Raw genomic sequence first — 144,179 nt, forward strand, 5'->3', positions numbered from 1 at the left:
GACCCTGCCTGCAACCCAGGTGTGTGCCCTGACCAGAATCGGGCCAGCGACCTTTCCATGTGCAGGCCAGCACTCGATCCACTGAACTTGGAATTGGAACACACATACACATCGATTTGTTGTTATATTTATTTATGCATTTGTTAGTTGATTCTTATATGTATGCTGACTGGGGATCGAACCTGCAGCCTTGGTGTTATCCACACCAGCCAGGGCTAATTAATATTCTTTTAAACAGATATCTTGGACATACCTCTAAGGGAAAGAGGCGGGGGAGAGACAGAAGATATCAATTGATAAAATTAGGTGAAATTTATATTAATTAATTATTGAAATTTTCACTTTTCTGTGAGCTTGAAATTTTTCAAATTAAAAATATAAAGTAATACAATAGCAAAAATAGCAACAATGTAGACCCCAAATTCTGAACAAAATATTATGTGAGACAGGGAAGAGGATGAGGGGGTGATCAGAATTAAAGCATATCAAGATCCTTTCATTCTACAGGAGGGTAGAGGTAATTATTTTCTATAGATATAGAAAATAGAGAGGTTTTACATATTTTTAGTTTATGCTAAGTATGACTGCATAATTTTTCATGTGTTGTTACTCCCGAAGACATTAGACATGCTCATTCAAATATTTCTAAAAGCAGTGAAAGACACACTCAAGAACAATCCTGGCTGGTGTGGCTCAGTGGATTGAGTGCTGGCCTGCAAACCAAAGGATCCTAGGTTCATTACCAGTCAGGGCACATGCCTGGGTTGCGGGCCAGGTCCCCAGTAGGGGGCGCTCAGAGGCAACCACACACTGATGTTACTCTTCCTCTCTTTCTCCCTTCCTCTCTCTCTAAAACTAAATAAATAAAAATTTTTTAAAAAAGAACATTTATCTCAGTATTATTCATAATAGCTCACTGAAACAACCTAGCTGAGAAGCTAAGTGGATTATTATATATATAATGATATATATATATATATATTCAGAGGAATATGATACGATCATTAATGATGATGATATTCCTCCCTGTTTACTGAACTGAAAAGATTTCATGCATATGAATGAGTAAAATAGGTCACAGAATACATGTATGAGCTCTTTTTTCTTTTATTTTAAATTTTTTGTCATTGATTGAATTTTTTAGTTTTTATGTACCTATGAGTTCATTTATATAAAATTCTTTTTATATGTCAATGATAATGACAAAGCTTGTTTTGGTTAAGTGTCTAGATTATTTTTACTTTGTATCTTATACTTTTCTGTATTAGAATTTGTTAAAATAGGCATGTATTATTATTTTTTAAAATATTTTATTTATTTTTTTAGAGAGCAGGAAAGGGAGGGAGGAGAGGGAGAGAAACATGGGTATACAAGGGAAACACCGATCAGTTGCCTTTCATACGCTCCCAAACCAGAGGACCTGGCCCACAGCGCAGGATGTGCCCTGACTAGGAATTGAATCAGCAACCTTTTGACACCCTACCCACTGAGCCACACCAGTCAGGGCAGCATGTATTTTTTTTTTTTAATAAAAACAGTAAAACTGTTAAATGTAAATGATAAAATAAATTCCAAGTACTTTTTGCTCTTCCATTTTCACCTGGGCTAAGTCTATTAGCAAAGAAGTAAAATCATTGTACCTAGGAATGAAGAGAAGGAGAGAATGCAAGTAAAGACTAGGGACAGCTGTACTTTCTCCTCTCTTGTAAGCAGCTGAGCTTCTGTGGTCTGTAACAGGACTTCAGTATACACAAAAAAAGTCTGCTGTCTTTTTCTTGTCTGGAAGTTAGAAATATATGGTCTATTACTCTCTGGCAAGGAGATCCACCAAGAGAAAGGAGCGGTCATTTCCCTAGTTGATTTGAATGAAAAAAGGGCTCCTTAAGACTCAGCTTCTAGGGATTAGGAAAGCAGCTCAAGTCAAATAAAATACCCTGAGGCTATGGAATTCAATATCAAAGAATTTTTCACAATCTCAGTACTCAAGATGACCCCTCCTTTCACATTCTTTCAATATTCCACCTAATTCATTTACCAGAGGATATTTTAGTTGCTCCTCAGCAGTTCATTCCTATCTTTTTTAAACCTAGCACTAAGGCATCAAGATTTTAGCAAAGTATGTAAGTGCACACGTAAGCTTTCTTTAAGTTATGAGGTGTGGGTGCCTCCTAGGCCCAAGATTGCACCAGGGTTTGCAGGTGTGACGGAACCCACAGGTAAGGAAATGAATCTAGAGTCTAAGAAGCAGTTGGTGTTGAAATGTGTGTCCTGACTCTCAAGTCCCTTAGTCCAGCTTCCTGCTTGTACAGTTATGAACATTTTGTCCAACTCTGGAGGGTCCGCAAAGTTCATTTTCAAAATAATCTAGTCAGCGGGCAGTCTCCAACCTTTTCGCTACCAGGGACCTGTTTTGCAGAAGATAATTTTTCCCCAGGGGGTAGGGAGGGGATGGTTTCGGGATGATGCAAGTACGTAGCATTCAAGCTCACCAGGGGACCCCTCATCTAGATTATGTAAATGTTAACTTCCTGGTGAGAATACAAACACTGTGAGTAGGAGTATATATTTGTGCAAACTTTCTGAAGGATAATTTGACTAAAAAATTGCTATGGACTGATAGCGTTCCCCCAAATTTAAATACTGAAGCCTTATCACCTCCCCTCCCCGCCCCGTGTGATTATATTTGGAGATAGGGCCTTGGGATGTAATTAAGGTTAAATGAGGTCATAAGGGTGGGGCTATAATAATAATGATCAGATAAGGCCAGTGTCCTTGGAAGAAGGGATAGAGACACCAGAACTCTCAAACAGTACTTGTGTTGCTCAAATAGGACTGATACCGTATTTTGTCATGTATAATGTGCTCCTGTGTATACTGTGCACCCATGTTTTTGTGCACATTGTACACATTATTATACCTATTATTATACCCATGGTATGTAATCATTATATCCACATATAATGAGCACCCTTACTTTTCCCTCAAAAATGTGGGCAAAAGAGTGCACATTATACACAGCAAAATACGGTATGTGACTTTGAGCCTCTTATTTAACCTCTCTATTAGTCTATTATTACTGACTTTCTCCCTACATCCTAATGATCACCGGAGAACTTTATTCTTTGCTCCACTCCAGTAAACACAGTTTTATAAGTGGTTTCAATTGAGACTTGCCTACAAGGTATAACTGGGAGGACGGCGACAGAGCTGCCCATCCCAACCATCTTCCCCAGGGGCCTGCCCTGTGGGTTCGGATTCTGACTTGACAGCGCTGCTTTGCTGCGCTGGCCTCACTGCAGCCTGTGCAGTCGCACAGGTCCTCACACTTAGAAGGGCCCTGTGCTTGGTTTAATGCTCTACTGTTGTTGCTGTCTTGAGATTCTTAATAATTTTTGAATAGGACCCTGGGTCTTTATTTTGCACTGGGCCCCACAAATTATATAGCAAGAATTGCTTCATTGGGTGAAAGCATTGTCCTTAGAAAAGGCTTATTTTGAGAGCAAATCATTTACCTGAGAAGCATGCCACATTGACACTGGTTATCACCCATTTTGTCACATTAATTAATGTGCTAATTAATTAAGACAGCAGCACTCTGAAGGATTGAAGCATTGAACCTCCGAGATTTTTGGTGTGGAGAAGCAGCCTGGTCCAGAGCATGAATACTGCCTGCACAGGGAGGGACAAATGAGGGCACTATTTATGCTGTGTATCATGCTATTTATGCTAACTCTGCTTACCTTAGAGTATTTTTACTTAAAAGATGAGCAAAAATGAAAGATACTAGATTATTTTACCTACATTTCTAAGGGGTGACATTTTCATTCTTCAGAGTCAGATGAATGTTTGTAATAATTTGGTTTTTAATGAAAAGCCAATGGCATTTAGCAGTTATAATTCTGTTTATAATTTCCTTTTGAGATTTATGAAATCTATATTCTAGGTATTTTTTAGTCAGAAAATCAAAATCCTCCATGTAGTATTTATTAATACACCTTTACTTTATACTGAATCTTCAATATTAATTAAGGAGGTATTTTTCTCTATTTTACTAGATTTGTTTTCAGTTCTTCCAAACAACATTTATTTGTTGGACCAGAGTTTATATCATATGTTTTATTTAATTTTGTATTACATTCATTTTAATATGTACAGAAAACAAATTAAAACCAACATTTATGATAGTCTGTATCAATCAGCAGATTTTATTGCTTATCCTTATTTTACTGTAAAGGCAAGGAATGCAAAAGTCAACTGTTAAAATGGAAAAAAAAACAACAACACCCCAGTGAGTGTGGCTGAGTGGACTGAGTACCAGACTGAACCAAAAGCTCACAGGTTCAATTCCCTGTCATGGCACATGCGTGGGTTGCTGGCCAGGTCTCCAGTCGGGTGCCTGTGAGAGGCATCCAGTCGATGTTTCTCTTACGCATCGATGTTTCCCTCTTTTTCCCTCCCTTCTCCTCTGTCTCAAAATAATTAAATAAAATCTTAAAAAAAAAAAAAAAGACACCAGAGGACTTGATGTATTTATGTTCAATGACAATACAAATAAATGAATAAATATATGAATAGATAAATGACTAAATGAATGAAACGTGCTAAGCAGAAGCATGAAGAACTTTTAAAAATTATAACATTCATGTAATGAAATATGTATTTAACATATCCTGTTTAAAGAGAAAACAAGCAAACCTGTCTTTGTTGACCTATAAAAGAGTGTTCATGTTCACTAATTCAGAAATGTTGGGAATTTATTTTACTTTTTTGAGATTTGTTACAAGAGTTCATTTGAGCCAAACTGACAATACAGGCCAGGAAACAAGATCTCAAATGCTCTCACAAATCTTGGGTATTTAAAAAGTATTAGATATAGTTTTGGAAAAGGAAAGTGAAACAAATCTAATTTTCAGGTGTCCTGTTGTCGAGATAATGAAAACAAATCCTTCTGAATTCCTTTGTTTTCCCCACATTTCTCCAAAAGTTGCATTTATACAAGTTTTGTCCTGTGTACAATGTACTAGGTTTGTTCCCAACAGTTTTAAGCTCTTTCAGAAAAAGCCTGAGAACCAGGAAAGGGCCTGCATGTGCACTGAAAGCTTTAAACAGAAGAGGGCACTAAGTCAGAGCGTCAAACACCACTCTCCCCAAAGGGGAGAGGGAGGGCGGGAGAGGGGCAGAGTGTGTGTGTGTCTCCTTGCGGGCGAATTATGCCCAGAGACTGAGCTTGACTTTGCCAATAATTTATTTAACACACGTTCACTGCCGGAATTATAATTTATAATAAATATTTTTTTATGAGCCAAAAGCATACAAGATACTGTCTCTTAATAAGCCAATCAAGAAATAACATACTCCAAACCAATGATAGATTAATCACACTGTTATTCTAAGCAAAGGATGGATGAATCACACTGTTATTCTAAGCAAAAGGATGGATGAATGAAAGAAAGTCCAAATTCAGTTGGGATATACCTTTCTATGAGTTGGTTCTTGGTAGAGTCAGTCCAATTAAAGGGCTGAGACATCTACACAAGGGAGATCCAGCCTTATGGCTAGAGATAGGGGATCCAGAGCTGAGAAGCCTCTATAAACAAACCCTTGTTAATTTTACTAATTTACTGTCTTATGCCTCCATTCCACTTAAATTCCTTACTGACTGCATACCCCCAAATTCATGCTCCTTTGTCTTGTCAAATCCCTACACGTTTAATGTTTCTTTATGTAAAGGATATATAAATGGCCTGTTCCACTTCTCTCACAGAGAATTCTTTTAATCCTCCCATATACACATAACAAAACACAGGGCTTTCTCCTGCTATTCTCCCTTGTATCAATTTTATTAGTAGCCACAAGAACTCAAACAGGATAAAAAGGGTATTCCCTCTCCCTGACAGCTGGAAGGTCACAATCAATGTCTCATGCAGCAAGCTGGCTCAAGAGAACAAACCTAAACTGCCAAGAGAAGCAGCAAAGAAAGATGGAGAGGGAGCATCCCGAAAGTGAGTGGCTTTGTCACAATTGTCCTTGCCTGTCCCGTGGTTTGGATATATGGGCCAATGGCTCGTCAGTTTTTTGTCATGTACCATCAAGAGTCCTGATAATTCAATGAATGAAGACCAAAGTTCTTCTTTTATACTTTTTTCCTAAAGGTACAATGACAGTTCTATAACCCCCACCATTAATTTGCTCTCAGTAAATGCTATTCACACAAGGAATACTATTGAGAATAACTTTTGCGTCTCAGCGAGGCTAGAGACCAATTTACTTTGTTATTTAAGAAGGCGTGGATTTATTCTTTCATATTTTAAAACTTCTCCAAAATGGCCATATGTTACTTTTTTAAGTAAGAAAAAAGGCCAACCTTATTCTAAGAAAATTAAATCTTCAGGTAAGAAAGGATGAAGTTTGTATTTCTGTTTGAGAGCCCTTCAGATGGGATGTGGGTAGGTACTTCAATGCAGTAAAGCAATCTCTGTTTTAAAGTCCTTTTCCATGTTTTGCTCAAAATTAATGTGGCAAGGAAGTTTTCCTCTTATAATTTATTTCTGCTCTGACAGTGAAAGTGGTCTGCCTGGTTTTTCAGGCAATACGCTCTACTGTTTGAAAATGTTTACTTCTCATTTCCCCCCAATCACTTAAATATTCTTAATTTTGCCAATAAGCTACCTTCATCTTAACACTGCTACCAGTGTAACCACAGGGAACTGAAACCACTCAGGCTTTTGAGATTTGGGAAAAGTTCACGCCAGCACCTATTTATTTGTTGAACTAGGAGAGTCCAGATCCTGCTTTGAGATTTCTGAGAATTCCTTGAGCTTTGTTTCCTGGAGTCGCCCCATGTTTCATCCTTGGCTCAGATGGACATTAGACACAATCTCCTCACCACTGTCCACTGGAATTCCACGCTCGTCAAGCACTTTGTGAGGCTAACGCCATCGCTAAGGATTTGTGGGGTTGCTGCATGGAGGCATCTCACAGGGCAGCCGGTTTTCTGTCATCTCAGGGGCTCCACCTCCACGCTCTGCCTCTACAGTGCAACCAACACATTCTTCTCCTTACTCCGGGCTGGGCAGTTCTTCACATTTAGGTCCCAGCTTCCAAGCTAATCATGGAATTTCCCCAACCAAGGTGGGTCCCATTCTTAAGAGAAATGATCACACCAGTTGCTAGGAGAATAACATTTCCTGGTTTGTTAAATTAAGGCAGAGGAGTATTTGACACCTACCTGGGGTAACCGGGCTCTATCAGGCTGACACCTCTGCCATCTCGCTGATCAGAAAGGTTCCTGGGTGGTGATGAGAATCTCCCATTCTCTACCTCTCCATGTGCTCCATTTGAAAAATGTGAGCTGTGAAACAAGAAAACCCTCTTAAGCAAGTGTATGCATGGGAAAAAACGATCACCTCTGACAATGGAATTTTTTAACTCATAGACTGCAGTCATATTCACGTCCTAAGAACTGTGTCAATTATTTTCACCGAACTTTGGAGTGCACTCTGTGTTATTTAAAAGATAGAAGGCCTGAGATACAAAAAGGTCTGCAGTCAGTTACAAACCTAGGATTATACATTTCTCGGTGTCCTGGCATCATTTCCACGGTGCCTTCAAACCACAGATCATGAATTACTAGTTTTAAAGGCCGGTTTCCATAATGAAAATGTCCCTAGTAAAACTCAGGGAAGCCAACCAAAGTCAACATTTATCCCCAAATAATTTACAGTTCAACTCTGGTACTTGAATAACTCTTTATTCAGGAAGTTATTCAGTGCCACCTGGGGGAGGTCTTGCAATGAAGAATTTTGCAGAAGAAGGAAAAGACTGCTTACGAGGGTAGAGGAGTTACTGAGGTATTCAAAAACATACATTTCTTTTATTGAACTTTATGAACTTATAAAAATTAAAATCAATGTTGGGGGAGAAACATCTGATTTTACAATTATTTTTTTGAGTGACTCGTATGTACCAGCCCTATTTGAGTCGCTACGAGAATACAAAGTTGTGTGCCCCTGTCCCTGTCTCCAAGAAACTTGCAATGGGGTGGACACAATAGTGAAATAATAATAGCCAACCCTTAGAGAGTACTTGCTCTATTTTATAGGCACTGTTCTAAGTGCCTCTCATTTAATCCTTTACAAGCATATGAAGAAAGTGAGACAGAGAGACGATTAGCTAATATTTACTGAGTACTAACATATGCCAGAACACTATTCTAAGTGCTTTCTATATATTAGATCATTTAATTTCACTGAAAGCCTAGAAGGTATGTAATATTATTTTACAGATTAACTATATTAATCCTTACAACAAGCTTATTAATTAGGCCTTATTAGAATGAATTCCTTCTTGCAGACATAAGCGGAGGTGTAGAGAAAATAAGTGATTAAACAGCTTGTCCAAGCCTACACATCTAGTAAGTGATAGAGCTAGGAATCAAACACACCTAGTTTAATGCTAGAGTCTGTGTCTTAACCACTTTTAAATGTATTTTCTCTACTATAAAATCCCATTATACATGCATTTAATTTACATGAACTCAACCATATGCACTGAGAGGCCAAGAGAAGAATTTAAATAGGTAAGGCCGCCTCTGCACATCCTCATTTGGCACATGCTCTGGAGGGAATGCGTTAAGGGAGATGAACTGTCCCGCTCAGTTCCTGTGACTCTCAAAGTGAGGCCATTTCATCAAGCTGAGGGGGACTGTAGCTTTGAAGATTTTTGTAATACTTCTAATGTAGGACAATTCATTTCATCTGGGGTGCAACAATAATGTCTTTTAATGCTGGAGGACACTGAAGTTGATTGAGGAAGAGCAGTAAGTTGCTCTCCAGATTGGCGCCTTCTTAGGAAATCTCCAGGAATTTTTTAGAGTGTAACTTTTTTTTTTAACTTGCTCACTGACTTTGGTGCCTAACCCCTACGTGAGATGTAAGGCTGCTGTATACAATGATTATAACCTAGGGCAAAATATAGCCTCATTGGCAAAATAAGAACCAAAAGGTATGATGAGTCAAAGGAGGGTAAATATCACTTAGTTTGGAGGATGGGAGGTTTTGGGAAATTGGGAGAAGCTTTGTGGAGAAGAGGCTATTGGAGAAAAACTTCGAAGGCTATGTAGCGCCAGAGCGAGGGCATTCTGTGCAGGAGGAGGTTCCTGGGCAGGGAGGAACAATGGGTGGGAAAGCTCAGGGAGCGATCAGTAAGGAGCCAGTCATGGCTGGTGGCAAGACTCCATCGAGAAAAGTGGTGGCAAGTAAGCCTGCGAAGGTAGATATCACCAATAACAGGATGTGAGGCTGATAGCAACTAATCTAAATTACCAACAGTCAGACAATTTTAATTTTCTAAGCTAGGAGAAAATTTTAATTATCATTCTATTCTCTCCATAGAAAATAATACTGCAAAATCATCACATTAAGAAATAATGTGATAGTATGTAGCCAAAGAACATAGGAAAACTATTTTAGAAGGATGTCAGACAGTCGATTAATGAAAAAATATAGTATATTTTCTTTTGCTGGGTTTTACATTTGAGGGAGTGATCAGCTTTTACAAATCTATTATATTTGTGATTTATTTCTCACAAGGTACAGATTATCTAAACTAGGCCTATCATAGTTGTTCTCCAAGGAATTTGGAATTGGGACAAACACGCCAACAACAGCCTCTTTTTAATTTTTTTTCAAAAAAACTTTTAAATTGATTTTCAGAGAAACATCAGTTTGTTGTTCCACTTACTTGTGCATTCATTGGTTGATTTTTCTCTGTGCCCTGACCAGGGCTTGAATCCATAGTTTTGAGGTACTAGGGGGATGCTCTAACCAACCGAGCCAAGGCCTACAGCCTCTTCATGTGTCTGGAAGCTTGTACATGTGTGTTGCTAGTTGTGGGTGAGCCATATGCAAAACGAGGGCAGGGAAAGCTCTTCAGCTGTGGCTTAGCCCCAGGGAGGAGCAGACAATAGAGAGCAAGAAAGGAGTACCTACTAGCCTTCTGGGTCCAATCTATTCTAAACTTTCATAGGACCTGACACTTAGACACCGTGGGGGCTCTCTTTTTTAAAAAAACAAAGAATTATTGCCCTGACTGGTGTGGCTCAATGGGTTGGGTGTTGTCCTGCAAACTGAAAGTTCAGGGCACTTGCCTGGGTTTCAGGCCAGGTCCCCAGTTGGTTGGGGTTGGTTGGGGGACCTGTGAGAGGCAACCAGTCGATGTTTCCCTCACGCATTGATGCTTCTCTCCGTTTGTTACCCCCTCCCTTCCCCTCTCTCTAAACATAAATAAAATCTTTAAAAAAAATAATTAGTGATACAAAACTAGATATGAATATGCATATTTATTTAGAACATTGACTAACCAATTTTAGCTGTTCCCTGTGATTTGCCTAAGCTCCCTGAGTTTCCTGCTCCCTCCCTGCCTCACTAGACCCCAGCCTGCTTCCGTGTTCCATACCTGGCCTCCTGCCCTTCACCGTCTCACTTGGCACCGATCCCCTCCTTGCTGGGGGCCCTATCTAGTCAATTAAAGGGAGTTTGTTGTTGCTGAACTCCTTCCACTAGGCTCAAGGGCATCCATACTTCAAAGACCTTCCTCTTAGCGAGCTCTTATCTTGGTGACCTCAAAAAGGGAGCTTGTAAAAATAATTTTTGGTTTCAAATTCCAACTCTGTTTAGCTGTTTTAACAAAAGCAAGTCACTTAATTTTTTAAGGCTTCACTGTCCTCGATTGTAGGACGATTAGAGTAAATATATAATATTCCTGATAGCTCTAAGAAACTAAAAGCTGGACATTGGGAACTCCAACCAACTATGCCTCTTCCACCTGTGGAAGCTTAGTTTGTGCTGATCACAAAAGGACCTACTCTCTACTCAGTCACACGGGGTGGTAACCGAATTAATCCTTGTTAACCTATTAACTTCCTTTCTCCACTCATGTAACCAAATAAAAAAGCAGACTTTGTAAGTGGGCCTCTGAAATCCGCTGCTAGTAGAATATACGGCACTTGCAGGCTTGTTGAGCTGTGACTGGGCCCCTTCGCCTCCCTCAGGTCACATGTCAGAGGCATGGCCTGTTCATAAGGAGAGCATTGGACAGGGAGAAGCTGGAGAGGACAATGAGGAAGAGAGTAGGAGGACGCTGAGCAGCCCGTGAAGAGCACAGAGTCTGGGGACAGCAATGATAATATGGATACCTTCCTCATTGGATTCTTATGAGGAATAAAAGAGAAAAAGAAAGTACACATTCAGTGAACACTGAACAGTATAAGGTGATGCTAAATTTCAAAAGCAAGTTGTTGGTACTTAGGGCTCTGACCACATGTAATACAGTACAGATATTACTATACCTATTCAAGGGCTCTTTAATATTAATTTTAACCATGGAACTATTTTTATTTCCCTCTCTCCTTTATATTAGGGGAGTTAACAGTCTTTCAGGTAGATTCACAGTATTTTAAAACTCTCCACTCTTCTTCCCACTTATTCCATTCTTTCCTCTCTCATATTCATGTTTAATTATGGTCTTCCTGTGACCTTTTGATCCTCCATATTGATTGACTTCTTATCCCAGCCTTAAATTTCTCTCTTTTTGCTTAGCAGTCTGTCATCAGCAGATACGGAAAGTCTACTCAGACCCATCAGACCCAGCGGGGCAGACAGGAAGAACAGGATGCGGGAGCCACAGACGGAGGAGGGAGAACGTGCTGGCAGCCAGCGGAGAAGGGCAGGCCTGGAAAGACAGAGGTAGTGAAGATGGCCACAAACACTCAGCCGGCTACGGCTGTTAGGCAGAACAGGAATGAGAAAAGGAGGTGAGTAGCCCCCCGCACCCCCTCCAAACCCAGGCATGGGCCCTGACTGGGAATTGAACTAGTGACCTTTTGGATCACAGGCCAGTGCTCAATCCACTGAGCCACACCAGCCAGGGTTAGAGTGCTATTTTTAAAGAGGAGGTTGTTTTAAAATATATCAACAACTAAAATGTTAAAATGACTATATGTACTTATTTTACTAGAAACATTACATGATTAAATTACACATGCAACTCATGAGGGTCCAATTTCTCTTCTATATTCAAAACTTTGTATTTTCTGCTTATTTTACCTGATTGCATTTAATGGTACAAATGCCATACTTGAGAACTGTTTCATTGGATTCTGGAGACTTAATATGTCCCCCCAAATTATTTTGGTTTTGGTCATTCTCTAAAGCAGGTTTGTCATAACTTGTTTAATATACAATGTTTAAAATATTCTGGTTCATAGAACGCAATTTGATACCTAAAACCAAAAGAGAGTTTGGGGACTAGATTCCCAGGGTATGGGAGAGTTATGAATAATCATCTTTATAGAAGCCCAGAAAGGGATGGTGGGAGGGATGGATAGAGGGCTCCCCAATAAGATCAGTTAACACTAGGATATAACTGGACAGTTGCCCAGAACCACTAATTCTTTAAGGAAAGGCAAAAGAAGAGATTTTTCTGGTTGTTCTTGCAAAGTCTGCACAGTTGTTAAGTAACCTGAGTATCTGACCACCTGGAGTGAGGAATCCAACAAATTCAAAGATTATGTCAGTCACTCAAAATTCATTACTTTGGATGCCCTTGTGGTGGTCAGTTCTGAACATGGTTCCCAGTCTTAAGGTTCCCATGGTTCTTCATCTCTTGGTATCTATGTCCTTGTGTAGTGTAACTTCTCATTGAAGTGGGACTGCTTTCTGTGGCCAATAGAATATGGCATAGTGATGGCTGTGACTCCAGAGGCTAGGTCAGAAAAGCTAGCACAGCTTCCCCTTCTCTTGCACTATTCACTTTGAGAGCTTCCAAGGATTAGCCAAAGAAAGAGCATTTCCAGTTTGGAAGGAGCAAATGATTCCTTGGCTACCACTCAGAGAATTTTGTCCTCTGTGTTCCTCCTATTGCTTATCACTTCCATCCCTAAACTGGGCCCTGAAGGGTCCTCTTCCCATGTAACATACAGAAATGTGATACAAAGGCAGGAAAACTTCTTCCCTTGGTATAGCCTATCTTATTGAAGACACCCTGAAATTTTAAAAAGGCTGTCTTAGATAATTACAGAAAACAGAGGGGAAATAAACAGAGAAAAGAAGTACAAAAGCATTTTGCCTAATACACATGTTATATAATCTCATTTATATTTAATCCCTATAAACGCACGTGTACGTATATGTATATAAATGTGCAGAATAGCCTGGAAGCTTAAGTGCTCATCTATCATTTACGGTTACCTGTGGAAGAGTGGAGGTATAGCATGGCTAGATATGTGTAGAGGGTGAGAAGCGGAAAGAAAAGTACAGAAGGAAAGAAAACGTGACTTTTAAAAAAAATCAATTTTGTATTATTTGAAAATTGATGGTAAGAGTATATTTATGTACCACTGCACAATTAAAAATAAACCGTGCAATATAAAAAGCAGCAGCAATCTAGTTACAACACAAGACACCTCCTACTCTATGACCACGTTTCTAGGACTGCTGGCCACATCAGCCCTTTCCTGCTGAACCCGAGCTCTTTAGAATGCTAAGCTGCAAACTTCTGGGATTCTCTGACTTGGCCAGCTTTCACAAGCGATGTGTCTTCCCAAGGCTTGCTATCAAAGAGCTGCCTCGGGGAGATAATTAAGTTTGGTACCTTCAAGGCCAATTCGAAGACAGTAGATTGCTCTGTCTCCTATTGTATCAGTGAAAGACTGTAACACTAATTCTGGGTAACAAACCACCCCAAAACACAGTGCTTAAAACTATATATATATATATATATATTTTTTTTTTTTTTAATTTTCCCCTTGTAGGTAACTGGCTGCAAGCTGGAGGATGGTTCTAAACCTGTTCCATATCTCTCATTTTTCTTGGACCAGCTGAATACCTAGGCATGTTCTTCACACTGTGAATGGCAGGTGTGGAGGGAGACAAGCAGAAACATGCAATACCTCTTAAGGTCAGACTCAGAACTGTCACATTGTCAATTCTGTGCATATTCCTTTGGCCAAAAGCAAGTGGAATGACTCAAGGTGTACATCGATGGAATGAAGAAACATTCTATCTCTAATGAGAGGAAGTACAAAGCCACATTTCAAAGGGCATGCATGCCTGGAGCAGTGAAAAATTGGGAAAATAATGTTACCTGCCAAGGTCATCCACCTGGAACCTTTCAGCTTACTTCCAATTGGCAGTAAGCGCAATGTATTTCTTCTAATAGTGAGATCTGCTCTTAACCCCAGGAGTCAGGCTTTGTCCTTGCTTCTTCATGCCATGTTTTTGTTACGGAGGTGCAGTACTCTTGATCGCTAATTCCTTCAAATATCAAAGTAGACAGTGGTTCCTACAAGTGGTGCATTGTTTACAGGAAATAGGGATTAGAAATACCACCCTAAAAAAGGTGCTGTGTTTGTAGTATCTGGTTTACTGTGTACTAGTGGTTTGAATGTTACAAATTATAAATTCTTTAGTTCAAAAGGGTGCCAGAGACTTGTCAGGTTTTAGAACTCAGGAATCTATAAAACTTCATTAGAGTTCAGAGGATCTTTTTTTTTAAGAGGATCTTTTTGACTAACCCTATTTGCTATTCGAGCTTCCCCTTTGTTTAAAAGTAAAAGTCTCTCAATTAAGAAAAGTCCCCAGAGTTGCTTTTTAAGATAGGAAAGGAAAAATCCCCCCCACCTTCCATAAAGAGGCATTAATAGCTTAAAAAAGAAAGAGAAGATCATTAAATTCTCAGGTTCTTCAGGGACTTAAATCAGTGGGGCCTCCTGTGGTTCCCTGACATTTGAGCCCTATCCTAGGGTTATTTCCATGGTTCCCACGTTACTTTCAAGAGGAGCTACCACTTACATTCAGCAGGGTTTCTTCTTTGCTCAAGACTGGTTGTGGAGCATCAAAAGGTGCCCAGAAATGAAACTGGTGAACACCACGCCAAGTCCATCCGAGTGCGGTCTTCAGGAGCCCAAGGGGAGTAGAATCAGTCCCCACGCGCACGGGGCAGTCACTGCTCTTTGTTAAAGGAACAAACACTGTACCAGAAAATGCAGCGGCGGGGGGGGGGGGGAGAGAGAGAGAGAGAGTTGGGGGGGGGCTGTGGATCGAGGCGTTTGTATGCATTACTGTGCCTAAGAAAGATCATTAATGAGGCGCTTCAAACGCAGGACAACCCAGGGCACCGTGTCATTGGCTTTGTGCACTTGAAGGCGGGTGAGAGTGCCTTGCTGAGAGGTCCCCCTTTGTGTGGAAGTGGGGAAACCAAAAACGTGCAGCTGCTGCTGGCTTCTCATTTTCGAATTGTAGGCGCTTGGTCCAAAATACTCCCGCACCAACACACTCCCGCATTCTCGCACCAACAATACTTGCACTTGAGTTACTTCTCTGTCGCCGACCCAGCGAGGAGCGACAATGGCTCGGTGCGGGCGCCCGCAGCTCCGGGAGCCGCGCCAAGGGGCCGTCCGCCTCGCTCCGCAGCTGCGCGCTGAGCCCAGCCGCCCGACCGTCAGCAAACGCGGGCACCAACCGCCGCGCGGCCCGGCCGTTGGGCGGGTGGTAATTTCTGGGAACGGGGCGGGGTCCGCCGGTGTACGAGGCCGGGCGGGGAGGAGGAGCGGGCGGTGTCGCGGGGCGCGCGCCGGGCTGGGCGGTGCGCCACGAGCGTCAGCGGCCGGGGCGGGGTCCCGGCCGGGCGGGCGGCGTGCTGCTACCCGCCCGCGCCCCCACCTTTCCCTTAGCCTGGCGGAGAAGTGCAGACGCGAGGGACGCGGGTTAGGAGTCTTCCAACCCCGGCCCCTAGTAACTGTCAGACTGCCCGAGTGCGGGGCCGTCCCGGAGGAGAAGGGCAGGAGTCCGGAGCCAGGGATGGGGTGCCAGCCTGGCCCGCGGGGGCGCTCAAAGAGTGGCGAGGGTGTGTGCGTGCGGACCCGGCCGGCTGGGAGACGAGGGCGGGCGCTGCAGGTGCACGCGCGGCCCCGCCGTCCCCACGCGCCCGGGCGGCCGGCGCGTTGGAGCCCTTGCGCCAGTCGGGGAAGCGGAATGGGGGAGTTCCAAGCAGGGCGCGGGACAAGTGGGGAGTCATTACCTGAGAAGGCGGCTTTGGGAGAAGTTGGGGGACCAGGGGCGGGCAAGAATCGAGAGAGCTGTGGAGGCAGGTTTAGGCGGGCTGGTGGGGGCTGAGGGCGGCGGGCCCCGCGGGGTATAAATAGCCGGCCGCGCTTTGACAGGAGCTGCGGTGACTGGCGGTGCCGCCCCACCCTCGCCGCGCGGGGAGGGGAGGAGCGCTCCAAGCGGGCGGGGTGGGGGAGGCGGACTCAAGTGTCCTGGTGGCGGCGGCAGGAGGCCGAGGGGGAGGAGCCGACTGGGGGCTGGAGGGAGGGGAACGGGGCGAGGGCGGGGGCCACCATTGCTCCCCGCGCCGGGCTCTGTGTCGCTGCCGTCGCCTCGGCGGTTGGGGGTCTGAGGGGCTGCGCGGGCTGGGGGCGCTGCGCGGGGCGGCGCGCGCTGTTTTGTCTCCACCTCTCCCAGTGGAGCGGCTCGGGCTGCCGGGAGGCCCCGGCTCCCTCCGGACGCCCGGCCAGCGGCGGCGGCGGCGGCGGCGAGTCCGCGGCCCTGCCGGGAGGGAAAGCGACGCCGCGGTCTTCCCAGGCGACGCGGAGAGCAGGTAAGAGCGCGGGCTGCCGAGGCTGTGGGAGGGAGCGCGGAGGGCGCGGCGATCAAGCCTCGCTGTCCCGAGTGCCGCCGCCTGCCTCCGCGTCCCCCTCCCCGCGCCTGTGTTGTTTGCTCGGGGTTTGCGAAGGGGTTTTCCGGAGGCTGTGGCCGTGACACCCACTGGGCGCGGGGGAAGGGGGCTGGTGCCCTCGGGCAACGGTCGGGGAGCAGGACTCGGAGAAAGGGGAAGGCGCGCTACGCGCCGGCCCGCGGGGAGTGCGGGGCGCGGGGCCGGGCTGAGGGGAGAGGTTACGGACCCCGGCGGGGGGGATGGGCCGCGCGCAGCTGGGCTCGCTGTGTTTACATCTCCGCGCGAGTCACCTCTGCCGAGAAGCGGACTGAACTGACCCGCCTTCTCCCGCGGGGAGGCCAGGGCGGGGGTCCGGCTCTGGAGGAAGCGCGTCCTGGGAGGGTCCGGTAGGGCGGGAGGCAGCGGCCGGCGCCGGGGCAGGGCGGCTAGCTCGGGGCGGGACCTAGGAGGCTCGGGCCGCTCGGGGTGGCGTGGAGGGCTGGAGAGCAGTTCCCGTCCCCGCGGGCCTGACCGCCGCCTCTTACCTTTCCTTTGCTCGGCTGCTAGCTTGCACGGCAGGTTGTTCTTGGTCATTCTTTTATTCTCGCGCTCCACCCCGGCCCCCTGCTGCCACTTCTCCTACTCCCCGGGGGTAGGGAGGCTTGGCTCTGTTAGGAATCTGTTTTTAAACAAAACAAAAACGGGCTCTGGAACACGCGTCCAGCGACCGCCTTCCGGAGCCTCTCTTCGCGAAGCTGGCCCTAGGGGACCGTGCCACGGGCTGTTTTGGGGCGGCGCGGGAGGAGCTCGGGGAGGGCTCTGCTGCGGCTGGTGCCGACTGCCCCCGCAGCTTTGCGAGCAGGGCAGCCGAGCCCCTCTGTTGCTCCAGGTGGGCATTTTTATTCCAGTAAAGGACGGAGAAAATATTCTACATCTCCAAGAGTAATCCAGATTGCAGTTTCTAATGTTTCTCATGAGCCAGCATCCTGGGCTCTTTTTCTAGGAGCTAGATTCGCTGCAGAACAAACAGCCTTTCTTTAAGTTCTTAGCACTTCATTAAATGAATGAGGGGGACACTTCATTGTAAAACTGTGGGATTTTCCTTTTTTCTTGTGTTCATGAACATATACTTCAATTGTGTGGTTTAAATTTTAATCCGGTGATGAGAGAAGAGTAATCGTGTGTTTGGTAATCAGATTTGCTTTCTTTTTTATCTGTGAGTCTCTATGGAGAGGTAAATTAAGCGCTTTCTCTAGTGCCGTGATCACAGAAGAGTGCCAGAATCGGAAGAGAATGTATGTGCCCTTTTCAGGACTGGACGTTTTTGTTTTAGAGTGCCTTCCTTTCCTTGGAAGTTAGAATGATATAAGACTGGAAGCTGTTAAAGTAGATTTAAAGGAATTTAGGAATAATTAAAGTTTACATATGGTGCACCAGAGTTTACACGGTGTGTTCATATGAATGTTATTGAGGTATCTTCCAGTAAACACATGAAGTAGAAAATGAAAATACCTTGGGCATCTGCAATTTGAATATTTAGTATCAACCTGTTTTTAAGCTTAGTGCCTTAGTTAATTGATTAACCATTGCTTCTTATTTCAGACGTACATACTCACGAAGTCAGAGTTTTGTTGGAAAGAATTTGTAACTTTGAGATTTTTCTATCTTAATAGATTGGTAACTGTGGCTGTGGTAGGGCCTACCAGTGTTGGTGGCCTTGACCTACTCACAGATTGTACACCAAGTTTTTTTTTTTTGTTTTGTAAGAGCTTTATTGAGGTATAATTCATGTGCCAGTCAGTTCACCAATTTAAAGTGGACAGTTCAGTGTTTTTTAATCTTTTCACAGAGTTGTGCCCACAACTATCACCATAATCAATATTAGAACATTTAAAAAAAAAAAGAACATTTTCATCACCCCACAGAGGCACCACAGACCCCATAGCAGTCACTTTTCATTTTTTCCCAGCACCCCCAGGAGTAGGTACCACTGGTCTACTTCCTGTCCGTAGATTTGCCTATTCTGAGCATTTTATATAAATGGAATCATACAATATGTGATCTTTCATGACAGGTTTCTTTCACTTAGGATAACATTTTCAAAGCACATTCCTGTTGTATCATGTCATTATTTCATTTCTTTTTATTGCTGAGTAATAGTCCATTGTATGGATATACCACATATGATTTATTAATTAGTTGACAGATATTTGAGTTTCTACTTTTTAGCTATTATGAATCATGCTTCTATGAATATTTGTGTACAGGTTCTTGTGTGGACATGTTTTCATTTCTCAGGTATGTACACTTAAAAAAGCTTTCGAGTTATTTAATACCAAAGATTAATCCACTTTAAGTACACAATGAAATGACTTTTAGTAAATATAGAGAAGGGTTAAATTGTCACCACAGACCAGTTTTAGAACATTGCTATCACCTCCAATAATTCCCTCTAGTCTGTTTGTGGTTAACCCTTATTCTCACCCTTCAGTCCCAGGCAACCACTGATTTGTGCTTTGTCGCTACAGATCAGCCTTTTCTGTTTTTGTTTTAGTTTTTTAAATCATCACTGGAGGACATACCTACTGATTTTAGAGAGAGGGCCAGGGAGGGAGAGAAAGAGGGAGAGAAACATCCATGCAAAAGAGAAACATCAATTGGTTGCCTCTTGTACATGCCCCTACCAGTGAATGAATTCGCAACTTAGGCATGTGCCTGGACTGGGGATTGAACCCATGATAATGTAAATGGAATCCTACCAGATGTAGTCTTTTGCACATGGCTTCTTTCACTTAAAATATTTTGGAATTCATCCTTATTGTAGCATATATTGGTATTTTGTTCTTTTTTATTGGTATCTAATATTCTGTTGTATAGCTATACAACATTTTCTCTTTTGACCAGTTGATGGGCATTTGAATTGTTTCTAGTTTTTGACTATTGTAAATAATGCTGCTTGAACATTTGAGTACAAGTATTTATGTGGACATAATGGTTTCGTTTCTTGGGTTGATACCTAGGAATAGAAATGCTAGGTCATCTGTTTAAATTTTTAAAAAACTGCCAACCTGGTTTCCAAAGTGGCCATTCATTTTACATTTCTAACAGCAATGCATGACAGAGTTCCAGCTTCCTCACATACTTGCTAACATTTGTTATCATCCTTTTTTTTTTTTTAAATCGTAGTCATTCTAGTGGGTATGAAGTAGTTAACCTATTGTGGTTTTAACTTTCATTTTCCTAAAGACTCACTGTGTTGAGCATTTTTTCGTATGATTATTAGCCAGTTGAATATCCTTTTTGGTGAAAGATATTAAAATCTTTTGCCTGTTTTTTATCTGTCTTATTATTAGTTGTAAAGTTCTTTATATATTCTGGATTTAAGTCCTTTTTAGATACATGATTTGCAAACATTTTGTCTTGGTCTGTGGCTTGTCTTCATTTTTTTATTAGAACCTTTGAAGCACAAAAGTTTTAATTTGGCAAAAGTTTAAATTTTGATGGAGTTTAATTTTTCAGTTTTTTATTTTATAGATTCATTTTTTGTTGTCATAAGAACTCTCAGCCTAATTCAAGGTCTTGAGGATTTTCTCCTTTGTTCTAGATGTTTTATTACTATAGATTTGCTCTTATATTTAGATTTGTGATATATTTTGAATTAATTTTTATGTGTGGTGGGAAATAAGGGTCTAGCTTCATCAGTTGCATATGGGTTGTCTTAGCACCATTTGTTGAAAAAGACTTACTTCACCATTGATTGTAAATGTAAAGGTTTATTTCTGTACTCTCAATTCTTTTCCATTATCTTTGTCTGTCTTTACACCAGTACCATCCTATCTTGGTAGTGTGCTTTATGATAACCTAAGAGACCAGGTAGTGTTAATCCTCGAATTTTGTTCTTGTTTTTAAAAATTCTGTCAATTCTGAGACCTATATTAAAAGACTTGGCTCATCAATGTCTGCAAAAGTCTTGGAGTTTTGATGGGAAAGCATTGAGCCTGTAGATCAGTTTGGGGAGAGTTGCTGCCTTACAATATTGAATTTTCTAATACATGAACGTGGAAATTTCTTTTCATTTTTTGATCTTTAATTTTTTCAGTGATGTTTAGTATTTAAACCTTATACTTAAAAAAATATTTTGTTGTGGTAAAAACACTTAACACGAGATCTGTTCTCTTTAATTTTTTAAGGGTGCAATACAGTATTGTTAAGTACAGGCACAATGGTTTATAGTAGATGTCTATATTTGTCAGAGGGTTCCTTTTTAATCCTAGTTTGCTCAGAGTTTTTATAGTGAGTGGGCATTGGACTTTTTCAGATGCTTTATCTGCACCGGTTAGCATGACTGTCATAGTTTGCCTAGGACTGCCCTGCTTTTAGCACTGAAAAGTTTTGCATCTTGGGAAAATCCTCAGTTCTGGACAAACCAGTATGGTTGGTCACGCTAGTGTCTGAGATGATTATGTGCTTCCTGTCTTTTATTACATTAATATGATATATTGCATTAATTGATTTTCAGATACTAAACCAGCCTTATATTCCTGAGAGGAATCTCACTTGGTTGTAGTATGTAGTTTTTATGTTGCTGCATTTAGTTTGCTAATGTTTAGTTGAACATTTTTGTGACTGTATTTATGAGAGCTACTGGTCTGTAGTTTTCTTTTGTTGTGATGTCTTTGGATTTTGTAACAAAATACTAGCCTCATAGAATGAATTAAGAGGTGTTCTCTCTACTTTGTAAGTGTTTGTGAAGGATTGATATAGGGCCTTGAATATATTTGATAGAATTCACGAGTGAAAGCAGCATCTGGTTCTGGTTTTTCCTCTTTGTGACAGTTTTAAACTACCAATTTCTTTACTCGTTATAGGTCTATTCAGATTTTCTGCTAATTTTGAGTTATTTTCAGTAATTGTGTTTCTACAGATTTGTCCATTTCATCTAAGCTATTTAGTATTTTTAAAATATAGTTCATAATATTCCTATATATATTTAATTTTGCTAGTGTAGGTAGTGATGTTTTTCTTTCATTTATAATATTGGTAGCATGTGTCTTTTCTCTTTTTTCCTTGGTCATTCTAGCTAAAGATTTGTTAATTTTGTTACTCTTTTCAGAGAAACACATTTTGGTTCAATTGTTTTTTTCCCCCATTGTTTTTTGTTTTCTATTTCAGTGATTTCCATTGCAGTCTTTATAACATCCTTCCTTCTGTTTGCTTTGGGTTTAGTTTGCCCTTTTTTTTTTTAGATTCTTAAAGTAGAAGCTAAGGTTATTGATTTGAGTTTATCCTTTTTTACCTAGGCATTTGAAGCTATAAATTTTCCTCCAAACACTGTGTTAGCTGCGCCCCGTATGTTTTTATTTTTTAAACATTTTATTTATTTATTTTTAGAGAGAGGGTATGGGAGGGAGAAAGAGAGGGGGAGAAACAGTGATGTGAGAGAGAAACATCAGTTGTCTCTCCTACCCAAACCCCCAACCCAGGCATGTGCCCTGGCCAGGAATCCACCCAGTGACCTTTCTTTCTGGAATGATGCTCAATCAGCTGAGCCACACGGGTCAGGGTGCTCCCATACATGTTTATATGTTCTGCTTTTTTAACATTTTTCTTCGGTTCTAAATATTTTCTAACTTCCTTTGTGAGTTCTTTGGCCAATGGATTATTTAGAATGTATTGCTTAATTTCCAATTATTTAGGAATTCCCCAGGTTTCATTGTTGTTGATTTTTAATTTAATTCACCTGTAGTAGGAAAACATACTTTGTGTGATTTTACTCACTTTTAATTTATTGAGACATATTTATGGTTTAGTATGTAATCTGTTCTGAGGAAATGTTCCATGTGTGCTAGAATAGAATATGTATTCTTTGTTAATCAGAATATTCTGTAAATGTCAGGTCCAGTTGGTTGATAGTCTTCAAGCCCGCTGTGTCTGTGCTGATTTTTTGTCTAGCTGTTATACCAATTATTGAGAGTGAGTTACCTAAATATTATTGAAGTGCCTATTTTTCTTTTCAGTTGTTAGTTTTTGCTTCATGTTTTTGGGGTACTGGCAATAGGTATGGTATGCAAATACAGTTTTATCGATAAGTTGACATTTTCATTGTTTTGTAAGATCTCTGTTTACTTATAGTAATATTTTGTTTGGTATAAGTGTGGCCACTCTAGATTTCTTATGCTTACTGTTGCATTGTATATCTTTTTCTATCCTTTTACTTTCATCCTGTTTGTTTTTTGAATTTAAAATGTGTCTAATAGACCACATGTAGTTAAAATGCTTTTTAAAAAAGTCAGACCATATCTGCTTTTGAATGGAGTTTAGTCTGCTTATATTCAATGGAATCATTGTTGGTCAGATTTATGCCTGCAGTTTTGCTAGTTATTTTATATCTTTGTTCATCCTCTGTTGCATCTTCTTCAGTTAATAGACATTTCTAGGATTTTGCATTCCTTTGTCAGTTTTTTAACTAGATTTTTTGAGTTATTTTCTTAGGTTTCTCTAGGAGTTACAATATGTATCTTAATTTATTGCAGACTACTTCAGATTGACTAATGTAATTGTGCTAAAACATAGAAACTTAGCTTTATTTTCTCCCCCTCCTGTCTGTTAGTATTGTCATATATGTTATTTTTGTATGTATCAGAAGCCCAGCAATACAGTTTTATAGTTTTTTGCAGTTGTATGTCTTTTAAAACAGTGAAAAGAAAAATATTTAAACTCTTATATTTGCGTATATATTTACCTTTTAATGTGCTCTTTATTAATTTATTTTTGTTTGTGTATTTGAGTTACTGTCTGGTTATTTCCTTTATCTTAATGGACTTCTTTTAGGATTTCTGGTATGGCAAGTCTGTTGTCAGTGGATTATCTTAGTCTTTGTTTTTTGTGATTGTTTTTATCTTGTCTTTATTTTTCAAGACTAGTTTTACTGGACAAAGAATTCTTTGTTAAGGCCCTGGCTGGTGTGGCTCAGTGGGTTGAGTGCTGGCCTGAGAACCCAAGGGTCACCAGTTCAATTCTCAGCCGGTGCACATGGCCTGGGTTGCAGGCCAGGTCCCCAGTAAGGGGTGTGCAAGAGGCAACCACACATTGATGTTTCTCACCCTCTCTTTTTCCTTCCTTTCCCCTCTCTTTAAAAATAAATAAATAAAATCTTTTTTTTTTAAATAATTCTTTGTTAAAGTTTTCTTTTTTTTCTTTCAGCACTTTGTGTATGTCATCTTATGCTTTCATTGTTTATGATAAATTGTTTTTCTCTGTACTTGAAGATTTTTTCTTTGGTTTTCAACAGTTTTATTATGATGTGTCTAGGTGTGGATCTCTTTGTGTTTATTCTATTTTGGAATAATTAAACGAAAACCTATAGATTAATATTTTTCAACAATTTGGTGAGTTCTGACCATTTCTTTAAATATTTTTTCTGTCCTTTTTTCCTCTCTCATTTTCTTCTAGGACTCTCCTTTCATATATTTTTGGTATGTCACATAAGTCTCTGAGGCTCTGTTCCTATTTTTTTAAAAAAATTTATTCTTTTTTATTCAGAATTGGTCCATATTAAGGAGTTTAGATTTTTTTTCTGAGTATGGTTGGAACCTACTGGAAAAATATTGAAATGACCTTGATTCTTGACTAAAAGTTTATTTACAGCTTGGTATTTAATTTTTTCCTTTAACAGTTGCTGAGTGTGAAAAAATATATGTAGGATTTTTAAATAAATAATTTTAGCTTTATGACAAATAGCAGGGAAAATAACTTTTTCCTGCCATTTCTTCTTTGAAATTTAACTTTCTAAGAATCAAATAAAATACCATATGTCTAAAATTTTGTGTTACAACTATAGCAATGGCAAAGATTCCTGTGTTAACAACTTAAACCAAAATATATTAGTATCATGAAATTATACTTTCAACTATAATTATGGGCTAAAATATACAGAAAATGCCATGTAGTTGTATGATGACTGACTTTCTAAATAACTTGGTATGGAGACATTTCATTACTTCACTAGTAAAAACTGTCACAGTTAGTTTTGTTTGGCTAATATAATGTTAAGATAAAATTATAACTTCAGATTGTTTCAAATTAGACAATGTGGATAGAGTCTTTCAAAGCTTTTTGTGAATAAAATTTTTAAAAAGATTTTATTTATTTTCAGAGAGTGGAAGGGAGGGAGAAAAAGGGAGAGAAATATCAGTGTGTGGTTGCCTCACACACACCCAACTGGGGACATGCGCAACCCAGACATGTGACCTGACAGGGAATTGAACTGGCAATCTTTTGGTTCACAGGCAGGCACCTAATCCACTGAGCCACACGAACCAAGGCTGAATAAAATTTTTGAAGATAAACTGCCCTTTCAAAGTACCACTATTGGTTATTAAAAATTTTTAATAAAAATCTATGGTTTTTGTAATGTGAACAGTAAATGCTAGTATTTCCTTTTATAATGCCATACATATTTTTAATATTTAAAATACATCTTCCAGTAGGGAAACAAAATATGTTTCAGATAAACCAGGTATATCAAATCAACTCAGATACAAGTGACTCTAGAACAACACAGTTTGAAATGTACAGGTACACTCATATGTGGATTTTTTTTCAATAAAAACGTACAGTACTGTAAATAGCCCAGGCTGGTGTGGCTTAGTGGATTGAGTGCTGGTCTGCGAACCAAAGGGCCACTGGCTTGATTCCCGGTCTGGGCACAGGCCTGGGTTGCAGGCCAGATCCCCAAGACGGGGGCACGTGAGAGGCAACCACACATTGGTGTTTCTCTCCCTGTCTTCCTTCCCCTCTGTCTAAAAATAAATAAATAAAATCTTTAAAAAAAAGTACAATACTGTAAATATATTATCTCTCCTTTATGATTTCCTTAATATTTTTCCTAGTTTTATTATAAGAATACAGTATATAATACATATAACATACAAAATAAGTATTAACTATTTTTACTACTTGTATGGCTTCTAATCAACAGTATGGAGTCAAAAGTTATATGCCAATTTTTACCTGTGTAGGGGTCTGCACCCCTAGCTTCTTCATTGTTCCAGGATCAACTAACCATATACCATAATTTGGAACGTATTTTTAAATTACTCCAATTATTTTAAAAAAGAATTCAGTGTTTATTTACATAGTGCATATCATAAAGTTTGGGGGAAAATGAAGTTTCAACAGAAAGCAGATTCTCATAGATCTATCTCTATCACTTGGAGGGGAAGGAGTCTGGAAGTCCTTAGAGACTGGAATCTTTTTTGAGGGGGGGGTGTTTTTAAAATTTTAAAAGTTTTTATTCTCAGTGAGAGGAAGGGAGGGAGAAAGAAAGGGAGAAATCATTGTGTGGTTGACTCTTGCATGCCCCCCACTGGGGACCTGGCCTGCAACCCAGGCATGTGCCCTGACTGGTAATCGAACCAGTGACCCTCGGGTTCGCATGCTGGCACTCAGTCCACTGAGGCACACCAGCCATGGCGAGATTGGAATCTTGATGGCAGATGTTCCCATCACTTGCCAAGGAAGTATCACTCTTGTTCTTCGTTGCTCTATTTAGTGAAGGTGATACTGATTCACCTAAAGATCTTGCTTCCTTTTACGTGCAGTGGAAAGGACCGTTCACATACCTCCATCACACTTCTTCATAAACAATACTTTTTCTCAGCATTCATGAGTAGATTTAATAATTTAAGGGGCAAAAGCCTTGTTTTTGAATTCTCCATTAAATGCAAAGTAGTTTTCTGATTTTTGTTCTGGCACCTAATGAAATTTAAACTAGTGAAGTGTTGCTTCTGAATAACCTGGTTGGTATTTCTTTTCTTGCTTTTAATTCTTACCTGAGGATATGCTTAATGATTTTAGAAAGAGATGAAGGCGGGGGTTGGGGAGGGGTGGGAGGGTGGTGGGTTGGGGGGTTAAGGCCGGGGCTGGGGAGGGTGGTAAAGAACGAGCCATTTATGTGAGAGAGAGACACTGACTGGTTGCTTATCATGGACCAGGGATTAAACCACAACTTAGGTGTGTGCCCTGATGGGGAATCAAACCTACAGCCTTTTGGTGTATAGGCAATGTTTCAACCAACTGAGCCCCCTGGCCAGGGCTCGTTTGTACTTAACACCATCAACATTATGACATTTTCAGTCTCCTGGGACATTGACTTTGACAGTAATTAACTTAGTCTATTTCACCCTGATCAATAAGAGCCAGAAATTCCAAGGATCTTCACATGAATAACCTCCCCATGAGAAAGACCCTGTGTACCTGTATCACAGACATCAATAGGGTCACCCTCTCCACAGCAGTCTGTGCTCTTAGCCTTTCAATGGGGATCTTCCTGAGTCTGAGGGCACCGTAATTCTATATATAACCCTTGTGAGGAGAGACATTTACCACGTGGTGCACCTTGCCATCCTTTATGTCTTGTTCCGTGGGATTCAGTGGCTCCTCCAGGGCGATCTCCATTTTAGCATTTGTCCACCATGGTCTTTGGACAACCATAGTAAACAAATGATTATACTCATCATTTCGTACTCTCTTTGTAGGAATGCCATTTTCCCCTGTAGAGTCAACCTTCAGGGGAACATCCTGAAAGGGGGAGATGTGACCAGTCTCATTCTTGGAGAAGAGGAGGCTGTAGCGGGCGAGTGTGCCTGGCTGCGCCCCTGCGTGTGGCTCAGGGCCGGGGTGTGGCCTGGCATGGTCAGGGCTCTGCTCCCGCTCCCTTTGGCAAGCAGGTTGAACTTTAATTCTGTGTTAATATTGATCTATAATGTGTCTCTGAATGTATTTCTTGCCCCTTTATTCACTGGACATTTATTCTGACTATATTCGGTATTGTGTCTGTATTGGAAAGGATGCTTGCCTTTTCCCCAAAACAATTTAGAGTAGCTTAACAAAGGACACACACAGGCATACTTCGTTTTATTGCATTCACAGATGTTGCGCTTTTTTATGAATTGATGGCAAGACCCTCCACCAGTAAAAAGATTCCCATGACTGGCTTTATTGTGTTACTTGATTTATTGCGGTGATCTGGAACCAAACCTGCAATATCTCTGAGGTATGCCTGTACATATTACAGATAATAATATAGAAGAAGGAAACTAGGAATAATAAGTTGAGCCAGGGGTCAAAATTGTTGTCTGCTGTGTGCAAGACACTGTTTTGAGAGGTGTATTGCAGTGGTGATTAAAATAACTATGGGCCAGCTCTAATGGCATTTATATTCTAGTTTGTGTTGGTGGGGTGGTAGAATGATTTGCAGAGAGCATGCATAGTAGTCTCCCCCTTGTCCACGGCTGTGCTTTGCATGGTTTCAGCTACCTGTGGTTCAGTGTGGTTCAAGATATTAAATGGAAAATTGCACAAAGAAACAATTCATAAGTTTAAATTGTGCACTGTTCTGAGCTAGCGTGATGAAACCTTGAGCCTTCTCTCCTGCTCTCTCCAGCCTGGGACGTCAATCTTCCCTCTGTCTGGCATATCCACGCCACACACATTCCCTGTCCTTTTGTCACTGAGTAGCCCTCTTGGTTATCAAATCCGCTGTCAGGGTATCACAGTGCTTATGTTCAAATAGCCCTTATTTTCCTTTATGATTGTTATATTTTTATTATTGTTGTCAACCTCTTCCTGTGCCTGATTTGCAAATTTAACTTTATCAGAGCTATGTATGTATAGGAAAAAATAGTTTATATATTTTCTAGTACTATCGGCAGTTTCGGGCATCTGCTGCGAGTCTCATAGTTTATCCCACTGTGGATAAGAGGGGCTGCTGTAAGTAAAAATCTCACTTTGCACTTCATTACAGAGGAATGACAAAAAGTTGATAAAATCGAGACAGGTAAAAAATATTTTGTTTACTGCCTAAAATCTTTATTGTTCTTGATATGACTCATTTAGGGTAAAGCTAATCTGTTTGGTTCCCAGAGTAGTGTTAATTTGCTTTATAAATGCGGCCAAGAACAAAACCAAAAAACTTCTCTAATCTGCTAATTTATATGATCCATAGGCTTCTACTTAGCCATAATCAATACTCAAAGCCTAAAGTCCCCATGTTTTTATGAGTAACCTGGCCAGATTCTGAGTATTTTTATTTATAACCTTACAGTGGGTACAATTTAGATATATGAATAAAAATACAGGTTTTTCTTATAAGATTCAGTTCTATGTTAAATGTGTAATACTGTAAACTCTAAATTTCATGGTTATCTAAACTTAATGTTAGAGAAAGAAGTAGAAAGTGTATTCATTTTAAAAAGGATTAGTGAATGTTTTCATCTTATGTTTTTGTTCTCTGTGTGCTTAAATAAACTTTCAGAGCAAGTTCATTTTTTGTTTTATTTCATAATCCGGATGAGTTGAGAATCCAGGAAGTCTGCCTTCACGAGCCTTTACATCATACTTGGATGTGGAGCTGTTGTTCTTACTATGTCATAGCTAAGCATTTAAACTCAATCATGATATCACTCTGTAATATTAAACCTCCCATATAGTACATGTGGAAAAGATGGCGTCGATATCCTCTTCCAGATCATTAGAGTTTCTGAGATTTCAAGAAGTTAAATAACTTGCTCTTCAGAAAATAGTTAACATAGCAGGTCTGAAACTGCTATCCTTAGAAAGGCCTGCTTGCAAGGTTGGCCCTTGGCTGGCACCTGGGGACTTGGCTCTCAGGGTGTTCCCAGTAACTGATAAGGGTGACTCACTGTGCCTAGACTGTATGTGCAGCAGTATGGTTTATGTGGAACACCTGCTTTCCTTCTGGGGGTCTGGAAGTTTGGTACACACTAGGCAGAGGGTGCCTGGGACCTGCCTGCAATGAAGCCTTGGGCGCCGTGTCTCTGATGGGCATGCCTGGGCAGAAGCAGCGCACACACATGGGTGCATTTTTGTTGCTGGGGAAAGATTAAGCTCTGCCTGACCTCTCCCTGGAAGGAGAGGGCAAAGGAAGCTTTCATTGGATTGCTCCACATTCCACCTGCATCCTTTTCCTTCCACGTGCTGTATATCCTTACTCTAGCCACGAGTACAATGATAAGCCAAACATACCTCTTTAAGACTAAAAGATTCTGCCCTGCCGAGGCTGGAGATTTGTGTTTTAACTTCTGTGGAAGAACTTTACTTCCCTTTGCCTGGTGATTAGAGTCCCAGGTGCAGTGGAGAGGATGATATTTGGTCCTCCAAATAAAAATTTTGCATTTGATCGCTCGTCCATTCAGTGTATGTTCTACAGGCCCTTCAGTGCCCATGTTCTAGACCTTGTGGGGAAGCCGTAGACCTTTGGCTTAATTAGGTAAAGGGAGATGATCTTGTAAACAGTTTAATGGGAATGTAGGTGCACTTTTCCCCCAAGCTGTTTTTACAGGGGATCTTTGTGCTTAGCACTAGGAAAAAGTTTCTATTTTGGTTCCAGGTAGTTCTTTTATTTGAAATAGGGATAAATGTGAATTAGGATATAAGGCCTTTATCTAAGAATTGTTTCTTGCTAGTACGGAATTGCAGGCTAACATTTCTTTCTAAAAAAAAACAATTAAAATATATAAAATACTGATGCATGCCACCCACAGATGAATATTGAAACCATATTAAGAGAAAGAAGCCAGTTGCAAAAGCCCACATATCATATCATTCTCTTCACATGAAACAGCCAGAACAAACAAATCTCCAGATTCAGTGGTTGCCAGGGACTAGGAACTGGGGAAGGATGGGGAGTGATTGCTGCTGGACATGGGATTGAGGGGGGGTGGCGGCTGAAAATGTTCTAAAATTAGATTGTGGTGATGTCATACAACTAAAAACCATTGAATTATATACTTTAAGTGGGTGAACTTACATGTTAATTATATCTCAATAAAGCTGTTTAAAAATATGGTAAACGCATAGGCAGTCTTGTTAGATATTGCCAAATTCCCCTCGCAAAGTGTTGTAGCATTTTGTCTTCCCAGCAGCAATGTTAAGCTTGCACAATTTACCAACAGGATATGATGTCATACATTTTATTTAATTTTGACCGATTTGATAGATGAGAGAAATGGAATACCATTTTTAAAAAATTTGCATTTTTCTGAGTGAATTTGAATATCTTTTCATATGTTTAAGGATCCTTTTTATATCTGTTTTTGTGAATTGTATATTTTTCCTGAGGTTTTTTGGTCCCTTATTCCTTATTTTAAGTGTTCTTTATATATTAGTAATACTAGCCCTTTGTGTTTAGTATCCTATTTCTAATATCATAGAATGAGCTTTCCTTGTTTTTGTACTTTACAGACTTTTTGATGGGAATGTGGTCTGTACTCTAGGCAACTAAATTATTGTACGAGCAGAATTCAATTCTGGGTGGTACTTCGGTTTGCTATCATTTCCCACAGAGCTTTTCTTCAGTTCTGAGAATTCATTTAGTATTCATTATTGAAAGTTGTTTCTCTTATCGCTATACCAGTTCTCACCCCTAAGTTCCCTACCTAATGGTGGCTCCTGTCTGCAGTCTCTCTAGGACCCCCCAAGCCCACTCGGGTCCTCTTCTTTTATGTCCCCTCTGTACTGTGCAGTTTTCTTTATGGCATTGACGTTGTAATTGCTTCTGTGTGTTTCTCCTTATCAGATTCTAGACTGTTTGAAGGCTGAGTCTTGACTTCATTTTTGTGTTCCTGGCGTAGTGCTCTTTGGTATATACTATGTGCTCAGTAAGTATTCCTGGAAGAACTGGTATAGTAAGAGGTGAGAAAGAGGTGATGTCGTTGTAGGGACCAAGTTGTCTTTGGAGGACAGGTGGAATTTGAATAAATGAAGAGGATGCTCCTGGTGACAGAAGAGCACCAGCCGAGGGGTGGGGATCGAATGAGCCTGGTGTGTGCAGGGAACAGTGGAAGCGCTTGTCTGATGGGAGCATGTTTGCTTATTCTTGTGTTCATCGCACCTTGACCGGGCCTCTGTTCTGTGAAAGGCACTGGATTAGGTGGTTAGACTACAGGTCTTAAAAACCTGGACACACAGATTTTTAAAGCTTTGGACTGAAGCAGGCAGTAGATTAAGGAGGTGGAGAGCACTGAAGGAAAGGCAAAGGTGTTGGGCTTAGTATGGTTGATGGGAGGTAGCAAGTAAATGATCTGCTGGAGGCTGGTATTTCCCAGCTCTTTTTGCTGAGGGAGGTATATCATGTGATTAGGGGAAGAGAATTATAGAAAATGATACTGAATTCTGAGGGGATGAGGCTGCATTAAAGCTGAGACCTGTAAGACAATTAGGAATTGGCCCGGTGGGAAAGCAGGGGAAGGACGTTCAAGACCAGAGAGCAGAATATAGGGAACTAGCGGTAACTGTGGTGTGGAGGTGTTAGATGGAGGGGCCCTGGCCAGGTCGCTCACTTGTTCAGAGTGTCATTCTGATACGATAAGGTTGCAGGTTCGATCTCCAGTCAGGGCACATACAAGAAATAACCAGTGAATGCATAAATAAGTGGAACAACAAATTGATGTTTCTTCTTCTTCTTCTTGTGCATTCTGTCTCTCAGAATCAATAAATAAAATTTTGAAAAAGTTAGATGGAGGGAGTAAAGGAAGATGAGGCTGGACAAGTGAGCATGGATGAGATACGTGATTTCCATACCTAAACATATCAGAATGAACTGAAAATAGACTTAGGCCTCTCGCTGTTCCTGCAAAGTCAGGGTGCTTGCAAAGAAGTTGGGATCTCACCTTGCAGGTGATGAGGAACCACAGAAGGCTTACGAGGGGCCTGACGTTATTCTGTCTCGGGTCCCTCTGATACTGCAGCAGATGGACTGGCGGCGGAAGCAAGATTGGAGGCAGAGGGACACATTCTGGGGCTCTTACAACAGTGAAGAGATGTGATAATAAAGAGCTCAACGAGAGCAGAGGATGTGAGATTACAGAGAAGGGGTCGACAGTGAGAACACGGCGGTATTGATGGGGAGAGGAGTCACACATCTATTTTCTAGGCAGCCTGTGTGTGTGTTGGGGTAACTTTCTGAGCTCAGCACAGTACGAGAGGTAATACTTTGAGGAAGGTAAATGAGTTTACTTTGGGACATAGTGGACTTCTCTTATCACAGTTTTCCCCGTTCCATTTAATGGTGCTGTGAGATATCTTTGGATTCATTCTTGACTTTTTCCGTCTCACACCCCACATCCAATTTGCCAGAAAATCTTTCCATTTTACCTTCAAAACATATCTAAAAATTGCCCACTTTTAGTTCTCTGCAGACCCTATCACTCTGGTCCTAGCCATTATCACTTCTCACCCAGGTATTACAGGAGCTTCCTAACTGCTCTCCTTGTCCCTGTCCCTTGTCTGTTCTCAGCTCCGGAACGATCCTTATAATCATCAGGTCATCTTTCTGCATGCGAAACCTTCCTTCTCCTGGAGTACAAGTCAGAGCCCTTGCTGGAGGCCTGCATGGGCCTTACCTCTCTCATCATCTTCTCTTCTTCCTTTTGCTTCTTCACTCCAGCCATGTTGGCCTCCTTGCGGATCCTTGAACTAGTCAGATGTACCTCCCTGTTGCAGAGCTTGAATTTTCTCTTTCCTTTGAAGAAGGCTCTTTCCTCAGTTCTTGACATAGCTTATTCTTACTTTTGGGTCTTCAGTCATATGTCATTTTTTCTCTGACCATTCAGTTTGAAATTGCAACCCTTTTCCCTACTGAATATTTTCTCCCTTTGGTTTATTTGTCTCCTTAAACTTTATCACCCTTTACATGTGTGTTATATATATTTTATTTTCATCTCTTCCCACTGGAATTTAAGATCCATAAGGATAAGGACTTTTGCTTTATTCATTGCTGTACCTCTAGCACTCAAAACTTTGCTAGCATATAGTAGGTGCTCAATTAATATTTGTTGCATTACTGGATTAATTAATGGTGTGCCTGGGATATCCTGGAATAGGTGCTTATGACTTATTACACCCTCTTTAATTTCATAATGAAGTAGAGGCAGAAAGTGTCTAGTAGGCAGAGTGGAGCCCATGACATGGTTTAGACTGGGTGAGAGATAGGAGTGCAGCCGTGGCAGTACGTGAGGCAGCTTGGAGAGTGTGGGGCCAGAAGAGGACTAGGGATGGGATCCGGGAAGTACCTCCATGGAAGGAGAGTAGTACTGTCCTTAGACTCAGACAGGTGGGAACCCTGCTCTGGGCCTTGTGCTTTAGAGTTCCTCGTGTCGTCTTCCTGCAGCTATACCCCCCTCAATGAGATTAGGATTTGGTGGGGGAGGGCAAGGGAACTAGTCCATCTGGTACCCATTTCTGGATCAAGTGCTGAGTATTTGAACCCCTGCCCTTGTGTCCCTCGACAGGACTTTTTTCTGGTTCTCTCCTTCTTGACCATATTACGTGTATTATGGGTTTCTCTAGGCTGAAGAGATGGCCAGAGAGTGTTTGCAGGCATGTGGACAGAGCCTGGGATGTCTGCATGACCGTGTATGAGGCTCCTTGTACTATGGAGTGGAGGCAAAGTTGGGAAGAGAAAAAAGGTTCAGGCTGCAGGCCAGGTCAGGGTGTGGTTCTCCCTTGCCCCTCATAGAACTTGAGAGAGTCTGAGAGGTCCAAATCAGAACCTATCCTTTTAGGTTGTTATAAATATGTATGTCAAGATAGGAAGATAGAGTAATAATTTAAGAGCTTGTTAGCTTGATTTATAACTTTAAAATACAGGGTCTGGCAGAAGTAAGGCCTGCTTGAGTGGGTTGGTAGGGTAATAATATGGCTGTAATAATTGATAGTTTTAATTTGAACATTTTCTCTAAAATGTCATGTTGTGCTTGAGTATGATATTGTTATGTTACAGAGTTACCTGCTTATCATTTTGTAATAAAAAATTTTGTAATAAAAAGGGACATTGTTTGTCCTGGACCCTGTATTATACATATGGTATATGGGCTTCCATTTGTAGTCTTGCTCCAAGCTCCCTTGAAAATTATGGGTGGGTCTGTAAGAGGAAATTGAAAAGGAGGAGCTAGAGAGGGAGAAATGAATTCCGAATAGAGTTTCCGGGAGGGTATGAGCAACAGTGTCAGTGAAGAGAGAAATGTAGCCATTGGATTTGGCAGCCAGAGTTTAGCAGACATTTCAGTGGTGGTGGTGGGTGACAGACTTCTATAGGAGTACCTGAGAAGTCAGGGAGTGGAGACAGTATAGAAGGTTTTTCTTCTAGAACATAACCTGAGAAAGGAACTAGAGCAGTAGCTGGAGGAGTAGGGGTATGCAGGGTCGTGGAGGGGGACTTCTCCATGTTTAAGATGAGAGAGTCTTGTCAATGTTTAGATGTTGAGGGAAAGGACCCCATTGTTAGGGAAAAAGAGGGCATGATTGATGGAGCCGGGGCCTGGGCTCTGGTGCAAGGTCAGTGGATTAGCCTCTGAGAGGAGGAGGGCATCTGAAGGGGCTTGGGAGCAGGAAGTGACTTAATAGGCAATAATGTATCAACACTACTTTATAGTAGTTTTTTGGATTAGTTTTTAAAAACTTGATTTTATATTCCTGGGGATCAAGGGTCTTACCTGCAAGCCACTTGAAATATAAGCCCTAATGTAGGGCATAGGCTATGTATGTTGAATCTGTCCCTACTTAGTAATTATTATTAAGTGGTAATGTGCATTTTAAGTTTCATAAAAACTTCTGATTCCTCAATAGGCTAAAAATAATTTATCATATGTACTATGTAATGTGTGTCATCAGAATTTGGATATGGTTTGTAATAAATACATAGTGTCTGAGTTAAACCTATTTTGGGCAAATATATTTTTAATGGAATTATATTAATACTGTCTTTTCCCCCCCCTGCTACTAGTTCCAGAGAACTGCTGCTTTATATTTTAGCTCTTGGCAAGTTGTGAAAATAGTTGAAGGATGCTTAGACTACTTAACATTCCAGTTGTAAGTAAAATTTATTTCTGCTATTATTATCTATATGTTTAGAAAACAGAAATTGAAAATTGTCATAACTTACATGATAATGGTGAGCTTCAGTGTGTGGGACTGTGGATTTTTCTTAATTTTTATTCTTAAGATACAAACATTTCCTCCATTTTCTGTTGATAAGATCAGAAAGGAGACTAGTAGTACTGAATGGTCTTTGGTAGTGAGGTGAAATTCTGCTTTTTATTTTCAGGTATTTCTTTTTATTGTAGGAGTTTATGGAAATTAATATTTTATTTCCATACTTCTATGGTACCAGTAGTTAAACATAATAGAGGACATAATATTAATGAATTGACTTATTAGATATGTATTTTCTCTTTATACTTACATTTTTGCATTCTTTAATTTTTATATGAAAAAATCCTGTTAGAAATAAATCTCTGTAATTTCTCTATGGAAAATTTAACATGTACAAAATCAAATATAGAAACTTTTTAGGAATAATCTAGTGATGAATTTAGATGATGTACATATTGACATTCATCTCTACTGGGGGAAGATTGAATTATGTTTACTTGAAACCATTTGTTATAATCTATAGTGAATCAATAGCAAAAAAACTATTGAGGAAAGAATGATAAAATAATGTTAAAGGCATTCTAAGTGATTTCACTACTTTATTTTCAAACTACTCTATTTGAAAATATAAGCAACTGAAATGAATCTGTTTTATGGTTTTGGTAGAGTATTCAAAATGTGGGCACAAAATGAGATTGTTGCCATAGCAAAAGACAATAATTATTCAAATAAATAACCCAGATGAGCCAAAGAAGAAGAGTGAAATATTTGCAAGCCAATAAATCTTTTAATTTGTAATACAGGGAAATAATTTTAGAAGTTGTCTCTGTCTAGCGTATTTTATGTTTTTATATGCATAAAAGATTTTAAAAATTAATATGAAAATATTTCAGGAATAAAAGTACATCTTCATAAAAATAATTATAACATTTTACTTAGAATGTAAATGTAATATCATGAACATAATATAATATGCAGCAGCTTGGTAGGAATGTCAGTATGTTCATGAACTTGACAATACTAAGATGTAGAATGCTCATTACTGCCCTCTTTTGACACAAGGCTGTATAAACCTATCTCCTTTTTCTTAGATTATACAAAATGTTAAAAATTCGATTGCAGAATAGGTTGTACTTTATACCTTTCCTATATATTTTTAATAACGTTTTAAATTTTTCCTCTTTTTAGGCTCTCTGGTTAATCATCTTCAGAAGACTGGATTTCTGGATATCTCCTCTACTCCTCTGTTGACTTTTAAGACATGATAATGCAAACCTATAATACTGGCAATCATCCAGGAACCTCTAATTACACTGATTAATAGCGTTGCAAGCTCCCTCAGGGAATAAACAATGGCATCAGCAGTGGTTGACAGTGGAGGTTCTGTTCTGGAGCTTTCCAGCAATGGAGTAGAAAATCAAGAGGTTAGGCATCCACTGTATTACCTTATTGTTTTGTTCCTAGAATCCAATGCATGAAATGGTTTTGAAATTAATGGGAAACAAGTATTTGAGGATAGAAATGTACAATGCATGAAATTGTAAGTGTACATGTCATGTGTCCTCATACAATTTATGTACTAGAAGGTTGAGAGAATGTACAGCCGGGCTCACCAGGGTTGTTGGAACATGGATATGTTGGAGTGAACTGGGGGGAAAAATTGAAAGAAAGAATACTGTAGTATTAGCTGAGAAAGCGACTTAATTTCTGATCAAATTTATTGTTTTGGATTATAGAGGGTTTAGGTATATACTGTACCTAAATTAAATTCATCTTAAATTAGAATTATGTATCTCTTTTAATGGCAATTTTCATTTTTTGTTATTTTGTTACATCTAATTCAGTGTGGGGGGTTCCATCATATTTTAATCGTGTGTATATATGTATATATCTAAGAATTTAGGTAATTTGTAAATCATAAAATCAGGTTTTGAAATTTTATACATGTAGAATTTTTTACATTATTAGCACTTTTAGTTATTTTCTTGTTACTGATAACATTAAAGATCAAGGGATGAGAATAGAAAAATAACAGTGCCAGAAATGTATGGACTTCCAGGGTCTGGCTTCTGTTCCCACCATTCAGTAAAGACTGAATATTGGGAAGGAGCTAAATTAAAATATAATAATGCTGTCACACTAATGGGCGAATATTTCATCAGTGATGAGGTGGGAAAATGGAGAGTTTACTGTATTTAGAAAATCTGTTTACTCTGTATTCTGTGAAAGATACGGCTGTTACTGGTGCTTAGTACCAGCATAGGGTGTAGTGACACAACTGAGAAGCAAGTGAGGACATCAGGCTGTGTGTGTTCTGGACTCTGGATTCTTTGTTTCTGCTTGCTTGGTGTCTGTTCTGTCTTCCAAGGAGCCAGGGGCAAATTCAGCAGGAAGGAGATAAAGCAAAGGTTATTGCTTTTCCTTTGTTCTCAGTGCTTGGTAGCGCAAATGTTGTGTCCTGTTGGAATCTAAAACTGGTTCAAACTCATTAAGAGAAGCCAGAGCTACAGAACAACTTTATTCTAGTAATCAATGTCTACGTCTTCCTGGAAGATTTACTTTTGGTATGATTACTTCCAGGTGTGATTCACCAGAGAGAACAGGGACTTGGAGGACTTCTATCCATGTCACTCAAACCATTTATTGCTTCTTCAAGAATTTTCCCTTTGTACTATAGTTTTATTCTCTTGGTATTTAACCCTATGAAGGGAGCCACCAAGAAGAATAGGCAGAATATACTTACCTTGTGCTGATTGGGTACCACCAATATGGGGAAAGAGTACAACAGTTTATTTCTGGAAGACTCATATTATTCTTCCTTTACTGGAACCATGGGTGTGCTTGGCCTGGAGAACTGATTATTACAGGGGAGAGAATCTGATAAATGAAGTCATTTTACCAAGGCATTATTGGCTAAAGATTCATGTGGCATCAGAGCAGGATAAACTATTCTCGGGGAACTTTTTCTTCATCAAATATTAACTGACCACTTACCTTGTGTCAAGTACCTTTTTAGGCACTAGGGATAAACTATTTCAGAATGGCTGTGAAAAATAAATCAGGGCTAGAGGTAGATGGAAGGTGTTAGGGGGTATTTTAATTAGGGTGGTCAGGGAAGGCTTCTCTGAAGAGGTGGTATTTTAGTTTAGACCTAAATAAAGTAAGGGATTGGGCAGTGGAAACATCTGGGGAAAGAGAATTACAGGAAGAAAGAAAAGCCACTAGTATCTGAAATATCTCCTAATTTTACAAAGGGAGTTTTGGAGATAGTATATTTGAAAGATTTTTATCTTACAAGCAACTTTTCAGTAATGTATCTATACTATCTATACTGTAAAATGTAGGGTGGATTGAAAAAAATGATCTGTCAAGATTTTATAATCAGAGCTCTAGAATCTGAAGAGAAAGATAAATGTGTAAAAAGTGGTAGTGACTGTGTTGTACACCTGAAACTAATATAACATTGTATGTCAACTATAATTGAAAATAAAATTTAAAAAATAGGCAGTAGTTGGCCAAAAATAAAAATGGTGGGCATTTGAAGAGTTATTAGTAATTTTTCAGACTTTATTTTTTATAACTTTATTTCTTACTATAAAATACAAAAAAAGTAATACATTTTATAAAATTAGGATAATTCTCTTTCTGACAAAGATACCAAAAAAGTAAACTACAGTCATACTTTATAGATGTAAAAAAACAATAAAATAGTAATAAACATAAAAAAAGCAACTATTTATAAAAATTCTAGTTACTAAATGGATTTAGATATACAAGAATAATTCAGTATTAAGAAAACCATTAATATATCTCTCTCCTAATACGACATAACATATGTGATAGTAGGAAAAAAATACTTTTTCTAATACATTATAAAAAAATAACTTACAAATCAACAGTCAGGATCCTGTCTAATAGTGAAGTACCCGAGTATTTTCTTTAAAATTGGGAAGACAGTAAGTGCAGGCACTACCATTATTTTTATATAATTTTCTGCAGTCAGGCAAGATAACACAAAAATATTATAAAGGAGACCAAATTATTATTTGTAAGTAATGTGATCCTCTTGGGCAAATCAAGGGAATTCCTGAAAGCACATTAGAACTAATAAAACTTTGGCAGATACAAAATTAACACAAAAAATATTTAGCTTTCTTTAGTAAGGGCTGTAATTAGTTAGAAAAGATCATGGAGAATAAGATCCCTTTCAGAAAATTGATAAAAAATATTGAGGAATAAATATAAAAGATATATAGGACTTGTTTGAAGAAAATGATGATACTGAAGTGCATGAAAGAAGACTTTAATAGACAAAGAGATATACTTTATACCTGTATAGGAGAGTTGGGAAGGGTCCTTGCTGTGGAGCAGGGGTCCCCAGCCCCTAGCCTCCAGCCTCTGGTGCCAGTATGGGCCTGCTAGGAACTGGGCAGCAGGGCAGGAGGTGAGCTGGAATGTGATGCACTTGAATCATCCTGAAACCATACCCCCGCCTTCCCACCCCACCCCCAACCCCGCCCCCACTCCCATCTCCCTAGTCTGGGATAAAATACTCTTCCACAAAACTGGTCCCTGTTGCCAGAAAGGTGGGGAACTGCTGCTGTGGAGGACGTCAGCTTCTTTCAATTAATACGTATATTTAATTCCATCTCCATCAAATGTTAGGGCAAACTTTGGGGAAAATTGGTTATATAAACCTGATGATTTCATGAAAGAGGAAACACGCAGGAATAGCCAGAGCACTTTTTGAAAAGGAAGTGTGTAGCAGGTAGGTCTCACAGAAAGAGAGGATTAATGCAGGACAAAAAGGATTTAAATATATATTTTTAAAAATACAGTAACTACAAGGTCTAGCGGGCATGAGCTTCTAGACAAACAGCGTTGGGCATTTTTCCACTGCCGATCATGGCGGAGTAACTGAGACCAGATGATGCTCCGGCCATAAACAGCTTGGAACAAAACATGAAACCACCCTGTTGAAACATCGGTGCTCTGGCCTGAATGTCTGTGTCCTTCCAAAACTTACATGTTGAATCCTAGCCCCCAGTGGTGATGGTACTAGGAGGTAGGCCTTCAGGGGGTGATTAGATCATGAGGCAGGGGTCCTTACGAATGGGGTAGTGCTCTTACCGAAGGCTCCAGAGAGACCCCTTCCTTCTTTTGCTCTGTGGGAGTAAGTCTTAGACCCAGGAGAAGGCCCTCACCCAGTCATGCTGGCACCCTCAGCTTGGACTTCTAGCCTCCATATCTGTCAGCAAGAGATTTCTGCTGTTTATAAGCCACCCAATGTGTGGTTATTTCGTAATAGCAGTCTGAAAGAACCGAGGCGATTGGACAACAGTGCAGGATGGTGCTTCCCGAGAGAGGAGGTCTGATTTTAGTTTTACTCCTCAGAGCGCTTTCTGGACCACAGTTGGGGGAGGAAGAATACAAGCAGAATGTGACAGTCTCTCTGAATTGCGGAAACAAAATTTGGAGAGGCTCCCATAACTCATGTGAGGGGCAGAGTATCAGAGGAAGAACACCACAGCTCTGTCCTGCTCTTGAGTTGAATGAGCCTGCCAGGTACAGTGTGAAATTCTGTGACATCAGGCAAAGAATGACCAGAATATGTGTAAACTCAATAAAGTGCTGAAGACCCTACAGAGTTCACTCGGGGCTGGCAGATGTTAGAGCTTCAACCAGTTAGAGCAGACAAGAGAGCCCAGGACATTCATGAGAGGCTCCAGAAGAGTCATGCCTTATAGTAGGGCATGTAGATCAATGGAACATAATATAGACCCACAGAAGGTTGATTGATTTTCAGTAAAAGTGCTAACGTAATTCTGTGGAGAAAGAATAATCTTTAAACAAATGGTAGTGAAACAACTGTTTATCTCTATGCAAATAAATGAACTACAATCTTTTCTCACATCATATACAGTGAGTAACTCAAAATTGATTGTAGAATTAAGTGATCAAACTATAAACTCCTGGAAGAAAACACAAGAGAAAATTGTCTCAACCTTGAAATAGGCAATGATTTCTTAGATTGAACATACACCCCCAAAAACATGAACTTTAAAAGAAAAAAAAGGTGGTCCTTGCTGGTGTGGCTTGGTTGGAGCGTCATCCCATAAACTGAAAAGTTGGGTTCAATCCCCAGTCCAGGCACGTGCCTAGGTTGCGGGTTCAGTCCCCAGTCAGGGTGTGTGCGAGAGGCAACCGATCAATGTTTCTCTGTCACATTGATGTTTCTCTCCCTCTCCCTGCCACTGTGTGTCCTTGGTTGAGGATAGAAAAAGAAAAAAAATGAGCCTAAATTAATAGCTTCTTTTAAAATGCCATTAAGAAAATGAAAAGGCAAACCAAAGATTGGGAAAAATATATTTACAATACATGTATTGACAAAGAACTTATATTCTGAATATATAAAATAATAGGTTAGAAATAACCCATTAAAATGGGAAAATGGCTTGAAGAGAAAATTAGGAGAATGGCCAATAAGCACATGTAACAATACCCAATGACATTAGCCGTCAGGGAAATGCAAATTAAAACCACAAGGAGATACTACTACATACTTCCACAGAATGGTGTAATGCCATGTGTTGGAAAGGAGGTAGAGCAACTGGAACTCACATACATTTCTATTGGAATGTGAAATGACCCCTTTAGAAAACAATTTGATAGTCCTCTTAAAATTAAACGTACAATTACCAAATGAGCTGGTCATCTGACTTGTGGGTACATCTGGAATGGAGTGGAAAGGAAGGGAGGGGACGAGCCAGGACATGAATAGGAGCATCACAGCCATTGGAATATGGCGAATGGATAAACAATGGATATAGCCATACAGTGGAATTCTCAGCAATAAAAATGAATGAACTCCTGACACATGCAACACCATGTATAAATCTCAATATTACATTAATTTAGAGAACTTGGACCCAAAAGAGCGTAAGTGGTTGTTTCCATATATATGAAATTTGAGAAAAGGCCATTTATAGGACTAGGAAGCAGCTGGGTGGTTGCCTAGGCGTCTGTGTGCAGGTGGCGAGGGTTTGAGTGGTATAGGCGGTGCACAGGGGCCTTGTGTGGGAAAGTTGTGTTTCTTGATTGTGATGGCAATTGCAGATATGTCTGCATTTGTGACATAGGTAAAGTTGATGAAAAATAAATGATTTACTTGTTGAGATAGATTCTCCCACAAGTTTGATATTAGGCAAATGGCATTTCTTTTTAAAATTTTCAAATTAGCCCCTGTAGTCTTTAGGGTATTTTGTTTTTGTCCCATTTGTTATTTTTAAATGGAAAAAAAAAAGTCTTTTGATTTTTCTTCTTAGCTATATAACAACATTGTAAAAAACAGTAATCTGAGACATACTGAAAAATGAAAATCCCTCTCCTATCTGAGTATGTTTCTCTTATCATATTAAAATAACTTGAGAAATAGTCCTCCAGGCCTTATTATTATTATTATTATTATTATTTTTAGATGTTATTTACTTATTTTTACAGAGAGGGGAAGTGAGGGAGAAAGAGAGGGAGAGAAACATCAATGTGTGGTTGCCTCTCATGTGCCCCCTACTGGGGACCCAGCCTGCAACCCAGGCATGTGCCCTGGCTGGGAATCGAACCGATGACCTTTTGGTTCACAGGCTGGCACTCAGTCCACTGAGCCACACCAGCCAGGGCTCCTCCAGGCTTTTTAATGCATATGTAAAATAAATAATTATATAAATATAATTTATACAACAATCCTGCCCTGTCACCTGCCCCCTACCCACCCCCCCGTTACTGTATCACTGGTATTTTTCCATGAAGATACACGGATATTTTGCCTTAACCTTTTAATTGCGTTAATATACGATCGTTATTCAATCCATTTCTAATGGTTGCATTTATTTTTCTTTTTTTGCATTATGACCATTTTGGTTAGGGGACTTGTCTTAAAACTGCATTTGCATGGCAAGCACACATAATTTATTTTATTAACATTTATTTGGAGTGGCTTTTGGGGGCAAACATTTGAGAGGTCCCCCGGCGTCTGCCACTCTGTATGCTTCCCCTTTGATAAAGCGTTGAAGGTGGCCTTACTCCACCACAAAAGAAGAAACGGGGAACAGATTTTCACCTCAGTTTCACATCTCTCAGTACCCTTCTAACTGCGGTAAAAGGAGTGCAGTGCCACTGCCCCCAGCCGTTGTACGGTATTTACCTTTGGAAACCTCTGCTACCTGGAGAGCAGTGGCTTGAGGGCGTCACGAAAACGCCACTTGGGTGAACCCTGCAGTGCTGCACTCGTCCAGACTCTTTCCACGGAGCATCTCACTCCTTGAATGGAAGTTTCTGAGATCACTGCTAGTGCTCCCAGGAGTGTTGCCAGGTAACATACACGCGGTCCTGTTACATCTGAATTTCAGATAAACAGCAAAAAAACTTTTTACTTTAAATACGTTTCAAATGTTGCATGGACCATCCTTATCCTTATTATTCATTGTTTATTTGAAATTCAAATTTATCTAGGTCTGTTGTGTTTTTATTTGCTAAGTCTGACAACCTTAGCTTATGGGGAACTAAGCGGGCTGTTCCAGGACCCACTGAATCTGGATTTTAGTGATTGCATATTTTAGTAACTTGACCAAGATTATAGTGATCCAAAGTAAAATAACTTAGAGGATGTGTGAGTTTTCCTATATTCTTATAAAACGAAGACTCCCGATTCTTTTCTTTTCCACCCTCCTTCCCCAGTAAAAATAACTAACTCCTATACACAGTACGAAGCAATGATTATCCACATATCTGTAAGCAGTGGCCGTGGGTCCTGTCATTTGGCAGAGGAAAGCCTCATGAAGTTACATGGCATTGCAGATTATCAAATGTTGAATCCTTGAATACCTGTTAACATTAGAATGTGTTGCGCTTTATCATTCTTTGAGCCAAGCTACAAATGCTTAAATGCCTCTTCAGTTATATGAAGTACATGTTGTTGACCAAGATAAGCACTCTTGCTCTCAGACATCTTACTGTCTTGCAAGGAGTTGGATATGTAAACCAATAATTATACTACAGGATAATGAACAGTAGTACTGTTAGGCAGACAGCTTGTTCTGGAAGTATTTGGATGGAAAAACTGATTGGAGAATTATAAAAAGGTTCTCTGGAACCTGGCCCTTAGTGGATGGAAAGGGTTTGGGCAGATATGGAAGGTATTTCAGGCTGTAAAATAACAGGAAAAACAGTCACGGAAGCTCTTGTTTAGGGCAAAGGTAGTAATTGGACAGCTAAGTGACTTAATGTAGGAAATGTGGCAATTAAGGCTGTGAAGGTGGTATATTTGTTCCTTGGGGCTGCTGGAACAAAGTACTATAAACCTGGTGGCTTAAACAGAAGATATTTATTGTCTCACAGTTCTGGAGGCTGGAAGGTCACAATCAAGGTGTTGGCAGAGTCGGTTCCTTTTGGTGTTTGTGAGGGAGAATCTCTTCCATGTCTCTCACTCAGTTTCCTCTGCTCCTGAGCTTGTAGGTGGCCTCCCTGTGTCTCCCTTCTGTATGTGCCTTCACATTGTATTCGTTCTCTTTGTATGTGTCTCTGTGTCCAAATTTGTCCATTTTGCAAGAACCTGCTCATACTGGATTAGGGTTTATCCTGATGATCTCGTCTTAACTGGATCACCTTGTGGAGATTATTTCCAAATAAGTTCAGATTCACAGGTGCTCGTGGTAAGGGCTTCACCATCTTCTGCGGGACACAATTCAACACAGTGTTTATCTTTAATGGATGGATTGAGGCTTATATTTCAAAGAGTGTGTAAAAACCAGTGTTTAGTATGTTATACTTTCCTTTTAGGCAAATGGGAATTGTGAAAGCTTTTTGCGCAAAGAAGTAATATGAACCATTCTGATTGTAATGTGAGAAGGTGCCCTCCAGAGTTGAGGGCAGAGATAGTATGTTTGTATACTAGTGTTACACTGTAAAACAGCTGTTACTAATATGTGCATATTTAACTTTCAAGGGACTTTAAATTTGGATATTATTATAATCTTTTTTAAATATGAAGAAACTGAGGTTTAGAGAAAAACACAGGGTGGGTGGGGAAATAGGAATGTTGATAATTTGTCCCAGTTAGACATGTTAAGCTCAACGTATTGGCTGAACATTCCTGTGGTGATGTTAAGTTAGTAGTTTAAGATTTGGGTCTGGAGTTTAAGAGATGGGTCAGAGTGGAAAGCAAATATTTAAAGTTTTTTTAAATTTATTTTTTGAGAGGGGGAGGGGTGGAAGAAAGAGAGGGAGAGAAACATTGATGTGAAAGAGAAACATCCATCGGTTGCCTCATGTATGTGCCCCAGCCAGGTACCAAACCCGTAACCCAGGCAAGTGCCCTCACCAGGAATTGAACCAGTGGCTTTTTGCCTTGTGGAAGGACGCCCAACCAAACGAGCCACATTTGTCAGGGCTGGAAAGCAAATATTTACTAATCATCAGCATAGAGGTGCTACTCACAACCATAAGAATGGGTAGGCTTGCCTGGGGGGATGGTAGTATAGAGCAAAAAGAAAGGAGATGCTGATGGCGGAACCTTATAGTTGGCTGCATTTGAGCCACTGAAGATGGAGAAAAGTCAGAGAAGAAAAGGCGGAAGAAGTAATGTTTTAAATGAGGCAATGATCTGTGTATTGTCTGCAGAATGGCAGAGGAGGATGAAAACTGAAATAGAATTTGGTCCTTATTGACATTTTAAGTGAATAGTAAGTGAGTTGGTGGATTCCAGATTAAAAGGTGTATGTAGCAAACGAGTCAAGGAGTTAGATGGCCTGTCATTTTGAGAGGTATATATAGTGACAAGAAAGGAGATAATCTTGTTAGTGAAAAATATTTCTGCTTTTTTTGATTAAATGGAAGGATCCATTGAAATATTGAACTAAACAGAGAGAAGATTGGGGCCGCAGCCTTAACTGGTGTGGAAGGGAGTATTAGCCTTCTACAGAATTCTAGTCTTCAGTAATTTCATGGTTTAGAAAATTTGGTTTATTTTCTACTGGTAGGGTGGGGATTGGTGGTTCACAATATGAAATAATCTCAGGTTACTATTATTATTAAATATGCTGTTAGATTTCAGAGGAGTGATAGAAGTTATAAGTTCCTTGGATTACATATAAATAAAACATTGATCGTGTGGTTTAATACTAGTTCAGCTGCTACTTACGATGCTTCTTTCTGAGTTTAACGAGGGAGACTGCATCAGTCCTAACCTGCCCTGTGCTCCTCATTAGCAGCTGCTGTGTGGCTGGGTAGTGCTGCCTGCAGGTTGTGGTTACAAAGCGAGCAAGAGGCATGGTGATTCGGCTGTAATTATATTCAATTTGTGGGAAAGAATATTTTTTAATGGTAAAAAGTTGAGCTCACATTTTTTTGCCTTACACAAAGTAGGAAATTCAGTGTTAATAATCAGCATGTACTTCCTTTTTTAAAAATTGGAAGTGGCTGTATCTTTTCGTAATTTATTTGAAATTTTTGTGAAATGTTTGATACAAAATGAAGAGTGTAAAAATATATATGTTTCAGCCTAAGAATAACAAAAAGAATATATATCACCTATCACTCAGGTTAAATAATAGAAATTACTAGTATTTTAGATGGTAAAGTGTGTTCCTCTGTCGTATCTCTATCCTCTCTGTCCCCAGAGATGCCATTATCCTGACTTATGTGTTATTTCTTTTCTTTATAGTGTCATTGTGTATATATTCCTAAATGACATATTGTTTACTTTGAAAAAGTGAGTACTGTGCCGAGCTAACTGAGTTAGGGAAGGGCGGCATTTCCAGTTAGATGGAGGCACCCAGGGAAAGCGCCAGTGAGTGTGGTATCAGGCTTACCCAGGCTCAAGCGCTCCCCCTCGGGCAGTCAGTAAGCGGTGTCATGAGTGAGTTCCCAGAGACACGGGGCCAGCGTGGGCAGGAGTCAGGCAGGGCTACAGTATGGACCCTGCATTACATGTTTGTTTAGCAGGCGTGCGGTCACATGGGAAGATTGCTGTTCTTTATTTTTGATTTCTACGCTCCGTGTGGTCTTCTTTCAGCACTTTGGAGTATATCAAAGCAGAACTCATCTGGGAGGTAAAATGAGTGGTCTCAGCTGATCCAGGTAGCAAGGCAAGGTGTGGGGTGAGTGGGTACATCAAGGCAAGGTAGATATGAATGAGTCTGGAATAGGCTTATCGGGGCATTCTGGGCTGAGGACCAGTGTCAGTGTTTATCTTGGAGGTGACAGGTGATTGTGCTCAGTGTCTCAGGAGTCACGCTGCCACTGGGCTGGTTCCCCTTTAAATCTAACGCACAGCCGGCCTCCTGGCTCGCTCTCCACAGGCCTCCTTGAAGGTTGCTGTCATTTCTCTCCCACGTTGGATTGCCTGTGTTCTGTATCCTAAGTCATCTTTTTCATTAAAAATTTACTCTTTTTCTTCTTACGGAAAACACTCTCTAGTTGCTTCTTGAGAAAGGATGCAGGGAAGGTAAATGTTTTGAGCTCTTTCACGTCTGAGAAAGCCTTTATTCTACTTTCATAAGACGGTTTGGGTGAAGAATTCTAGGTTGGAAATGATTTTCCATTATAACTTTGAGTAAAGGGCTCCATTGTCATCTTTTTTCGTATGATAGTTGAGGTGACTGAACTGAGTCCAGAGTCTTTGTGTATGGTGTGTATTTTTTTTCTAGAAGCTTGTAGAATCTTCTTTTTGTCCCCAGTGTTAGGATGTTTCACAATGGTTTGCCTCAGTATAGGTCTCCCTTAATTTTTTAAACTAACACTTGGTAGGTCTTTTCAAATGGGTAGCTTACGTCCTTCAGCTCTAGAAAAATTTCTGGAATTCTTTGATTCCTTCCCAACCTTGCCCTCCTTCTCCATCTTCTTTTTTTCTGGACGTCCTGTTACTCACATATTGGACCTCCTGGACTGGTCCTCTAATGTTGTTCTCTTTTCTCTCCTATTTTTCCATTGCTTTATTTTTTTTTCTCTGGTTCTTGGAAGACTGCCTCAATTTTATCTTCCAGTCCTCTGTCTTTTCATTTCTGATATTGTGTTTTTAATTTCTAAGAACCCTTTATTTTTAAATGTTATTTACTGTATCCTGTTCTTGTTTTATGGGTATAATATCTTCCATTATCTCTCTGAGGTATACGAATATATATGTGTGTGTGTATGTATTCTTTGTCTTATATAACTGGTAATACTTAGCTGTCTGCTCATGATTAAAAGTTGAGGACTAAAGCCAACCAACGGGTCTGTTTACTTGAATGTGTTTCTGCAGAAATTTAGAGAACGCTGGCAGTAGTAAAGCCGTGTTACGAGCCTTAAAGACATTAAAGTCATTAAGGTCCCTGAAAATGGTTATAAGAAATACAAAAAAGATGAGGACTAAAAAACTGGAAACTGTTTTTGGTACATTAGTGATACTGGCAGATGTGCCTCATATATCTCAAAGTTGCCTTGTTTCTTCCTTTCCAATCTTCTGCTGAGGTGGGGAGGGCTGGTTGCCTGGCGTCCTGGGGGAGCAAGAAGGTCGAGGAATCAAAGTGCTTTTCAAACAGGTGTAGCGAGATCTTCCTTGTTTGAACCTCCTCCTCTTTCTCTACCACCTGCTCCTGTCCCATTTCTGGAGGTGACTGGGGTTGCCTTCTGAGGGTTCTGCAGTGTGGAGTGCCAGGCTGTGACTTGGCTTTCCTGGGTCCACTAAACCACTTAGGAATAATCGCCCATCCTCTTTCACTCTTCCAGGGTTTTGTTACTCTTATCTCTTCCCCTTTGTTGCTTTTATCTATTCTCCTTAAGAGTTTATTTCTAAAAGTCTTTTACTGCTTTTATGAAAGAGTCACATTTTATGCATATTTTTAATTTGCCATCCTCATCCTAAAGCTCTGATTATTTAAAATGTTTAGTCTATGCCTTGCCTCTTAACTTGAACAGATTGTTAAAGTTAGCCCTTTTCATCTCTTATTTTAGTTTTTGCATTCATATTTATAATACATGAAACTCATTGTGTGGACTTCTTGAGACTGTATGAACTCAAGGGTTTATAAGTGAAAGCACCTTTTGTGAATAAAAAGGTTGATTGTTTTTTAAATTTGCTCTTGTAGGAAAGTGAAAAGGTTTCTGAATACCCAGCAGTGATTGTGGAGCCAGTTCCAAGTGCCAGATTAGAGCAGGGCTATGCAGCCCAGGTTCTGGTTTATGATGATGAGACTTATATGATGCAAGATGTGGCAGAAGAACAAGAAGTTGAAACCGAGAATGTGGAAACAGGTAGACATCTCATCAAATGTTTATTATTTCTAACTTTCTCATTTTGTAAGTGTCAACATTACTATTGCCAGATGAAAAATGTACCAAAAAGCCTCCTTCTACTGCTATTTAGTATAGATTGGAAACCATTGAAACATCTCATATTTAAGGGAATTTATAAATTCTCCATTATAACTTTTTGAGGTTTAACAGAATCTCATATCGTGAATCCAAAGGACAAAATTACAGGCCTGTAATAATAAAATTGTTTTTATCACTTTTTCTGGGAGTGTAAGAATTGACTAGTTGTTATTTACTTACAGAAGTCTGTAGGCTAGTATATAAGGGTAACTCTTTTAATAAAAAATAAACATGGTATTCTCATTCTGTAGCAGATGAAGAGTTTCTTTGACTCAGTATCGGTGGAGCAGTATGATCCCTTTTTTCTTAGGTCAGAAGCATCCTTGCAGTCTATCAGATTCCTCTTCCATTTTTGTCTTAGAAATTGTAATATTTCAGTCTGTCTCTGGTGAAATAACTGTATGTTTAATTGGGGGTTGGTATGTATAGTTGAAGAAACCTTTCAATTTTTGCCATTGACCATAAAGAAAATTAGAGTATTTTACAGAAGGATTGTAGTAACTATTTTATAATAATAAACATTAAAATTTATTGTTCGCCATTAATGGAGAAAAAGAATCCTTATGCTTGGTGTATAGTCCTAATAAAAATTCTTAAGTATTAAGATAGATTTCTGTAAGTGTAGCCAGTCTCGTGATGAAAGCTGTGGGTGCTTGATGTCTTCCTGGTTGCAGAGGCCGAGGGGCCCTCCCCGCGGCTACCAGCTTCTTCCTGTTCCGAGCTGGGGCTCGAGCTGCCTTGCTCCTCAGAGCAATAGTGGCAATAATGCCAGCAGACCCCATGTGAAGTGGTGACCGATTATTTTTCAAAACAGGTTGCCACCAACCTCAGTTAGCCTTCACGACTAGTTTGCAGTGGTACTTGAATTACAATAGATAGTGCACGTAGTAGGAAGATAGATGCGTTTTTTCTGAGAGTTTGGAGTTTCTCAGAAGTTAGAAGTCAAGTGGCAAAGATGAATTTTTTCTTGAGAATAATAGGAAGAACAGCTAAAGGCATTATGTACGATGCTATTTTGAAGTAGCTATTATAACTAATTTCATTATAGGAGCATAACTAAACAGAAAACTAATAGCACACGAACAAAAAGTATGATAGCTAAAGTTGAATGAAAGAAAAGAATTGTTTGAAATTTCTGGAATATATTCAAAAGGCTATGGAAGACTGAGTTTGATAGCAAATTAGAAATGTAAAAAATGAAAACTATAGTGCGAAGTTTGCATTGGTAGAAACTTACTTTACCATAAAATATTTATTACGCTAAAATACCAGAGCAGATCGGTCAAATCTCACTGCTTATACAATTGGTGGTCAGTACTTCATTAATTTAAATTACTCAGAAAAAAACAATTCCAAATAGGAAGCAAATATAATCCATTTAAGGGATTTAATTTTCTTAAGTCTTCTTTAACTCTGAATGTGATGATTTCATTTGTAGGACAGAGATATGAGTGATTGTGATATTGAAAAAGAGGCTACACAAAGTCTGGGTAAAACAACAGCTACTTTTGTGATACTTTTTAAAAGTGGTTTTGAATACTTGATAATATTTTTCAGATTTATTTTTCAACACTAAAATGAACTGTTAGTAAATAACTCACTTTATGCTGAAATAGTCTAAATGTACCAAAGAAGTTCATCTTAATTTTTCATTGCATATTGACTCATGGATTTTTAAGGAAATCTATGCTTGCTTCATTATTTCTAAAAATAAAGAATAGTATAGTTTAGCTATTTTTGTCTCTTTACAGAACAACACTGTAAAAATTAGAATTCAGATACAATTGTTTTAAAAAGGCAATGCCAAATTCATACTGAAAACCGCTGGCTCACACATATATTGACCATCACAACAATTTAAAACACTCGTATTTATTCATGATAAGGCATGCTGACCGTGGAGTCTACAATGCACTGTTGTTTTACAGTATTACAGCTCATGGATTTTAATGTAACTTTATAAGGATTATTAATATAAATATAGATTAGTTTAGAAAAGCTAATCTAAGCTTAAATTTGTTTTTGTTTAACAACTCACGCATTTTTAAACAAATTAAAATCAGAATAAATTTTCATTCTGATACCTTAAATGTATATAAATTAATAAAGGTTGTTATGTTTTATACTAATGCATGTTTCCTTTTAGGTAGTGGATTAGGATCAGGCTCTTTTCTTGTGGTATAAAGTTTTAATTTAAGTTCCAGACATTTGTAAATTTGGAGAATAAGCTGAGTGGGAAGAAAAACAAAGGAATATTTATAAGATGGTTATAGCAGATTTTATTTGGGGAATTGGTGGAAATGAGATTCATATAGAATAAGATTTCCTTTTGTACATCTAGGAAACACTTCCTGGAATGCTCCTATATTTTTTATAACTTGGGTTATATTTGTCTAAAAATGTTTATAATTACACTTACTGACTTGTATGTCTGTTCTCTGCATTCCTATATACCCGCACGTATATATCCGTACCAGAAACAGTGTTCATGATGTCATCCAGGCAGGAGTATTAAAATCTAGTGATGTATATATTTAGCCATCTTCATTATTATTATTATTATTATTATTATTTTTAGTAAAGTGATTTCTGATTTTGTTAGGTGTAATTATAGGCTATTTTGTTTCACGTTTTTATAGTCTAAAAGTCATTTCCCTCATAGACCTTAAATGTAATAGTAATCCTCTCATATGTTTTGAAAGTTTAAAAATAGGCATATGCAGCCCTGGCCTGCGTGGCTCAGTGGGTTGGAGCATTGTCCCGTAACCAAAAGGTTGCAGGTTTGATTCCCAGTCAGGGTACATACGTAGGTTGTGGGTTCCATCCTTGGTCCCAGTGCATATGGGAGGCAGTCAATCGATGCTTCTCCCTTGCGTCGATGTTTCTCTTTCCCTTCTTCTCTCTCCAAAAGCGATGAAAATAAGTTCTCAGGTGAGGATTAAAAAAAATTCATATTCATCTAAATTTATAAACTGGTTTTTGAGGTTATTTAAGGTTAGTAATCCCGAAGAGCCTTTGAGGAAGAGCAGTGCAGTGTGGATGAAGGCTGGTTTTGACTGGCAGGCTCCTCCAGCTCTCGAGGCTGCTCCCCAGACAGAGGGGCCGAGCTGGGGGTGGGGGGAGTAGACTCTTGAATTCCCTAAGATTGGAAAATCCAAATTAATGTTCACTCAAAAAATACGTGCATGCGCGCGCGTGTGTTTGTTTGTGTATGTACTTGTGTATATATCTGTAAATTTTATTTTAATTTTTATTGATTTTAGAGAACGGAAGGGGGAAGAGAGAGCGAAAGAGACATCTGGACATTGATTTGTTGTTTCACTTATTGATGCATTCACTGATTGATTCTTGTATGTGCCCTGGGCAGGGATCAAACCCACAGCCTTGGTGTGTGGAGACAACAATCTAACCAATGGAGCTACCTGGCCACAGGCAATAATAAGTTTTGATAGAAATCTTTTAATAGTTGTCTGGGAAGATTGAGCTGTTTAGGAACTGCTTCTTCATCTTGCATCTTAACTTACTATATTTATCCTCTTAACTTTTCACTTAAATTTATGAGAATATGTTAATAAGTACTTTGCATTTTTTATGTGCAAGGCACTGTTTTCAGTGAACAGGATTAGGGAATGTTTTTGAGAAAGGGAAGGAGGACAATTGGTAGGATTTGGATGGACAGCTAGGAAGTAGGCCAAAGTCACTTTAGACTAAAGGAAATGTCAAAGTTCAAGGTATGTTGAGATGATATTGAGTAAAGAAGACTTTGACAGGAGGTTCCATTAAGAGTTGTGCCTTGATTGTGATTTGAACCCAAGATTTAGTCATTAGGTATATGAAATGCAGAAAGATTTGGAAGATTTTGAGTGGAAAATACTAGATATTTAGTATCTAAGCAGATAGCAGATAAATTGTAGGGGGAGAGATGAGGCAGGAAGGCTAGCTGTTGTAGCATGAGTCAAGGGATGACTTGAGAAATACTGAAACCAGGTTAGAAGTGATAGGAATGGAAGGGGCTTATATAAGCTATATTACTATGTAAGGTCTAACCAGACATGGCAGATTAAATGGAGAGGAATAATTAAGATATTGCTCAGTTTTTTTGATACTTAAGTGGTTATGATAGTATTGTATAGGGATTTGAGGAAGGCAAGACTGTTTTGGGAAGCAGGTAAGTTTGGTAATAGGCGTGTTGATTTTGAGTTGAATCAGAGAGTTAAGGCGACATATTCAGGTATTTAAAGATACTGAAATGTATAGTTGAGGTTCCATCACAAAAGAGATGGCATACTCAAATTAGGATAATTAAGGGAACACTTTATTTATTTTTAAAAAAGATTTCATTTATTTTTAGAGAGAGGGGAAGGGAGGGAGAAAGAAAGGGAGAGAAACATCAGTGTGTGGTTGCCTCTCATGCACCTCCTACTGGGAACCTGGACCTCAACCCAGGCATGTGCCCTGACTGGGAATCAAACTGGCAACCCTTTGATTCGCAGGCCGGTGCTCAATCCACTGAGTCATACCAGCCAGGGCTACAGGAGCACTTTAATAAATGACTAGTTTCAGATACGTGGGCAAGTGTAGGATGATCACAGAGATAGGGTGGTATTTCACAGTTAGTAGTGACAGAGCTGTTTCTGTCCTTTGGCCCTTTTATACATTAAAACAGAATGTTTGTTAACTCTTCTGTTACATTTTTGTCTTTCCTTTTACTTCCACTTGTTTAAAAAACAAATGCTTGCTTTATACCTTCAGTCTGTACTTCTTCCTGGTCATTCCTTCCTGAACTTACTGTGCTTTGGCAACTGCATTTATCATTCTCCTGAATCTCTTTGTTTATCAGATTTCAAAGGCCATTCCTCTGCCAAATTCAGTGACCCACAGAATCATCCAGAAGTAGCTCCTTCTTGATCTGGCTGTCTTATCTTCTGAAACACTGTGTTCTTGCTGCTTTTCTTACTGCCCCTGGCATGGACTGTGCTATTTATGCTCCTGAGCTTTTTCTCAAATAGTTTTCTATCAAGAATGTGTTCAGATATCATCCATTCTTTAAGGTCCGGCTACATTAACCCTTCCACAGTTATCGTGGCCTACGTTAAATGCTCCCTTTCTTGGTCTTCTGTCAGACTATCTGGATTTAAGCACTGATCATTCACTTTATTATACTGTTCTTGTCTTTATACTCCTTTTGTTTCCAAATTGAGTGTATAGGTCCCTTAAAGACAGAGATCGTATATTTTAATTTTGTCAAATGTAGTACATAATATAGTGTTTAACACACAGCTGTTAGGAAGTACAGACTGAAGCAAACAGAGTTTTGACTTAAAGCATAGTCAGAACCATCTGTGTGAAAATCTTAAGCATTTTCTGTTTATATGCTAAATATTGAACACCTTAGGGTTACTTAAAATATGAAAAGGTAGCCATCCAAAAAATATATATGGTCATCTAAAATACATCAAAGCCATAATGTTGTCATACTTAGATTAATATTATGTTAAAATCACAGTGGGTTTTAATCATCCTTGCTTACACCTAAGTATTTTTTTCTTACAATGAAAACCATATATGCTTATTGGAAAAATTGGGAAGTATTACAAAGAATAAATAAAGAAAATCACCCATAATATCGCCAGTGAGAAGACGGTAATGACTGCTTTTTTTTTACTTATTGCTGGCCTTTTGTAAGTGTTCATTTGAAGCATATTTAACATGGTATTATGTAATATAAAGAGAATTACTTTACCAACAAACATTGGCTGAAAGGGTTCTGGTAGCTTCTTCCTTCTTTCTTCTTATCATTGGGAACAGGGCTTTGGTTTTTAACCAAGTATTAAAACATAAAAAGTTGGATTTAGAAAATCGTCAAGAAAATATGGGCCCTGGCTGGTGTGACTCAGTGGATTGAACGCTGGCCTGCAAACCAAAGGGTCGCTGGTTCGATTCCTAGTCAGAGCACATGCCTGCGTTGTGGGCCAGGTCCCCAGTAAAGGGGGGTGTGAGAGGCAGCCTCACATTGATATTTCTTCCCTCTCTTTCTCCCTTCCCCTCTGTCTCAATAAATAAAATCTTTAAAGAAAAAAAAGAAAAGAAAAAGAAAACTTGGAAAACCTTTTTTGTGATCAACAAAATTGTGTTCAGAGGTTAGTTGAAAAGGCAGATGAATGATAAGAATTTTTATATAATGCAACAAGAAAGCAGTGCTTTTTAAAAAATAAATGAAAGTTTAGGTTTATAAAAGTACAGCTTAGGAAAACTAGATTTCTCTCTTGACAAATGTGTCCAGTTTCCTTCTTGAAGAACCTCAAGACTAATTTGGCTTCATGATGAGCTGTGATAATTTTTGTATTTGTTATATCATCAGAAATCCTCCCTGTGGCACAAAAGGACTCTTTTAATTAGAAAATATTGTTGCCACAGGGAGGTAGAAGACCGACATGAAAAACTGGGGAACCTGAAAAGGAGCCCCTATCCTAGGATTACCTGAAGGAGAAAGATTGAGCCAGAAGGAAGACAATGCTGGTAGGTTGGTTTTCACTTTATTAAGAATATTTACCCCTTTACATTTAATAACAGTTATTTTAACTACCTGTCCCCTCTTTTTGTTTGAAAGGTGACAGTGATTCCTCTTGGACAAGGGAGGAATAATGCTTTATAGTATTTTTCCTCCTCAACAGTTTGCTGTTAGAATTCTCCCCCGCCATGTGCCTAATATTTGTTTCTTTTTATAGATAAAGCTCTAGGCTATTTCATGCCTTCACTTCCTTGGAAGCTACTACTGAACATCTTCAAGCCTTTTTAAATGTTCATTTCTGGTATTTCTGCTTCTAATCTAGATTTTCCTAATTTTTAAAAAAGAAGTGTTTCCTTCCAGTTATCTGTTTTCTTGAGTTTAGCCAGGGCAGTGGTTTTCTAAAAACATAAAAATGTGAATCTTTTGTTTTGAGTCTAGAATTATTTGAATTATAATTGTACTGTGATTGAGGTCAGTTAGAAAACATTATAAGAGGAAAGTTTTAACATTTTAGTAACTGATTCATTTAGTCTAAGATGCCATCAAGTGTAAGAAACATTAATTTTAAACTACTGAAAGGAAAAAATGCTGCCACCTATAAATTTTAGTAGATGATCAATTGTAAGGTACATCCTGATTTCAGAGATGTCAAAAAGTGAAAAAAAAAATGTACATCTTAGAATTAATGACGTATGGTATCGTGTAATTATGAATCTTATAAAATTTCCATTTTTCTGGAAATTGGACATTAAAATTGAATATGAATAATGGAGGTGAGTTTTAGTTGTGGAAGTCCCTTTAGTAAGTGCTGATTAAGATCTCTAAAAGATTTTTAAAAGTTACATTTACTGAGGTAACACTGGTTAACAACATTATGTGAGTTTCAGGTATACAATTTTATAATACATCATCTATCTATTTCATTGTGTGTTCACCACCCAAGGTATAGTTTCCTTACATAATTGTATATTTAACCCTCTTTACTCTCTTCATCCTTCCCCCTATGTCCCAAGATCTCTAAATTCTTTACTGCCTTTTAAGAGAGTTTGTTTAAATTAAAAAAAAAAATCATTAAACTGTATTGTTTAAAAGCATACAGAATAACCATAGAGCATTAAATTGTGGAGCATATAGAAGATGAAAAAATTTTTTAATTTAAAAATTTTTTTTTAGATTTTATTTATTTATATTTAGAGAGAGGGGAAGGGAAGGAGAAAGAGAGGAAGAGAAACATTGATGTGTGAATCAAAGGTTGCCTCTCATACACCCCCAGCTGGGGACCTGGCCTGCAACCCAGGCATGTGCCTTAATCGGGAACTGAACTCATGACCTTTTGGTTCGCAGGCCTGCTCCCAATCCACTGAGTCTCACCAGCCAGGGTGAAAAAGTGTTTTAATATAACACATTTACTTAAATCAATAAATAGTTTTATCATAATTGTTACTTTTTATTTGGATTTTGTGATCTAAAAATAAAATGAAGCTTCTGCTTTCTAAACTATAACTTTAAAACAGGATTCTTTAAAGGTTCTTTAGAACAGCCACCGATTTTTACTGTACTTGAATATATGTTTTACAGTTTATTAACTGTGTGAAGAAGAAAATCATGGCTAAAATCAAAGAACTAACTACCCGGTCAATTAATAAAACAGATAGGAAAAGGAATGATTTAAAATGGCATTTGTATACTTTTCAAGAGAAATTTATATGAAAGGAAAAATAAGTATGAGGATCTAGAAAATAGATTATTAAAAGGTGTTTGGTTTTGGAAACTAGTAGAATACTATTCCTTTCCACTCAGACTTCAAAACAAAACCAAACCAAGACACTAAGTAACAGACCTGCTGGGTGTGGCTCTCTTGGTTGAAGGGCCTTCCTGTCACCTGGAGGGAATCCGTCTTCAATTCCCAGTCAGGGCACAGGCCTAGGTGCAGGTTGGGTTCCCCCTTGTTAGAGGTTTCTCTCCCTCTGGTGAGGATTTAAAAAAAAACAAAAAAATCCAAACTACAAAAAAAAGAAACCCACTGGGTAACAATTTTACTATATATAACAATGTGTCTAAGTAATATAACTTTATTAATTCAGACAGGAGAAGGCTAAATACAAATGATAATTTTAAATGGGTCGCACACAAGGTTACAGGTATTGCCAAGAAGGGGTAGCACGGGGTTCCAAGACGTACAAAAAGGACGGCTTTAAAACCTGTCTCCAGGCAAACTCCTGCATTCATTCGTCCTCCACCAGCTTGTCAGAAGGACCTGCAGCGCCTGGGGCTCGGAGCCCAATGCCTTGTGGTAAACAAAACCCTGGCTTTGCCTTCGCCAGGCTTTTCAGCTTTGCGGAGAAGGCGAACAATTAAACATGTTATTACAATAAAATCTGACGACAGTTATGATAGGATTAATGAAAGGTTTAGAAGAGTATACAGCAGGAGAATGCCTCCCTGAGAAAGTGACATTTAAACAGGTTTGAGGAGTTTGAAGTAATTAGCCAAGCTGAGAATAGCTGGTTGCAAGCCTGGGGGAAGGAGAACATACCCTGTTTGAGCTGCAGAAGGGAATTAAGTGTGGCTAGAATATGGATTATGAGAAGGAAAGGGGATTAAGGTGAGGCTAAAGAGGTAAAAAATAAAATCTTACTGCTGAGGGCTTGATAAATTTTGTATCTGTTGGGCTTTATGTAAAGGGCAGTGGGAAACCTTTTCAGAGCTTTAAAGTATGTTTTTTATACAAATTTAGTTGTTTCCAAAATAGGACTGTAAACAAAAAGTAAAGTAAGACAAAGCATCACCTAAAATAAAGCGAACTCCTTAGCTCCTCATTCCCAGCTATCTAATAGCTAGCTAACTATTCTTACTCACCTCCCACTGAATTGTCTGCCCCTCCAGATTGGGGCTGTAAGCATGCTCATTGCCTGCACTAAGCTAAACGGTATAAAGACGAGGTCGTTGCACAGCTAGCCCTTCTCTCCAGAATTAAAAGCTGCGTGCGCTGGTACCATGCTGTTTCAGAAGGAGGCAGAATCCATGTCCCTTATGCGTCCTCGCCCTTTTGTAAACTAGGAAAAGGGTCTAAGTCTTCCTAGATTCGTCACTTAGAGGAGGTCATGGACACTTTTAACACAGGTATTAACTGTTAACTTCGGTTCTGTTTTTCATGAGCCTCTTTGGCCATGAAAAACAAGTGAAGCCTGTGGACCTCTCCAAACAATGTTTTAAAATATAGAAGATACCTAGGATTACTAAGAACCAAATATATTGAAATACAGCTTTCAGACTTTAATTGTGATTTCTTAATGCATACGCTTCTTGAAGAATGCATTAATAAGACCTAGTGGCAGGTCTAAGTTACTGCTATAATTTGGAACTAGTGATGACCATAAACTTTTATTTTTATGTATCTTGAAACAACTATAATGTGACAGGAAAATATTTGATTTCCATTGGTCATGAAGTCACAGGTAATGCCCAAACTACTGCAGTTTGTACCCTCATTTAAAGTTAAAGAGCTAAATTTTAGTTAGAATCTAAAAAACTGTTTTCGCGCATCTCTTCCTGCTGTTTTTGCTCTCAGCGCCTTCTCCTCAGCCTTTCCTCCTCCGGGTCAGGTCCCCTCCATTCTCTTTTTCCTGATGCGAACTCATAATAGGGACCTGACAGCCATTTTAAGTGTGTCATTTACTGAACAGTCTTAGGTTCCCTAGGAACAAAAAGCCTCCCAACTAGGTAGCGGTGGTTTATCATGCCCCTTAATTGATTTATTTAATTTAACTCATTCTAGAACATTTGTATGTTTGAACATTTAGCATATTTCTTTAAAGGCTTTTTAGCCCTGGCTGGTGTGGCTCAGTGGATTGAGTGCTGGCCTGCAAACTGAAAGGCTGCCGGTTCAAGTCCCAGGCAGGGCACATGCTTGGGTTGTGGGCTGTGTCTCCAGGTGGGGGCGTGCGAGAGGCAACCCATCAATCTTGCACACCTATGTTTCTCTCCGTCTCTTCTGTCCTCCCCTTCTCTCTAAAAATAAATAAATCATTTAAAAAAGGGCTTATTTAATATTTTATGACATCTTTGTTGGTCTAAGATCCCTTCTATGTCCATGACAGAAATTTCTGTGGCCAGTGGCTCTCAAACTTGGGCAAAGATCAGAATCATCTAGGAAGTTTGTTACAATACAAATTGCGAGGTTCCACCTTCCTAACTTCTGATGTACTACTGAGCCTGGGGTGGGACTCACGAACTGGCATTTTCAGTAAGTCTCCAGCTGATCCTGGCATTGATGCTGTTGGCCCAGGTTTGAGAGGCATTATGGGAGACGTTGTCTCCCTCTCTGAGAGACATTACCTAGATGGTTGGGAACGATAGCACCAATAGAGAGTTTTTGCCATTATGAAAACCCAACTAATACTGTAGTTTCTTACTATATCATACCCATCACAAAATACTGTCATTGCAGGTGAAAGATACTAAAGTTCTCTGAGGTGTATGTGAGATGATATAATGCATTCCTACTGTTAATTCAGTGGGAAGCACTCATTGAGCATCTATATGCCAGCTACTGTTTTAGGCATGGGGCTAGCACAGTAGACAAGGCCGGTGATGTCTCTATTCCTGGTGCTTAGAATCTAGTGGAGAAAGCACACAAGGTCACCATTCTGTAAAATTGCTTTGTCACAAATCAGATTACATAAATTAACATCTCCTGAAATTGTTCTCTGAGTTAATATTTGCAATTAAGCTAAAATAATCACGAATCATTTCTTTTCAAGCATTTCTAGCAGCAGATAAATTCTTCCACCTCCTCCTCTTCCATATGACAGTTATTAGGTACAGTTGAGATACTGGTAAACTTAATATCTATAATGTAAAAACTACCTTTTACATACAAAGTACTGTCAGCCCCGAGGGAGTAAGTTGAATGAGACGTGGTACATGACCTCAAGGAAGTTTACAACCTACGAAGTTGAAAAGAGCAAGCATTCAAAGAAATCATTGTATGGAGTAGATAGGCAAAGAATTGCTAAATATGGTAGCTAATCTCAAGGTTCCAGACTGCATTATTGCTTCTGGGATGGGTCATATTTAAATTTCATCATAAGGGCATAGTTGATGTTAAGACTTCTGGGTTTGGGGGCAGAGGAGCTAGTCCGATAGAATCAAGCATTTCTAAATCTTACCATTTAAAATTTTTTTAAAAAGATTTTATTCACTCAATTTTAGAGAGGGCAAGGGAGGGAGAAAGAGAGGGAGGGGAACATCAATGTGCGGCTGCCTCTCACACACCCCGTACCGGGGACCCTGCCTGCAACCCAGACATGTGCCCCGACCGGGACTGAACCAGCGACCCTTTGGTTTGCAGGCTGGCACCCAGTCCACTGAGCCATCCCAGCCAGGGCCATTTATATTTTTTATGTGTGGAAACAGTACCATCAAAACACGAGTGATTTCTTTTTTCTATTTACATAATGTGAGGGAACAGTGCTAAGAACTCAACCTGTTTGCAGTGGTTAGTTACAATTTGGGAGTGGGATTAGGTGATGAGGTAGGACTAATTTTTGTTTTACATTTCTATAATTTTTTTCACTGAGCACATCAAGGGAAGAAAGAATGTAGCCCAGTTCCTCTCTTCCCCTTAGACATTATTAAGATAGAGTACCATTTTGCATAGTAAGTATTCCATATTCTCTAAGTTTAAGGTCAGTGTTCGGTCATAACTGAATGTTTGATTTTTTTTCCCACTTTGTAAGTCAGCCAAAATATATATACTACTGAAAAGGAATAAACAATTAAATGTTTTTATTGAACTAAAAAGACTTTTCATATGTTTTATATTAGTGTAGGTGGTGGTAATATGAATTATCCTTCAGGACCTATTTAAAAATGTATTTGAACAAAATGAATTAATTGTTAGCCAGAACTTGGGAGAGATTTTCTTACTACCAAATGAGGTTACAAAAGTGTTCTATCAAAAAGAAAAGAGTTGAGTCTCTAATCTAGTTAGCAAAAAGATACAGTGGTCCCCTCTCAGTAACCCAGGGGGATTGGTTCCAGGGCCCCCTGCGGATACCAAAATCCTTGGACGCTCAAGTCCCTTATATAAAATGTCGTACTATTTGCACGTAATCTAGACACATCCTCCTATATACTTTTTAAATTGTCTCCAGGTTACTTATAATACCCCATATAATGTAAATGCTATGTATATAGTTGTTACACTGTATTGCTTAAGGAATAATGACAAGAAAAAATGTCTATACGTGTTCAGTACTCAATCACACAACCATTGTAGGCCTAACTACATAATGCAAGTCAGCAACAACATACTGTAAATGGAGTATTTTTGATCCAAGGTTGGTTGAATCTGCCGATGCAGAACCCTTTGATATAGAAGGCCGACTGTACTTTTTTAAAAAGATTTTATTTATTTTTAGAGAGAAGGGACAGGAGGGAGATGGAGAGGGAAGGAAACATTTATGTGTGAGAGAAACAAAATTGGCTGGCTCTCATACTCCCCCATCTGGGGACATGGCCCACAGCTCAGACCCGTGCCCCAACCGGGAATTGAACGGGCAACCTTTTGGTCCCCAGGCTGTGCCCAGTCCAGGGCTGTCCTTTTTGTTTATGTGTCTGGCGAGGCTTTTAGGGAAGCTGGAACCCTTTTTTTCTATAGTACGTTTCTTAACCCTGCTACTTAATTCTCAGAAAATAAAGATTTAGAATACCTTAGAAGGAGGAAATTCTTTTGAAGAGGGAACTCTTCAAGGATTTGGGTCAAGAGGGCAGAGAAATCAAAGGTGCTGATTTCTTTTTGAGACATTTGCTTTTTTTTAATAAACTTGAACATCATTTTCTTCTCTAAAGACATTGGTCCTTAGTTAGCATCTTTGTGAGTGTACTACATGAAGCTTTAGCCACTTGGTTTAGAGAAAACAAGGTTGGCAGGATCCCATTTGTTTTAAGTTCCACTGCTGCCACTGCATGTCTCTTTAGGAGGCCCTCAGAAATGCCCGTTACCTACTCGCGACGCCAGGACACCATTAGTGTGTCTAGGTGTCTTCTGCAGGCCTGTGCTTTGAGAAGAGAGGCCTCCACAAAAAAGGGAAGAACTTTTGGGGAAGCGCATCCTTGGGAATAAAAGTAAAGGGCAGAAGACCTTGCATTCATTTACCATCTCTCGAAGGAACCGTAGAGTAGACACCACCACTGTAAAATCATATAACTGTATGTTTACTTTTGTTACCTTCTGTTTTTCAATAGTAATTAGTAGCAAGTGCTTAAATCCCTATACCTTTGTTTTTGGAAATGGGGAGGCGAATGAGAGACTAGTTAATTCTGCAATTAGTCTTAGGGGAAACAATTCCAAAGAATAGAACAGCTGAAGGAAGAAGAAAGCAGGCTGACTGCTTGTGCCCATGAAAGCGAGGAAAAAGCATGAGGAACCGCCCTTACTCTGAGATCATTTGTGGGTTATTGGAGACTGCCTGTGGTGTGGATAGCACTGTGTGTGTGTGTGTGTATGTATGTATGTATGTGCGGGGAGGGGCGGAGGTTGAACAAGAAATTAAACATGACCCGTACTGTAAAAGCGCTGGCTCTCCATTAGGGGAAAATGCATACGAAAACTCTTTAAAACCTAAGGTTTAATAAAATCGGTATGAAAGTGAGGAAGAGAGAGCTATTAGCTATTGTGATGGAAAGGTCATATTTTAGCTGATCCTGGGAGAATAAATAAACTTTTGTTTGGGAAGTGTTGAGAAAAAAAAATGTGATGTCACCTGTTAAATAAGCGTGCTAAGGAAAACTTTATTCAAGGCAGGGGTCAGGGGAATAGCGACCACTGCAGGAGAATTTTGGACTAGGGGAGAGAGAGTGGGTTCAACACTGAATACACTGGGCAGTGGACAGTGGTAGCCAAGGAGCAGGGTGGGGTCTGTGGATGGAATGGTGAGAGGGAACATCAGGAGCAAGTGGGGTTCTGGCTGAAGACAGGCCAAGGGCCCCCAGACATCGTTTTAATGCTTGTCCCTTGTTCTTACCATTCCAAGCAACCCATTCTTCCAGTAGTAGCCAAAGTGACTTAAAATAGAGGTTTAGAAATTGAATCATGATACTCTCTTTTTTCCCCCCAAAAGCTTTCAGTGGGTTCTAATTACACTTAGGATATATTCAGGATATTTCAAGACTGAATAACTTGGCTCTTACCTAACTAGAAACAATAACAACAACAACACCCCTAACATTTAAAATTTCTTTACTATATTGCCAGAAATAGTTTCAGGGCTTTACATATTAACATATTTAATATTCTCAACAACCCTAGGCTGAATAGCTTTTCCAAGGCTAGGCATCAGTTTAGGCAGTTAAGCAAGGATTTAAGCTCAGATAATAAGTATAGCTCCAGAGCCCAAGCTGTTAAGTATCATGATGAATTTTACCATACTTCCCTGCCCCCCACCCAGGAGCATACACACGCACTGCTATCTTTTCACCTTTTCATTAATCCCTACTTCCTGGGGCACTCACATGTGAGGGTTTTTGTTTTTGTTTTCTGGAACATAGTGCTTTCCAGTTTTCAGCTTCTGACTCCTGGTCGTCCTTTAGATCTCAGTCTGAATGTCACTTTCTCTTGAGAGAGGCTTTAGCTGAGACTCTTCAATCTCAGTTAGGACTGTTCTGTTCTTTTTGTCCTGGCCCCTTCCCCCGTTTTGGGGGAGGGGTTTGCTCCTTTAACTTGTGATGCAATTACTTCCCATGATAAGGTAGTAAATCTAAAAATTTCCAATTGTGTAAAATATGGCACTACTGTGAGTTTAATAAAATGACACGAGTGGCTCCTGTGTGAAGGTAGAGGTGTCGTGTGGAGTGGCTTCAGGGTCCAGACGGAGGCAGCCGAAAGTCTGCCATCAGGCTGTGGTTTGGTGCCACCTGGTGGTGTGCGAGCGCCCCAGTGACTGTTCTTTGGGCTAGAGCGGAGCGTGGGAGGCAATTACCAGTCTCGTCTGTGAATTCATGTATTTGTGAAATTTTACTCTATTGTATTCATACTTGTGTTTATTTGTTTAATGTTGCCACACAGGGTTTCGTACAGCCAGAGACCGTGTCCACGGTGTTCACTGGTGTTGCTCAGAGCCAGATACCAAGTGGGTTTTCAGTGAAGGGTTTGTTGAATGAGGAAGTGAATGAGAAGACTTCATGACTTGGAACGGAAGGACAGGGATTTTGTGTTTTGTTTGGAGACTGAAGTTTCACTTGAGTTTAGGCTTTGTAGAGATATATAGTTGAAAGACAAAAAGCTAGGAAGATAGAGTGCAACCAGGTTGTGGTGGCCCTTGAATAAAACAGGAACTGTGTGAAACATGATCTGGAGAAGATGAGAAGTGAAAAGAAGGACATTTATTTTAAGCAACTAGAGCATACTGAAATAATAGAAATAGAAGATACAGCTTCCAAAATACTAAGTTGGAGGGTAGGTTAGAGAATACAGTAAACTTGACCAATCTAACAAAGGGCAACAAAGGAGGGGAAAACCCCCCTCAAAATACAAATCATAAATCAAGATAGTAGAAATAAGTCCCCCAAACCAGAAATTATATTACAATCACATATTGTGACCTTAATATAAGTCTGTGCTATTTTAAACAGGTGCACAAAAAAATTAAATGTGTTAGTTATACAGATGTAAGTATGGAGTCCTATCAGATAGTTTTTCGGCCTTCTTTGATAAGTCATGATTTTTCTCCTTTATTGATGTCATTTAGTTGACAGATTCTCAGACACTGAGCTCTCCTGGTGTTTGAGAGTACACGTTGCTCATCGTTTTACTTTGATTTGCTTTAAAACAAGAGCTTTCATAAGTGGTAAGGAACTGTCATTTTCTTTTGTGTTGTTCTTATCTGGTTTTGGAATGAAGATTACACTAGGCTCCTAAGTAATCCAGGTTGCTTTCTTTTATTATTGTCTTCTATTTTCTGCAAAAATTTCTATACGATAAGAATTAATTTTACAATTTGTAAGAATTTGCCTAAAGAGACATTTAAGGGGTTTTATTTTGTGGAGAGAAGGTTTTGGACTACGTTTTGATTTCTTTTCTACTTACTATTCTATTCAGTTTTTTAATGCAGTTTCTTTTAATACAGTTTTTTTATGCAGTTTATCTAGATTTTAACTTTATTAGATTATGATTTTCATAATACTGACTTGTTATTTTTTATGTTATATGTATAGTTATTATTCCCACTTGTTCTACATTACATTTACATCTCTTGATAACTTGCCGAGGTCCATCTATTTTATTAATCTTTTCAAATCATCTTTTGGTTTTGTGAATCTTGTTTTTTAAAATATACTTCTCTATTTCATTTTACCTGCTTTTCATTATTTCCTTCCTTGTTTCTTTGTGTGTATTCTGTTAATTTTTCTGTGTTTATGAATTGAATGTGCTTCATTTCTTTGTTTTAAATCTTTAATTTCCTGACCTCTAATATTATCTCAGCTATATCACATATAGTTTGGCATGTTGTATTTTTATTGTAATTAATTTCTAAATATTTTAAAATTATTTTATGATTTCCTTTTTATTCCAAGGACTATTTAGCATACACTATAAGGGAAATCATGTATTAATTAGACTATGTCAAAATTAAAAATTTTTGTAGGACAAAGGATAACATAGACCAACCAACTTAAAAGCCTGACAGCAGGCTGGCAGAAGATATTTGGAACATCTATCTGAATTATTATGTAGAATATGTTAATATTCTAGAGATCAGTAAGACAAAAGGTGTCATAGAAAAATGACAAAGGCTATGAATAAGCAATTCATAGCAGAAATGTTAATGGCCAATAAGTGTATGAAAAAAATGTCTATATCAGTACTTATTAAGTATATACAAATTGATACAACTGTAAAATTTCTTGTCATGCAACAGATGGCAAAAATTTAAAAAGTCTGATCATAATTTCTATTGACAAGAATGTGAGAAGAAATGTGAACTCACACACCACTGGTGGGATTTTAGACTTGCACGTCTACTTTGGAGAGAGTAACATAAAATTAAAAATGCTATTCTGTGAATTAAAAATTCTATTTATAGGTATGTACTGGGGAGAGACTCTAGCATATATGCTTAAGAAAACCTAGATAAAACTTTTTTGCAGCATTGTTTATAAAAGTGAAAAATGGAAGCAACTTTATTTTCCTACCAGTAGATAATTTGATGAATAAAATGGGTGAATTTATGTCCTGGGATACTATGTAACATCTAAAAAGCATAGCTATATTTACTTATACCAACATATATAGAATGTAGATCCTGAATGAAAAAACTAAATTACAAAATGGCATATGTAGTATTGTCACAGGTCGGCACAGGTAACCAGGTTCTTGGTGATTGTGGACAAAAAATTGAAGCGAACACACAGAGTTTAAAGCAGAAAGCGAGAGAAAGCAGATTTATTAAGCCACACAGAACAGGGGAGCAGGCCAGCTCTGAGCAGAGCGGAGGGAGCCTAACAGCCCCAACCTCAGGGGCTAGAGAGCTTTTAATCCTTTAGGGTGGGTCAACTCGATTGGCTACTGGGAAGGGGGTCCCACAATGCTAATTTATTATAATGATATTATAATGAAGCAGAGGTCTGGTAGCATCTTCTGCGCAGGTGCATTCCTGATTCATTAGGTATCAGTGCTTTTCCAGAAAGCAGGAACTACCAGTCTTAGAACATGGTCTCTGCCTTATATTGTTCTTTATCTTAGCCCTGGGGCACCTGGAGTCTCCTTCTTCCTGACTATCTCCTGCCTCAGTATAATGTCATTTATGTACCCAAAGCATGCAAAATAATGCTATATATCATTCTGGGATACACACATACACAAATACATATACACACAAAAACATAAAAGTGTAAAAAATAGACTGAAAGAATATATACAAAACTCATGTTAGTGGTTTCTTTGGAGAGATGGAATTGTGAATAAGGACTGGAGGTTGTAGTTAAACATATTTTCACTTTTAATATGTTATTTCTTAGGGGTTAAAACCCACCTTCAAGCCATAAATAACAAAACAGTTGGTCCTGTGTAGTGGGAACGTGACTGTTACACTATTTTTTGTAGTTTCATGCATGTTTTAAATCCCTCTCAAAAATTATGAGATGAGCTCCTAAACTAGGAACATAAAAGACTCATTTCTAGCCTCGGATGATGGTCATATGCCATTGATAGAGGAAACAAAAGGAGATTTGTAGATAAAAGACCTTTCAATGTCAGTGGATTTTCCAAGTAAAGATACTTACCATAAATTGGAAATGAGAACCTACAGCTAAAAAACGTAGTAAGTCAGGCCTGGAGATGCAGATTTTTGAGTCAGTGCAGAAATAGTGCTGAAAGCCCAGGCGGTGAATGGAGGCTAAATGCCATTCTTGGTAGAATGGAGAGTGAAGAGAGAAGGTGGCTAAGGATGACACTTTGGGAGAACTGTCACAATTCAGGGCTGTTTAAAAGTGGGTGACATCAACTGAAAAGAAGTAAAGAGGAATAAAAACAAAGCCAGACAGTTTAAAACTTTATTATCGTGAAAATCAGATGAGGGGGAGGATTCCAACAAGGAGTGGTCAGTAATGCCATTTGTTTGGGTAAGTGGAGCCAGGTGAAGACTAAGAGGAGGTCACTGAATTTGGTAATTAAAAGCGCAGTGCTGACTTAAAAATTTGTTTTTGTTCTTTTAAAATTATGTTTTGTTGATTATGCTATTACAGTTGTCCTGATTTTTCCCCCTTTGAAAGCTCGCTGTTGACTTTTGAGGAACTTTTCAATGGGTAGGGTGCAGAAGCTATATTTCAAGGGCTAGGGGTGGGGGTAGGGTGCGGAGAAATCAGTTAATCTAAATATTCCTTTTGGAATCGATCAAAATAGAATTTGACTTGTAGTTGTCATATGGTTTAGTTAAGAACTCTGTAGTAAATTTTTTCATAAACATGCTAAAAAAAAGAAGCATGTATTAGCCCTTGTAAAGTTTCACAGGAATGGAAAAAAAATTTCCTGATACTAAACATTTTCTAATGATAGTAAAGAACCCAAGCCCTTAAAATCAGTTGTCCTAAATATTATTTAAAATAAATCATTAACCGTTTTAACTCACTTTTCAGGGTGTCATGCATATAAGGGTGCTTAGTAAATGCTATTTGAAAACAGTTGTTTCTCTGCCATCCATTAGAAAAGACTGCCTACAATAATCAGTTGACAGTTTTCTAGGAGTGGCTGTCAAGAATTAGAAGCAGTGTTTTCTGCTCAGGATAAACTGTAAGTGAAGAATCAAGTTGAAGGAGAGTCTGGCTCAGGGATAACTTAAGTAAAAGGCAGAAAACATGAACCTAAGCCAAATCATCAGTCTCAAAAATGATACATTACTGGATCCCCATTCATCATAGGGTTTTCATGGTCCATAAATGCATATATCAACACAACTTAGGATAAAATAACTTTGGGGAGTTGTGGGCATCTTTGAGAATCTTAAAATAGCCATGGCCCTTCTCAGAAAAATGTACATTTTGCCAAGAAAATTTTGTTTTTCTACCCCCTATTAAAAATCCATGTCTGACCTGGCAAGGTGGCTCAGTTGGTTGGAGCATCGTCCCATACACCAAAAAGGTTGTGGGATTGATTCCCACACATACCTCAGTTGTGGGTTTGATCCCCTGTCAGAGAGCATGGGGGAGGCAATTGATCCATATTCTCTCTCATAACAGTGTTTCTCTCCCTCCCTCCCTTTCTTCCTCTCTCTCTAAAATCAATAAACATATCCTCTGGTGAGGGCTAAAAAAAAAAAAAAATAAAAAAATAAAAAAATTCCGTGTCTAATAAAGCCTTTTATACATGTAAATAATTTAATTTTCCTGGGTAGTAGTTCAAACTGTAGCATATTCCCAATAAGCAATTTTGTATATCATACTGTCTCTAAGAATTTCACCCTTAATGGGGGTTCTGTATGAATTGAGAAAGCTTATTTTTTAAATTTATTTTTTGGTCATATTGTTTAGTGCTTGCTACCAGGAGTAGTAATAGGTGCCTGCAACAGAAACTTGCTCAAAATAAGTGCTGTATAATTATTTGTTGAATAAATGAAGTAATATGTGACTATGGGTTTAAACATTTTCATTTTAATAATATTTTATAAAACCTGATTATTAAATAAAATAGTAGTATAAAAACTGCAAATAGAGAATTAAAGAGCAGTATAAAAATAGGAAAACATTTTTTTTCCTCTTTGTAAATCTGTAGTGTGCATTTCTATATTTATTGTCTGTCTTCCAATGTTGGTGAACCAGGCTTTACCTAAATCACTTGATTCCAGTTCGTTGGCCTTGATAGACACATTTTTCTTATAGCTTACTTTTCTTGATCCTTTTTTTCTCCTAAACATGCCCAACACACCACAGCCCCGCTTTGGATTTCATCCTTAGTTTGGTTTTATCAGAAAAGTTTAGATGGCCTCCTCCTGATGTTCTCTCACCATTCATTGCTCAAAAATTTTTTCCACTTAAGAATAATTTCTTAGAAAGTTTCTTAACCATTGCTTTAGCTTTTGACATTAGAAAAGCAAAACAACCACTTTGCAATTTGCAATTCATAAATAGTAAAATGGATTTGATTTTTCATCCATTTTATAACTTCTAAGTTTTATAGATGATGATTGTTTTTGCAGAATTTTTGTCTTTGAAATCACAGATACTGTGTGACTTGGGTCAAATTATTTCACTTCTTGGGGCCTCAGTTTCCTGCTGTGTAAAATGAGGGCATTGGGCTAATTGAGTGATTCTCAAATAATTCTACCATTGGTAGTTAAAGAGCTGTTAGTATTACTAAAATAGGAAATTGGCATCCTTCCAAATTATAGAAAGCTAACATTAATGTATACTATATCTCTCTCCTTTGATTCCTACCTATATATTTTTTATTTTTTAAATGGCATTTTTTCTTTTGATTTTTTTTTTTTTAATCCTCACCCAGGGACCTATTTTTAATTGCTGTTAGAGAGAGAGGAAGAGGGGAGACAGAGAGAAACATCGATTGGTTGCCTCCTGTACACACCCCAACGGGGGGGGTGGGTGGGGAGGGGGTTGAATCCACAATCTAGGTGTGTGTCCTGACTGGAGATCAAACCTGCGACCTTTTGGTGTATAGTTGATGCTCTAAGCAACTGAGCCATACCAGCCAGGGCCTACCTATAGTTTTTTTTTTTTAACTTTAAAGCTTGTTTTGACCTTTTTTTGTACTAGTACATGATAGAACACACACTTCTGTTTTTCTTTTAAGTATAATATATATCTCATTCATGGTATTCAGTAAAAGAGATCATGATACTCAGGTTCCTTATTTTTTAAAACCTCTTGGTGATGTCTCTAGGCTCCTTTCCAACCATAACATTTTATGATTCTGTGTACTAAATAAAAGGAAAACACAAATGAAATCACCAGGGCAAGCTAAAAAAAAAAAAATAAATTGAAAACCTAAAAAACCTATATGGTATTAGAAACAATTGTATATTTATATATCTCCCCCCAATTTTTTTCACCTTGGTTACTACAGGACCATAAAATCATTTGAATAGCCAAGGATCTCTAATTATTTTTTGTTTCAGTAGACTTTGATGATAATGATTATATTATTAAGACTTGTTTTCTTTTTCTTTTTAAAGATTTTAGTTATTTTTAGAGAGGGGAAGGGAAGAGGAAAGAGAGGGAGAGAAACACAATGTGTGATTGCCTTTTGGGTGCCCCCTCCTGGGGACCTGACCCACAACCCAGGCATGTACCCTGACTGGGAACCGAATCGGCGACTCTTTGGTTCGCAGGTTGGCACTCAATCCACTGAGCCACACTAGCCAGTGTGAAGACTTGTTTTCAAAATAGAGAGATTGGAGGATGAAAGAGTTGATGCCTAGACTATAGAGAATTAAGAAATGGAGAGTACTGCTCAGGACTCAGTAGTTCAAAATTAGAGGTCATTTACAAAATTTACCCTGTTCTTTAAGCTGGGAAATGTCACCAGTTGGGAGTTTAAACTGCTCCTTCCTTCTGTATTATTTCTCCTTTGCTGATTAACAAATTACCCCAAATTTAGCAGCTTAAACCAACACACATTTATTATATTGTAGTTTTTGAGGTTGAGGTTTGGAGAGTGGCCTACCTGCACTGTTCCAGCTCAGGGTCTTTCAAAAAGCTGCAGCCATCTGAAGGCTTGATTAGGGCTGGAGGTTCTGTCTCCCAGATAGCTCTGTCACCTGACTGTTTGTAGGATGCCACTGTTCCTTGACTGGATGGGCTTCTCCACAGAGTTACTTGAGTGTACTTATAGCATGGCAGTGGGTTTCCTTCTGGAGAGTCACTCAAGAGGCAGAGATAATGCGGAGAATTTCTGAAGTCACACCCCATCAAATCAGCCTTCTCCTATTTGTTGGTAGTGAGCGACTAAGTCCAGCTGTTAAGTCCAACTCAAAGGGAGAAGGGGAATTAGGCTCCACCTCTTGAAGGGAGGATTATAAAAAGAATTTTCAGATGAGAAAATCCATAGGTACAAAATGTGTCATAGCAGATAAACAGGCCTTGTTACTTTGGTGGTTGGGGAGTGTTTGAGATTAAGAGTCAGAAGTGCTTGGGTTCAAATCCTGGCCCTGCCTCCCATTAACTCAGACCTCAGGCAAGGGACCTCATCTATAAAATGAGCACAGTAGTAATAGCTAATTCATAATAAGGGAGAGAGGAATAAGTGAGAAGAGTGAAGAGAAATAAGAGTTAGCTATTTCTTACTTTTTTTTTTTCCTGCTAGAGCACAGCAGTGACATTGATTCAGAGGATGCCCTTATGTGATGTTATTAGCAGAATATGAATTTGCTCTCTAGTGTCTACCATGTTAACCTGCCTTTTCTTACCCAATTTTTTTATTCTGCTTATTAATACCTGCTTAATCTTGAAGACTTTAGAGAAATGCAGATGTTTGTATGTGATGTGTGTATATACACACATATATTATACATACGAGTATATTCATATATACTTCATGGTTCAAGTCACAGTGTATGGAAAAATACATATTAAATCCTGCCATATTTACATTTTTAATATTTTGCTATGTTGATAAATTCTTTAAACATGTCTTTAATAGAACAATCCATTGACTGTCTTGATTATTTCCTCAGACGAGGCCCTGGAAATGAAATTACTAGGGCAGAATATATGAACCTCTTTCACACTTTTGATATGTAATGCCACATTACTTACATTGCTTTCCTGAAAGTTTGTATCAGTTCCTGTTTCTAGCAGCAGCCTGTCCTTACTTGCTATTCCTAGTATTATTGGTTTCTAAAAAGTATTAGTGGTTTTTGAAAGCCTAGTTAGAATAGCTAGGCAGAATTCCATTTACAATAATAGTGTGGCAGAATTGCAGTAAAGTCCAGGAAATTGTGTTTTTACAAGAGCATTTAGAATACATAGGAATCAGGTTTTTTAAATTAATTTCTGTCATTAACACACACATGCATATATAGTACATATGTATGTATATAATAACAAGTATTATGGAGGACTAGGTATAGCTTCTGTTTTCTTAGAACTTAAAATATAAGGTTGACATGGATACACATAATTAAGATGTATAGCAAGTAAATACACACACACACACACACACACACACAATTCACTTCTTAAGATACAGATCAGGAAGCAAAGAGTAAAGTAGAAGTTAGGTATCAGGCTTCAAGTTGACTCCCACATTGAGGAGAGTGCTCCTTTTTGAACCAAGCTTACTTGTCACATCCAGGAAGAAATAAACCTTTGGCTTACATTACTCTTCCCCATTCTAAATACAATACATGAAAAACTGATTGATTGGAGCCAGATTTGCTACAATTTCAATTATCTGCCTCAAGCTAGCCATTACTGCTTTGTGTACCTTTTCATCTGGAACCTGGTTAAGATGCTGCCTATCAATAGATGATCCATATTTTAAACTGACTAGACAAAAACAATACAAGTTACCAGTTATGTAGTTCCTTTTGTCCAATGGGTGGGAAGTTTACCTAATGCAAGAAAGATCCTTATTTGGTTTAAGGGGAGTTGTATTTTGGAAATGGCACATGGGTTCTTTTTTGGGAGGATGGGGATCATGGTGTAGGGCCAATGGAAAGGACAAAGAGCAAATGAACATTTAGAAGAAATTAAAAAAAAGTCTTAAGTTGTACTGACATGTTGGGCAAATATTTGTAAAATGATATTGCAGTAATATTACCACTGGAAAGTTTTTCTTTCTCTAGATTATCAACACAGTTCATTCACTTCAGATCGTAAAAATTATGCCTGATCTAAATTTTAAGTGCCAAATCTTTTTTTGTGTTTATTCAGCACTTATTGAGCACTTACTGTGTAGGAGGCACTGTAAGTGTAAATTTCGTGTAGGAACAACTTTAGGGCAAGTTTTGTTTCAAACATTTTTTTATATTATGAAATTCTTAAATCGGGGAAGCATTTTTTTCTCTCTTTTTTGGTTTAATGAAGCCTCATCTGAGTCATTTTGTTAATTTGATTTCTTGTGTTAACAAATTTATAGCCACCAAATGACAATTTATCTCCTCCCTCTTCTGTTGTATTTTAATATGAACTTTATTGGTGGTAATGTTTCTATGAAAAAAGGTTTTTAAAAGTAGATGATGTTATAAATGAATACGTTTATTTGTTCCCAAATGAACCAAATTAGAAATGAAGGGTGCTTGAATTTCGTGACGAGTAAGTTGGGGAAGGATAATCAAATCTCCCAGAGGTTGGCATGTTGTTGTTGACTACTACATGCCTGTTTGGTGTGCCTGTAACAGAGGGACAAGGACGCAGTCGGTCTCTGAAAGTACTGGAAGCGCCTTACTTTCCAAGTACAGTTTTTAGAATATTTTGTGGGTATGACTTTTTTGGTTGGTATGCCTGTGTTAAAGGGCAACCCTTTCAAGTGAGTGGGTTACGTGCTGCCTAAGCTTTGAAACGGCCAAAACAAGTTAAACAGCCACCTTTATTTACAGCTGCGAGACTAGGTATTCGCTCTCCTCCAGGAAGAAAATTTGACTCATGGCTCTTTTCCAGAGTGGGGACAATTGCAGACTTCTCCTCCGCAGAGCGTGAAATGTGCCTCTTCCTGCCGAGGGGCCCTGTGCTGCCCGCGGGTCTCGGGGCGACTTCCAGCCTCAGGTGTCCCCCTGGTCGCGGGCCGGGCCGCTCTCGGGCGAGCGTCCGGGACTTCCTGTCTGGGCGCGGGGCGGAAGGATCGCGTTGCCAGCCGAGGCGGCCGCCGCCGCCGCCGCCGCCGCCCCTGCCGTTAGGTGGTGGGGTTTCTCAGCCCGGCGGCGGGAGGCGGGCCGGCCTCGGCTTCCTGTCGGAGGACGCGCAAGGATCTGGGCGTCTGAGAGTGTGCGAGTGCGTGAGTGTGTGTCGGCCGCACGGCGTGTCTCCGGCCGTGGGTTCCGCCTCCTCCCCTGCCGCCGCTGCTCACGGTGTAAGTCAATGTGAAGCAGCAGCTCCAGCCCCGGGATAAACATGGCGACGTCTCTGCATGAGGGACCCACGAACCAGCTGGATCTGCTCATCCGGGCTGGTAAGGACAGGGGAACTTTTCTCCTGTGCATCCGTGCAGCAGGAGAGGGGTGCACAGAAGGCGGGTGACTCCCCTGTGGCGGTCAGTGCCGGGGGTACAGTGTGCACCTCAGTCACTGGGGCGGCCGGGGGAAAGGGGGGTAGTGAATGAAGTAATGGAGGCGACGAATCAGGAAGTGATCACCTTGGAGAGTAACCTGCCTCGAATCCGGCGCCGTCGCTTTAGGGTGGGTTCGGCGGGCAGCGGCGGCAGCTGTCGGGCGGAGCGCTGGCAGCGGGTGCCGGGGAGCCGAGCCGCAGTTAAGTTGGGGACTCGGGGGCGGACGAGTTGTGCGCTTCACCCCAGTTGCCGAGGAACCAGGAAGTGAGTGAGGCTGTTGTCTGTGGGCTGCGCCTGCCACGCTGTCTGGCCGGAGAGGCCGCTACTGCCCGCGGTCGGGGGCGGAGGGCTCCGCCGGTGAACGCTCGCCGCCCCCGCCCCGTTCTTCTATAGCTCGGTCCTCAGACCCACGACTTCCGCATGGACGAGGCAGCGCCGGGCCTTGTCCGGTAGACCGCTACCCGCCAAAAAAAAAAGCTGTGACCCTCCCTGGCATCCCCACCTTGTGTAATCTCAGGAGTAACGGTTCTGGAAAGGGTCGCTTAATGTGGAGTCGCCCGAGATGCCGTTTCTTTTGGCGGCCCTCCTCTCTTTCCTCATTTAATGGGTGGCTGTAAAGAAGTAGGTTTATGCCCCTTCCCTCGTGGGTTGCTTTTTTTTTTTTTTTTTTTAGTGGGGGAGAATGGGAAGGACACGGAATATCTTGTGTACTTCTGACCTGGAGCGTTGGGGCGCCAGAGAAGGTTTATTTTTGTAAACAGTGGGTGAACGTGAAGGAGTAGGGCGGCGGGAGGGAGTCTTGGCCCCAGAGAAGCCTCAGCTCGGAATTGCCCCCTTTTCCCCTCCCCCCCAAACCTCCCACCATAGCGGAAGCGCCTCGGAGAGGACAGAACAACTGGGATTGACAGGCCTCTGGTTCCAATCTGCTCGCTGAGACGTTCCAAATGAGAACGTTGATTTCTGGGGGCGGGACTGTGGGCTCGCGCTGGGCCAATGAAGATTGGGCGGGAGTGAAGCTGACAATGTACGCATGGAATTGGAGGGAAGAGGAGTGTAAACACGGAAGTGGCCGCGGGGGTGGGGGATGTGCAGCGCCACTGCTGCAGCGGAAGGGCACGGACTTAAGTTACATAGAAAAAGCAGCTTTACTTAATAGACAGCACAGCCAGGGTCCGGAATCGATGCAACAGTGCTTGCATCCTATTTACTTACTGGAATAATAAACATACATGTTCCTTTCCCCGGTTCTGTTTCAAATCGCCATCGATGGGAATTGGAAGATGGGAAATATTCATCAAAGAGTAATGCTCTAAAAGACCTTGCTCTCTGTTTTCCATCCTTTGTTTTTAGGTAGGGAACGTTAAATTAAGTTTGGTTGGTGAAACTGTGATTCTTTTTGGTTGGGGGGAATCATGAACACGTGTGTCTCTGAATTTAACAGAACTTTAAGTTGAAACAGAGTCTAGGATACTATAATCATGTGTATTATGTAACCCATAGTGAGTGACCAATCTTTATTCTATAAAATGTAATACTAAACGTTTCAAAGGTCCCAAAGAAAAGTCAGTTTACTTAGCAATGATTAAAACCCATTCGATAGTTGTTGTCTGATCAGAGGAAGAACTTAAGTATTAGTTAAGTATTAGTAAGAGAGTACAAGGAAAACTTGTTTTTTTGTGTATGCTCAGTCCACAAATAACACAATATGAATTAAAGGATGGAATGTTTTGACTTTATATGATTGATTGGATCAGTGATATTTCTGGGAGTGGTAAACATGTACATGTCAAGAAATGTTTCCAGTGGTTTTGAACATACCAAGAGAACCTTAGAATAACCCTTGCAGTTTGAATTTTGAAAAATATTGTAGAAGGCTTAACTTAGCTGATGGAAGGTATCATAAGCTTTTGGAGTTATTGATGAAACTGAATGTGTCCTGTAGACATTTTGCATGGAGTGGATACATGTCAGTCTACAGTTTGAAAATACAAAATTTTTATCTCCATTTGGTAAGGTTCTTTCTTTTTTTAAGTTAAATGCCGACTTCTAGCCCTACTGCATTTCTTTAGTATATACAGACCTGATAGTCGAAGTTTGCTTCATGATTTTAATGTCTTCTAAAGAATATGTTTTACATACAATTGTTTTCAAATTATTTCCTCAATCATGTTCATGTAATTTGAAGCTCCTTTACAAGCCCTATTTTAGAAGGAAACTTGATATAGGTTTGCTGATTTATCCAAGGCTTCAGTGAGTTAAAGTTGAGGAGGAAAGGTGGCCCAGAAAATGAAGAACCATGGATCTAAATTTTTATTGCTGTGAGTTTCCAGTGACCGTGGGAGTAGATTGTAATGTTTGTATTTATAAAATGGACACAGTGATACCTTTTTAATTCCCTTGAGGGAGTTCATCGGGTGTTACCTATAATTCCTCCTCAAAGATTTTACAGTCTAATTGAAGACACAGATGAAAATCTGTATTATATGTAAACCTGTAAATGTCAATATACAGTGGTTTATAATGGATTGATGATTAGTGTAGAATGACTGTTAATAAGGAAAACATATGGAGGAGATAAGCTTTTAAGTAGACTATTGTTAGCATAACTTTTCTAAGCAAGTAATAAAGCACTTGGTATTACCACTACTATTGTTGTTTGTTAAGGTACTAGAGGATATGTTTTGCTTTTGTTTTTCCCCTTTAGAGGCTTAAATATCAACTTTAGCTATCAATTTCAGCTTTAGTTATAAACATTTATACTTTTAGAGGAGTTTGACTACAAAATGAAATAAATAAGCTTAGTGTTATTAAAAATCACTTTTAGCTTTGGCTGGCCAGCTCAGTTGATTAGAGCATCATCCTGATAACACCAAGACTGCAGGTTTGATCCCAGGTCAGGGCAAAAACAAGAAACAACCAATTAGTGCATAAATGGGTGTAACAGCAAAGTGATGTCTGTCTGTCTCTCAAATCAATAATTCAAAAATAAAGTAAAAAATGTCACTCAGCATACAAAATATATTTGTGGTGAAGACTTGACATACTTTATAGAACTTTCACTGGCAACAAGATATATGACAAAGAGCTTAACTCTGTAATCAGTAGATGAGGGCCTCCATCTAGCTGTCACTTAACTATCTCTGTACTAGTGACTTCATTTCATTACGGCTTCATTAGGATTGATTAGGTGAACTCTAATAACCTTTAAAGTTCTAAAATTATAAGTAGCTCACAAATATTTAATGGAAGGTGAAGGCTTCTCTTTTTCTTGGATTTCTTTACATTACACCATGTACATGAATATGTCTGAGGTTTCTTTTATCTTTGTGCTAAATTGGAACTTGAATATGGCTGTGATAAATTCTTTTAACTATTTAGGCTTATTTCTAGTGTATATGTATATATATATAGGGTATTATAGGAAAAATGGATGTCTGTAGGGAAGAAAACAAATGTTATTTTAATAATGTTTATGCAAAGATATTGTGTCTGTATGGTCTGGATTTCCTGGATGATTTTCAGTTTAAAGTACTCTCTCTTCTTATTCTCAAACTTGCTTTCCTAGACTTTCCTTTCTTTTTCTTCACATTTTTTTGAGAACATGAGAATGGAGAAATAGGGTCACCAGAAGCTTTGTTCTACTTTAAGACAGTTATTCAGTGAAAGGGGAAATTTTTTTTGGAAATTTAGCCTTAGTGTTTCACTGACAAAACAAAAGTTGTCTCGTTTGTCAAAGTTCATCATGGAATTTGAACATGAAAATCTTATTTCTAATTTACTATATATTGGAATATCTAATACCAATCTTGAAAAGATCACCAATTTGGAAAAAGTTTAGCAGGATGTGAAAAGACGAAACATGTTTAAATAAAACTGAAAGAATGACAATACCTTTTGAAAAAAATTTTCTTGAAAATGTGGTTAAGAAATTACTCTTTAGAATTCATTGCAGCATTAGTACTAAAATTCATATAAAAACTGAGTTAAAGAGTAACATCAGGGTAGTCAATATGGATAATTCAACATAAAAAAGTTTCCTTCAGAAACAAATTTGGTTGGTTGGAGAGGGGCAGGCATGAGAATGTTCTTGACAATTATTTAAACTCCTTGTATTTTCTATAGGTTAAATGTTCAAAAGGATGTAACGAAATATTTATGAAAAACTTTAAAAAAATCTTTTAGTGTAAGTGGACAAAATACTATTTTGCTTATGGAAATGGAATCTTAATTCTTCACTTACACATTGATGTTTATGTTTAGATGCTAAAACCTAAGAAACATGAGGATAGAATTTGGGTGTTTATTAATTATATCTGATAAAAAATTGCAGCTACTCTTCTAAAAAACTAAAATTTCTGATCTGGGGATTCTGGGAGTCTTTGAAGTCAAAATTGTTTTCATGAGACTATTAACACATTATTTTCCATTTCACTTTGACAAGTATTCAGAGGAGTTTTATGGAGGCTATTACAACAGATTGAGTTAAGCAAACAGGAGAGTCCAACTGTTAGTTACCATGTATTTAAGAGATTTGCGAAACTAAAAACTACTCACTATTTTTTTATTTTATGAAGGTTATTTTGAATAAAAAATATTACTTGCATTTACAAGTATTGGGTTTATTAAATGAGTTCATACACATTTTAAAGTTTTCTTAGATTTATTCTCAAATAGGATAAATATACATAGGCCTATACAAACAAAATCTCTGCTATCCTCAGTAATTTGGGGGTGAAGAGGTCCTTTTACCAAAAAAGTTTGAGAATAACTGAAATACAGTTTTATCTAGTCAACACTTTTCAGTACTGTGGCCGCCACATGACCTATTGAGTACATGAAATGTGGCTGAGAAACTAAATTTTTAATTTGTAAAAGTTTTAATTAACTTAAATGTAAAAGCTGAAGCAGTGGAAAACTTTATGTCAATTACATGTTGAAATGACAATATCTTGGATATACTGGGTTAAGTAAAAAGTATTAATTTTACCTCTTGCTTTTTTTAATGTGGCTACTGGAAACTTTAAAATTACGTAGTTCATGTTATATTTTTAACAGACAACTCTGCTTTAGAAAATAATTTTATTCTTTTCCCGCTTTAAACCTGATACCACAACTGTATTGATTATAGAAAGTCAAAGGGGAACAAGTAAAGGTGGGGTGTCCCAGATCTTTCCCTGTTCCCTCTTTTCATTGTACTCATTTGTGTTCTTCACTTGCCTGTTACGTTATAGCCTTGGGGTATTAGAGGATAAGCGGTGGTAAGTCAGGTGTGGTAGTTTAGTGATGACCTTGTAATGTTAGGTTATGGTCTTACTTGGAGGGGAATACCACTCATTTAATGAAGTGTTTCCTGATTTTTTCCCATTGCTCTTAAATTAAGTTGGTATTATTTTTTATTTTTGACTTTAAGAACATTGTTATGAGCTAGATCCATTGCCAGCATTCTCTTCTGCAAAGCTGAGAGGTATGTCTCTTGTCAGACTTAATTACCAAGTTTGGTATTTAGTAACAGCTGTTGAGTGTGTCTGGAATAGTCTACCATACAAACACCAGTTGATTAGAAAGCTAGAAATGGAGCAAGCAGACTCTTACAATAGTAAAGGAAGGCATAAGCAAATTTAATGGCACTATGATTAAAAATAAAATAACTTTGAAATTTATTTGATACATTTATTTGTCCAAGGAGTATTAACTAGCAACGTCAACTACTAGTGTTAACCAGAAAATACCTGTCAGATTACTTTTCAGGTTATTGTTTCTTTTTTTAGAATGAGTGGCTTATTATTTCCTCCCGTATTTTTCATACACAGGTCTAGAAAGACACCAGTAAATCAGGTTTTAAGTAGGAAAAAAGGAACTTTCTGTCTTTGCTTATAAAATAAAATGCTTTCTTCGATTGTACAGCATTGTTAAATTCATGTTTATCCTTAAGAGTTGTGCAAAATTTTGTTAAATCTGTGTTTGAGTTATTGATCAGAACAAACTAGTGTTAAAAAGTTTTTAAAAATTCCAGAAACTTGAAGAGGAGAAATATTTTTTAAATTTGTTACCAAAAATGACTTGTTGACTTAGTCAATAAAAGAAGAGTAAAAAGAGATAGTGCTCACTTTTATAAAATGGGTGAAATATTCTTGGAAGCTATCATGGGACATTATTGTAAACTAATCCAAGTGTGAGTTCTTAGGTGTTCATTTTTTAAAGATGTGCTTACAGTTATTTCAGTAAATAAAAATGACGCAAACCAATAAGCATCAAAAAAAGAAAGAAATCAGCACTCTTTTTAATAGGCTGTTAGCTTACAGAGTAACTCTAAATTAATTTTGCATTTTAATTTAGTTTTGAAATATTTTACTTCCATTAATGTTTGGACATTTTCTGAACTATTAGTATAAGCTTCATGAGGCCAGCAGTCTAGTCACACGTGTATCTCAGGTTTGTAGCATAGGGTCTGGCTTGTGGTAAATGCACAGCCAACTGTTTGTTGACTGTGCATAGAGTATTAGATCTTCTGATTGGTATGTCATAGAAAATTTATGCATTTTCTGTATCCTCATTCTAAATTTAAAGTATAAATAAGTAAAATGTCTTCTTAAATTTGTATGTATTTGTTTTAGTCTGTATGAAATATTTCTGGGAAATAATATAATATGTTGAGGTCAGAAATAATGAGCTAGAAAATAACTTCCACTCACGTAACTAATGTGAAATTATGGTTTTGGAAATGTACCTCAGGCTGTGTAAGAACTCAGGGCAGCATAATATATAACTTCTCGGTAAATTTCATTTTGTTTATAATTTAGAGATCTGGTAAAATTCTCTTGCTGTATTAAATGTTTGAAACTGTGATTTTAATGCGATAGTTTTTAGGTTTTTTCTTAATACAATTACATAAGGAATTAGTTTACCCAGGACGGTTTATTAATAGCACCTAAGACAACAGCTAAATTGCAACACAAGCGTACTTTAGAAAGAATGAAATTCCTAGTATAAATTTTAAAAACCTGAGAATTTGCTTACCAGGGTTCTTTGGTGTATGTGAGTATTATAGGGAGGTACTCGAAAAACTTGAGAATTGTAATATATTTTATACTTACTAATACTAAGTTTCTTAAAGTTGAGCTGGAAGCACTGATTGAATCCTTTGCTTCAGTGAAGCTGCAGATAAGAGTAAGCAGGGTCACCTAAAGATAGATTTACTTAGAGGTTTGGCTGCCTCTCTGGAACCGTTTAGCTTTGAGCAGATTTCCATAAATGGAAAGAGCAACTGGAGAGACCCAGTACCTTGGTTGAGAGTGTGGATGATGTGCAACAGGTGGTAAAACAGTCACTGGATTTTTTTTTTTTTTTTTTTTTAAATAAATGCTCTCCAAATGAGTGGTGTTTGAGGCTGAGCCTTTAGCATTTGGGGAATTTTGAGGCTAAGTGAAATATTTTTCAATTAAAAGTTTCCTGGAAACAGTTTTAAAAGATTCATATCTTTAGTGTGTAGAACTTGTGAACTTGTAATATGACTTCATAGAATTTGTATAAATACTTCCTACTAGTTTCAGAGGACATGTTGAGGAAAATCTAATTAGAAACTGAAATATTCATGTTTCAGGACCTTTGACCAAGTAAAACATTCAATATTAAGTCAGGACGTGAAATTAATATTTCATTGAGGTAATACGTTTGTGCTTGAGTTGCCTATTTTTCTATAAGGTCAGTGGGTTCTTCAATACATAAAAGACACACTTGCATGCCTACTGTATGAAAAGTCTATGTTATGAACTATAACAGATACAAAGATGAATTAATGTAGCCCCTCTGATATCGAAGAGTTTATAATCTCACAGGAGTGATAAGAAATTATCACCACTTTTTGAATTCTTATCTGTGTTTTTTATGGGAGTCTCCTCTCTTAATTCTCACAACTAAACGAGTTAAGGAATACTACTGTTCTGTGACAGAGGAAATCCAGCCTTACAGGAAATTAGATTACTGGTCCAGGGTACCAGAAATCATGAGCGGCAGAGACTAGAACCCCAAGCTCTTGGACCTGGAAGCCTGATCACTGCTGCACACTCGACTGCCTCACATATCATTTAATCAGGAGAGCATCAGCTAAGTGCCAGGAGAGAGTTACAGAAGGCAGTAAAATGAGAGAAGGCTTCATGAACACCCCCCCCCCCGCCCCCCGCCCCGCTGTAAAACCTCTTTCTCAAAAGGATTTTTTGGATAAAACCCAGCCAAGTCCAGTGAGGTCGTGAAGGAGAGGGAGCAAGGTTATTGTGAAGAATGTTCCAGAGTGCTGTGGTGCTACAGCTAATGCACTCAACCAGGAGGGTCTGTAAGGATTGAACTGATTGATTAAATTAACTTAGAAATAGGTGTTTCTGACTGGTTCTGATACATATCACCCCTGATTTTAGTAACAGTATATTAAAATATTTGACCTTTATTATAGGATTGTTAATCCACAATCATTTTTTCTGCCTAGGTTAGTTTTGGCTTAATATTGATACAAGTTAAAATTCCAAGAGTTTTTCCTTGTTTTTCTTTGAATGAGATTCAGAAACTTCTCAGTAATTTCTAGTTAATTTTGATAGCTGTTTTATAACCAGCATGCGTTTTACAAAGTGAGGCTACTAGATTGTTTTGGTGTTCTGTAAATAATTTATATAGACCAATATATATCCATGACTTAGAGTTATGCACATGAGAGTTAATTTACATTTATGTCTTCTCTAGCAATCTGTTTTAATTTAGTAATGTGTTCAGTGCATTTTTAATTGAGTAGAACTTATTTCCCTCCCAGTGGAAGCATCAGTGCATAGCAGTAATGCACACTGTACAGATAAGACAATTGAAGCTGCTGAAGCCCTGCTTCATATGGAATCTCCTACCTGCTTGAGGGATTCAAGAAGTCCTGGTATGTGAACTGCCCTTTCTTATATAAACATACCACATGACTTTATGTATCTAGAAATAAACTTTTTAAAAAATATTTTATGTATTTATTTTTAGAGGGGAAGGGAGGGAAAAAGGGAGAGAAACATCGATGTGCGAGAAAAACATCTATCTGTTGCCTCTTGCACGCCCTCAGCGAGGGACCTGACCTGCCACCCAAGCATGTGCCTTGACTAGGAGTTGAACCCGTGGCTCTTTGCTTCGTGGGATGCTGCCCAGCCAACTGAGCCACACTGTCCAGGGCCACTTCCATGTCTTCACTCAGTGATAGGTAGACAGTGACTGCAGGGCATCGCCCATTTTGGAGCGAGGAGGTAGCTTCTACTACCTTAGGCTGAGAGTTTTCCTTTTCTTTTGGTCCATTTTTTTTCATCATCTTTAAGACTGCCTTTGAAAGTTATGTTGTCCTAATTTTCAATTTGTTCTAATTTTAACTTCAGATATTATTTTAGAGTAAGTTTGGACCTTCTTATAGGGTTTTACAGTAAATACTAAGAACAGCCAGACTGTTAAAGTAGAATAGGAATCTTATGTATTCACAGATAATAGAAGAAAATTAGAATATGTGTTAATCCATGAGAGTATGTGTTAACTGTTCAGTTGAAATAGAAATGTCTTTCCTTATTATTTATGCACATTTGAAGGAAGCCAGAGCAACATTATTGTATGTAATGCAGTACCAAATAGCAATCTGTATGTACTCTTTTAGTGACCCAAAAACCAGGACTGTTCCAGTAAGTTTTAAATATTAAAAGATGATATTCATTGGGTTGTAATGAGCAGATTTTAATTTTATTCATATTTTAAAATGAACTGTAAGTGCTTGTCACTGAAGTTCCATTTGAAGTAAAACTGGAAGTGCTTACTTGTCACTGAAATCATGTTTATGAAGTATTATAAATTTTATACTGTGTGCATGAATTACCTAGAGAATAATGATAGGTATGTGGAAGGAAAGTAATTATTAAAGAATTCACTATTATTTTATTTTCAAATATTTTTCCAGTTGTCAAAATAATGCAAAGTCTTGTACAGTGAGCTTGGAAATACAGAGTTGGGGGGCGGAGTAAGTTTACAGTTGTGAAAATGTGAAACACAAGAGTTTAATATTGTGTTATTTTCCATATGAACAGCTGTAAACCTACTTTTGCCTCTCCCTGTATATAAAAGTGTAAAGAACAGGGTTACTACTCCTTCCTCCCTTACCCAGAGTATTAACATTTCCTTCAAGTTGATTTTTCTTGCATTTTAATTCTTTACATATTTTAGATCATATTGCATGTTAACTTCAAGTTCTGTCCTGCTTTGATGAATGCTTAATAAACCTCATGTCTACTAAATATTGAATTGTCCACTTTAAGAAGCATTTAATGGGGGTGGGAAATTTTAATTTTTCAACTTTTTTTTTATAGTGGAAGTGTTTGTCCCTCCTTGTGTGTCAACTCCAGAGTTTATCCACGCTGCTATGAGGCCGGATGTCATAACAGAAACAGTAGTGGAGGTGTCCACTGAAGAGTCTGAACCAATGGAGACCTCTCCTGTTCCTACATCACCGGACAGCCATGAACCGATGAAAAAGAAAAAAGGTGGAGTATATTTATACATTTCTGGGAAAGTGGGTGGCATTTTTTCTGGTATTGTTTTCCCTATCAAGGGATGTAGGAAACATATACTGTAGATTTATGATTGATGTTACCTTAACTAGATATTCTCAAAGAATCAACAAATTAAGGTTTTAATTTTGTATTTTAACATGTTCGTACTGTTTTAAAGGAGTTAATATTTAAGCCCTAAAAGCAGTTGCCTGAAAATGAGATTATAACAGGTGTTGGACACACAGAAGGAAGAGTGGGGATTCACTGCTTTTTGTCTACTTTATGATCCTTTTAGGTACTTGGTTACTTTTTTAAAGATATTTAGTCTTTTCTGTATCTTTCATAATCTTATTTCCCTGTGTTAAAAGTCCAATTTTCTTTTCCATACCTTCTTTTAAATACCCAGATTGCCAGTAGGGACTTAAAAGTGAAATAAACTCACCAGTGGGAAAAGTGTATTTCCACTTAGTTGACTCCTGCTGAGACTTCAGACCTAATCCTGGTAGGTAGGTAAGGCACACGGCTCCAGCACATCCCCGACATCCAGAGGAGATGGGCAGCAAGTGGGTTCTTGTCCTGTTTGAGTCAAAAGTAAAATTTTAAAGAAACGAAATCCTATATAAATGGGTACTCATTAATTCCTCTTTCTTCACATTTTAGAACGGAAAAAAAAAATAAAGGCAAAAATAAAAACATATTGAAAATCACGGCGTTTTCCTTTCAGTTATTAGAGGTGTTTTATATTGCTGTGGTCTTCATGCATCTGTGCTTATTCCTGTGAGGGATACAGTGAAGAATAAGACAGTCTTCCTTCATGTAATGCATGTAGATAATTGTGTCTTGAGAAGGGTGTGAATGAGAGACTTTAGAAGGAAGAATCACTTCCTGCTGTAAATGTTTAAAAGCAAAAGATATACATATTAATAGCCCACTGTCCACTGTAGCCTTTGGCTGGTTCTATCCAATGCAAGCTATGATGGAATACTTAAGACATTTTCTCGTAGGGGCCATGCTAATCTTCCCTGTGTTCTTGTGCTGCTGAAGTGAGCACTAGAAATTTTATATTTTAAAAAATAAGCATCATATGTTAATAATTGTTTTTAATTGGTTAAAACTAATTTAAAGGTTATTAAAAAAAAAAAGATGATGGAAGAGGCCATGAAAAGCTGTGACTCATTTAGGGAACCAAGACCTCTAGATAGACAGGTTGATATGTGGAATTAACCTATGTGTTTCTACATAAACCAGGAAATAATTTGCCAATTCAGTACTGATTTTATATATTTAAAAATAGATGGCTTGAATGACCACTTAAAAATTACATGCAAGATTATTTATTGTATGTATGTATTTATTGTTAAGTATAGTTATTAGGACATACAGTTAGGTAGGTTAATAGCATGGCTTTTTGTATTTATAGAGCTTTTAATACACTAGTGTGTGTTGTGAGTTTCTAAGCAAAGATAGCATGTAGTGCTCTAAAAGTCTATTTGACTGCAGAGCCCTTTTCCCTACTGATGAATTACCTTTTCTCAAGCGTATGATTTGAGAAATGCTGTTTTTATAAGAAAATAAAGTAAGCCTTTTTGGGCTAACCTTTCCATTAAGGAAGTGGCTTTTGTGCTTGAATTTAGGAGATGGTAATGTTAATATTATTACTGATTTGTACATAAATTACTTAAATTGAGAGATTAAGCTCTATTTTAACGAGTAGGACAGTGAACTTTGTTTTAATTTTGGCAAAGCATACTTTTTATTGATCAGAATTATCATAAAAAAAATCCTAGACTGTAGTAGCTATGCATTTTTAAATATAAATTAAGGTACTTTAGTTCTTTATTTAGCTGGAAATAGTCCTGGTTGATGACCAATAATCCTTGCTGATGAAGAGTAGAGCGGCATCATAAATCCCAGGTGTATGACAATTACCAAATCTGTACTATACAGGTAGACCTCAGAGATATTGCAAGTTCAGTTCCCGACCACAGCAATAAAGTGAATATTGTAGTAAAGTTAGTCAGATGAAATTTTTTGTTTCCCGGTGCATATAAAAGTTAGGCTTACTCTATTGTGTGCAATAAAAAGCATTATATCTAAAAATGTGTATACCTTATTTAAAGAATATTGCTAAAGATTGCTATCCATCAAATTCTGAGCCTTTAGCAAGTTGGAATCTTCTTGCTAGTGGAGGGTCTCGCCAAGGTGTTAATGGCTGCTGACTGATTGGGGTAGTAGTTGCTGAAGGTTGGGGTGGCTATGGCAGTTTCTTAAAATAAGACAACAATTAGGTTTGCTGCAGTGATTGACTTTTTTTTTTTTTTTTTTTTTTTTCATTTGAACACTTAGAAGCCATTGTAGGGTTATTAATTGCCCTAATTTCAATATGGTGTGTCTCAGAATAGGGAGGCCTGAGGAGAGGGATAGAGATGGTGATCTGCTAGTTGGAACAGTCAGAACACACACAGCATTTATCAGTTAAGTTCATTGGCTTATGGGGGTGTGATTCATGGTGCCCCAAAACAATTACAATAGTAACATCAAAAAGATCACAGATCACTATGACAGATATAATAATGAAATGCTTGAAGTATTGTGAGAATTATCAAAAGGTGACACACAGACACAAAGTGAGCAGATGCTGTTGGAAAAATGGTGCCAATAGACTTGTTCAACTTTAAACCTGTTTGTAATCACTCCTTGGCCTTTTGGCTAAGATCGAATTTTTAAACCACCTTTTTGTAAAAAACCACAATATCTGCAAAGTGCAATAAAGCCAAGTACAATAAAACAAGGTGTGCTTATAATTAATCTGAAAATTGTGGTTTTGCCTTCCACAGTTTCAGTCAACCCAGATCCGAAAACATTAAATGGAAAATTCCAGAAATAAACAGTTTGTAAGTTTTGAATAGCACACAATTCTGAGTAGCGTGATGAAATCTTGAGCCTTCCCACTCTGTCCAGCCCAGGATGTGAATCTTCCCTTGGTCCAGTGTCTTTTCACCACCCGTTAATCACTTAGTAGCTGTCTCAGTTATCAGATTGATTGTCCTGGTATCTCAGTGCCTGTGTTCAAGTCACCCTTATTTTATTTAATGGCCCCAAAGCACAAGAGTAGTGCCATTGGCAATTCGCATATGTCAAAGACAAACCGTTAAGTTCTTTAAGTGAAAAGGTATGTATGTACATATAGAAAAAAACAGTGTATATATAGGGTTCAGTATGTCCCATGGTTTCATGCATCCCCTGCACTACTTGAATATTCCCTACCTCTTCCCTTGAGGCTTCTGATCACCTGCCAGCATTCATTCATCAGTGCTGAGGATTGAATACAGTGTGTTTCAGGCTTACTCCTTTAGGGTAGAGAAGTATAGCTCTTGTTTTTCTGTTCATTTTGGATGCTAAAAGTCCAAGAGAGCCTTCTGACAGAAGTGAGGAGAAACAAAAGAACACAAACATTTACTAGACATACTAAATAATTACTTGGAAGATTTTCTTACCCTTATAATGTACCTGCATGTTTGAGGTGGGGAAATTGAAACAATGCTTAAATTCTGGTGAATTGATTGGCTCAGAGCCATAGTGAGCATTTAAAATATTTTTTTACCTTTCCTCATTTGATCTCAAAGGGCTTTGCAGATTATCAGATCCTCTGCAGTAAAGCTTTTTAAAGCAATTTCATAGAACAGGAACAAAAAAGTTTATAGTACAATCTGTTTCCATTGCCACATTTTAGCAAATAGAGGCTCTGACCCATGCGAATAATAGGTTAGTAGTACCTGACTTGCCATATTCATTGAGATTACTACCAACTAACTGCTATAATCTAAAGTTGTAGAAGTGCTTTTAATGTTCTCCTTAAATGAGGCTTTATATATATACTGAATATACTAGCCTATAGATTGGTGTCCAGTTTCTTGAATAATGTGTTATCAAAGAGTCTGCTAATCATGCTTATTGTTCTTGTTTTAATACATTGTTTCAACATCTTATTTTTTCAGTTGGCCGTAAACCAAAGACCCAGCAGTCACCAATTTCCAATGGGTCTCCTGAGTTGGGTATAAAGAAGAAACCCAGAGAAGGAAAAGGTAATTTGGGGAGGGCTGTTTTGGAGAAGAAATGATTTTTTTCCAGTCAGGTGACATTTTTGCATTTGTCAGAAAATTACTTCTAGAACAGGGCTGTGTGGGAGTACTGTCTTTAGTAGTGCTTCTCAGCAGGGGTGTGTCAGCATCACCTGGGAGTTTTTCAGGCTGTCTGGACCCAATCCCCACCGCACTGAGATTCTGTGGCCCTGCATATATGAGGGGAGTGCAGGCAGTGGGCGTTTATTCGGGAAAGGTCCTAAGTGCAATGTGATGTACAGCCTTTTTAAGAGCATTGTTCTAGAGGACACGTGCATGTGTGACAGCACACATCCTCACATGGAGCCACTTAGGCTTGAAAGAAGCTTACAGCTAAGACTTATTTTTGATAACACAATTTCTTAAATGATAGAAGGAATGCAGTAATTATAGGCAAGCTGAATTTAATTTCCCACTCAACAAATTTGAGTCATGCCAGGAGTCAGAACAAAAATTTACCCGTTTTTGCCTTAGAATTTGTATAGTCTCATTACAAACAAATATAGCAACAAGCCTACATTCTGTGCTTTCCTAGTTTGTTGGGTAAAGTGATTTCAAGTAATATTTTAATAATGATTTCAGGTATGTTCTGATAATCTGATTAACTAAAAATTTATCACTTCCAAGAATGTTTCCAGACCACAATAATCAGTAGTTGGATCATTTTGGATTAATATATTCAAATTATTCCATCCTCAGCAGGTGGTTTGATGTATTAATTTTAAATAATTCAAGTAAAAATTAAGCCTCAAGTAAACATACCAAGAAATGTAGGGGCCCCCCCAATCCAGTTACAGTGAACTCTTAATTTAATTAGGAACTGATAATTAAGCTTGGGACAGATTTAGGATACTTTTATTTCCTTGTTTATAATTGGCCATTTTACATTTCTAACATCTTAGGTTTTATTTTTTTAATTTATATTGAAAACTTTAAAACTTACATAATAGTAGTAAATATTAGAAAGCTAATAAGTATAGTTATTATAAATTATTATTACTATTTTTTAAGTAATTCCTAGCATCAGTGGTATTTCCTGTGTTCAAAGACCTTATGCTTAACAATGGAGCAAACCTTTGTGATGACCTACTTTTACCAATAAAATGAACTTTCTTTAAAATTTTGGCCTTTATTACAATTGAGGCAGCATGTTGTAATGTGAAGATTAAAATTATTTAAGTCATACCTGGATTAAGAATCCAGCCAGTGTTTCCTCTGCAGAACTGTTACCACCTGTTTAAAGGAAATGCTAGAGGAAGAACATTAAGGATTAGGTGGAGGAGCAGTGGCTTAGTTTGAATGCCTCCCACCCTTAGAGGTTCTTCTCATGGGGCCTGTAACTTGGATCTGGATTTGAGGGTAGTAAAGGGACTGTGAGTCGGAGCCTAGAAGTGACCTGGTGACTTGGCAGCATATATATTCTACTCTTCTTCTCAGGATTCTTTTCTGTTCTTGCATCTGTTTAAGAAATGCTGGCACCTCGAGGCTTACAAAGGGAATAAAAGAAACACATCAGCCTGTAAAAGCCTGATCTTCTCATAACCAGTGCCCACCCCAGGCCAAAGGGAAAGAAAGTGGTACTTTCTTTTGAGATTAAGTTCTTTAGCTTATCTACCCTTTTCTTATATGCAAATCTTAGCCATCTTCTAAGACTTCATGTCTTTCTAATGCACTTTATTACTACTCCTGAAATCCCAGACATTATATTTTACCATTTATTTGAAACAGAATTATGCATTGCCTTGTGATGTATCTTAAATGGTTGCATACTGCTATTTCCTTTCTTATATTGTTTAACTTGTCATCTACCGCCATCCCGGCGTCCCCCTCCCCCCACCACGAGTTATACATTTTTTGAGTCGGGAGCCAGGTTTTAAATGCTTCTCAGTCTCTTTTACTGCACTTAAGCTTAGTGTGTGATGAATGAGTATTTTATTCTCCAGAAATATTTCAGTATTTTCTCATTTTCAAATTTTGTGAGTAGTGTGATCAAATGTTATATGTTTAACATTTGATGAATATTTGACTAAGGAATTGCCATATTACTTTCTAATGTTTCTATTTAAGGAGCTCATATTTTAAGACTGAAGCATAAATGTCTTTTATAACTGAGTTGTTCATATATAATGAAATCCTTTTAATATATTATCTTCACTGAACTGGGAATGATCAGTAGAAAGATTAGCAATTTTTAAAAATCTCTTTTTAGAGGCAGTAGCTTTCACTGATAAAGATGGTAAGAGGAGGTTTTAAAGGGTCATGTGTAGTTTGTACTTTATAACATATGTACCTCACAATTAATGCTTATAGGTGAATTAAAGAAAAGTATGTTTCTTACAAAAAGAGTGCAAGACCAATGTCTAAAGGTTTTGCCAATTTAATTGCATATTGCTTGCCTTTTCATTAAATTAGAAAATGCCTTTTGATGAATTTTGATTGTAGAATTTGGGCTTATATAATAAACATAGGTTCAAATAAATTTATTCAGTTTACATCTGTAAATTAATAAGTATGATTCTGTTTTGGATTCACTTTGTGCTATGCATTGTGACTTTGCTTTATTGAACTCACATTCTAGGATAGGGTGATACGATAGGAAACATCCAGGATCTCTGTTATATTAGTATCATGAGATTAAGTTCTTTAACATGCATAGGATGTTATTTTAAAAATCCAGCAAACAAGTATATTTATGAATTTTGTTACAATGAAAGATACTAGATAATACAAGTTGACACTGGACAAAGATTGTCAGTTGTCAGTAGTCATTCACTTAATGACACGCTCTTAATACATTTGTTTCACCAGTAGCAAATGAATTGATTTTTATCCCGCATGATTAAATATTTGCTTTTAATTACGTATTTAATTATGTCAATGAATTTTTAATCAATGTCTGTCATTGTTTTCAAAGGAAACACGACCTATTTGTGGGAGTTTCTTTTAGATCTACTTCAAGATAAAAATACTTGTCCACGGTATATTAAGTGGACTCAGAGAGAAAAAGGCATATTCAAGCTTGTAGATTCAAAGGCTGTCTCTAAGCTTTGGGGAAAGCATAAGAACAAGCCAGACATGAACTATGAAACTATGGGACGGGCTTTGAGGTAAGAGCACAAAGGAATGAGTTTTTGGACAAAACTCTGTATCTCTTTATGTTGTCTGTTAGCTGTTTAAAGAGAAGCTGTGAAAATCTTTTATTTATTATGACTTTTAATTTTGAGGGATATTCTAGGGAGTGTCTTAGATTTAGAGATAGATGGGGAAAGAGGATTTTGGCCATGATGTGTAAAATTTCAACATGATTGGAAAATCCATTTTTGCAGAAAATGTACTTTTACACTTAGGACTATTCCTTAATACAAAGTTAAATTTTAGACATAGAAAATTAAACTGAAACAACAGTTTCCAAATTGTTGGTTTGCTTCAGTTCTTGTGTATTTGTTTATAAAGGATTTATTGTGACATGAAAATTTTTGTTTTGTCAGTTTTGTGAAACACACAAAATTTGGTTTTACCATATTTTGGTTATACATGGCTTCTAATTAAGAGTGTTTTTAAAGGAAGACATAATTTATGCAACAGTATTTATATATCTGACAGATTCATCTTTACTAAGCACAGCTTAATATTTCCATATAGTGTCAGATTGCTTTTATAACCTGTGTAAATCAGAGTTGAATTTTACCAGTGTTTGTAAACACAGTAAAATAGTTTGTATTTAGGTTACATTACTTCCTTTAAGAAGGAACTTTTAGCTATTTTATATATCTCAAGGCTGTAGCACCTATGGCAACAGGTTCCAGCTCCATTCCTACCTCATATTCTCAGCCATTCGAACAACCCATGCAGGGAGATCTCCTTATCTTACAGAAATAGTGAATGTTTCTGTTAGTATCCATTCTGTATGGTGTTTGTTGTTTGTTTTTAGGGGGGGAATATCACAAATGTGATACTCATTTAGCTCTTTTTTTTTCTTACAGGTATTATTACCAAAGGGGTATTCTTGCAAAGGTTGAAGGACAGAGGCTCGTATATCAGTTCAAGGATATGCCCAAAAACATAGTGGTCATAGATGATGACAAAAGTGAAACCTGTAATGAAGATTTAGCAGCAGCTACTGATGAAAAATCATTAGAACGGGTGTCACTGTCTGCAGAAAGTCTGCTGAAAGCAACCTCCGTTCGTGGTGGGAAAAACTCATCTCCTTTAAACTGCTCCAGGGCAGAGAAGGGTGTAGCTAGAGTTGTGAACATCACTTCCCCTGGTCATGATGCTTCATCCAGGTCTCCTACTACTACCACATCTGTGTCAGCAACAGCAGCTCCAAGGTAAGAGAGGGAAACTGGCGGTTGCATTTGCTGCTTAGAAAATTCCTTGGCAAAACGAGATAGGTAGGTAGGTAGGTAGGTAGGTAGGTATTTTATTAATTTTTTTTTTAATATTAGCATTCCGAGAATTCCCTGTTGGTCAGGACTTTGAATACTACCTGCCATTTTATTTTATTTTCTTTAGATTTTATTCATTTATTTTTGAGAGAGAGCAAGGGAGGGAGAAAAACATTGATGTGTGAGAGAGGTGTCCGTCAGTTGCCTCTAGCATGCCACCTGACCTGCAGCCCAGGCATGTGCCCTGACTGGGAATCAAACTAGCAACCTTTTGGTTTGCAGGACAATGCTCAGTTGACTGAACCACACCAGTCACGGCTGAAAAGTACCTGACATTTTAAATATACTTTGTTTTTGTTAAAGTAGGTGATGTCTCATTTAACCTTCGTTGGGTTTTACAGTTTAATAGGTGAAACAATGTGGGCTTTAGTTTTATAAATATATTTATTTCATGGTATTTCATATTCTAAATGTCAGGGATTGTCAGTACATTTGTAGAATTTGGGAGCACTGGTTTCTACATTTTGTATTTCCATTCATCTTTTGCTCGAGAGACCTGTTGTATAATTTAACATTAAATACAATCAATCTTTTTTTAATTTACTAGGACAGTTCGTGTCGCAATGCAAGTTCCTGTTGTAATGACATCGTTGGGTCAGAAAATTTCAACTGTGGCAGTTCAGTCAGTCAATGCAGGTGCACCATTAATAACCAGCACTAGTCCAACAACAGCAACCTCTCCAAAGGTAGTTATTCAGACAATCCCTACTGTGATGCCAGCCTCTACTGAAAATGGAGACAAAATCACCATGCAGCCTGCCAAAATTATTACCATCCCAGCTACACAACTTGCACAGTGTCAACTGCAGACAAAGTCAAACCTGACTGGATCAGGAAGCATTAACATTGTTGGAACCCCACTGGCTGTGAGAGCACTTACTCCTGTTTCCATAGCCCATGGTGCACCTGTAATGAGACTATCAGTGCCTACTCAACAGTCATCTGGCCAGACTCCTCCCCGAGTTATCAGTGCGGTCATAAAAGGGCCGGAGGTTAAATCGGAGGCAGTGGCAAAGAAGCAGGAACATGATGTGAAAACTTTGCAGCTGGTACAAGAAGAAAAACCGGCAGATGGAAACAAGACAGTGACCCATGTGGTGGTTGTCAGTGCGCCTTCAGCTATTGCCCTTCCTGTAACTATGAAAACAGAAGGACTAGTGACATGTGAGAAATAAATAGCAGTTCTGCCATGGACTTCAGACTGTTAGTGCGAGTACTAACATAAATATTTGCAAGGGATGTCATCAAGAAAAGTCAAAAGGAGACTTTAAAACATTCTTAATGCATATAGGAAAACAATCAAACTTACTGGAAATGTTACCTATCCCATGTTTCAGTGGGAAATGAACTACATATTGAGATGCTGACAGAAAACTGCCTCTTACAGTAGGAAACAACCGAACCCATCAATAAGAATAAGGATTGAAAGGGACCAAGCAACTCACTACAATATCAAGTTACACTAAGACTTGGAACACTAATGTTCTGTAAGAGGTTATAGTTTTCAGTGGGGAGGGGTTGGGATGGGTGATCTCATTGTTACATAGAGCAATTTTTGATGCATTTTATATGCATACCAGCAAATATTACTGTGTTCACACAGAACTCACTTAACTGGTGCTATGTGAAGACTCTGCTAATATAGGTATTTTAGAATGTGAATTGAAGAATGGATCCAAAAGCTTCAGAAAGATAGCAAAAAAGATCTAGTGCGATTTTTTTTATATCATATAGCTTAAGCTGATTTAAAACAAAGGCCTTAGACTAATTTTCGATTTTCTTTATTGAAATAAGCTAATGGCTTGTTTGTGTAAAGCTTTTTTTATTAAAAAAAATTTTAAAAACCTTGTACCTAGCACAGTATTGTTATAGAATTTACATGTAACATTTTATATGGTAGCTTAAGTCTGTCAGTTTCTTGATTGTTGACAAATTAACAGTTGGCCCTGGCCTTTTGCTGTAACATGCTTGTGTCACTCACTTAGCCCTGGCGTCTGTGCACACACCAGTTTCGGTTCTCCTGTCACTTGGAAGTTAAGGCTCAGCATGAATTTTTGTCAGGTAATGCTTAATACCTGGAGTTTTCTTTTTTCCTTTTTTTTTTTTTTTTTAAGTTGAAATTTAAGAGGGAAAGTACCAGTGTTCAGATTTGAACTATAATAGTTTGTATATTCAACATTTGAAGTATATTCTATTTTGTTGTACTCTTGTTTCAAAGTGTATTCAAGTAGGTTTTCTGAAATATAGAAATTTATCTTGCATTTTGGTCTCTGGTTGATATTTATAACTATTCAAAAACTAGAATAGAGACATTGTTTTAGTTAAGAATAGAAATCCTCTTTCCCCTTCCCAACTACTGCGTAAGAAATCCTTCTGTTTTGTTCTTCTATATTAATATTTGGTAAATAACTGCATGTTGCCACTTCCTTTCTAATTACTATCATGAACTACAGTGTTATACTTACCATAGTGAATTTACTATTTTAATGTTGGCCACACTTAAAGAATTTATATTTTAAATCAAGACCATTTGTTTCTCAATCATACTTTTTGAGGTTTAGGAAGAACAAGTAATCTCTAGGCCTTTCACAAATTAGAAAGTAGAGGTACCAGAGGGATTACATGAATTTCCTAGTTTCACACCAGACTAGGTTGTGTGACTCTACATCTTAATGCTCTTTCTACTACAAAGAAAAGTCTATTTTTACATCTTTTAGAAATTTAAATAAACTGATGCTTAAGATTTTGTGGCCTTTAACTGTGCATTTCATCTGATAACTAAAGTTGACAATGATTTTTATAACAGCTCCCTTTGTAATCTTTTATTTTTCCCATAAACATACCTGATGGTACTTTTTAATAAAAGTTCAAAGAAAAACTCACCTGATTCTTAACCCACTTGAGAGTTAATCTCAGATTTTACCTCTTTAAATATTTCCTAAATATTTCAGCTTTCAAAATCTGCACTTCTGTGCTCTGGCAATTCATTGTTTTCTTTCTTGCACTGCAATTTCATTTGTTGAGTTGTCTTCCATACTGCTGTACAGCAAAGATTAGAGATTTTACCTTACTTACACCTCTCCCCAAGGGCTGAGCACATTAAACACAGACATTTATTGATTTTGGTAACATTTGTTAAGAATGTAAGTCATGTGCTATGGAAGATAGCTAAAGCAACTTAAATTTTTAGTGAGTAATTTTCTCTTTAGTTATATTAATTGGTTCTAATGAGGTTAAGCCAGGGCTACCTAGCTTTCTCTACTGCTGTACCTGAATGTTTTTTGTGCATTTCTTCCAGAGTAAGTATACCAACAGCTTAATTTGGAAACACGTTGACAGTATATACCGATCAGAGTGTTTCTGGTGATTTGCATTACTAGTTGTATGTTTTTTTATTAAATTTTTTTTTTTTTTTTTTTTTTTTAAGAAAAAGGAAGAGAGGGAGAAAGAGGGGCATGTGCCCTACATTGGGAATTGAACAGGTGACACTTTGGTTCGCAGGCCAGTGCTCAATCCACTGAACCACACCATCTAGGGCTAGTTGTATGATTTTTAATCTCAACCCTTTTGAACTGTAAATTATTATATTGGGTTGGCCCAAAAGTCCATTATGTTTTTTTCTATAAAATAAGACATTTTTCATTTTCACCAGTAATTTTTGGTGAAAATTTGGGTATTTTGAGTATGTTGGCTGTCTCCTGCTTTTGGCTTCTAGTTGGTGGAGGCCAGAGGTTTTACTAAACATCTTTCAATGCATATGACAGACCACAGCAAAGGATTATTTGGCCAAAATGTCAGTAGTACCAAGAAACTTTGCAAACCACACTTTAAAAATTTCTTATTTTTAGACTGAGGGGAAGGAGAAAGGGGCAGAAACATTAATGTGTGGCTGCCTCTTGAGTGCCCCCTACTGGGGACCTGGCCTGCAACCCAGGCGTGTGCACTGTCTGGGAATCGAACCAGTGACCCTTTGGTTCACAGGCCAGTGCTCAATCCACTGAGCACAGCCAGAGCTGCAAACCACTTTTGACGCGGTCGGTCCACTATAATACCTTCTGCATACACTGCACTAGTCTATTTTTTTGTGTGTGTTTCAGTTGCATTTTTACCTTTCTTGAAATAATAAAGCATAATATGCTGAAAATGTGTATCTTCCATCTTCAATATTAAAGTGGCTGCACAAAAATTCAAGTTTTTTTTAAATGCATGCTGATATGACAGCTATCACAATACAATCTTAAATTTAACAAGATTGTTTCAAATGAAGTTAAAGACAACTAAGCACTGCTAAGCCATTGTATGGGAAAAACATAATGGACTATTTGGCCAACTCAGTATTTGCTTTTTGTGTCCAGTCTATTAAAAAACCACATACCAATAGCTTGATGCATCTGCATTTTCCAGCTTCACCAGGCTTATGAACAATGGTCAGAAGTCTGTCCATGTATTTCTCAGGTCATCTTCCAGCAACAATTCCAGCCTTTGCCACCCTGCTTACCAAATGACCTGAGAACATGGAGGTCATGAGCTGTAAACTCCCCCACTTTCTGGAACCTTTGCTGTAAGACCATCTACTCACTCCAGCATCCATCCTTCCCATGTGTCAGTGGAAGGAGGCAAGTGTGCCTACTTCCTGTACTCAGCATCTCCTTTCACAGCTGCTTGGTTTCCTTGTTCCAACAGTTAACAGCTCATCATTCTGTCCTTAACTAACTTGCAGTCTGAATTCTGGCTTAGAAACAGTTCTTACTGATGTCTCCAGTACCCAGTAGTCGCCTCAGATGTTTTATTTTTTTCCACCTGATCTTGTGCCTCAGCCTTGTTAAATTCTTTTTGGTTTTCTATAACAAACACCCCTCTCATGGTTTTCTTCTCCCTGACCAACTCTTCTTAGTTGATTTTGCTTTCCCATTTAGTGTTAGTATTTACCTAGATTCTGTCTATGGGGCTCTTTTCCTCATAGAGAACATGTAAGAATTAAATGAGTTCATGATCAGGTTTAGAATCAGTGCCTGACACACAAAAAGCACTCTGTTAAATGTTTACTATTATGATTTCACCTCAACATGACTGTTAGAGAATCTCACCCATGCAGATAGTTTTTACTACCAAATACATTGTTCTAGCCTAGACCTAGAGCCTTAAATGGGTTTATCTAATTGTCAAATGGCTATTTCTTCTGAATATCCAATTCAACTCTTCTAAAATCTGTTCTTAGGTCAATAAATGATGTTACTGATAACCCATTACTCCTTACCCTCTATGACAACCTCACTCGTATTTACTGCTTTTACTGGTAACCCACACCCGACTCCTACTGTTAACATCTTCATCTGAAGATTATATCTATGGTGGTGGCTGAAGCCATTTTGGTGAGTTACTGAGTTTTCCTGGGTCTCTTCCCAAGTGTACAGGAGGTATTTGTGTTCAACTTTTGTTTATCTTCTTTTAATCTTTTATTACAGGGATGTCTCACCCAAGAAACCAAAAGGATAGAGGGGACATTTTTCTTCCCTAAAGAGCAGTAGGTCTAGGTGTGTAGTAGGCTGTACCATCTCTGCTTGTGTAAGTATGCTCTACCGATGTTCATGTGAGGATGAAACCTGCTAACAACGTGTTTCTCAGAACATGCCCATCATTAAGTGGCAGATGACTGTATTGGTGAACAGCATTGGAAATTCAAATTCTATTTTGGCTCTTGTTCTCATTTAGATTCACCTACTCAAGGCTGTCGTGGTAATGTCTCCCGGCTGGTGTACTCTCAGGTAGGTAGATGGTGTTTACTGCCTGTGCTTATAAGAATTCTAATTAGCGCAGTGTTTCTCAGCAACTCTCATAGGATTACTATTAGTCATGCTAAGATTTGAAACAAAAGGTACAGATATTCTGCTTGCCATTCCTTTCAGGTAGCCCCAAGACTTTATGTCTACAATGTACTGACAGTGGCTTGAAAAGGGGTTCCAGTGTAGAATCCTTGCGTGAACCACTTTGGGAACTCCAGCCATGACACTTGAGATAGCATAATTAGCAAAGATACCTTCAGTGTGCAGCTCTAGACCCTCCTTTGTCCACTTTAAAAAATGAAGATCTGTGTGCAAATGGATAGTGTGGACCACCATGTTAACATATTAAAAAATCAAATCTATTGCAGATTTTTTTGGACTGAAAGGACAAGATATTAAAAGTACTAGTTTTAAAAGACCATTTATTAATCTTACATACATACAACTCATGGGTTAAAATATTTATCAACTTATTACCAACAGGTTATTTTGTTTGGAAGCGGCTTCACCTGTTACCTTTACCACTTTTTTCCCCCAGTGAAAGAAAATCCTAGGTTATCTTTCTTTTTACAATATTTCTAAATGCTTTGAACCAGTCCGCTGGGTCTCTTAGGAAATTTCAGTGACAGCCTCATAAAGAGGTTTTCCTAGTTTCCCATCTCTGAAAAGAAGGTCCCACTGACTTTTCCAGCCACTGCTACATAACAGCTCCTAAGTAACCTATTGTGAAAAGCTCACTTCAATACAAATAATGACATTGAGTAACCTCAAATGTATACCAGTAGCATTCCAATGGAAAATTATAAATGTACAGCAGTGATTAAGTAATGAAGACTGGTCATGGAATCTCTTCAGGAAGTACAATAATGGGGGACATGGAAACAGCAAGAGTTATGATGAAGAACTTATCAACAAGAGCTGATACTGCCACTTAAAAAAACAATCAAAACACTGGGGCCTCCAGGCTAAATAGTTCCTTTTTACACTACTATTGTTAGACCCCAAGTAAAAACATCTTAAAGCCTTAAGAAAATTACTATAAATTACTGTATAACTCATATTTTGCATGGGTGTAAAATGTTTATAGTGCTATCTATAATTTATTAATTTTACATGAAGATACAAAAAATAAATATTGCCATGCATCTTGTTGACATTGAAAAAGTCAAATAAATAATTTGAAACACTGTAGAGAAATCACTCCTGCATACTTGTTAATTATGGAGAACTCAAAGTATTTTTGTATATAGCATCATCAAACTGAAAGCTTCAGAACAAGCCTAATTTAATGCTCTTAATTCATCTAAATGTAATGCTAAGGGAAAGAAGACCATACAAGCCAAAACTGGAGTGCAAACACCTTCTTCACTGTAGGTTTTAATGGAAAAGGTTCGTGAACTAGTGGGATTCCTTCCCAAGGGCATGCTGGAAACATGGAAATGTGAAGCAAGAGAAACTGGGAATCCTTCCTCGGGCAATTGAGGTTAAGACTCTTGTGATTAAAAAGACACAGAGAAGCGTTTATAAAAGTCGGTCAGGTTCCTCATTGAAGCTGAAGTCACATACTAGAGACAAGTGGTCTGAAGGATAATGGAAGGATGGTAGCCGGTTGGGTCCAATCTGTTCTTCAGTGAGCAAGTCAAGAGCGGACCTCACACTCAGAGCATGTTTAGAATACCAGATGTAGTCCAGGGTGTGCCGGCATTCCCCCGAGGTCCGGATCTTCCAGGTGGTATATGGCGGTTCTGACTGCCCATCAGCGCTCAGCAGCTTATAGGCGCTGTTCAGGTTCAGGCTGGAGGAAGCAAAGTGTTTATAGACCTCCTCTGTTGGCTCGGCATTGAAGTCCCCACAGACAATGAGGGGAATCTTGGCTCCCTGGGTAATGTTCTGCAGGTTCCGGAGAAGATCACAGCCTTGAGCTGATCGAAACTGCTCCCAGCCGGTGCGTGCTTTTAAGTGGGTGACGGCGATGCAGAACTGTCGACCAGACTCCTTGCACTCCAGGGTCTGTGCAATGGCCACCTGGTTGGTTTTCAACGTCATGGCCGTCAGCCTAATATTGGCACTGTGGACTAGCTTGAATCGGCTCTGGAGGAAAAACAAGGCACAGCCATCTGGCCCATTGTTATGTTCTACATCTAGACAAGGTGACCAGGGCTTGGGGAAAAACGTGCCTTGATAGCCCAGTCTGCTGAGGAGTGGTTGGAAGGTGTCAAAGTAGTGGTCTACCTCTTGGAGGCACAATATATCGGGTTGGTAGGCTAGGATTTCTTCTAGGATGAGACATTTTCTTTCTTCCCACTTGAGTGCTTCCAAAGGGCATTGTGCAAAGTTGTCTTTGCCCTCTCCAAGAGCTGAAATAAAAAAGCCAGTCGATTGTCAGCTACTACAGAACTATGACTTCTCAGCACCTGGAGTGTCTCCTTGGGTGGGATTTTACTCAAGACCACCCTGATGCTTCCTGCTCCAGATGCTTTGGGAGACTCTTGGCCTAAACTGCGTTCACTCACCAAACTAAAGAACCTCTTAACATCCAGATAAAGCAAGCAACTGACTTTATTTTATATTAAAACTATTTCATGGACATAGTATTTTTAAGTTTTAACAGCTTTCTTTGCAGTTGCAGAGGTCTAAACTATGCCAGATGACATGAATATATTTAACTCTATACTTAGGTCAATACTGACTGTAATAAGCCATCTGAACTGATACAGGCACTGCCCCAAATGAATGGAATCCATTTTAAATGGGCACCTTTTCCTACTTACAGATGAACATCTGGAAAAAAAAAAAAATAAATGAACCAAAGATTGGGAAGTCTCACTCCCAGCAGAAGTTCTATGTGTTACCCATTTAGTAGACTCAGTTCCTCCCTTGCAAATGCTATCTCAGTGCTGAGGACTGAAAGCTGGAGACAATGGAAAGTTCTGAGGCTGATAAAAGATGGGGTCCTTCAGATTTTGATGTGTTGGGAAGTAGACTTTCATTGTACTTGGATGGTCTACAGATATGAAAGCTAAGGAAGAAATCTTGAGCTGCTGGATTCATGATTAGTGAAAACCAGAGGACTGGCTTTCTTAATGTCTCCTTCTGGGAGCTCATGCTGCCCTTGTCACTCCAGCCTACACTGCCCTCTGCCCCACACCTCTTCCCTCCAGGGAAGACAGCAGTGCACCAGGCCACGTGAAGGAGCAGAAAGGCTGTCACCGCAAACTTAATGGCTCACGTACAGAAGCACCAGGCATACCTTGGGCGAGGATGTTCCACTGCATGACCCTAATAGGTGGGTGGCTACTGGGGCAATCTGTCCTCACATCCACAAAGTCCCTCTGGAACCGGGGAGGTCGAGTGTGCAGGACTGCCCTGCATTCCTCAAGGAGCTCTTTCGGATCAATGGGCTCCAGGTGTTCTGGGTCAGGTGACTCCAAATACTGGGAGGCAGCGCTGCTGTTCAGTGTCTTGGTGAGAGCACTATAGAGTCTGCTCGTGCCGTTGCCCATGGAACACGCTACAAGAAAGGAAAGGGAAGCACGATTACACGCTCAGCTCCTTTCTGGTCCTTCTTCCATTTTCACCTAGCTCACCTAGAAGGCAAGCTACAGTCCATAGAAGCAGAGACCCGAATTTAGGGCAGTGCTGCCACTAGCACAGAGGTGGATTAAAGGAGTTCTCATGTCTACCTTTCTACCAGGATGGGAGATTGAAATGCCACTGTTAAAATAATCTCGGAGCCTGGGCCGGCGTGGCTTGGCTGGGCATCGTCCCCTGAACTGAGAGGTGAGAGGTTGCTAGTCTGATTTCCCGTCGGGGCACGTGCCTGGATGGCAGGTTTGGTCCCCTGGGGCACATGTGGAAGGCAGCCAATCTATGTTTCTTGCCCGACCCTTCCTCCCCCTCCCTCTAAATCAAAAATAAATATTAAAAAAAAAAATTCTGGTCTCTGAGAACTAATATAATTACTTCTCAAGGTAAAAATACCTTTATTACTGAAAACCAGGTGCTCTATATGGCCTCCTCTAACCTATGATTTGTCTTCATAAAACCCAGTGTCAGGAAAGCATAGCTGAAACAATCTTTCTATATACTTAAGACCAGTTTTGTAAAGAGGCAGATGTTAGGAAGCTTATGTTAACCCTGGAAGAGAGAGTGTCACAGCAAGCTGCCGCTCCAGGATATCTGTCACCTCTCCAAGCTCCGTCTGTTAGGTAGGAAGAGAAATGGCCAGATTAACCCGTATCCCATTTCTCTTGGGTGTTTGCTGTAAAGCAGGGCTCTGTGGACCCCACTGAGCAATGTAGTTGACAATCTAGTGTCAATTGCTGCATTTTTTTTTTTTTGAAATTAGAAAAGGGGTTGGGGAAAGAGGAGGGGTCAACAGACAGCTGCACTCATTCCTGGGGATCATGGGGGGAGAAAGGGCAAGGAGATGTGCAGGAGGCACACTGTCTTCTGTGCATGTTCTAGTGCTTTGCTTGTTCTCCTAATAATTACAAATCACTAAGGAGAACAGAGCACAACTGATTAGCATGAGGGAAGTCGTACCTGTCACTTCACTTGTAAGCAGCTGATTCCTTTTAGGTCAACTGTACTTTCTCTTCATTATACTATAAAGTAGAGGCAAGTTTTACTTAGAATTACCTCCAAGATTCTGTGCATGATGAATCTTGGTGTGGAGGGATCAGGATTTCCCTACCACATCTATTCTTTGCCTTCTTTTGAAAAGACACAATTTTCTGTATAGAAATACATTGTTTGGCAGGCTGATGGACTATCTGAAACTAGTTATCAATCAAATTCACCATGGCAGGTCACAAGAGCAAATTCAAATTCTTTACTACCAAACGTCCTTTAAACATCAGGGTCAATAAGCATGCTAGCATGTTCTCTCTCCTTTTCATCAACTCAAAGGGGTCCCCCCTCCCCCGCCCCAAGTAAGACCACTAGGTTAAGAAACGCATGCTAGTTTCCCCAACATACACATAAGTGTACATGCATTAGCCAGCAAGACTTCTTTCTCACACACATGCACATGCACAAATGCGCATATGCGCGCACCCGCGCCCCCCCCCCCCCCCCGCGTTTCCAAACTGACTTGAATATACTGAGTTCTTTTTAATCAATTTGCTTGCTTGTTTGAGTACAAGGGTCCAAAGGAAGGTATTCTTGGCTGGCTGGCTGGCTGGCGGGGTGTGTGTGTGGGCAGTACGTGTGTGTGTGTGTGTGTGTGTGTACAGCAGTCTCCAGATCAGCGGCAGCAGCATCACCTCAACTGTAGGCCCAAGTGTCACAGGCATCACAGCCACTCACAGGGCACAACGGAGGGTCTTAAATTTGAGACAGCGATACCTGACATCTGTCAGGCTCTAGGAACTATTAGCTTGTTGTAGCTCAGTTCTAACAGGATTGTTCTACATCCTGTTGGTGACGTATCTCTGAGTTTTGGGGTGGTTATGGTGATAAGCAAGTATGTGGAAATGAAAAAGAGGGTATCCAATAGGAGTCTAAGGTTTGAGGAGTCCCGTGAAGCCAGAAAAACTACCCTGAACCACACTTCCTTCCAAAACTTAGAACAACCCTCAGATAAAGACAATGAAAGCATGCCAGAAAGACATGCCTAGAAATCAAATCAAAATGAGCTGAAGGTCTTTAAGAAAATGGGAGTATGGCCTCAATCAGAATTGCAGAACTCAGTAATGAGATAAAGAAAGCATTTGAGGGATAGTGACGAATATTATGAGCTTAAGCAAAGAAGATTCGACAAATTGAGTAACAGGAGTTTTTATAATGGGAAAAACAATGCATGGAAATAAACACAAAAACTATAAATCAAGAAAAGTGAGTACAGAGGGCTAATCACGCAGGATGAATTAAGTTGTAGAATTCTGATCTATAACATGGTGACTATCGTTAATAAGACTGTATTATATAGTCGAAATAATCTTGAAGAGTAAATCTTAAAGAGATCACACCACACACACACACACTCAAGATAAATATGTGAGACGACAGGCATGTTAATTAGCATGATGAGGTATTCATTTTACAGTGTATATGCATATCAAAACATTACTGGAACACCTTAAATATATGTAATTTTTATTTGTTAATTTTACCTCAATAAAGCTGGAAAAATGAATGATTTAAAAAATCATAAGGTTAAAAACATGTAACATGGACATTTTCAGACACCAACATGTAAAGCTTTGTCTTTGTTATTTTAAGAAAGAGAAAACTTGAAAAACAAAAAAAATACTTGAAACTACATATTAAAATAACATACCACATACCTGAGAATATAACCCAGATTGACCAACACCAACTGGACTGTAAAGGAAAAGAGAAAAAAGTCCCTTGGACATCTAGGCAAAAAGAGCAAGTAACTTAGAAGGAAAATAATATACGGCTCATCTATGTATGACCCAAGAATCTTATATATACCCAGCAAAATGAATATTGACTCTATGACCCCTTCTTGAGGAAGCTACTAGAGCAGGGGTTGGCAAACTATAGCCAGAGGCATATTTGTACAGTCCTTGAATAAAGAATGGTTTTAAGTTTGTTACCACATATACACAAATATGTGGCAGGGTCATTTTTGGCCCCAAAAGCCTAAATGTTACTGCCCAGCCCTTTTCAGAAAAACGTTGCTACTCCTGGAACCACAGGACATGCTTTAGACCAAAATGACCAGAGACACTGATATATAAACTGCTGGTGATCATTAAATATACAGCTACTTAGATACTTAAGTCTAAATGAGGTTAGAGGAGAGAGTACAATCTATGATGACCATATAATCCAGTAGTGAACAAATACAGATGTAGTGCAGCCAAAGAGGGTGTGTGTGTGTGTGTGAAAAGCAGGAACCAGAATGAGAAAACATTCAACGTTTTTTAAATGTTTCAGTAATCGTAATTACTAATGATAGTGTGAGTATTGTTCTGAGACTGTTGTGTAGATGTGAGTTGAAGCAAACTGGACATTCTAATTCCATGATTCCTAGCCTTTTTTTTTTTTTTGGGGTGCAGTTTGGAAATGCATTTCTAGGCTATTAGCTGTGACACTCAAGGAAAACATCCTTGTTAAAGCCAGCTCCTTTTGGCCCGGTAGAGGACTATGAAACCTGATCATCCACCTTACTTGTGACTTGCCCTCTGAAAGACTTTTGGTGGTTTTCAAAAATTAAATTTACCCTCAAAAGACAAACCTTTGCGGCAAAAAAGAGGAAGGCCACCCTGCAGCACGGTGAAGCGCCGACGCCTGGGAGGGCAGGGGCTCAGAGAACCGGCTCTAGCCCGGGCCGGCCCTGCTCGGCGCCGCAGCGCTCCAGGACTGCTCGCAGAGCTTTAAATGAGGGCCTGCGGAGTGATCGTACTTTCTTATTTGGGATATGCACCTAAGTTAGAGCCAGTAGCAACTTCAAAACAACCTACTAGTCTCGCTAGAGACACACATTTCTATTAAGAAAACATGCATGTACCACTCAGAATGACTTATTCCTCTCATTTTTGATACCTAGAATGGACAGTTTCCATCAGGTGAGATAACAGCATTCAGGCATAGAATGCACTGCAAATGGCCTAGACCTCTTGCCCCTGTCTTGCTGCAGATTCATGTACCTGAGAAAGATGTCATTAGGCTAAATTCTGAATCAGAGACTAGGTAGAGGGGAATTATTAGGAGGTGTTTGCTGTAGTCCTGTCTCTGCTCCTTCAATCTTACAGGAAAACCAAAGATGTCCCCATGTTGGCCTGAAAACCAGATCATTTAACAACAAAGTGGCCCAGAACACAGTAAAGTATTTGGGAAGCTGATGAATGAATGAGCCTATGGCACAGGGAGCAGGAAATTCGGAAAGAGAAACAGATGGTCCTGAAAGATGTTTCCACTAGTGCCCCCACCCACCCCCAAAAGACAACTGTGGGCCTCTTGTGCCAGGCTCTGTCCTCACTGCACAGCAGTCCTAAACAGTCAGGATGGGCAGGAGCATCAAGAAAGCCACGATGACCCTGCCTCACTCACACACACTAGACGCCAGGCACTACTCTAGCCACTGGAGGACGGTCAGGAAACACACTAAACTTTCTGCCCTCATGGAGCCTGTGTTGTAGTGCGGATAGACAAACAAGAGGACAGACAGACAGACAGACATAATTTGTCACATGGTAAGAGTGCTGTAGAGAGAGACCAAGGAGAAAGGGCAAGTGGAGTGCTGGTGAGGAGGGAGTTGTTTATACAGGGCGCTCCGTGAGGCCTCCAGACAGCTGCACTCGACCCGAGACCTCAAGTAACGGAAATCGGTAAGTCTTGCGTAGGCCCCGCATAGAGGACAGTGATGCAGAAGCCCCACGACAGGAGCAGGCTTGGTGAGGCTGCTGACGGGCCAGGGGACTGAGTGGCTTCCTGAATGACTAGCAGATGAGGCCAGGAGGACGGGGGGCACTGAGTAGGGCCTTTCAGGCCACTCTCAGGATTTGAGGCTTTATCTGAGGGGAAGCCAAGGAGATGTCCAGGCAGGAGTGACAATCTGATTTGCATTAAAAGGAAATCTAACTGGCTGATGTATTAAAAATACGCTGTATTGTCAGGAAATAGGACAGACATAGGAGACCTGTTAGAGGACAGTCTGGCGATCCAGGCAAAGAGGCGGATGGCTTGGACTAGTGGTGACCAAGTGGCTGGGTTCTGAATAAGCATCAACTAGAGCCAGCAAGTTCAGTGGGTGACTTGGGTGTGGTCTGTGAGGAGCCGTCAAAAGACCTCCATGAATTTGCTAAGACTCCTTAGGAAGATGTGGGGGATTTGCAGGAAATAGGCGTTTGGCAATTAGGTATGACTGATGTTTAGGGGAGGGGTGCAAACAGGAAATAAACTCTGGGAGATGTTAGTGGACAGAGGGGACTAAAGTGAGTTTCGAGAGAAAACAGGTCACAGGCTTGAGCTCTGGGGCAGAAAATCCGCGGAGACGGCTTGGCCAGGGAAGCAGGAGAAAAGTAAGGAGAGTCTGCTCTTCCTGGAAACCCAGTCAAGAAAGGGTTTCATCGGCGTGGTGATCACCTCCTGTGTCAAGTGCTGCTGGACAGTCCAAGGGAAAGGGTGACCGAGAACAGATCTGGATTTGGCAACGTGGAAAACGTTGCTGACTTGAACAACAGCCATTTCTGAGTTTTGGTGGAGTTGTGGGGAGATGAGGAATGAGGCAGAGAGAGGTGTTTAGAGGAAAATTTGTCCCCAAAGGAGGGAAATGGAGTAGTGGCTGGAGATGGGGCAAGAGCATTTGTGAAGCTATTATGTCATGTATGTTTGTGGACGGGGGTGATGCAGGAGGGGAACCCGGTGCGGCAGGACGTCAGCAGGACGTCACGAGGACGCGGACAAGTCCTCTCCCCAGAAGGCAACCGTACGCCTGGGCAGAACTGCCAACACCAGCTGCTCCAGTGCTCTGGGGGGAGGCCAGAGGCAAGGGACAGACTGGGACGCCTTCACTCCCGAAGGCCATGAGCTCCAGGTAAGAACAGGGCTACTCTGTGACATCATCCCCTCACCCCCGGAACTAGTTCACCTTGGCAGCGAAGACAGTGAATTATTAAGTTAAAACCTTCCCACAAAGCAAGCCCAAACTGTGACGGCTTCACTGGCAGCCTATCAAATACTTCCATAAGCAGTATCACCCCTTCACAAATTCCCGTTTACTGCTTCCCATGAAGGGCCACTCTGGAAGGCAATTTTGACAGCTTTTTAATTATGTAAACACAGATCTCACACATGGCCTAGAACCCATGCCCCTAGGCATTTACTCAAGTGAACTGGAAAATTAGGTTCACGTAAAACTATGTACGCAAATATTTATTAGTGGTTTTATTAATAATTGCCAAAATTGGAAGCAAGCAAGATGCCCTTCACTGTGCAAATGAGTAACTGACTTTGGTATATCCATGCAATGCAACACTATGCAGCAATAAAAACGAACAAACTATTGACTTGCAGGGCTCTTCCTTGCAACAAGGGCGAATCGCAAATGTGTTTTGTAAAGTGAAAGAAGCCAGACCCTAAAAAGTACACATTGTGTGACACTGACCATATGGGGAATTTTCAGGGAGATGGAACCACTCTGCACGGTGCTATGGTGGTGGACGCATGACTACATTCAGCAAAATAGAACTTTCCATCCATCACAATGAATAAGCTTTAATGTGTGCAAATTTAAAATATGTATGAACCAGGAGGTGCAGGGATCTCGAGAGGGAATTAGTAACTAAGAGTGAACACTATAAAGCCTTTACACACTACTTTTATATTTGTAACACAGTACCAAGACTTAGACCCACTTAAGAATGGCACGGCAGCGAGGCCATTTACTTGAATTTGAAAGCAAAAGCAAGCTGAAGATTACGGGGCCCCTTTCTCCACCTTTCCCATCCTAAAAATGGTGCTAACGACTACTCACTGCTTACTACATGCACCATTCATTCTGCTTGCTTGGAGTGTATTTTCAATAATTATCACAATCCTGGGAGGTAGCTACTCTCTCTCTCTTTTTTATTTTTGAGGATTTTATTTATTTTTAGAGAAAGAGGAAGGAAGGGACAAAGAGAGCAGGAGAAACATCAATGTGTGGTTGCCTCTCACGCCCCTCACTGGGGACCTGGCCTGCAACCCAGGCCTGTGCCCTGACTGGGAATCTAACTGGCGACCCCTTCGTTTGCAGCCGGGTGCTCAGTCCGCTGAGTGACACCAGGCAGCCAGAGACAGCTACTCTGCCCTTTAAATAACTTAGGAACAAGCCTCTTTGCCTCTCACCGGGTCTTAAAAATAACTTCTCTTTTTTCCTTTAGACTATCAACCATTACAAAAAATTCTTTTCACACATGAATGCGTGTCCGATCCCAATACTTCAAGCCATTCTACTGAAGTTTTTATGCCTTAATAGGAGTTGTGATTCCGGGCTTCAGAAAGATTGTCAAAGGTTCAGAATAGCTCAGCACCGCAATCCAATTTCCTGAGGTGAGATAGCACAAACAATTCATCTGGGTGGGAATTAAGATACTGAAAAATACAAAATCTTGGTAAAACCTCTGCTGAAATCTCGCACCTATCCTGGCATCTAGGTCCAGTTTGGATGTGGGTATTTTCTATTACATCCCATATTGTATTTTTTTTTGCCAAAAATCCGTCCCGTCCCGTCCCCCCCCCCCGCCACAGCCACTTCAAGGAGAAAAAATACCAGCCACCATTCCCTGTGATACACATTATATAATTTACATAGATCAACAGGCAGATCAAAATAGCTTTATTTCTTATGCCCAGCTCTTCTCTTAGCAACCCACTGCCGCTCCTTGCCGCTTCCTCATTCTGTGAGCACATTTCCAGAGACATGAGAACTGGCTGCCTTCACCCTGGGCATTATTATTAATACCTCCCCGCTATTTCACTTTACAGCAATAAATAACTCGTCTCGCCCTTACAACAGCCTGGAAAGACTTGCCAGAGAACTCAGATTTTTTAGAGCACACGTGCGTCTTCACACTGCCCATACTACATCCACAGCAAAGGCGGACCGCGACGCCCGCTCCCGCGCGCCGGCTCCCCAGAGCAGCCGGCGGAGCCGCCTCTCGGCTGCGGCCCCTACCGACTGGGACACCCCCACCCGCCAGCTGGCCCGACAGCACTTAGAAATCACAGCAGAGGGGCTTCAGGGCTCCTCGGTCCCTCACCGCTGCTGCTTCTCAAGTCTGCCCAAACCGTTCATCTGTGCATGATTTCTCTCACCGTCAAGTTGGAGCTTAGCCTCCTGGAGCGGTGGCCTGGCAAAACCGCGAGTTAAAAAACCAAAAACTCAGCAAAAGTCAAGGTTATCTGAGTTCACACCTGGGAAGCGGCGGAGCGGACCAACCTCGGGCCCAAGGAAACCTTGACCAGCAAAGTGCACAAAAACTGGAAAGGACAGACGTCACAGGAAGGCGCCACTCAAAGAGTGAGCCTGTGCTGCCATCTGGTGGCCACGTGCTGAACCACCGCAGCGAGGGCTAGTCCAGCCGCTCCTTAATTTCAGGAGGCTCCCAGCATAAATGGGCTCACCTTCGACACCAGCAAGCGACCACTTTCCCAAGATAACAACTGACATAAAACAGCCTGGATATTGGATACGCGGTATCTTTATTTAAAACGCATTGCCCACCCCTGCCTGCACTGTAACGATCAAGCCCATATTCCCCTTCTTACACCTGGCTGCCTTCTCTTACTTAAATTGCTCTTGATATTTGAACTACAATCTCCGTCCTTTACTCATTAGACTGTTAGCTCCCAGCGACAGGGACCGTGTCTACCTTGCTTACCCAGCCCAGGGCTTTATTATGCCACTGAGTGTGAGGCTGTGTAGTGCATTAACTCCTGGGCCCCAGAGGCTGGATTCTAAGTGCCAACTCAGGAAGATACTCTTTTCTGGTAAAGGTCAGGTATAGTCAGTGGACACGTGCGCTGGATGGCTAAAGCTTCCACTGTTCTTGGAAGATCAGGCTACAATTCTAGAGGCAAAACATTCAAACACATGACTCAAGTTGGGCTGCCTGTTTCAAATTCCAGCTCCTCCTTTTACTAATAGAATTCTGAATAACGTATTTACCTCCCTGTGCCTCAGTTTCTTCGTCTGGGGAGCTGTGCAGTCTACTTCCCTGGGTTGCTGTGAGGACTCAGTTAAACTAGCCATAGCCTAGTTGCACCTCCTATTCTGTTCCATTTAGTGAAGCTCACTTTCCTGGTTTAGGGGGACGGCTGCTGCCAGGCTGGTGCGTGCCGTGCTACTTCAGTGTAGTTTCACTGCTCTTTCTAACAATCCTGCAACGTTTGTGCTGTATTCACCACTCCAGAGGCGTGGCTGCTGGGGTTGAGAGCCTACAGTTTTCTCAGGATTGCATAACCAGTGAAGGTCCGGTGTGGAGCAGGCTGCCTTGCACCTTGATCGCTCATCTGCATCGCTGAGGGTGCTTGCTGATGAGGGTGCTGAGTCAGGACGACCGCGGAGGGCCCACACAGGCGGCAAGAGGTCGAATTCCGCCCCCTCCCCCTGACGACGTCACTGCCCGCACAGCACACACATCGGCACAGCACACTGTGTACAGGCAGTGTGGCGCCCCGCGCGGCACTGAACATATCAGGTGAAGGTCATGCCTCTCACCCTAACGTGTCTAAAAATACAAGCACCTCGACACGGTGACAATCCCAGCGACCTTTTGTCGCTGGGCAGCAGTCACAGAACAGCCAAGAACGTCAAAGGGTGTTCCAGCCATGCTAGGTTCATCTAGACAATATCACTAAGGAAGAGGAAATCCCTCCACAATAAGAGCTTGGGTTAAAATGTTTAGTTGGTGCTCTGCTGTTAGGGGGCTGGCCAATCATTTGTACGGGCTGGGTTTTTCTGGCTCAAGCACAATCTGGAGCGAAGTATGAAAAGGCAGAAACCAGGGGAGGCTGGGGGCACAACCACTCTCCACTCAGATCTGAGGTCTGTATTAGGACATGATGCCCCACTGCCACCACTCCCTGGACTCAAGCGAACGGTCCATTTTACAGGCCCAAGTGGAGGCATGAGAGCTAACGGGAACAAGCTGCTGACAGCAGAGTGCTTCCCTCTAGACCAGCGGCCCACAGGCTGCGGCCCGTGAGCCAAGTCCAGCCAGTGCCCGGTCCGGGACTGCTGCTGCCTGCGAGCTTCCACTTTTAAATAGCTGGAAAAATCATAAGGACAATAAGTTTTCATGACAATCACTCTATGTAATTCAAATGTCAGGTTCCATCAGTAAAGCTGATGCATCGTCTATGGCTGCTTCCACACTACAACGTCAGAGCTGAGTGGCTGTCACAGAGATCTACGGCCTACAAAGCCTGCACTATTTCCTAGTTAGCAAAGGTAAATTTAATGTGGTTCTTTTGAAGGAAGTTCCAAGAAATGTTAAGCTGAGTCAACAGAGACAAAGGGTGGGAGAAGCTGAGGGCTAATTGTGAGGACAAGTCATTTAAGAATGATGTTTGAATAAGCTGTGCTCGTGATGCCACTTCTCTCTCACAGATGGAAGTGGGCAGGGGTGGCTTCTGCCTGCTGGACAGGAAGAGATGCTGCTTCTGGGACAGTGGGCAGCGTGCCTGGGAAGGGCCCCCGAGGGAAGCAGACCAGGAGCTACCCCTGGATCTCAGGGCTATTTCTGAAAGAGGAGCGAGGCGTGAAACAGGTGAGAGGACACAGCATGAGGCCCTCCCTGCTCTGGCCACGGCAGGGGGTGGGGGTGGGGGTCTGCAGCGCTGTAGGGGGCCCGGCTGCCCACCCTACTCCTCGCCCCGTTAGCAGAGGTCCAAGGGAGAAGCAGGCACATGTATCTCTATCCACTTAAAACTACAGGAGAGTATTGTGGACACCCAACAAGAATTGGCTTCTCTGAAAAAAGGATCAGAGACCCAGAAAATGTCTAAAAATTTGAAGTGACTGCAAAACGGAAATGTTCAGGAAACCTCACATAAAGAGATAAAAATGACATTAAAAATGAGAGAAGAAGAAAAAAAAAGAGAGAAGAGACACAGGTTAGGTCCATGTGATCAGCAACCTGTCTAATGGAAATTTAAGAACACGAGGAACAATGGGATGTCTTCAGATTGAATGGGCTTACTGGGGCTGAGACTTTTGTCCTGATGGAACTTTTGAACACCAAGAAAAAGAAAAATCCTATAAGCTTCTAAGAGAGAATCAATACCTACTCACCATGATATTCAAAAATCTGAGGGAAAAGGTTTCTAGTAACGGGAATGTGCTACTTTTGTAATTAAAGAAATTGTATTGAAAAAATCATGTAAGAAATTAATCGTACAATACATCTCAGGCAATCTATCAAGTCTGACCTATCATTTGAAAGGTGTCTTCCTTCGGCAGTCCCTCAGTGATGGTTAGCATGCATGAAAGCAAAACATTAAGGTAATTTCCTCTGCACCCCCTACTGGATGTGGAGTCACAAGCATCTCTGGAGACTGGCAAAGGGCCCCGCCCGAGCTCTGGAGGTGCAGAGTGTCAGGGGAAAGGAGGATGGTGGGAGAGGACCAGGAGGCGACAAGCCAGACACCCCACTGCAATCGCTGTGCCGTGACTTTGGCTGCCTGTAACCTTCATGCACTTCCACGGAAGTCTTGTGGAAATAAGACACTTCATTAGTGAGAAGCTTCTAGCAGGCAGCTAAGCACTTCATAAAACAAGTGTCCTCTCTGGCTGTCCACAGAGCTACACCCACGTCACCAGGTGCTTGGGCCCTACTCGCAGATGTGAACATTCAGAAGGTCTGAGTGGGGCCCACCTATTTTCTGATAGTGGAAGGAGAAAAAAGGCCTTTCCAGAAACATTCAAATCTGACAGCAATAATTTTCTTTACCTCTTTCTCCTGGGTGCTCCTACCTACATCCCTACCAACGACTCATGGTGGCTGGTATGTTTCAAGTGTTGCTTTGAGACAAGGCAGAGGCAGAGACGAGAGGACAGCCAACTCAGGTTTTCAATTGAGGTCTTACTCCTTCCTGTGGCAAAGCTGATTGCCTCCAGGCTAAAAACAGTTCAGTACTTGTGGATCAACTGATTATCAGTGCATCTCATTTTCTTCTAGGTATAGTCCAGTGTTGGACAGCACACAAGGTTACATGCTTTATGAATGTTCACATACGTATGTGTTGAATGTGATTCTGGAACAAACGGTTATTCATTCAAAAGCCCCCAGGAGTTTACTGAAGTCAGACTCTTACCATCAAATGCTACAGGAAAATGATTCTTCGTTCTCCCACAAGGAAGGCAATTCATTTCTGTGCAAGCTTGATAATTACAAGCCTTCCCATTTCTTTTCTCTCCTGAGCAGCTTACAGGTAAGGAACATGCTAATGAGGCCATCTCAAGTGAGCTGGTTATTGGATTTTAAAATTGTACTAAGGAAAAAGCAATACCTTCCAGTGGTGAAGAGTAATGCCGCCAACTCTCCACTATCTGAGGAGGGGGAACCTTTGTCACAGGTGACTCCCCACTGCCTTCCCTTCTGGACTGTAACTGTGGCGGCCGCTGCAGCCCCTCGTGTGGAAAGGTAGCAGCAAAACACTGAGATCATCTCTAAGGTCCCCTTTAAACCCTAATAGCCTAGCCTTTGATGGCTCCAAAGGGACTGTACTCATCTTTATGCTGACCTCTCATTGCCAAGGGCCATATGCGAAGAAGGACCCTATCGTGGAACCGGGCTCATGTCCCCGCCCCGAAGACTCTCTGGAGGGTAGAGTAGCTCTCAGCTCCCTGAAGGCTTCTCTTGCCCTATGTCTACACTTTGTGGTACATAAGAATAACCTGGAGTTTTATTATGGTTGTTATTTCATTAAGCCATCTGGAATCTGGGGCCCACCACCAACGATTCTGTTGAATAGACCCACAGCAGGCTCCACGAACCCACACGTTTTCAAGAGCACCTAATGCTGGTTCTGAGGTCCTTCGGGAAACACATCGCAAGGGGCCTCTTCCCTCACCCTGCAGCATCCAAGCCTCACTCACTCCCTTCGCTCTGGGCTTTTCCTAAACAAAATGATTCAGTCTTTTCTGATCCTAACCAAGCTTCAAGGCCCAGCGCAACTGCCACACACTCCCTTCACGTGCCCCCGCCCCCCACACCACAAATTACGCAGCCAAGTTCCCATATCTAGGGAGCTCGCAGGGGCCAGCCTCGCCCTGGGAAGGGCACCTTCATGGTCCTGGTGTCTCCCCCGCCAGGTAAGTGTGCAACACGCTTGAGCCCAGAAAGATGGACTTTGCTAAGAGGGACTTCTCTGACTCCTACACCCTTGTGTAAACCTTTATCTCTTAAAATAAAAGGTGTTTAACCTCATTAGTTATTTCTTTTTGCAAATCTCATCTGTCTTACTGGACAGTGAAATCCTTAAAGGCAGACTAAGGCTCACATTCTTTTACCTTCTGTAGTAACAGTTCCGGCAGAAGTAACGCCTGCTTGAGTGTGGTTGGTAGGGTAATAATATGGGTGTAATAATTTGTAGTTTTCATTTGAACATTTCACCTAAAAATGTCCTATGGTGTGCTTGAGTGTGATGTTGTCATGCTACAGAATTACATGGTTACGGTTTTGTAATAAAAAAGAGGCGTTATTTGTGCCGGACCTCCAGTGTGTGAGCGCTCAGGCAGACTCCTGGAGCGAATGTGCGGATCAAGCAACGAGTGAGCCAATGTTCTAACAAGCAGATGAAGCTAAAGTGCACAAAACAGGAAAATGGCCTAGATTTTGTAGTGGCTGTCTACAATAGTTCAAAGACCATAATAATTTCTTTGTCTGTGAAACTAAGTGTTCTAGGGGACTTTTTAAAGGGTTTCTTTTACTTCTTCCACCTCAAACCTAACATTTTTCCTCTTGAAAATTTCCAGTAAGAAAAAACACTGTTACAAGGAGGCATCCATCTAACAGTTATTTCACGATGTGCCAAATTTCTATAGAACTGGAGAGAAAAAACAAAACAAAACCGAACGACTGTCAAGTTTACCCTTTCTAAAAAACCACCTAATTTTTACAGAGTCTCAGTTACCAGTTTAACATCCTAATTTTAAGCCAGCCTCTGCCTAACAAATGCCAAACAACCTGAATAGAGTTTCAAGTCTTGGCTTCAATCACATTTTGGATGATCGCTTTCATTAATTAAAGAAAGCCACACTGAACATATTGCTTCATTTGTCTTTCTTAAACTATTCCAAAACTTTTGGAGCAAAATGTAGCTATTTATAACATGGGACGGTCACACAAATGTCTCAAAAAGCAACAGCCTCACTTGCGCACAGCCAAAGTACACTTTTTAGTGTGGTGAAGTAATTGCCAATTTGAAAGAGACACTTTCTCATCTTAAAAGTATGATTAATTTGTATGTAATCTGTGGCCACAGTTACGTGTCCCCAGACAAAACCGAGGTGGCAAAAAAGGGAAAGTCCCAGGTATGTGAGGTATAAAGCTGGCTCTTGGAGATGGAAGACATCACCTTTACAAGACTTAACCCAGGTAAACAGAACTCAGGATGACGTGTAAGAATCGATAAGTGGAAGGCTCCAAAAAACCCCAAATAAATGTAAGACAAATCACTGCGTGTTATAATATTTGGTTAACATTAAAAACGGACCATCGAGGCCATGAAAGCCACGTGGTCCAATAAATGTAACTTTCAATTATTTTTTTTTTGCATAAAATTTCTATAATTAAAGCAATAAGAAGTAAAACCGACACAAATCATTTTCGGCCTCGGAAAGGGGGAAGTTAAACGTAGGTCCAGGAGAGAAATATTGAAGGCCCGACACCCAAGGACCTGAACACAACGTTCCAGCTCTAAGCCCCAGGCGATGAAGGGAAGAGGGAGGGAGGGAGAGCGGCCGCTTTCCCGCCCGCCGCCCGGCTCCCATTCATTCCGCGCCGTCTGCAGGCGGCGTCCTCCGCCGGGAACCGCCAAACACTCACCTGCGCCGGGACGCAACGCCGGCGGGCCCGAGGCCGCCGCCAGGAACCTGGGGGACGCCGGTCTTCGGGCGACCGCCGGCGGGGACGACTGGCAGCGCGGGCCGGGGCCCGGGCCAGGCCGGCGGCGCAGGCCGGGAGCGTCCCTCTGCAGCAGGGCGGAGCAGAGCCGCCACGGGCTCTGATACATGCCGGGCGCCGCTGCCACAACCGCCGCGACCCCTCGCGCGCCCGAGGAGCAGAGTACGGCCGAGGCCGATGGGAGCAGGCTCTCGGGGGCGCCCGAGCGGAGACTCCTTCTCGCCTAGCTCGGACCCTTGGAAGAGTCCTGGGCAGGCGAGCCGGAGGGAGAGGCTGGAGCCCCGGAGGCTGCTTCGGCGGTGGCGGCGGAGGATCTGTGACTGCGGCTGGGAGACCTGGAGGATACCGGGTGAGAGCGGCGCGCTGACAAAGCGGGCGCAACCAAGAGGGGCCCGGAGGGAGGCCCGTGGGGCCGGGCTCTGGCGCGGCCAGGCTAGGCTCCAAGAACCGGGGCAATTTTATTTCGAAAGGAAAGAGGTCTTAAGCTGGTGGTGGAGGGGACGCTGTAGGAGGCCTAAGGGAGCAGGAGTCCGAGGGCGCGGTTTTAAAGACACGAGCCCCGCCCCCTGCCGCTGGCTGGAATGGAAGCGCCCACAGGCGGGGAGTCCCTAGACAGTCCTAGGGCTGGGGTTCTGGGACACGTGTGCGCGTAAGTGGAAGACAGACCGCATCGGTGGGTGCGTGAGTGTGAATGTGCGAATACAGCAAAGCGCGCCCCCGCCCGACCCTTTCGGCGTAAAGTGTTTCCGTAAATGGAATTGAGCACGATAAAGCCCCGAGTGGGTGCGTGGGCGATGGTGAATGTGACAGTGTCCCTTTTCTCGGGGATGTCTTATTCGGGCAAAGGGGCAGAAGGTCTTAAGAGAAATCGGGCCATAAGGCTCTACGCAGGAGATTAATATCGGGGTGGCAGGATGCCCCAAGCGTGGCGATAGGGGTTAAAATAGGCCTGAGGTTTCTAGAAGGCTTATGAGAAGAATTGGCATTTGAGCGGGGCTGTAACATGGAGGTCTAGAATTTACACGTGCGGCATTTGGAAGGGGAGTGGTGGTGACTTATACACGAAGAAAGGAAATATGCAGAAAGCCCTGGGTGTATTTAGGGAAACGACTTTTGGTCCTGTAAGAGAGAAACTAAAGAGTAAGAAGACAGACGCATGCGTAGGCTACGCTGTAGAAGGCAGAGGTTCTAGTAGACTTAATTTGGTAGGAAATGGTGAGCTGCTGTGTTCTGTGAGTTGAGCAAAGATGTGATTAGGGCCCTGCTTTAATTGGGGGTCACGTATCTCTGGCACAAGGAAAGAAAGAGTAGACAGCTAAGATAAAGGGTTTTCTAAACCTGCTCCTAGGACTGAAAAGAATGGATGGAAGAAAGAGATCAGGCAGGAAATGATGACTAACCAGGAATGGAAGTGGGTGAGGGGGAGGGAACCCAAGACTGGATACCCCTCTGAACGACTTATGAGCTACAAACATGTCCTTGTTGGTTATCCCACAATTTTGCTGATTCTCCCATTTTTTCAGAACTGGGTTATATGGAAAGTAACCTCACAGGGTGATCTGATCATAAATTCCTAACTTGGCAGGTCATGGCGGGTAGTCAGGTCCCTTGCCCGTAACTTTTTAGTAAAAGGTTTACCTTTGCCTTAAACAAGCTCTGTTCATTGTTTTCCTGCACCCAGAGGCTAGCACGCCTTTGAAATAAATCATAACCACCTTCAAGAGAGCACATAATCTTGTTAACTATCCTGTGATCCTATCCCTGTTTTGCTCTTCCCCCTCCATAATTTCAAATGCATTAAAAAAAAACTGCAAAACTATTATTCTCCGAAGCATTTGAAATCCTGTTCCCTGGCATACGTCATCCGTTTGGCTTAAATAAACTCATAAAACTCTCTACAGGTTCAGGCCTTCTTATATGAGCACATCGAATGCCCAGAAGGTGTGGATGAGTCAGCCTGCACAGATTACAACTCCTGGAGGCAGGCTCCTTAGCAAGTCAATAAACCCTCCCAGTCTGTTTCCTTATCTATAAAGCTGGTAGGCTATTACCTTAGTCATTAGAAAAAAGAGATAATAACAGCCCATAAAAGTGTTTTGTAAATACAGGCATTCCTCTCTTTGCTGGGCTTCACAGATGTTGCCTTTTTTTTTTTTTTTTTTTTTTTTTTACAAATTCAAAGCAAGACCCTCCACCAGTAAATGCATTAGGACTCAACTTATTGCACTGGTCTGAAGCAAACTGCACAATCTCCAAGGTCTGCCTGAATAACGAAAGGTTACATTAGAATCTAGGTGATGGGTATATGGCTGTTCACTTACAATTCTTTTTCTTTTCCGTATGTTTGGGAATATTCATAATAAAGTATTGGGGAAAAAGTGCTTTGAAAAATGAAAAGTACTGTTCAAATATGAAGTGCTATTATTAAAAAGGATTCAAAGAGCATGCTATCCTGAAAGTAGTATTGTTTTTGTTATATATTAAACACCTCCTTTAAGCAATCAGGAAAAATATATATTAAAACGTACTTCAAAAATGTATTCAGTAGACATTTGTTTAGTACATATTCCATCCCAGGCTTTACGTGTGATCATGCAAAAAAGAATTGAATGAAGTCTGTTCACCCTTTGGTGGGTGAGATGTTGCGTAAACACAAATACTTGTAATATCTGATATTAAATATAGAATCGTGATATGAACACGATACGGTGGAAACAGACAGGATATGCCTTCTTGCCCGGAGAAACCAGGAGAGGCATGCTGAGCAAGGTGACTTCCAAGTAGAAAGGAATGAGGCAGAACAGCCAGGCAAGGGAAGGAGGGATGTTCCAGGAACAGCAAGTACCTCCACGCTTGATAAAGCCTGAGTGCAGGGTGCCCCAAAGCTGGGGCCGGTGAGGTGGAAGCGGGGGGGGGGGGGGGGGGGCAGGAAGGAATGCGTGAAGGGTTTTCAGAGAAGTTTGGACTTTATCCAAAGGATTCTGGGGAATTTTTGAAAGACTAAGCAGGTAGGTTGCACTGTTAGTGTTGCGTTTTGAAAGGTCATTCTGACAGCAGCCTGGAGGATGGATCGGAGGTGGGTAGAGCAGAACGGTGTCGGGGGCAGAGTGCGTGGTGGGCCTGACCCCTGCCCGAGAGGCAGGGCCTGTGTGCTGCGGTGGAAAGGAAGCCGCCCAGGCGGTGCCGGTGCGCTTCCCCTCCATCCCTCGGCGCTGCCTCCCAAACAAATGAATTGGGGGCAGTGAAGTCGCGAAAGAGGTGGGTTTCAGTACGTGCAGGAGACAGAAACCACAGGGCTGAGAAGCAGATGAAGTCTAAGGGGCCAGGGAGGGAGGACAGGGCAGCCGAGGCATGGCTCGGTGACAGTCCCAAAGAAGGAGGTGGCTCTCTGAGAACACTGAGTCATGACTGGAACATCAGATTGCAGTAGGCCCCTGGAACACCCAGGTGGAGTCACTCTGAAGGCAAATGAAACTATGGACCTGGAGTTCAGAGCAGGGTCAGGGCCAAACGCTTTAGAGAAGTCAGTGGTTACAGCCATGGATAATGGGATCGCCCGCAGAGTCTTGTGAGTGAGGATTGTTGGGGGCAAGGAGACTTGAGACCTGGTCAGAGGAGGAAAACAAGGAGAGAGTGGTGCCTTAGAAGTCCTGGAACGGGTTTCTAGAAGGGTACAACGGCACTGAGCACTCCCAGGAAGTCAAGGTAGGGACTGAATCATTTGAAGTTGACAATTAGAAGACAGCTTCTGGGTGGAAAAGATGAAGGGCTTTAGAAGTTCCAATTGGCTTGGTAGTCACGAAATGGTCACGGGGATGCGAAGGGAATGTAGTCAGAGATGTTGTAATAACTACATTTGGTGTCCGATGGGTGAGATTCAGCAGGGTGATCACTTTGTAAGTTATATAAGTGCCTAATCACAGGGTTGTACAGCTGAAACGAGTATCCTATGATGCATCAACTGTAATTTAAAAGTATATTTTATAAAAGGAAAGTGGCTTTTATCTCAGCGTGAATAGCTGCAGACAGGCTGGTGCTTGTGCAAACCAGACTCCCGTGCTTAGCGGGGAGGGAAGGCAGGAGCCCAGGAAAGAACAGCGGGATAAAGAACCAGCTGACCTGTCGTTTTCTCTTAAAATAGGGGCCACCTCAACAGTTGAGGAGAAGAAGCCAATACACATAGAAGTTGTAGTGTTTCTACTGTTGAGACTTTCTGCTTAGCTTGACTGTTTGCCCAACGCTTTTACCAATTCCTGTGTTTATTAACATCTAACTTTAGCTCTTGGAAGTGAAGTAGTATAAGAAAAACACATGCAAATTTGAGAGGAGGGAAATTTCCTTCTCTTATAGGGCTATCAATCTTACTGGATTAAGGCCCTACCCTTGGTTAAAAAACAAAATTCAACTGACTCCATTGGAAGATCTAATTGGCTTCATGACCCGCCCTGCCCAGGAGCTGTACCACATGGAAGGTGTTTACAGGAAGCACAGGGCAGCAAGGGAGTCCTTAGATAAGATAGGATTATTCTGGGGCCCAGACAGCTTTCTTCTAGGGGAGAGAAAGGGAAGTGTTTTTATCATGCAGATGGCTCTTCTTTGCATAGGGGATGGAGAGGGCTCAAGTGACAGCTGGGGGACCTTCCTGGTGCTCGGCCCGAAATTCCAGACTGCTTGATAAAGGTTACATTTCCAGGAGAGGCTGAAACTGCACTTGGGTCGGGTATGGAGGCGGCGTGTGGTGGGCTTCTGCTGCAAGTGATGCCGTCTGGGCCTGCGCTTTTCTCCTTTAACTTGTCAATGTAAGAAGCATCCAAACCTGTAGAGAATGTTTGTGAGATTATTTGAGCCTAACTGATCACAATTGCCAGGAAGCAAACTCTCAATGGATTGGGAAATGCTCCAGAAAATGGCAGTTTTGCACCTTATTTTATACATTAGAATCAGAGGAGAAGACGTAAGGGGTGCACATGAGATCTGTCGGTGATAGATAAGGAAAGCTGCAGAAAGCAAAGGCTGGGGAGGGGGTGGGCCTCTGGAATCGGACAGAAAGTAAAATGACAGACATATCTTTGACACAGGCGGTACAAGAGAGTTAACAGTCAACAATTACCATGATAACAATAGCAACGAGTGGGTTTGTGGTCTCCCGCTGGTGTTCTTTTTGGGGTCCGGAAAAAGGAAATTTGACACTCCACAGGCACGTTATAGTAGATGCAAAAAGACAACGGACTGGCTAAGCTGAGGTAAAGGTTGACCTTTGTTAGGGAAAAGCACCAGCCTAGGACACGGCCACGAACTGCTTTCATTTCGGAGGTTTTGACTTCGGACCACCCCGTGTGGTTGCTGCGCGCTCTGGGCCTGCAAGGCCGCCCGCAGGCCTCGGCTGCGCGTGTCCGGTTCATCCGTGGCCCCCTTTCTTACACAAACGCCTGTAATCTCTGCTGACTTAAAAAATGTCCAAGCCTGTAGAGAATTTTTCTGAGTTTAATTGAGCCCAACAGACAGGAGCGCTGGGGAGCGAGGTCTCGAATGCTTCGGAGAACACAGCCTTCCGCTACTTTTTCTGCATTTGAAACGAGGAGGGGACGCAGCGCGGAGATTCCGGGGAGCGGGGAGGAGGAAAGGCAGGGGTGGGGTAGTTGAGATTTTGTGCGCTCCTCAGGGGGGTTCGGGCTTATTTTGAAGCTGTGTTAATCTGAGTGCACAGAAGCAACGGACAGAGCTTCTTAAAGGCAAAGATAGACCTTTTACTAGCAAGTTTTATGTTTGAGAGTGACTACTCACTATAACCGACCCAGTTAGGAATTTATGAGCAAATCATGCCGTGAGGACACTTTCCGTAGAAGCCTTCTTTTCATTTACAGCTCATGTAACCTTACCTCCTGAAAGGCCCTAATGCCAAATGTAGTCAGGTTGGAGGTTAGGGCTTTAATACACGAATTTGGGGAGGCGGGGGACACAATTTAGTCCATAGCACAAAGCCAGGAAATATATCCACTCATGAGTAGTCAAACAAAATAAAGTAATGAAGACTCTATCGCTGTATTCTTCATTTTTTTAACAACTGAAGTGATAGCATTTTTTTAAAAAGATTGTAATTTTTATTTATTTTTAGAGAGAGGGGAAGGGAGGAAGAAAGAGAGGGAGAGAAACATCCATTGATTGCCTCTTTCATGTCCCCAGCTGGGGAGCTGGCCTGCTACCCAGCCATGTGCCCTGACTAGGAATTGAACCGGCAGCCTTTCAGTTCGCAGGCTGGTGCTCAATCCACTGAGCCACATCAGCCAGGGGTCTGGAGCAATTTTAAGACAGAAATATCCCAACTGTTTTGACTGGAGTTTTATAGTTAATAATGAAACCCATTTACAAATCTATGTTAGACTCCTATGGAATCTCTTTCATTCTTTATATCCTTTTCCAGATGTTTTTTTGGAGGGTCATCCCATATCCTGAGCCAGAAGAATGTGTCTCTCAGATCTCCTTTGGGGAATGCAAAGGTACAATTGACCCACGCCCTGTGGCTTTGCTCTGACACCCATCAATGCGGTGGGGCTGGGGCCTTGCTTCCCAGGAAATGTCCCCAGTGCACAGTGAGCAAACCTGGGGCAGGCAGCAAGTCTGGCGGGACAGCCTGGGAATTCCCCGAGGGCCATACATAAGGCCCCTTCCTCCTTCCTTCCTTCCTCCCCTCTTTCCCCTCACCCGGCCTCAGACCCGCTCTGCAGAACAGCTGCTCTCAGCCTCTTCCAGGCTCCTTCCTCAGTTTCCCTCACAGGCCTTGCCCTAATAAATCTTTTGCACGAATCCAATGCCAGTTCCCAAATATCACTGACAAATAAAACTGAATTTGTTGCCCGGGAGAATGAACACCTCAAGAGAGTTTTGTAGAAAAAAAAAAAAAAAAGAGAGAGAGAGAGCGCGAGAGTGAGCTTGATTGGTATGTCCAGGGGGGAAGGGAAAGGCCGGATTTTATTCAGAGTTTGAAGTTTGGTTTAAGGCAAGTCTGTCAGTGAGGGGGATTAGTTAGGAATTATGAAATAAAATAATTTAGGATTCTTGGAAACAGCAAAGCAAGGAATATGAGACCAGAAACCCAAAGAGTATTGGTAGGAAAATTGCTGATACTTTCTGTGAAAGAGTTGATGATCTTTCAAACAGGGTCCTGAAGCAAACGATTAAGTTATTTGCTTGGGCGAGAGCATCCTGGGATAGTAAAGTTGAAGTGACTAGAGGCAATGGAACAGTAAGTCATGTCAGTGTAAACTGTAGGGGTAGGTGCTTTCAGTTATGACAGCTAGTTACTTGGGGTCTACTTCTTGGAGGTTAAAGACTTAACGCAGGTACAAATATTCTAAAAGCAAATTATAAAACCTTTCCTGTTTCCTTTGACACAGCAAAGATAATCAAACTTTTGCAGTAGTTCGTGACCAGGAGAAGTTAAATTTTAATCTCCTATTTAGGCTAATTTCTTCGTGGGTTCTAAGGAACCATCAGATTTCCTCTTTACCCCTGAGTCACAACATCATCCGAAGGCATTTCATGGTCCTAACCTGCGGACGTTGAGGTCCTGTGATGCCAAATGAAATTATTATTACTTCCCATTTCCTGTCTTTGGATTAAAACTTTTTTATTCTGATTAAAATTTAAACATGGCCATGAGCTCAGAATAAAAAAAAAATACACATCTTGCTCTTTAAAAGATGAGTACATAAAACAAATTTTTCATTATTTTAACACCTAAAATAGTATTGAAAACTTCAAAGCTTTAAGGAAGATGACAATTAGTACAGTTTATCAATTAAAAATCATGTTTCCCTGATAACAAACCTGAAATAACAGTGGATTAAACAAGATCAGTTACTGGACTCAAGGGGTCCGTTTGTCTGCGTGCATCAAAGCCCAGCCCAACACGAACAGGAGTCTGCAGCCAAGGAAGTAAGGGTTTATCAGCTGAGGAAATGGCACCGAGCCTGGAGCCGCACAGATAAGCTAGTCCTCAAAGACCTGGTTCCCGGATAGTCCACGCGGGTACAGATGACATACGGGAAAAATCATTAATCGTGGTGACTAAAGGAGTTGAGGTCGTGGGCTCTCCCGATTGGCTGGGCCAGGGGGAGTAGCTGATCATTGCATTGGGTCCTGCTGTCGGCCGTGGCCTCGCTCAGTCTGGTTCTGTGAGGGCGCGGTCCACAGAGTTCTTTTGCTTTCATGGGCTTGCACTGAACCATGGCTAAGACAAGACGTTACCTTTCTCTTGACTGAAACTCTGTTTCTGTGGTCAGGAGACCTGAGGCTTTGTCCTTAAGACAGTGTGATACTGACCCAAATCTGTTGTCCTAAGGGCTTAATGATTAAGGAAGGGAGTGGACAGAAAGGAGAAAGTGACATCTCAAAGAAATGGAGTTCCTGCACGATTGCGCCATCTATTATTATAGAGTAGATTTGTTTTTCCTAGAGTTCTTTTTTAAAACAATAAATGAAATAAGCAGTATGTACTCTTCAGCTTAATGCTTTTGAGATTCACCCACGTTGTATGTCTCATTGGTTCCCAACATGTTATTACTGGGTAGTGTTAATGGACAAAATTCAACCGAGTAAATGGGAAGAACTCTGGGTTTATCAACTGGTTCGCAAATTTGGGCAGCCTCCCGTCAAACGCCTAGGAGGGTTAGATGAGTTGTACCAAGTGGAAGGTTTTTAGCAGTGGAGAGAGGGTGGGACTAAGAAGCTAAAAAAGTGGGTTGTTTCAGGCAAGGACACCTTTTCTTAGGGAAAGCCAGGGGGTCTTCACAGGCTGCTCACCTCATTAGTGCTGGCCAGGAAACCCCAGACTGATTGGTTTAAAATTCTACTCCTGGGAAAGGCTGAGACTGCAATTAGATTAGCTGTTAGTTGTGGTCTGTTGCCATAGCTTAGCAAAAGTGACTCCATTTTAGCCTGTTGTTTCCTTCTTTTTCTTTCTACTGGTAACTTTCCATATATGCTACAATTTGTTTATCTACTCATCTGTTGTTGGACATTTGGATTGTGTCCAGGTTTGGCTTTTAAGGATATAATGCTATAGATGTTCATGTGCACACGTGTGTGTGGATGCATGTCTTCACTTCCCTTGGGTGAACGCCTAGGAGTGGAATTGCTGGATTGTATGGTAAGTGCACATTTATAAAACACTGCCAAGTGGTGTTTCCAGTGGCTGTTGCACAGGAAGACAGAGAGCCTCACTCTGACAAGATATGCTAGAGGCTCGTTTTTAAAGGAAAATTATTTTCTCTGTTTATTATAAGTAATACAATAATACAGTCTCACTTTAAGGCAGGGGCGTCCAACCTTTTGACATCTTTGTGCCACACTGAGAGAAGAGTTGTCTTGGGCCACATGTTAAATTCATTGTGACATGTAATCACAAAAGTCTCATAATGTTTTAAGTAAAATTATGGTTTTGTGTTGGGCCCCGTTCAGAGCCACGCTGGGCTGCATGCAGCCCTCGGGCCGTGGGTTGGATACCCCTGCTTTAAAGCAGTAAATCGTTCAAACAAGAGAAGAGGGGCCTCCTTGCAGCCACCCCCTCACCCCAGATAACTCTCACTAGCAGTTGCTTCGGAAGGAAATGCCTGCCTCAGATCCCCAGGGGAAGTCACAGGGTTTGGGCTGCGCCCCGGAGGGGCGGGGCAGTACCTGAGCAGGAACAGCAGCTACAGCCTTTCTCAGCTGCGCCTGGTCTTGCTAACTGAAAGGGCTGCTCTTCTGCTTCTGATGAGTAATCATGCCCAAAGAAGGCCTGGGTATTTAGAAACCAATATTCTTTTCCCCTGGAATATACAGTGTTTGTTCCTTCTGGTGCTCATTTTTCTAGACTCCATTCAAACCATAGCCTTCTGTGTCCAACTCAAAAGAGGTTTATTTTTCTTAACATCTCTGCATGTCACATACAGGCCTAGGTGGAGATTTAGCAAACATCTGGTCTTTTCTGCAGCCCCTGGAAGATTGTGGGTAGAAGTCACCAGGTGTTGTCTTTTCAAATGGTAATTTCATCCCAATTTTGGAAATCCTAGGGGTGGGACAGAGACAACTGAGCACGCTGAGCATTTTCTTTTTCCTTTAAGAATGAACTTCAGACTATAAATTCTTGGAGACTTGTTTTCTCACACGGTGACGTGCGTTGGGTGGCTCAGATTCGTGGCTCCTAACTCCAATTCGGGGCAGAGGGTATGGGAACTTCTCTGGACTCATTCATCTGTTCATTCCACAAAAGCGTGTATTGAGCCCCCACCACTTTCCAGGCACAGTACTAGGTGCTGGGCACACAGCCGTGGGTGAGGCAGGCAAGGGTGCCCTTGTGGAGCGTATGTTTTCAGTGGAGGGAGGAGACCCAGATAACAAGCCAGCATCACAACTAGGATGATCACACGGTGTCGGAAGTCGATAGGGGAGAGAGTGAGCAGCATTGGAACTGAGGCTGAAGGGTGAGAACGAGCCTCAGAGAGGGGAGAGCGGGCAGGGAACTGTCCGTGAATGGCCTTGAGCCGGGAAAACCATCTGATGACTACGAGGGACGGAAGGAGCCAATGTGACGGGAGCCAGCTCACAGCTGTCATTGAAAGAGTTCGGATTTTATTCCAAGAGCAATGGAAAGCCATTGGAGGGTAAGCAACGAAAAACACAGGACATCAGCTGATTTGCGTTCTTAGAGAACACATCTAGGAACAAAATCTAAAACCTCCTAGGCCTCAGTGAGTGCAGCAAGGTCACAGGATGCAAGATAAATATACAAAATCAATTGAACTTCTATAGGCCAGCAATGAACATTAAAATAGACACGGAAATGAAACTCACAATACCATTTATAGTTTTGTTTTTTTTTAAAGAAAAATACTTAGGAGTAAATCAGCGATTGTGCTCCTGGGCGTTTACCCCAGAGAAATAAGACGTGTGTACAAAAACCTCTACGTGAGTGTTTATAGCAGCTTTATTAGTAATAACTAAACCTGGAAACAACCCAGATGCCCACCTGCAGGCAACTGGTTAAACCCACAGTGACACGTTCACATGGTGGAACGCTACTTAGCAATCCAAGGAGAGAGCTATTTATCCTCATACATCCTAGACCAATCTGTAGGTGATTAAATCCCCAAAGATTCCATGGTCTATGATTTCATTTATCATTCTGCACTGACAAGTTTACAGAAAAGAAGAGATTAATGGTTGCCAAGGGTTAAAGAAGGAGGGAGGCGGCAGAGGCCACCACGAGGGGTCCTTGTGGGGACACAGCTGTTCTGCATCCTCACTGCATTCTTGTTGATATCCTGGTTGTGACTTGTATAGATTCTCAAGATATTACCACTGGGGGAAGTTGGGTAAAGGCCAAACTGGATCTCTGTTATTTCTCACCAATGCATGCAAATTGACACATCTCAAAATAGAATGTTAAAAAAAAAAAAAGTTCACGTAAAAGAAAAAAAGGGTGACCTCTGCGTGCTCTGCTCTCTGGCTCCCTTCCCTGCGTTTTCCCTGACCTCACAGGGAGGCCTTGTTCTCATTCTCCCCCTGTGCCCCAGGGACTATGAGGCCACCGGAAACTGTTTTTGATGACTCTTCCAAAGATGTCATCAGTTCTGCCGTTTGTCAGCCTGTGTGGGAAGTAGCACACATTTCCTTCGCAGATTTTCCTGATTTTAAGTGGTTCAAGTTGACAACAGGGACAGGAGTGAATTACAACATGAACTGAATTCCTCTGGGAGAATTTGTGAGTTGACAATGAGAGGTTAGAGCTCTCTGTTAGGTTCCCCACAGCTTGGGAGGAAGGGGATGGGGAGGAAGCCAGTCAGCAGTTCTCGGTGGATTTGCAGCCTGTTGCAGCCTCACTGTGCCAGCTTCATCTTCTTGCCTCTGGCCCCCGCAGAGGGTGCCCCAAACGTGCCCATCTTTCAGTTCACTCTTGGATTGTTTCTTTGGAGTGCTTATGTTTTTCTTTTTCTTTTTCTGTTAGTCTTTGAAGATTTTAAATTAGGATTATATGTGAGGTCTGTCCAGAAGGTATTCAGCCATGTGATATGAGAAATAGAGATATTTATTGAAGAAGACACAAGATACAAGAAACATTGCCCATAGGACAATGACACCTCAGTCCCCTTCAAAGTGGGCACCTTGGGACTTCACACAGTTCTCCCAATTGCCACCAGCTGCCCTGCTGTATTTTCTTGAATCTCATTGATTGCCTGAAATCTCTTCCCTTTCAAAGGTGATTTTAGTTTTGGGGAAAGCCAGAAGTCACAGGGCACCAAATCTGGGCTGTAGTGGGGCTGAGTCACCTGGGTGATTTGACATTTTGCCAAAAAAAATGCACAAGACATGATGCATGAGCGGGCGTGTTGTGATGAAGCGGCCAGTCACCATAGTGGCAGCCTTCTCAATCTGAATAGCTTCTGCGCAGGGATGTTCAAGCTTCACATAAAATTTGATGCAGATTCTTTGCTCTACTGTCTGTCATTTTGAATGCGATGGCCACACAGTACTCATACTCTCTCAAGGGCGTCTACTGCCTCCACCAACTGGTACGGTGAAGGCATCATAGTTCACACATGCGAATTCCAATCCACTCTCCTTGGCTGCTCGTTTATATCAATATCATGCTAACCATTCTTGTTATATTAACAATTGCTGGACTTTTTTCTGGACCGACCTCGCCTAAGTATGCATGCTTGTTTTAATAAGCAAAAGGGGAAAAGGAATTCCTGTCTGTTGAGTGCCAACGTATTGTGCTAAGCACTTTACATTTGTTATTTAATTCTCTCAGGAAGGTAGGCACTATTTCCCCCATTTTCTAGGTGAGGAAATTGAAGCTCAGACAGGTTATGTGACTTCTCCAAAGATCAGACAGCCAGGAAGTGTCAGAGGCAACAGACCAACACAGGTAGTTACGTGGCTTTCATACCATCCCCTTCCCTCCCTCCCACCTTCCTTCTCTCCATCCATCCATCCATCCCAAACAGTAAAAAATCTACATTGCATATGCTAAGCTTTCACTCTCATATAGATGGCATGTTGACACTAAATTAATATAGTAAGTACATTTCCTAGGGTGGAAAATGTGAGTTTTAAAACAAGTTTTGCCCAGGTAGCTCAGTTGGTTAGAGCCTTGTCCTGATAGGCCAAGGTTGCTGGTTTGATCTCCAGTCAGGACACGTACAAGAATCAACCAATGAATGCATAATAAGTGGAACAAGAAATCTCTATATCTTTCTCTCCCTTCCTCCTCCTGTCTAAAAATCGATCAATAAAAAAATAAATAAAAGCATGTTTCTAGCTCAGGTAAATGTTAACAAACTGCCTTAGAGGCTTAGGTGGCCTCTTTCTTGAGGAAGAGTGTCCACGGCCACATGAAATTTTCTCGGCTGATTTGCTTATGTCACGTGTACCGATGTGCTGCGACTCCTAGATTTCTAGCACTGGACTAAAGCTGCGTTCAGCCTCTCTGGTTCACAGGTGAGGGAGCTGAGTCCCAGAGTGACTGAGCCCTTGGCTCCATGATGTACAATGGAAAGTGACGACCGGCACCAGGTCGCTTGTCTGCGTCCAGAGCCCTGCCGAGGTTGGCGTGTTGCTAGGCAAGGAATCCTGGGGTTACGTTCTGTCTTCATAACCTCTTTAGCTGGAAGAAAGCCCTGCCCAGTGTGTAAGATTACACACTCCGAGGTCATCTGGCTCCACCTCCAAGACACGTGAGGTGAGAGAAAGCCCATTTCCTCTTTTGTAAACAGAAGTCACAATAGTACCAACCTCTGGAGACTTGAGTAAATGAAATATTACCTGTCAGTGCCTAGAACAGAGCCTAGTGCACAGTAAACACTGGATGAATTTTACTACGACTCAAGCAAGGGGTTTGAGAGGATGTCATGGTTTCTAGGTCCTTATGCAGATGGTTTCTTTCTAAGGCGTGGGAGCCAGGTGTCTGCCTGTGTTGGTCTGTTGCCTCTGACACTTTCAGACTCTGACCTTTGGAGAAGTCGCATAACCGGTCTGAGCTTTAATTTTCTAACCTAGAAAATGGGGGAAATAATTCCTACTTTGGACAGAGAATTAAATAGCAAATGAAAAATGCTTAGCCCAACATGTTGGCACTCAATAGGCAGTAGTTCCTTTCCCCTTTCTCCTTATCGAAAGAGCTATGGAGATTTTGAGTTGAAATGCTGTCTTTGGTTGCCAGGTTCAGTCACCATGAATGTGGCCATAATTTAAACGGGAACCAAAGTAGCTCCAAAGCTCATTTGTCTAAACTAGGCTCAGACCACCATGCTTTAGAACATATGCGATATCCATCTCACAATTAACGTTCTGTTCATTGTTTGAATGCTTCCAGGAGAACTGGTTGCAGCCTCCCAGAAAGCATCCGGCTGTAGAGGGAAGGCCAGGGCTTCAGGCTCATAAAACCTCGAGCAGGAATGCAGGGCGCCGTGGGCTGGCCGAGGGCTGGCCGTGGGTTCTGGGCAGGGTTCCCAGTCACGGTTCCTCATTCAGGGATCACAGAGGGAAACACAGCCCTTGGGGGCTGCTGAGGGGACCAAGCTATATGTAACACAGGACAGTAACAATGGCTAGTATTCACCGAGGATTTATTAGGTGCCACGCATTGTTCTAATTAACTCGTGTACTTGTCACAGCTTCATCCTATGAAGTAGGTGCAATCACCACCATTTTTTGGATTAAAAACGCAGACACCAAGAATTTATATTACCTGTCCAAGATCACACAGCGAGCTGAGGGGTGGAACGTGGATTTAAACCTCAGCATTGTGGCTCCAAAGCCCAAGCCATTAGCTGCCAGCTTTATTGCCACCTGGGCACATAGCAGGTAATAAATATTAGCTTCCAATCCTTTCACATAAGATGGGCGTTTTTTGCATTGGAAGCTATTTTCCAGGTAGGGGAAATTAGTATCCCTCACATCAGAAGGAATGAATCCAGGAAGCAGCTAATTAATAGTGAGCATAGTCCTGGCTGGGTCGCTCAGTTGGTTAGACTGTCGTCCTGATATGCAACGTTGCGGGTTCGATTCCTGGTCGGGGCACATACAAGAATCAACCAATGAATGCACAAGTAAGTGAGACAATGAATCTCTCTTTCCCTTTCTCTCTCTCTAAAAATTCAATAAATGGAAAAAAATGGTGAAGGGGAAAAATAGAAAAAACAAAAGAAAATAGTATAATTTCTTGGATTTAATGTTACAACAATAAACTCTAAGAGCACAGTAGAATTTTAATTAGTACTTCATGAAATATATATTTTAAGATTTTTATGGAAGAATTTTAAACCAACACCAGTGGGAGAAGGGATGAGTGTTAAAATCAGAACAGATAAACAAGTCACAGGAAAGGGAATGAATACTGACGGAGCATCTGTTATGTTCCAAGCGCTATGCTGGATGGTTTACCAAACTGATTTTGTTTAGTTTTCATAAACATTCCTGAGAGAGAGGTTGTGCTGGCACCTGGACGAGGGGCCTTTGGTTCAGGGAGCCTGAGAATCTCACTGAAGCTCGCCCGCCCGCAGGCATGGGAGCCAGGGTTCCGCCAGCCCCACCGGAGGCCTCGGCAGACGGCTTCCTCCCCACCCTGCCTCTCTTCCAGAAGTCACATTCCTTGGGACCCTGCCGAGCCCTGTAAGTCACCAAGTGTCCTTGGCTGTAATTTTCAGTATCTGTGCAGGGGCTGTTCCCGGAAGACCTTGCTCTTATCGCTGCGTAGCGTTGCGCTGAGGACGTTCAGCGGCTTGGTCTGAATTTGTCAGGAGTCCAAGATGGAGACTGAGTGCTGTTGCCCTTAAATGCCCACAGGCCTGGGGCAGCCGGAAAGCCCAGTTGGTAGGCCCTCCAGGGGTCTATTGACATGAGCCACCAGGGGGGCTTCTGGTGAAGAATTCACCCCAAGGTTAGAGGACATCAAGGTGCACAGGCTTGATCTAAGCCTTTGCTCCAGACACAGGGGGAGAGGTTTCGTCTTTTTTACCAGCTCTGAAGGACAATAGTATTGAGCCCTAGGGAGCAGGGTCGGGAGTAAAAAGTAAAAGGACAATTTGACAGACACCCCTGTGACTGGGACCCACGGATCAGGTGTGACGACCCAAAGGTGGGCTTGAGGCACTCAGGGGGCTTAGCAGCACATCGGGGGCCAGCACCCAAAGGGAACATTGAGATGCCTGAGGAGGGCGGGCAGCGCTCAAGAGTGAGCACCCAGATTCCCAGGGCCCAGAGGGGAGGGTCTAGAATTGGGCTGGAAGGACCCGCACCAGCAAGTGAGGTAGATTCTTTGGCACAGTTTTGATATTACACTGTTGCTCTCTGTCCTCCCAGGTTGGTATGATGAAGAGATGGGTGAGGATGTGTTTTTAGCGGGTGTCTAAAACACCTAATCCCTAGAGACGTCACTTATGGCCCCTTAATCTAATGGAGGAGACAGCTCACAGCTGTTCATTGAACAGTCCCACAAATACGTCACTTCAAATTGTGATACGTCTTCAACTTGTGAGAAGGGGTGCCCCGCCGGCATACAACGGGGAATCCAACCTGGCCTGGGGCTGAGCGAACGGTAGGAAGGGTTTCCCTGAAGTGGCTTTTGCACTGGTGTGTGCATGCGCGCGCCTGCCTGGTGTGAACAGGTCAAATAAAGGACAGACCTTTATCTGCACAAACCTTTATTTAAAGCACGACTCAGGAGGCCTTTCTTCTCTGATGTGTAGTACAGGGTTGCATTTATGAAAGCCAAAGGCAGCACTGAAGGATGTGTCTTGCAGGTGGCCAGCTTTGCCTTCCCAGGCATGTGGACTGGCGGGGGAGGGGGGTGCATCCAACCGCCCTTCCTCTTCTTATGACTTGGTCACCCACAAGGTGCATGATTTTGAGCAAATTTTATAATTTCCATTTTTCTACGTGTAGGTGAGGGCAGAGAAAGGAGCGGAGTCTCCCAGATGATCTCTGCATTTCCTGCTGGTACTTTAAAAAATGTAATTGCAGGTTTTAGAAGAGCACCCTGCTATGACAGTTTCAGAGAGAGAGCTTTTCCTTTTGGTTTCCTAATTCCTCAGAAGTGACTCTCAGGGTAGGACTGAGGAGAATAGGGTTTATTTTGCTATCACATGAAGTCCTCATTATTGTATTAAACACATGTCATTCATTATTCAACACCTGCTCCGGGTGCTGAGTATTCAGAGGAAAATAGGGTATGTCCTCGCCCCAGTCCACTGTCAACGTAGAGGACAAACATGTCACCAGGTGATGGCAACATATAGGGATAAATGCATTGCAGAGCTATAGAGAAGGTGTTACAGGAGAGTAGAGGAAAGCCACCTAATGAATGTGTAAGAGTGATATTGTAGAGGGTTACACTTGGAGGTGGGAAAATAGGTGTGTAAAACCTGGTGGATGCTTAGTAAGTGGAGATGGCTGGACAAATGAGTGAATCGTGTTGCTGTTATTCCAACTCCAGATGGTTAGATGGTTGATTCTAAGACCTCCCTCTATTGTTCTTTCATGTCATAAAAGGACAAAAATGTAATAACGGCTGAGAGCGTTATGATTACAAAGAGCAGCCAGGCTCTGTGCACATTTACCTGGGTGACGGACGTTTACCTCCACTATGTATGTTTTCCTAACTTTTCCTTAGGTGATTGTTTCTACCATTAATCTTTCTTTCCAGACACTAGGAAGATGGCCCTTGGCCATTTTCATCTTATTGTGTTAGATCTTAGTCAGGAATGAGTTCGTTGCACAGAACACAGAGGCAGGCAGGATATGACAAGTTGGGGAAGAGACATTCGTAAGAGTTTCCTTCCCCAGGACGGATGGGGGCACCAGCGGGGGATGTGGGTCTGTGAAGCCGTCCCATGTTCTGAGCTGCAGAAAGCGCCACTTGAAAGATTGGAGCTTTCCCCTTAATTTGCTCTGAACACTTGATAGAGTAAAACATGCGACTGGAAGCCCTAAGTGCAAATCATCCACTTCAGAAGAAAAATGTTACTTTTATGCTGTCCATTAAACCATTTGCTTCCTCCATATGCTCCAGCACTTACCAGAGAAAGAAGAATTTGCCCACTGAAAATTGAGAGCACATTTCTGAGAAATTGTTTTCCATAAATCTTGCAAATTACTGCACTCAAATATTCTAGGTTGTAGCCAGACCGACCTCTGGGGAGCGATGATCAGGGAAATAACCATGAAGCGCAATCAGATCTCGCGCGGATCTGACTGGCAACGCCAGGATGTGACCTTTCTGTGCGGGAAGCATTCACGTGGGCCGCCCGAGTTGCCAGGAGCTCGGTAATTAATGGGGCACCAGAGAATGGGCTCTCTTCTACGAGCTGCTAATTAGTCTTCCTGGACATGGACCCGCATGCCCCCCACCTCAACCAGGTGTCATGTTCCAGCGACCCCTTGCTGAGCGGAGCTGGATGAGCGGGCGAAGGGCGTGGCTGACTAAACCCTGATACCGCAGTGCCACAGCCCTGTCTTTTTCCTCAAGCGGTCCCACTTGAGGAGAGTGACAGTGATGGAGTAATACTTACAGTTTTTGCATTCCTTTTTGGGAGACGATGCATGATTTCATTAGCAATATCATTAGTGTCAAGTGTGATGGCTCTGGACTCAGAGGGTGTTTTGCTTCCCTTCCCTTGGGTGTTTCGGGTGGGTAGGGTGACGTGGAGAGCCCCAGGAATGCAGGTGTTGCGGGGTCCGGCATCTGTGACCCACCGTGGGCTCTGGGCTTCACGCAAGGAAGCATTCGAACGTGAGCCAGCCTAGAGTTTAGAGTGAAGGCGAGTTTATTAGCAAAGCAGTGAGACAGAAGATGGGCTGTTCCACAGACAGAGCAGCCCCCCTTTAGCATGATGTGCTTCCTTTACTGAGGTTTATTGGATAGTAGGAGGGGGAGATAGGGCATCCAGTGAGGAGGGGGAATATTCAGGATCTTTCTGGGGAAAGGGGTGGAGACCTCTGGGAAGAGCCCCATCCGTCAGTTTCTGTCCTCGTAGAGGCTCTGTTTCCGATCTCGGCAGTATGGGGTGTGTCATTTAGCATGCTAATGTATTATAATGAGCATATAAAGGGGCCATGGGTTACCAGAAGGTGTGAGTCGCCATGTGGGATGGTGCTGGTCTTTGCTGGTTTTAAGCCATTAATCCAGTGTGGGATGGTCTTACTCTCTTCTTGACAGTTCCTGTGGCTTTTATTGATTGCGGCTGTTTTGCCACATACCCTGATAGTTTTGTCACTGTCACCCAGAGTCAGGGAAGGTATAAACCGACCCGCAGGGTGGCCATGCAAGCTTGTGCAGGTTGAGGCCAGCTGAAGGGGCGAGCAGCGCCTGAAGTCCAGCCTGCTGCCCACCTATCCAGCGTATGGCTCTGTGCATGTTACAGCCCAGCCCTCGTGGTTCCAGAGTCTAAATTCTTGAGTACACATCATACTGACTGTATAAACTAATAGTGTCCTGGGCTTTTATATCCTGGAGGCCAGCTTTCTCACTTACCAGCTACAGTCACTGAAGCCTTGGGAGAACATGAAGGTTGGAACAAACCTGTCAAAACCAGAAATTAAGTTAGATACCGGGGTATTATCTGTGATTGGTATTTGCTGGCCAGAGAGAATCATTCACTCAAGTACACCAGACTGTGTTTGGCTCCTCCCATTCAACATCAAGGTCTATAAGTAAATAGATGGGATTCCTTGTTCCCAGTCTCAACACTACAGTTAACTTTGGTTAAAAACTTATGGGGCTTAAGTGCTAGTTGGCAAATGATGAGGCTTTAGCGCTATATGTGACGATATTTGGCAGTGAAGAGATGTTGGCCTATCTCCCAGGGAGACCGTGAAGGCCTGTTGCACCTGGGTAAAGGTTGCGTGGTCACCGATGTTTAACGTCAGCGGCTGCAGTTCTGCTGAATCAGCCTTCTCAGACCAACACTGTGTTCTTGGCAGTGGTGCATTGGAAACACTGCGGGCTTTAGAGGCAGATGCTTGGCCCCAGGCCTTTCCTGAGAGAACTTCAGTGTATTACTTGGCTTCTGAGCTTCACCTTTCTCACCTGTAAAATGCCTTCTTCCTATGGTTGTTAGAATGAAATAAAATATGTAACGCATCTAGTGCGGAGCTTGGAACAGCCTCACAGGTTCTCAATAAACGGTAGTCTTCCCCTCTTCCCTCTTAAAAGTCCTTAAGGATTTCTGCATTAGTTTCTTAGGACTGCCATAACAAAGTTCCAAAAAAATGAATGGCTTAAAACAACAAAAATTTATTCTTCCAGGCCTAGAAGCCCGAAGTCCACACTGAAGGTGTTGGCAGGGCCATGCTCCTTCTGAAGTGTGTGTGTGTGGGGGGTGGGGGGTGGGGGCTCCTTCCTGGCCTCATCCAGCTCCTGCTGACCTCAGCTGTTCCGTGGCGCAGAGCAGCACAACTTCACCTTGTCGCTGTCTTCCTCCTGTGCCTGTGCCTTCACGGGATGTTCTCCTTGTGTGCCTGCGTCCAAGGTTCCCTCTTTTTATAAGGATACCAATCATACTGGATTAGGGCCCATTCTAATGATCTCATCTGAGCTTCATGGCATCTAGAAAGACCACATTTCCAAATAAGGTCACATCCACAGGTACTGTTGCTTGGGTGACAACGTACCTTTTTGGAAGGCATGATTCAACCCAAAACAATTTCCCATCATCTGTTGGAAGATAATAAGCAATTGTCTAGTAACTTTAGAGTTTCTAGAAGGCTTTTATTATCTCTACCCAGGGAGACAGGACTTTATATTTGTTGTGAAGGAGGAAAATCCCAATAAAACCAGTGTTACAGGAGGCAAGGATGCCAATTAGGATTTGGTGCAAAATTCTTTTGTTTTGTTAAAAATCACCATTTTTTTTTCACTTAAGATTTTACCACAATCTCTTCTCCATGTTGTAACATAGGTTTCATAATTTTCACAATTGGCATATGATCCAGTTGATGTGCACAATTTATTTCCTGGCTGTTGGATTATTTACAAATCACTGATCAAGAACATCATGTTTGAATCAGGAGTTTATTTGATGTCATGTAACTGTGCAATACCACCAGACCAGTCTTCCCCAGCTGGCGCTCAGTTCTTGGTGTTTGAGCATTGGAAACAAAGGAATTTGTAGAGTTGGACAAACCAGGAGTCACATCTCAGTCCCAGGTCTTTCCAGCTGTGTGAACTTGGCATATTTAAAAAAAGGGGGTAGAACAGTGTTTAAAATAAGTATATATTTATGTTCATATTAAAAACTGTATCTGTATCTGGCAGAAAAGGATCCAGAAGGATCCATAGAAAAACTGCAAAGCAGAGAAAAGTCCTGAGAAGTGGGAATGGAACCAGATTAGGGGCCGAGGAGGACACTCACATTTTACTATGTGTATGTGCGCATTAAAATTTTTTAAAATTATATTTTATTGATTATGCTAGTACAGTTGTCCCAGTTTTCCTCCCTTTGCCCCCTCCACCCAGCACCCCCACCCCCTCAGGCAGCCCTCCCGCCATTGCTCATGCCCACGGCTCACGCCTGTAAGTCCTTTGGCGGCTCCACTTCCTATGTGCACTTCACATCCCCACGGCTCTTCTGTAACTACCTATCGGTGCTTCTTAATCCCCGCGCCTCTTCACCCATCCCCCACACCCCCTCCCGTCTGGCCACCATCAAAACCCCCTCAGGCATGATTTTGCTTCTATTCTTTTTGGATGCTTAGTTTGTGTTATAGATTCAATTATTGATATGTATTTTTTGCCATTTTATTGTTCATAGTTTGAATCTTCTTTTCCTTAAAAAGTCCCTTTAACTTTTCATATAATAATGATTTAGTGATGAGGAACTCCTTTTGTTTTTTCTCGTGTGGGAAGTTCTTTATCTGCCCATCGATTCTAAATGATAGTTTTGCTGGATAGAGCAATCTTGGCTGTAGGTCTCTGCTTTTCATGACTTTGAATATTTCTAAAAAACACCCATTTTAAAAGCAGGTAATCCTTTGGAAACTGAGGGAATCTGACATTTTGAAAATATTTGTACCAATTCCTCTCTATCTCTTACCAACTGGAAAAGATAATTATGGAGAAAAGACAATTTGAGAAGAGAAGTAGAAAAGAGAAATCTGTATTCTTCTTACTTCTTGTCTTTAATTAAATTTTCTTTGTAACCTACTAACAGTTCCTTCAGATGTCTAAGTCTCTTTAATTGTCTTCCTTTTTAGAGAAGTAAAACACCAGAAAAAAATTTTTTTTAAAACAAATACATCATTTTATTAGAACTGTTGAAGAAATATTTGGAACTTTTGCTTTTGTTGTTGCTGATGTTGTTTCTAATAGGCTTCATTTTTCAGCTGAAACTTGACTTTGCACTGTAAGCAAATATTGTTGTTACTTTTTTGTATAAAAATACCCTTAGTCAAAAAAGTTCTGGAGAGCATATATTCAGTAAACCTTTCAAAATGATTGCAAGTCTCCTGGATATAATAGTAATGATTTTCCAATTATTTTTCTGCAATTCTTTCAACAAATTCTTTCTCAAAGGACGTACAGCTCAGCATCATCTATCATGTGTTAGTGTTTTAATGTCTGCTTTTGAAAAGTAGTGTTCACTGGTTTTAGAAATGAGGATTCTTCCATTTTACTCTTCCAGTCATTCTTTTTTTTTCTTTTCTTTTTTAACCTATAAGAGAAAGTTTATTTAGAAAGTCACAGCAGTAGATGAAGTGAGTTGTAGAAGAAGTGGGCTCAGGAAACAACTCACAGAGGTCGTCCTTCCAGACCCCTGGAGCTGAGGAGAAAGAGAGAGGCCAGGAGAATGCGGCAGGGGGGGGGGCGGGGGGGACACAGGGGGGGAAGGGGGGGCTGGGTGCTCCCTGGAGAGAGCTGCCCCCACCATTCTAACAAATACTTTATACAATTCTAGGAAGTGAGTGATGCACCTAGGATATAAAATTACCTTAAAAAATGGCATTTTCTTTTTTTACTTGATCTTAGCCAAAAGGCTGAGAAGCTATAATTTCCTTATTTCATATTCTTCAATATCATTCTAAGGTTATCATTCATTTAACTCCTAATTGGCTTATGGTAAAGATCTTTATAAGAGATCATTTCTTTTAATATATACTTACTGAAAAATTTTTACGAATAATTGGGCCTGACAATTTTGTATTTCTTTCATAAAGTAAGTGTTAATACAAATTAGTAAGATGTTTTCAGTAAATATAAGAAGTTTCATAATCAAAACCTTGGTGTGATTCCAATGAATTTAAAAAGAAGAGCTAAGTTCAGATTGAGAGGTCACTGAATTTATTTCGAAACAATTTGTACGTCACCAGTAAGAATACCAAGATGGTTTAAATGACCTTATGTACATATATGGTTATACATTGATTTGCGGTGGGACTGCCAGTTCTTATTTTTTAACACTGTCATCATCATCAACTTTGTGTACAAAGAATTTATTAGTCATGTAACTATACATCATGGTATGTACCGATGCTACCCAGAGAGGTCCATATATATAAACACCGTCATGGCCGCTGTTAAACATTTGACATTGGGGCTTTCATGAGTCAGGTGGCATAAACATGGCTGCTTTCTGAGTTCACAGCTTAAAAAGATGAGATCCTGAGGAGTCGTGTTGCTTCAACTGGGTTGAGCACCGACATGCTCTGAGGCATTTTGCATCTGGTACCAGCAAACACAGAACCTGGCACATGGGAGCTGCTTCATGAATGCTTGTTGCATAGAAGGTAAGCTTCCATGGAATGCAAGTGAAGGTGTTATGGAGAGAAAAGTATTGGGAAAGTAAGCTTCGTGGTAATGCCACATGCTGCAATGCCGACCTGAGTGCTTATTTTTTAGAGAGAGACAAAATAAAAACATATTGTCCTGTGTAACTAACATGTAACTAATATAATTTGGTTTCATTTTCAAATCTTCTTCAATGATGTGGGATAAAAATATCATTCCTTTTTTAAATCAGAAATTTGAAATACATTGAAAACCTAGAAATATAACTTCCAGGAAAATAGTGAAATTTCAACATTGGGAAAGCCAATAATTCAAATTGGTTCATGTATTAATAAATTAAAGGAGAATAATCAACTGATGATATCTCATCAGATGCTGAAAAGATACTTGATAGAATTCAATATGCATTCCTATTTTAAAAGAAACTTTTAATAAAAGAAGGAAATAAACCACAAAAACAAAAACAAAAAAACCCCCCAAAAATAAAAAAAATAAAAGGAAAGAAAAGAAAAAAACAAAAAAGAAATTTGTAATAAGCTTTGTAAAGGCAGAAACCACTAAAAATATAATAATGAGGCATTAGGATATTCCCGTTAAAGGTGGAAACAGGATAGGAATTCCACAATTA

General features: G+C 40.6%; 2 protein-coding genes, 1 non-coding gene and 1 pseudogene across 10 annotated transcripts; 2 read left to right on the forward strand and 2 right to left on the reverse strand.

Moving 5' to 3' along the window:
* Window positions 1-16,479: 16,479 nt before the first annotated feature.
* ELF2 (E74 like ETS transcription factor 2) lies at window positions 16,480-97,541 on the forward strand. Of its 8 annotated transcripts, none has more exons than XM_054563096.1 (10): window positions 16,480-16,656; window positions 35,519-35,604; window positions 36,856-37,091; window positions 49,788-49,953; window positions 85,102-85,215; window positions 86,666-86,839; window positions 90,847-90,933; window positions 93,884-94,076; window positions 94,953-95,300; window positions 95,965-97,541. In XM_054563096.1, exons 3-10 carry the CDS (start codon window positions 37,020-37,022, stop codon window positions 96,590-96,592), a joined length of 1,782 nt encoding a protein of 593 aa, XP_054419071.1. In that variant the 5' UTR covers window positions 16,480-16,656; window positions 35,519-35,604; window positions 36,856-37,019; the 3' UTR covers window positions 96,593-97,541. The 8 variants fall into 8 exon arrangements, with proteins under 8 accessions (XP_054419071.1, XP_054419081.1, XP_054419128.1 ...); XM_054563106.1 differs by having other exon boundaries at window positions 86,702-86,839; XM_054563135.1 differs by lacking the exons at window positions 16,480-16,656; window positions 35,519-35,604; window positions 36,856-37,091 and adding an exon at window positions 56,435-56,592 and having other exon boundaries at window positions 49,917-49,953.
* Window positions 26,847-27,426, reverse strand: LOC129062296 (inorganic pyrophosphatase 2, mitochondrial-like; annotated as a pseudogene).
* Window positions 48,920-49,049, forward strand: LOC129062837 (small nucleolar RNA SNORA33). The gene has a single exon (XR_008528316.1). It is a non-coding gene; the product is annotated as a small nucleolar RNA SNORA33 (small nucleolar RNA).
* Window positions 97,542-100,634: 3,093 nt separating the features above from the next.
* Window positions 100,635-120,292, reverse strand: NOCT (nocturnin). Its single transcript, XM_054563178.1, has 3 exons — window positions 119,710-120,292; window positions 104,451-104,711; window positions 100,635-103,557 (listed from the first exon to the last, which is right to left on the reverse strand). Exons 1-3 carry the CDS (start codon window positions 119,894-119,896, stop codon window positions 102,722-102,724), a joined length of 1,284 nt encoding a protein of 427 aa, XP_054419153.1. The 5' UTR covers window positions 119,897-120,292; the 3' UTR covers window positions 100,635-102,721.
* Between the last annotated feature and the right edge of the window lie 23,887 nt (window positions 120,293-144,179).

Source organism: Pteronotus mesoamericanus, unplaced genomic scaffold (genome assembly GCF_021234165.1).
Source record: "Pteronotus mesoamericanus isolate MK-2021 breed Mesoamerican mustached bat unplaced genomic scaffold, CSHL_Meso_final contig_163, whole genome shotgun sequence".
NCBI classification, from domain to species: domain Eukaryota; kingdom Metazoa; phylum Chordata; class Mammalia; order Chiroptera; family Mormoopidae; genus Pteronotus; species Pteronotus mesoamericanus.

What these genes read in the sequence shown, in the direction of transcription:
- ELF2 (XM_054563096.1), top strand. Translation starts at nt 37,020, where the DNA reads ATGGCATCAGCAGTGGTTGACAGTGGAGGTTCTGTTCTGGAGCTTTCC. An exon ending in GAGGGATTCAAGAAGTCCTG is followed by an intron (nt 85,216 to 86,665) that starts GTATGTGAACTG and finishes TTTTTTTTATAG; the next exon opens with TGGAAGTGTTTGTCCCTCCT. An exon ending in ACTATGGGACGGGCTTTGAG is followed by an intron (nt 94,077 to 94,952) that starts GTAAGAGCACAA and finishes TTTTTCTTACAG; the next exon opens with GTATTATTACCAAAGGGGTA.
- NOCT (XM_054563178.1), bottom strand. Translation starts at nt 119,896, where the DNA reads ATGTATCAGAGCCCGTGGCGGCTCTGCTCCGCCCTGCTGCAGAGGGAC. An exon ending in GGCGTTGCGTCCCGGCGCAG is followed by an intron (nt 104,712 to 119,709) that starts GTGAGTGTTTGG and finishes CCTTTCTTGTAG; the next exon opens with CGTGTTCCATGGGCAACGGC. An exon ending in GTGGAACATCCTCGCCCAAG is followed by an intron (nt 103,558 to 104,450) that starts GTATGCCTGGTG and finishes TTTTTATTTCAG; the next exon opens with CTCTTGGAGAGGGCAAAGAC.